The sequence below is a fragment of the Trachurus trachurus genome (genome assembly GCF_905171665.1).
Source record: "Trachurus trachurus genome assembly, chromosome: 14".
Lineage (NCBI taxonomy): Eukaryota > Metazoa > Chordata > Actinopteri > Carangiformes > Carangidae > Trachurus > Trachurus trachurus.
This window is the reverse complement of record NC_139903.1, coordinates 32526017-32670195: the sequence shown is the minus strand read 5'-3', so window position 1 is coordinate 32670195 and position 144179 is coordinate 32526017. Positions and strand designations below refer to the sequence as shown.

The 144179-nt window shown below is 42.5% G+C and overlaps 2 protein-coding genes and 1 pseudogene across 3 annotated transcripts; 2 read left to right on the top strand and 1 right to left on the bottom strand.

Moving 5' to 3' along the window:
• Window positions 1-8536: 8536 nt before the first annotated feature.
• Window positions 8537-37322, top strand: LOC310997046 (trafficking protein particle complex subunit 14-like; the record flags this gene model as incomplete). Its single annotated transcript, XM_083986619.1, has 13 exons — window positions 8537-8729; window positions 17772-18088; window positions 21168-21263; window positions 21361-21490; window positions 24094-24180; window positions 27232-27352; window positions 29648-29795; window positions 31309-31391; window positions 32060-32211; window positions 34821-34957; window positions 35096-35174; window positions 36035-36149; window positions 37166-37322. 13 exons carry the CDS (start codon window positions 8537-8539, stop codon window positions 37320-37322), a joined length of 1815 nt encoding a protein of 604 aa, XP_083842745.1.
• Window positions 37323-41757: 4435 nt separating this feature from the next.
• Window positions 41758-60632, bottom strand: LOC310997296 (hydroperoxide isomerase ALOXE3; the record flags this gene model as incomplete). Its single annotated transcript, XM_083986972.1, has 14 exons — window positions 41758-41937; window positions 45327-45497; window positions 48348-48448; window positions 48532-48647; window positions 48828-48997; window positions 51129-51215; window positions 51413-51616; window positions 53074-53217; window positions 53306-53478; window positions 55217-55332; window positions 55408-55497; window positions 57433-57514; window positions 57640-57859; window positions 60465-60632. 14 exons carry the CDS (start codon window positions 60630-60632, stop codon window positions 41758-41760), a joined length of 2022 nt encoding a protein of 673 aa, XP_083843098.1.
• An 11402-nt stretch (window positions 60633-72034) lies between these two features.
• Window positions 72035-136112, top strand: LOC310997585 (rap1 GTPase-activating protein 2-like; annotated as a pseudogene). The gene is made up of 24 exons (XR_014596493.1): window positions 72035-72135; window positions 77260-77295; window positions 105711-105795; window positions 106654-106689; window positions 108544-108591; window positions 108927-108959; window positions 110550-110813; window positions 111124-111227; window positions 111730-111808; window positions 111885-111938; window positions 112020-112103; window positions 116085-116185; window positions 122162-122291; window positions 123112-123267; window positions 125136-125207; window positions 125276-125362; window positions 125449-125595; window positions 127918-128022; window positions 128144-128235; window positions 128327-128428; window positions 129047-129137; window positions 130047-130104; window positions 135845-135915; window positions 136053-136112. The product of XR_014596493.1 is annotated as a rap1 GTPase-activating protein 2-like (transcript).
• Window positions 136113-144179: the final 8067 nt, after the last annotated feature.

The following is a 144179-nucleotide window of genomic DNA, read 5'->3' as shown; positions in this document are numbered from 1 at the left end:
ATCACTTACATGAAGTATTTCAGCCTAAACACGAGTCTCTCCGTCACTCTGCTCTGCTGTAACCCGAGGAGAAAATTTTCCTTGTGGGATACAAGTGTTATCCAATGAGGAGAGAGAACGGCATGAAGGGCTGTGTGTGCAGCCAAGGGATGCGCGTGAATGTGGTGACGTAGCACGAGGACCAATTGATGCCTGACAAGGGCGGGGGCTGCTAACTCATGGTGCGTTCAAAGAAACTCGTACTTTGTGTTTTTCCTTCCTGTGAAGTCATACCAGTTCGATCTGGTACGAGTTCACGGGTCGGAAGTTACGAGTGGCCGTTATAGGGAACTTTCACAGACAACAGGATGGTAAAAACACGAGCTACGGGTTACCTGGAACGCTACCAAGTCGTAGTTGTGACTTGAAGCTGTAACTTACGGTTTCAAAAGCCTGCCTTGAACGCAGCATTAGCCGAAACGGCCGTGAAGCTGATATCTGCTTTAAGTCCATTTCATATTACTGTCTACTGAGCTACAAGTCTCCTGAGTTATTAGCATATATTTGTAGCAGCATGTCACATCCGTAGAAGGGAATAACAGAATAATAAATCACAGAAAAGGACAGCCAGCTCCACCAAATAATTGATTAATAAATATAATTATACAATTAATAATTTCAATTATTAAATGTACACAAAACATCACCTTTAACTTTCTGAATATGGATATCTTCAAGGAACTCTGCACTGTGTGGCTTTTTGGATGGTGCATGCCACTTTTGCCTCTGTTGAGTCACTGTTGTGTTTTCCCCCCTCGCCACTCTCTCGGTCACCGTATGGCAAAGGGATGCCACATGCTTGCATGTGCCACGTAACCTTTGTATTATGAAAGGACATGAGCAAAACATTGGATGAGTGTGTTGGTCAAAAAATTATCAAACTGCAAATAAAATAGAAAAAAGGAGTGTTTGTCTTACTACAAAGTCCAAGGAAAGAAATCACATCAGGTGCGTAGGCCAAACAAAATGTCAATAAGAAAACAGGAAAAGCTTGCACACTGGTCAAAAAAATGGAATGTCCACTCCACTCCAAAGGTGAATGGATGTAAAAGTTCCATATTTAATGGTCCATCTAAAATATAAAAATATAACAGGTGCTACCAATAGTGAATAAACAAAAGAAACAAATGGCTGTGTAGCCGAAATGTTTCTGTTCAGTTTTCTGCTGTTTCTTTTGTTTTTTCACTATTGGTAGCACCTGTTATATTTTTATATTTCTGATGGACCATCCATTTTTCTTTTGATCAGTGTGTAGGCCTTTCCTGTTTTCTTTCAAACTGCAAATTAAAAAAAAAAAATGAAAATGTGATTTTAATAAGAATGATATATATTTTTTTAAATGAACATGATATTGATTGTCACATAAATATAGGCTTACCCTGCAGGACAGGAGCAGAAGGTGTCCACCAACAATGCTTTTGCCTTGTGTACGATCAGCCAGCATTTATAGGGTGCCAGAGAGGTGTTGGTTTCTCTTATGACTGTGGCCCTCAGGAAACAATATGGCACGTTTTCACCAATGCCATGGTATTGTATGTGATGGACATGGTCAGACAGGTGAAGGGACTTTCCGTCCCTCAAAGCCTCAGCACCACCTGTTAAAATGTCTATTGCTCGGTTTTCTATAAGAGAAAACACATAGGCCTTTTTAGTTGGCACTAAACGTATACATGATGGCAATGGATTAAAATGTATAGCCTAATAGTACATGTCATGCAAATTACCAGCGCAGATAATAAGATAGCCAACAAATGTTAAACAAAAAGATTACAGTGTTACACACAAGTGTGTGTGTGTGTGTGTGTGTGTGTGTGTGTGTGTGTGTGTGTGTGTGTGTGTGTGTGTGTGTGTGTGTGTGTGTGTGTGTGTGTGTGTGTGTGTGTGTGTGTGTGTGTGTGTGTGTGTGTGTGTGTGTGTGTGTGTGTGTGTGTGTGTGTGTGTGTGTGGGGCGCGTGACGTCAATCCGATTTCCCATTTCTCCGACCACACATTTAGGCTATTTTTGTGTCCATTAGTCCCACCTCCCATTTCCTCGATTTAATTATATGCCCGGTGTTCTGACTCCCATTAATTACGACAGTGTATTAGCCCGACTAATCCGACCCAGAAGCAGGATAGGCTATTGACTGAGATATCAAATTAATCTTCTGTATTTTGACGGCGCCACAGTCTAGTCAAAATCGCTGATCATGCATTTTTTATGTTTTAAAACATAGGCTACAGATATGATAGAGTCAGTTAAAGCTTAATTAATAGGCTACACAAAGTCATCCGAAGGAGGACAGGCCTTGAACGGGAAGCAGGCGGTGGTTTTCAATCACACACTCCGACCCCGCTATAGTTGCAATTTTGGAAAATATAATCTAGGGGAAAAAAATGCTTACAAACATGGACCAAAACGGCTCCATAATAGCATAAAAATCCAAAAGAAACGAAAATTAACTAAACAGTATGAAGTGGTCGCTGTTTTACGCATGTCTCTGTGCGTCTGGCACAAGCGTCTTGGAGCTCTCCCACGTTGGTTTGTGAATGAAAGCTGTACTACAAATCTCATTCACAAACCAACGTGAATTTGTCCCACGTTGGTTTGTGAATGAAAGCTGTACTACAAATCTCATTCACAAACCAACGTGGGAGCTCCCCTTACTTCGGGAGAAGTTCTCTTTCTGCCTCATATGGACAGTGGATTTATTTATTCTATGACCAAGCGCGCTGTCAGCTGTCACAGTGCTGAAATAGGCCTACTGTTGAATGACAGCGTGTCACTGCCCGTGAGAGAGAGAGAGAGAGAGAGAGAGAGAGAGAGAGAGAGAGAGAGCGCAGATGAATAGGATGGCAGCCAAGCTGACCCAGAGCCGGTCCAGTCCAAAATCGGAATTAGCCCTGGTTGGAATATAGGGATTATTTTGGTCAGAGCTATGGGCAGTCTGGCCATGGGTAGAAAAGTCGGATTAATGTGTAGTAGCTAGGAGAGATGGGCTGTCGGACTTTTGGGTGGTCAGATTGACATATGCTCCCCTGTGTGTGTGTGTATGTGTGCGTGTGTGCGTGCGCGCGTGCGTGTGTGTGCGTGCGTGCGTGCGTGCGTGCGTGCGTGCGTGTGTGTGTGTGTGTGTGACCGGAGAAAGAGCGCTATGCGAAGATGAATGAAAGGAACGATATTGCGTTGATGAGCCAAATTCGTGGCGGACATCATTTAGACTGAAACATTCTCATATAGGCTACTTACTTTTGCCAAAATATGTTTCGATACCACTCTGAAACATTTGTGGATAGCTGGCTGTGCTGTCTTCCCAACCATCGTGGAGGCTGTCGGGATCGGGGAGGCTAATTATGCCCCCATCTAAAATTAATTTAGTTAGCCTCTGGCTGGCAATTTGTTGTTTATATTGCTCCGGTGTAGCCTTTGGCTTTAAATTTAACAAAAGTGCTGCACGGCAACGGGCAACTAAATCTGCTTTTAATGCATGTGACACGACAATCTCTCGGTCAGCTAAATATTGTTTTAGTTGACAAACTGTCATATGGGTGAAGTGATCTTCTGTCTCCATTGAGGCTGTCTGTCACTGAGGGGATGTCAAGGGAGATTGGACGCTTTCAATCCCAGAATGCTTTGGTGCATACCCACAATGCATTGCGAGAAGTCAAAGATGGCGGTATTTGCGAAACGGGTTATGGGAATGTTGGTGATAGTTTTTAACAAGAAGTAGCCTATTTTGCTCCATAAGAGAAAATATGTTTAAAAATGTCACTCTTACATTGACTGTAGTTGTTCCCATGAGAGCAGAATTCAAAATGTTCACAAAAAATTTAGATTTTGAGATAAAATTCTGATATTTGCCAAACTTCAACATCAACCATGACTCCAAAATATTGACAATTTCTTTCAGGGAGATTGAAAATGTATTTAGCAAGAATTTGCTGGTATAGTATGTTTACAGTCAAACGTTTTCATGCACTGTAGGCTCAATTTTCGATGAATCAAAAAAATTGTGTGGATCGTTTGTGTACCCTGGTACACAAAAAAGAGTAGGCCTACTTTAGTGTATTTAAAGTATATTCATACTGTATTTTCTATAGTATATTGAAAATATACTTACCCAAATTGTACTTTTTGTAAATATATAAAAAGTATACCAACATCATGCTTTCACACTAACACTTTCAACACACTTTTTAAAAATATATTAAACTTCATAGAAATATATTATAATTATATTATATTATTGTGCCAGCAGTTACTCCATAAAAATACCTAACATATTTTTAATGTTTTATATAGCTCCTCATTAGAGAGAAAAGATCAATAAAAAAAAAAATCAATGTGTTGTAAATTCCTGCAAACAATTTTGCATCTGATCAAACACACACACAAAGAAGTGAGAGAAACAGTCTTGTCCAGCAGAAACTTTATCACAGCACATTTTCATGTCATGACATTAAATATAAACACACAGACATCTTTCTATTTATGCTACTTCTTCCTCCTCAGTGGCAACTTTTAAAATAAATTATTACTCTTTTATCTTTGCAAAAAAAAATCTGAAGACACAGGAAGAGAGATATTGACCTGAAGAAGGAACAGTTTGAACAGTTTGTGCTTTCAGTGCAACAATGATGGTCACGGTCCAGTCGGTGCGTCCACTCACACCCACTCAGGAATATTCAACGTCTTTTTAATGCAAACATACGTCAGTCGTCAGACTCTTCAGGTTTCTGCATCAAGTAGCTGATCAGTATCTTCTACAGTGTCACAGGTGATGTCATGTTGATGGAAGCCAGGTGGCTGTGAGCTCTGTGGAAGGAGGGTTGGTCCCAAACCTCAGGTCAGCAGCGTTTCTACGTCTTAAAGCAGCTTCATGAGTAGAGACCTCAGAGAAATGAATCATGCTGCCCAGCCATGAACTGAGGTTAGTGATATTGACATCATTAACATTAATGTCCATATCTATCACATTCATATTATTACAGTTTTTCTCAGTTGCTTTGGTACATTTCTCAAATCAGCTCAAAATCCTTAGTTCATCTCTCAGAAGTCTGTGTCCATTAACATGTCAGTGCCGTCAGAATGACAAGTCCTTGTGTCATTGTGTACGGATAAGACAGTCAGATTGCTTAGTCATGTTGTCACAATAACGGTACTCTGGAGGGATGTTCTCATGTATATGGCTAAAGTTTTGATCACAATTATTGTAAATTGTAAATTGTTAAGAACAAGAACTCCTTGAATCAAATTGTGAAATGGTCAAGTAAGCTGATAGGTGAGCCACAGCTAAACCCCTCTTCCCTGTACACCAAACAGTTACAGCGGATAGTCACGAGTCACGACCATTTTAAATGACAGTTTAAATCCCCTGCACAGTGAGTTCCAGCTTCTTCCCTCTGGACGGAGGTTGTCAGTCCCAAACTGTAGAACAAAACGTTATAAAAACAGCTTTGTTCCAGCTGCAATCACACTGGTAAACAAGCTGTAGCTTGCACCAAAACTGCACTTTTCGGAGCATGATGTATCCCTTTTAATCTCATTGCTTTTATTTACTTATATATTTATCTTTAACCTGTAGGAAATTTGCTCTTGGCGTTTTCTTTTTTCTTTTTTAACTATTTTAATTATTTGTTTTTAGTTTCATGCTTAAAGCAGAAGTGAGTGATCCGGTCGTTTTCGCTAATGCTGCGTTCCAGGCAGGATTTTGAAATCGTAAATTACAGCTTCAAGTCACAACTTACGACTTTGTAGCGTTTCAGGCAACCCACTCGTGTTTTTCCGACCTGTTTTACCGGTGAAAGTCACTATAACGGCCACTCGTAACTTCCGACCGGTGAACTCGTACCAGATCGAACTGGTACCACTTCACGGTCGGAAAAATACGAGTTTCCTTGAACGCACCATAACAGTCCTCGTCGCTACGTCACCACATTCACGGCGTTCCTTGGCTGCACACACAGCCCTGCATGCCGTTCTCTCTCCTCATTGGATAAAAACTGTAGGATACGATAAATGTTTTCTCTTCGGCTCAGAGCAGAGCAGAGGGACTGAGAGACCCGTGTTTCAGTCCAAACACTCTATGTAAGTGATTGCTGTCGGAAGATATAACTATTTAAGACTTATATTAACACAAATATATCACTCACTTCTGCTTTAACTTTCTATATTTATTTCTTGAATTGCAGCACTTTCTGTCGAGCCCAATTTGTCTCGTTTTATGTGTATGTGTTCTTTTTAATGTCCTGTTCTGATTCTGATCCGTTTTCTGTTGCTTGTTCGACTCTCGACTGCAAAACTAGTTCACCCCCTGGGGCATCAATAAAGTAACCTGAACCTGAACCTGAAATTGCAGGGTTGTATGTGGGAGATTGATTGCAAGAGACTGGACAAGATTCACATTTACACTTTCACCGTTTGTACTATAATTTGTTGACAGACCATGTCATAGCGATACAGAGAGGAAAAGTGTGAACATAGGCCAGTCTCCTTAGGGAAAACTCTACATGCAGTGTTTAGTCCAATTTCTTGTCCTTCTATTGTAATACATTCTAACATTGTGTTGTGCTCCAGTTAAATATATTCTTGCCAGTTGATGGTTGATGAGATGCACCTTTAAGCTATTTCAGAAAACCAGTTGATCATTGGTTGATCTAATGCTTCACACATTTCCCTTCGTTAGAGAAAGTCAAGATTCACCTGGGAGCAATTTACCAATTCAGGACAGATTTAGAAATACAGTATGTATAGAAATATGTTTGACATTATGACAACTTGTTCAACCATTTTGCATGTAAAGACTTATGCAATGAACTAACACCTAAATGTTGTGGGTGTTCAGACTATTCAACAGAGACCCATTATAATACATTTTGATCAACATGACACAAGTAGTTGATAATGGAGGAAACAGCAGAGAATTCTACATCATCATTTATGAACCAAAGCTGCAACTTGTTCAGATAAATGAGAAGCTGCTTTTTTTGATGAGCACAAGTGACACAATGACATGAAGATTGAACAAGTAGTTTTAACTTCAGTTCTAATCTGAGAAATGTATCAAAGCCACTGAGTAAAACTGTAATACCACAGATAAATATGACAAGTCAGTGTAATGGGGTGTGTTTGTGGCCACTAGATGGCAGAGTGACACAACACATGTTGAGATTCTCTGATAAGAGAAGATCTGTGTGTGAGTTCAGTTCAAAACTAGATTTGTTTTGTGAACTGACTGTGGATCAGTTATATCTATGGAAGCATCAAGCCACCAAACCTGTATATATTATTTCCTTGGTTGTCCTGAGATAACAGGACGGTTTGTCTTGACATCTTGTGAAAATGAAACTGTTTTGTTGTCTCCAGATCTACAGTTAGTGATGTCTTAAAGGGACAACAAGGAGTTTCTCCAGCGGCAGAACGAAAAATTCCGCAACAATAAAAAAGTCTTATATTAATGTGGATGAATCTCCGCTACCCACACTTGTTAATGGGCCCATTTTCGATAAATATATCGTTTTGTCTCTATTGTTATTTTGTTATTATTAGTGGTGGAAATGCTGGTCGAGCTGATCAGCGTTTCCTTACTTTCGGTTTCGCGGACGCAGAGACCAACAGAAACAGCAGTTAGCCTGGTGGACCTTTAGCCACCGTCTCTCCACAGATCTCAACAACCAGACTCAGTGACTCACTGCTCCAACCACAACGTGATGAAACATCCAGACACACAGACAGGAAGAGACTACAGTCAGAGTGACAGCTTCACCACCAATACCATCATCATCATCATCATCATCATCATCATCATCATCATCATCATCATCATCATCATCATCATCACCACCAGTGCAGAGGTGTGAACCCTGGAGGAAGAGCAGCAGCGGCTTCATCTCCCTGATCGCTGACGTCAGTTACTGAAGCTGCTCAGCAGTGACAGAGGAATGTTCAAGTGTTTCCCTTTCAACCTCAGTGTGTGTGTGTGTGTGTGTGTGTGTGTGCATTTAGCTGTTATGCTGCACACAACTGGAACAAACTACCAGCAGAACTGAGATCAGCCCCAACTGTCAGCACTTTTAAATCCAGGTTAAAAACATTTCTCTTTTCATGTGCTAATAGCTGAGCTCTTTTAAGAACTTTAAACTTTATCTATTTTATTTTATTTTACTTTTATTTGCTCTTGCTTTTAACTCTGTTTTTAGTGTTTGTTTTTATTCTGTAAATGCTTCTCTTTTTTTTATTTTTATGTTTTGTCTTTATGTAAAGCACATTGAGTTGCCTTGGTATGAAATGCGCTATAAAGATGCTTTGCCTTGCCTTGCCTTAGCTCAATATCATAGTATCTACCACGATATGGCCACTGAGAGGCGCAATCGTCTAAATTTCACCTCTCTGTAACTCGGTCCGTGCTTTTATTTTGATAGTGTAAACAGGAAGTGCACGTTCCTCTGCTTGTGTATCCGTGCATTGACTCTGGTCCTGCTCCTCCTCCTGCTCGCTCAGCCTCCTCCGGTCGTCGCCATGGTGCAGATGATGGAGTCGCAGTGCGAGTATTTCATGTATTTCCCGGCGGTGCCCATCACGGACCTGTCGGACCCGGCTCGATACCGCACCCTGCCCCGCCGCAGCCACCTCTACCTGGGGGAGACGGTCCGCTTCCTCCTGGTGCTGCGCTGCAGAGACGCTGCTGGGGCGACGCCGCCTGACGGGCCCGGTAAGGCGGGGGGGTGGGTGGAGGATGGAGGATGCCCCCCATCTGGCTCTAGATGGGAGGCTGGAGGGGGAGACATTTCTGTTATGTCAGTGTTGTGTCCATACAGAAAAAAGAACAGTGCATTTTATTCAGTAATTTGTCCTGTCATTGTTTTCATAAAAGGGGAAGTAGGTAGTGTTGTGACACAAAAAATATTATGATTAGTAACGTGTTTTTTTTTCCACAAATGAAACTGAAAGCAAGATAGTATATTAATATTTTAACAAGGGTAGGCCTAATACTGTGTGTGCATTTCTGAAAAATGTTTTTTTTTTTTTTTTGTGTGTGTGTGTGTGTGTGTTGTGTTTCCTTTTTTTTTTTTAATTTAGCATTGAACAACAATAAAAATGGCACGGTGTAGAGTGCAAACATAACAGTAGGGGAACCATGAAGCAAAAAGGTAAATAATAAATAAATCAAGGCAAATATATAAAGTACAATTTCCCAGGTATACACGTTCAACATAAAAACAGAGCAGCAAAAGATAAGTTACATTTAAATATAGTTTAGAAGAGAAGGAGACGAGAAATACTTTTTTTTTTTGCATACTTGTTTATCTTTTTAAGGGATGAAAAGAATAACTTAAACTCATTAATGAAACAAGAAAAGGAAGGTTTAGAGTTCCTCCATTTTGCACAATGGATATGATATTTACCCAAGAGTATAATAACATTAATAGTGTCAGAAACAGCCATGGTTAGATGATCTAAATAAAAGAGAATATCATATAATTTAAGAGGCAGTACATCTTTAATTTTTAAAGCAATCCAATTATATATGTCACACCAAAAAAGATGTGAAGTGGGACATATGGGACACACATAAAACATATGCTCTAGGGTTTCATCTTCATCATTACAGAACACATTTATCCACCTCATAACCAAATCTTTTCTTAAGAAATTCTGCCACTGGATACATTTTGTTTATAACTTTAAAGTGTGTTTCTTTAACTTTAGGTGAAATAGGCCATTTGATAAATTTGGAGTGTGCTTTGTCTAATGTGTTTGAAGTAACAGAATCAGATCCCCATGTGTTTCCTGATACTGCTCAGAACATACCAGAATAAGGACAAAGTACTACACTTGTAATACACCACAAGAGGAATCAGACATAAGATCAGAGATATAACGTTGCAGCCTGCAGAACAATTTACATTTCTAAAATAAAAGTTTGAACCAAAACTTAACAAAAGCAATAATCTGTGTGCCTGTCAATAAATCTACAGGGAGCAAAGTGAGAAGATGGTCATCATAATGTCCCACCTTCCAGACCAACAGGAAGAACCACCAATATTCAGTGAGGTTGATTTGTGTTTAGTTCAGTTCATTGTTGTCAATTTAATTATGAAATGAAATGTTAATAGAAAAAAGAGCGGAGGACAAACTGGGACCACACTAACAAGCTCTCACTGCTAAAACTAACTTAAAGGATATACTATACCAGGGGTACTCAAATACATTTTTCGAAGGGCCAGATTTTTTCTTAACAGACACCTTGGGGGCCGCACATTCAAATAGGCCTAGATTGAAATTAAATTCACCTTTTTCGTCTAATAATTTAAATATTTTTATTTTACTTGTAAGCACATACTTTTTATTTATACACTTCATGGTGTTTTGTATGATATAAAATGAAAAATCTTGACATTATCATATCATCATTTACATATCATGCTGGAGCTTTACACTGCTGACTTGTATCCTCAGACATGCCCTGTGATTTTCATCTTAAATATGAAAGGAGGCTGTGACCATCACAGGACATGTCTGACTCTGTTCTGAGGATACAAGTCATTGGTCCTGAAATGTGTGTTTCTCTTCTATAATACACATTCTACATCTCGGAGGCGACGTCTTTCCACACATGGACTTCCTTCACCTTTCAAACGAGGCAGAGCTCAGTGGGAAAGGGTAGGAGACACAGGCCGAGGGCACCGGGACACAACACCGGGGGGGAAGCAGGTCGTGCAGCTGTGCGCCGCTGACGTGCACGAAAAAACAATTGCGTCTCATCAAATGCGCGCGGCTACGGCTTTTGAGTTGTGAGCGTGCATGACGCGCGGTTACATTGAATGGGTTTGAGCGCGCGCAAAAGACGCTTAATCTGAACGGCCCCCCATGTATGATGCACACACAGTTGAACCAAGACGGTGGTGAAAATCACCCACGGTCTCTGCAGACAGGCAGGGAAAACCCTGCAGTCCAGCCTGCTCCCCAAACACTCGCACATGGTGATTTGGGTTTGTCAGTGTTTCTGTATCCCAGTGCAGGGCCTCACAGGCACACACAAACGCTCTGCACGTGTTTCCATGTCCCAGCGCTTTGACTTACAGGCGCACGGAGCCCGAGAAATACAGTATGTAGCAGAGGAGGCTGGTCCATTGAGGCAGAGGAGGTTGGTCCTCCTCTATTTTTGAGAGGCAAAAGGAAAATTTATTTTTTATTTAAGAAAGAGTAACTGGTTGAAATAAATCATTACCAAATCTCAGTATAATTTATAAAATATTATATATGTATTTTATCATAAAAAAAGTTTGTTTTTTGGAAGAAAATCCACTTAAAACGGCTCAACTGCGCCGCCAGCAGGCTCAGGAGACAGAGCAGGCTGTGTGAGGAGCAGGGAGCAGGAAGGTGGGGGTGTCAGTGCCCGATCCGTACCCGGAACACGATCCGTTCCAGGACGCTTCTGCGCATGCGCACGCACATGCGCACTTCCCCCTTCTTTTAGTTTACGGCAGACACCGCGGATATGCATGAAAACAGAGACGTTCTATGAGGAAAAACACAAGCACGTCGCAACGAATTCCCCTCTGTTCTATTTCTGATTAAATTAAATGTAATGTAGACCGATCAGTTAATTGTAAAACATTTATTTATTGATGTAAATGTGGTGATTTCTGCACATACAGACAGCAGCAAGTCAGCACTGCTCCTCTGACCAGCTCCTCCTGAAGCTTCACTTTTCATTTACACAAACTAATCAATGAGACCATAAATTAATCTGCTCGCTTTCTCCACCGGCATGACGACGTCTGGGTGACCGGTCAATCACCTCAGCCGACCGGCTGCTGCCTCTGAGATGAGCCGAGCAGCGAGCTAACGTTAGCTCCCGGTGGCTACTCCCAGCTCTGCTCCCAGCATAGAGGCTCCCAGCTAGCTCTGCACTTCTCCCAAAACCGGAGCAAACTTCCAGACGTCAGTTGGATAAACTGACCACAGATTAGGACTCTAAACTGTGACTTTCTCGCATGAAAAAATATTTAAAATTAATAAAGTGACGTTTTAACAACGCTACGGCGGACTTTTAGCTGCTCTACTGCTAGGCTATCAGTTAGCATATCTTTGAAGCTAATGCCGTAAAACGGCGCATGCGCAGAAGCGCTGGAACGGATCGTGTTCCGGGTACGGATCGGGCACTGACAGGGGGCTCTACGGAGGTGGCAAGATTTTTACTTCCCTAACTGGCCTCGGGGCGGGATCTTCTTCCATTGACTCAATGCATTTAGGATGTCTTCATCCTGACCTGTGATTGGCTAAGACACGTAAAATGACGTCATGACGGAGGAGGCTCTTCTGTACCAATCAGCAATCAGAACACAAGATTGACAGCAGGTTGGTCCAATGACAGTTCTCCAACCCCCCTTGGTTACTGTTGCTATGTGCGCCAAACTTTCACTCCCAGCCGTGCTGCTTATGCTGCTCCTAGCACAAGAAATACGGAGTTTTCAGAGATATTGGCATCGATTTGAAAGGAAATATCAGCAGATTTCTGGATAAACTGTTAGGAGATATCAGAGAGAAGCAGTCAGAGAGATTGTTAATAGTTTTCAGTTACGTGACCTGGGCAGCTGGAGGGTAAACAAAGACACGACCGGACTTTTTTTTTTTTTCTCCGCCATCAGCTCAGGTAAAAGCATAGCTATATCTAAGAGGTAAAAGCCAAATATGTATGTAATTTGAGTGGAACACTTTGTTTTGTTATTAATAATTACAGATTTTCATGGTTTTTGTTTTTCCTTTTTAAATCAGAGGGTGTAAATCCCCACTGTGGCATTTACAGGTGTTGAACACTGGCCTGCTTTTTTTTTTTTTTTACATCCCACATCCAAGATCATGGCTCTGTCTTTTTCATTAGGCCTGTGTTAATCTGAAAACAGTAAGATTTAATAAAATTATGTTGTTTTTAAGAAATCTTGTAAGACATTGTTTTACTGTTTAATTTTCATTGAATATAATAAAGTAGGGAGAAGTAGTGCTATAAAATAAAATGAGGCCGTGGACTGGTGTTCCTCCTGTCCTCCCTAATTTTTTCAGTCACCAGCCGCCACTGGTATGTAGTAATATATAAACTAGTAGAACTCAGTCGCGGGCCTGATTGGAAGGTTTGGCGGGCCGGATGCGGCCCGCGGGCCGCCTATTGATAGCTTTCATGTGACGTCACGGTCCGTATGGAACGCCCCCCTGGCGGTCAAAACAATCCACTTCCCCGCTGTCCGCGGATTAGGACAAGGCAGAAAAACACACACTGCTCCCTGCTGCTTCAAAAATACCGGTGTTATGGCCCAACTGGTGTCTGATTTAACTGGTTACCGAACCGAACAACAGCTGTGCTGCACTTCCGTCAGCAGATTTGTCACAAATTCACAAATAAAGCCGCAGTTCACATGTTACTGCAGCCAATATGCGTCTGTGAGTGAACCTGTTCCGCCAATCTACAGACATCAGCGCCACACGACACTCTGCACAACACTGCACACTATGACAAAGCCTGTCATGTTAAAGTTACGAACTAATGGAAAACACTCTGAAAATACGCTAAACAACACCGGTCATCGTCCTCGCCGCGCCGCGGTCGGTCCCGACCCTCGTTACCGTGTCGCTGCCGCCGCGGGCGGTACTGTTGCCGGTGTCCGGTGGCGGCGGTCCCGCCGGTTACCATCGCCGCCGCCGCCGCCGGGTCCTGCTGCTGTCGGACCGCCGTCATCGTTGCCGTCGGTAGCGGTGCGTAGCAAAGCTCCGGGGGGTAAAGAGGGGGCAGCTGGTCACCGTGCAGCCCAGCTAAGGGCTCTGGTTTGTGGGTGAGAGGAGCAGGGAGCCTGGGCTCAGTGGGCTGGAGCTCAGACTGTGGAGCTCAGCGGAGCTGCGGTACCAGGACGGTGTTCCCGTACAGGAAAGTTACAGGTACATTTCTACCACTTCAATTAGTTCAGAAACATTATTTTAAGATTAAAAAAAACTACAAAATGGGGCTTTTAATCAGAAACCAGTTGAGCCATAACACCGGAGGTATTGGTTGCAAGCGGTGGAGGATGATGGATTCTCCACCAGGTAATAAACATCGCCCAACTGGAGCTTCGGCAGGGAACTGGTCATTTTAAACAGCTCGTATACAGCAGCTGGTGTTGAATATGGGCCACAAGTGCCCAAAACTTCAAAGCTGTTTTTATATCTTTCTTTCTCGGCCGCTGACAGATGATTTAAGTCATTACTCGGTTGTTTGTCCATAGAAAGTCCATTGTGGGGCCACTTTGGAATGTTGCTTTTGACCGCCAGGGCCCTGGGACGTGACGTCAGTGAAAGCTATCAATTGAGTACCGCTGTATACTATACTTAAAGGAGCATTACAGTTTTTCTCGATTGTTTACACACATTTTCTGAAAGCATGCCTCATACTCTCAGAACTCTACACACAAATCCAAAAACACACACACAATGGGCAAAACCCCTCACTTCTCCTGCAAAATTAAACTTTACATTCAAAACAATGTTACCGTATTTATTCTCAAAATGCTATTTTAGCCTCAAATGACACACACAAACCATCATATGAATAGACATTTATAAGAACCAGTTGAACACTGATGTGCTCAGTGTAAAACACTATGATGAATGGAAAACACAAACACAAAAAAAGCCTGAGTCATTATGATGAATGGAGTAGAAACTCCATTCATCATAATGACTCAGGCTTTTTTTTTTTTTTTTACTGTATTACAGACAGTACACACTGTATATAAATGTGTTGTAAAATTTTATTGTTTTGATACTCAGAACACTCAAATACACGGTAACAAATGAAATGCGTGAAGACGCGACTGAGGTGGCCGCATGACGATGCAGCCATGCTGATCTGACCACAAAAGAGAAAAAAAAAAGAGTTGGTCGGTGTCAGCTGGTTTACGGCCGAACAATTTTGAAAGACTGAACACATAATTTTGACAAGATGAGACTATAGTAACCTGTAGCTCACCTAGTAGAGCAGTACTCTTTGTAGTCAAAGACTTTGTTCTAGTCTTGGTTCGAATCCTTCTATCAACATGCAATTTTGGTGATCAATGCATTTTCTTTTCTCATCATCATTATGATCACTGCTATATATATGTGTTTGTGTGTGTTTGTGTTGTGTGGCCTCTCTCTCTGTTTGGTTTCTCTCTGTTTGGTTCCAGTCCATCACTGCCTGTTGCCCTTTTTTGCTAAAGCTCTGATTGCTAATTGTAATGTGTTTACCCATGTGATGAGTCAGTGTGCATAGTAGGGAACTAACTTTAGAATTTTGAATAACAGTGTGTTACTCGTGAAAACAAGAGATTTTCTTCATGAAAATTGAGCCAAATGCAGAGAATTGTGTGTAGTGTTTTGAAAAAAGTGTGTTATAGAACTGCAAATTGAGTGTAAAGCAGGAATTGTGCTTGTAGTTTAGCAGACTTGGTTCAGGGGGTTGGTGCATGAGTTAGATGTTGAGGCTATTGTGCCTCAAGAACCAGAAATTGTGTGTAAACAATCGAGAAAAACTGTAACGCAAATCTGCGGCCACTAGATGGAGCCAGTGGCGGAGCATAGCTATCAGATATCAGAAGTGTGTGTCTCTCCTCCGTGTTAGGCTTTATGCTATTTAAAAATCAGCTGTCAGAGAGAGAGCAGCCTCGTTTGGTGATAAGAAGAACAAGTTCTCTAGTGTAGGAACATGAGGAGAAAAAACATGCAGGTTTTGTGTAACATTATAAGACGGCGCCCCATGGACACTACACTGTAAATTTAGTTATGGCTCCCCCTGACCTATCTTTTGCATATTTCAGCTTATTTTATGCTATTACTGCTGTATTTGTGATAATGCTCCTTTAAAATAGGAATCATCACATTAAAAAGTAGCTTAGACACTTTTTACTTATTTCAAGCTGATTTTCACCTATTAAAATCTGATAGTGGAGCAAGTTTTTCTTTCTTATTACAAGCACAAAAAAACTTGATTTCACTGGCAGATTTTTCTACTTATTTCAATTAAAAATTAGTTTGAAACAAGTAAATTTTTTTGGTGATGAGTCTTATTTTAAGTGGAAAGAGATTAGTTTTGAATACAATTTAGACATTTTTAACAAGAAATAAAACAAATATTCCTGGAAATATTTTGAGTTTTTGCAGTGCTGGAGCAAACTAAGTTTATATTCTGCTGGGCCAAACCAGGCCTAGGCTACACCAGAGAACAGCTGCAGCTGAAACTAGACCAAGGGCTGAATCATCAACAAGCCAAAGCTCAAAGTCCAATATACGTATTGTAGCATCCCCGGCTAAATGATGGTCGAACTCTCAAACTGACGGTTCACAATGCTTTATTCCTTGGACCGTTTCAATTGTAAACACACCGTAAGAGCTATGAAAAGAAGAAGAATATAAAATACAATTACCTTTCCTTTTACTTTCAACTGCTTTCATCACATAAACAATCATCTTTTTATCTGTTTTAATAAACTCATTGTAGGCTCACAAGTTTTACTCCATGAATTTAAATATTTATTTTAACTGAAGGACAAAATCCCATAGAGTGCAATATAAAACAATATTTAACATGAAATTAGCATTTTTAATTTAGTTTTTAATCCAATAAACAGTTTTTAACCTTAGCAGACCTTATATAAAACAGACAAAATACGTCTTGTTGCATTAATAAAACAACCAACGAATTAGCGTATAGCTTCATCTCACTTCAATACAGACCGACACGGCAGCTCGGCCGATGCTAATAGTAGCTACTGCTAACCACAACACGTTTCATACATGAAAATATCCACGTCAACCAAACTCGAGCCGGACATAAATAAGGCATGAAAAGGTAACAAAACAAACCTTGTGCCCCTTATTAGCCAGGTGCTAGGACATTTCATGTAAGTTAGGCACACTTTAGCATTGAAGACACTCTCTTGTGTTGGTTTGTGTGTGTCTGCATGGACCTTCGCTGAGCTCTCTGACTTTTGTCCACTATTCAGCTTTTTAATCATTGAATGTATTATTTGTATGTTGATAATCAATTTTTTTTTTTTTTCTTTTAGGGTGACTTTTAAAGGGATAGTATAATTTTTTTAAAGTGGGGTTGTATGATCTACAAATAGCCCCTAAGTACTTTAATTGCAGTAGAAGACTCTCTGCACTCCTCCCGTTAGCAACGCCAGCCCATAGCCCTGCCCAGAGATTTACAACATACAGTGTTGTGAACAGACCCAAAGAAACGGCCTATTTTCACGGCCTAAAAGAGGTTTTACGTGAAAAAAAAACACAGTTCCATTGTTCGCTTTAATATAATTTTTTCCAGCCCCTCAAAGTGCAGGAAAAACGCAGTTTTTATTTGGACCTAACCAACTGCTGATCGGCGGGCTCTAACCCTGGGTGGAGGGATACGTGAGTTGTAAATCTCTGGGCAGGGCTATGGGCTGGCGTTGCTAACGGGAGGAGTGCAGAGAGTCTTCTACTGCAATTAAAGTACTTAGGGGCTATTTGTAGATCATACAACCCCACTTTAAAAAAATGCTACTATCCCTTTAATATATAAAAAATAAAAGCCTTGCTTTAAAGAATGTTAATAAGTAAACATAAGAACACATTTATAGATGTGAAAGGTCATTTACACGTATACTGGACTAAACCAGAGCTAGAACTGTAGTGATGATGGAACTAATCAGACTGTATCTACTGTGTGTGTCTCCAGCAGGGCCCGGTGACAGCGCTGCAGGTTTTGGGAGCGAGTCGGCCAGCAGCCGGGCGTGGAGGGAGCTGGCCGGCTCTCTGTGCGCCGTGGCCAGCGTGAGTCCGGGCGAGAGCAGCCGCCACCGAGGCAACCACCACCAGCATCACCACGACTACCAGAGCGGCGGGGACGAGGCTAACGAAGACGGCGAGGAGGACTACATCGCGGCGGCCGAGGCGGCGATCGCGGCGCTGGGGAGCCGGGTGGACTCCCGCTGCCGCAGCTTCAGGGACTGCAAACCGCTGCTCATACACAACTCCTCTGGGACGGGGTCCAGGGAGTTCCGCAGGGCTCCGGTTCAGGTGCAGTGCTGCTGATGCTGAGGCTGATAGGCCAGACACACAACATCAAAATGATATTTTTTCCGTATCATGCAGCACCAGTCCAAACACATTCACATTCATTTAATTGGTGACTCTAATGGGACTTTCACACCTATCTGAACCAAAATTAAAGCAGAAGGAAGTGATCCGGTCGTTTTGGCTAATGCTGCGTTCCAGGCAGGCTTTTGAAACCGTAAATTACAGCTTCAAGTCACAACTTACAACTTTGTAGCGTTCCAGGCAACTCACTCGTGTTTTTCTGACCTGTTTTACCTGTGAAAGTCACTATAACGGCCACTCGTAACTTCCGACCCGTGAAGTCGTACCAGATCGAACTGGTACGACTTCACAGGTCGGAAAAACACGAGTTACGGGCTGCCTTGAACGCACCATAACTTCTTGTCAGCCGATGGAGTTAGCAGCCCCCGCCCTCGTCATGGATCTATTGGTCCTCGTCCCTACGTCTCCACATTCACGCGCATCCCTTGGCTGCACACACAGCCCTTCATGCCGTTCTCTCTCCTCATTGGATAAAACTTGTAGGATACGAGAAAAGTTTTCTCCTCGGCTCAGAGCAGAGCAGAGTGACTGAGAGACCCGTGTTTCAGACCAAACACTCTATATAAATGATTGCTGTCGGAAGATATAACTATTTAAGACTTATATTAACACAAAAATATCGCTTACTTCTGCTTTAAGTAAGTAAGTAAATTTAATTTATATAGCACTTTTCATAGATAAAATCACAAAGTGTTTCACAACAAGGAGAAAATGCAATTAAATACAGTACAGAGATCACAACAAGAATAACAGCACAATTACAGGTCAACTTTACAGAGGCCCCACAACGTCAACATCAGTTGAAAGCAGTGTTGTTTTCGTTAACGATGACGATGGCGAAATATTTTCGTTGACGCCCCTTTTTTTCATGACGATAACGAGACGGTGACGAGATAAACACGGCTCTCTGATGACGAAAACATGACGAGACGTTTTCGTTGACGAGACGAGAACGGACGTAAATGTTAGTGGTCGGGCTGTGATCGCCTCTACATTCCATATTATGGATTGTCATTACTCTAAGCTTCACACGATTTAGCCGCCCGGTGCTTGTGATCAGAGCGGCAGAGAGCAGCAGGTAGTGATCAGCTGCTCCGGTGACCGCGGCGCTGACGGGTGGATGGTCAGACGTTCAACATGCATGATGTTTCTGCTTATTGTGCGTGTAATCTTTCAATTAAAATCAACAAGTATCTGTAACGCTGCTGCATCCTTGTGTGGTCACACCACCACCTGACATGCAGCGCATTCTGCTCCACACACCTGCCGTCACTCCACCAGAAGATACATGGACGTATTTTAAATATAATCCAGCAGAAAAAAAAATTGAATGCACCAGGCTACTGTTACCACTTTATCTGTGTGTAGGCTAATGCATAATCCTTAGACCATAAAGTATTTGCCATTGGGTGGAAACATTATGTGTAAAACCATTCCTTTATTGAATTAATTTGTTAAAAGACTTTTTTTTTGTTTTTTTGTTTTACTGAAACTGGCTAAAACTAGACGAAAACCTTTTTGAGTTTCCGTCGACTAAAACTAGACTGAAACTATCACATATAGAAATGACTAAAACTGACTAAAACTAATAAGTATTTTCGTCAAAAAAACTAAGACTAAGACTAAATCTAAAATGCCTGCCAAAAACAACACTGGTTGAAAGCCTGTCTAAAAAGATAAGTTTTTTCTTAAAACCTTCAGTGGACTCTATGCTGCGTAAGGTCGATGGTAGAGCACTCCAGAGGCGAGGGGCACAGGCCTGGAAAGAGCAGTCACCTCGAGTTTTAAAACGGGTGCGGGGGACCATCAAGAGTTTCTGGTCTGATGACCTTAGTGAACGTGAGGGGGAATGGGGTCTCAGTAGCTCAGTGATGTACGAGGGAGCTTGTTCATGGAGGGCTCTAAAAACAAGTACTAAAATCTTAAAATGAATCCTAAAATGAACTGGTAACCAATGTAAGGAATATAAAACTGGGGTGATATGATCCCTTTTCTTAGATCCAGTTCTGAGCCTTGCAGCTGCGTTCTGCACGGTTTGAAGGCCATTTACAGCCTTTTTGTTAAAACACATAAAAAGAGCATTACAGTAGTCAATGCGAGATGAAATGAAAGCATGAATTATCATCTCCATTTCAGGTCTTGAAATCATGGACCTCAGTTTCGCTATATTTTGCAGATGATAGAAACAATTTTTCACCAACTGTTTACAGTGGTGAAAAATTGCAGGTTTGAAGGCTCCTCAGACCACGGTCTGGACCAAATACCTGAAATTTGGTCCGACCAAAAGACGTGGTCTTGGTCCGGATCAAACTCAACCATGATTCACACTTTTGCAGTGTGAAAGCTTTTTTTTTTCATTGGTTCAGACTTTTTATACCTTTAAAGAGGAACTATGCAAGTCTGGTCACTTTTCCTCTGTTTTGCTAACCCTCCTCTTGGCCATGTGCATTTGTTTTCAATTAAAAATCAATACGTGGAGCGGTGGATAACGTTATTTATCATATACCATGTTACCATGTGTATATTTGTGTAGTTTTATCTGTCATAAACAAAGACAGCAGCAAAATCCTGCTTAGTTCTTTTACAAATCTATTACAGTAATGTCAAGTGTAGGGAGACGCAGCATACGTAGGCGATGAGGACAGGACATCGATAACCAACCGGATCAATGTAGCAGCACCAAGCTGTTTTTTTTTTCTATTAGGTGTGTGAATTAGTTGTCCATATGTGAGTCTGTGAGGTTGGCTGTCTCAGTATCTCTTTGTAGGACTGGCGACCTCTCTGAGATTAGCTTTGGTGATTGTGTGTCTTATAATTTGTGAAGCACTGTGGTTTATGATCAGTCTTCCGTCTTCAGCCCCAGCTCCTGTTTGTGGTTATTGTTGATGATGAAAAACGTCCGCTACTTCCTGGTAGCGGACAGCCCAGTTCCCCTCAGACAAGACAACACAACACTTAGAGTGACTCATCTACAGTTAAATCTCCATTTCTCTCTCAGTCTCCGCTGGATGAGCCGGTGGTGTTGACGGATGAAGTCATCTTCCCTCTCACCGTCTCTCTGGACAAACTCCCTGTCAGCACTCTCAAAGTCAAGGTCAGTTTGGTCAGTTTGGTCTGAACTCAGGACTCAATAGATTGTGTATTTAATTGTGAAGGAGTTTAGTGTAACTCTGTTGTGTGTCTGTGCTCAGGTGATGGTGACGGTGTGGAAGAGGGAGGCAGAGAAAGCAGAGGTGCAGGAACTTGGTTATCTGAGTGTTCTGCAGCAACGAGAACCAACTCATACTTTCAGACACGACCTGAACACCTTCAAGGCTCAGGGTAAAACACACACCTTTATATGCACACAGCAAGTCAGTCTACTGAGAAGAAAAGGACTAACTATTTTGTCATGCATTACCACAATAACTGTTTTTTTCCCACTGCTACTGATAACCAATAGTTCATCTACACACCTGGCCCAGTTGTTCTCAAGGATGATCTGGATTTTGAAATCCTTTCTTTTTCTATCCAGGATCATGTAATCTGTCTTACTTTGATCCCAGTTGTTCAAAGCAAAGTTGGATTGGATCAGTCTGATCCAGATCCAAACTTTTCAAGATGACCAAATCCAGATAATGAGTGGTCTAGATGTGACTGTGTGTCAGACTGAAGCTGATTGGTCTGTTAACAACAGCAGCATGGACTCAGAGTGGATTTATATTAAAAGGGTTGTATGTGTTGTTTTCTCTGCTCTTTGTTGTTTCTTTGAGTCTTTTAAACAGCCAGACCTGATCTGACCCACAACTAATGACAGTACATGAGTCAAATACATTGTGAATATTTTTCCATGTGTTTCAAATTCGAACTTCAGAATTCAAAATACAAATTTCAATTTTAATTTATTATCCAGTAGTTGGGAAAAAGTTATTTTTTCTGAAATTTTACTTTATCACTAAAATTTAAAAATCAGGTGCAAAATATCAATGTATATATATACTACATTATAAATATTGCTTATTTGAGCATTTTGAATTGAATTTAAATGACACTGTGTTCCTGAAATCCACCTTGAACCAAACTGCTGGGATCTGAATAATCCTGTTTTTTTGGTCAAAGTTTTCCAGATTCTACTAAAAGGTTTTGAACAACACAAACTGAGGGTTTGATCCAGATTAAAACCCAGACTGGATTGTGATCCAGTCCGATCTCAGAATCTGTTTTTAGTTTTGAACAACCCATTTTTAAGATTTGATCCATTCCATTATCTGATCAGATTACCTCTGAACAACTGGCCCTGGAGTTTAAGAAAGACTAGGGTGTAGTGAATAAAGATACATTTGACATTATAGCTCTGCCTCTGCCTTAACAGAAGAATATAACCCACATCACTATCAGAACCAAAACAGTTATGACTCTTTAATCAACATCAGTGTTTTTATTTTAAATTGCGCAACATTAATTACTGAAAAGAAAGGTGGAAATTTTGGCCCAATTTTGTTGGGGAGGGCGGCTCTTTCTTTACTGACTACTGCGTTTACTAGCAGCCGCAGACGTACACACACACACACACACACACACGCTGCTCCAGCTGTGCAGCAGCACATCCTCTGTCCTCTGGCTCAGCTAGATCTTCCACTGTTACACTCTTTTATACAAAGTGCAGCCAAACACCAGGCTGAGGAGAGAGGGACAGCAGAGAGAGCAGCGCTGTCCTTTTGTCTTCTTTTTGTTTTTTATAACCCTCCTGTTGTCCTCCTGGGTCAAGGAAGGAAGGAAGGAAGGAAGGAAGGAAGGAAGGAAGGAAGGAAAGAAAGATGGAGGGAGGGAGGGAACAGATTGGGTCAACTGGGTCAAAAAGGAAGGAAGAAGTAAGGACGAAGGGAAGGAAGGAAGGAAGGAAGGAAGGAAGGGAAAAAGGAAGGAAAGAAAGATGGAGGGAGGGAACAGTTTCATTCAAGAAAGGACAAAGGAAGGAAGGAAGGGAAAGAGGATTGTGGAAAGAAGGAAGGAAAAGGGAAGGAAAGAAAGATGGAGGGAGGGAATGGATCAGGTCAACTGGATCAAAAGAGGAGGGAAGAAGTAAGGATGATGGGAAGGAAGGGAAAAAGGATTGTAGAAAGAAGGAAGGGAGAAAGGAAGGATAGAGAAAGGAAGGATGGAGGAAGGGAACAAATTGGGTCAGTTTGACCCAGAAGGACAACAGGAGGGTTAAGCAGCGCCTTCCTTACAGATGATGTACACGTTACACTCAAAGTTTTGTCATTTCACTCCTGAATTTTCTATCTTGATCATTAAAATGAAAAAGTGCTCTGAGATTACAATACTTGGCCTCAGCTGTATTGTTTCTGGGGTTGGAGGTGATTTTCTAGTCTAGCCCTGAGTTGGAAATGGTTGGGAACCACTGCTCTAAGACAACTATAGAAGAGTTAGAGAAGTATTCACCCTAATGTGTGCAGGCACCCAACAGAAAATCCTCATTCCTTCAACCTTTTCTCTTCTATACAACAGAACCACTTGTTTTGAACTTTGAAAAGCTGCAGCTGAATCAAAACCTATGATGGCTGCTCCACACACTGTAGTGCCCATTTTACAGCCAGTAGCTCTATTGTGTATACTGAATTTCAAATTGAGGAATATAAATAGCAAAACCTGATTTTGTGCTTGGTGAGTCATCAGCTCCATCTGAGCAGGTCTGAAGGTTTGCATCCCAGTGATTATGATTACACTGTAATGTATGCAGTTCTTTTGGGATGTTTTATGGTTTTCACTAAGGGTCTACCTCTGGGGTGGGATAGATCCATGGGGGTATGGCAGGCTACAGGTACTTCAGGTCTATTTGCACTCGTAGATGAAATAGAAATAGAATGAACCATGCAGAACTTTAGTTGCTTCTTGATATGTAACTGCTGAGAGCTGAGACGTCTTCCTGTCCTCGTCCTCAGTGAGCACCACGCTGACCGTCCTGCCGCCTCCAACTGTCCGCTGTAAACAGATGACCGTCTCTGGACGGCACCTCGTCGTCCTCAAAGGTACAAGGTCATCTCATCATCTCATCATCTCATCATCACATCATCACATCATCACATCATCACATCATCACATCCAACACCTCATCATCTCATCATCACATCATCACATCCAACACCTCATCATCACATCATCACATCCAACACCTCATCATCACATCATCTCATCATATCATCACATCATCTCATCATCTCATCACATCATCTCATCATCTCATCATCACATCATCTCATCATCTCATCACATCATCTCATCATCTCATCACATCATCTCATCATCTCATCACATCATCTCATCATCTCATCATCACATCATCACATCATCTCATCATCTCATCATCTCATCATCACACCTGTAGCAGGTTTAGCATCAGTCAACAGGCAGGAACCACTCCATATTCCAAAGGGAAGAATCCTACACTCTTAGAAATAAGGGTTCTAAAAGGGTTCTTCCAGAAGAGCCGAGGTTCTACCCAGAAACATTTGCTTCTGAAAAACCCTTTCCTGAAGAAAGGGTTTTTCAATGGATCTTGGTAACACAAAGGGTTCCAGTAAGAAACATTCTGATCCACATAACCCTTTTTTTGGAAGAAAGAGTTCTTCAGGGATTGTTGAAAGTAGAGGTATAAGATCCTGTGTAACCAGGAACATACTTCCTGATAACACTTACTAATAATGATGTAAAATACAATTCCTTTGATTACAGCTACAAATACTTTTCATATCTATTCATTATATAAAAACAACAACAACAAGCTCTTCTTCTACAGATCCTGTTGATCAAACAGTAACAGGTTTTTACCCCCAGCCTCCCAGTCCAAAGTCAGTCAATGACAATGTCTACTGAGCTATCTAGCTAACTGTGGGGAGACATTAGGTCCACCTTACTATTATGTTCAAAGTTCAAAGTTCAAACAGTCTTTATTATCCCCAAAGGGGCAATTATCTGTGCAGCAGTGGTCAACACATACACGACACTCAACGCACATGCAGAAGAAGAAGAATAAAATAAGATCAAAATAAACAACACATTATAAGATAGTACATATCACACAGTAGATAAATAAATACTCATACAGTGGGTACGTTTAAGAAGAAGAATTCATGAGGGCTATCGCTGCAGGGATAAAAGAATTTTTATGCCGATTGGTCTTACACTTGGGGAAAGCAAATCTACGACCTGAAGGGAGAAGTGGGAATTCTTTAAACAGTGGGTGGGACATGTCAGCCAGAATTCTCTGGGCCTTTGCAAGGGCTCTCATCTTATACAGGTCAGAGATATTGTCCAGGTTGGTACCTGTGATCTTGGTGCAGATCTTGACAATGCTTTGAATTCTGTTTTTGTTCTGTAAGGACAGTGTGCCAAACCAGCTGATAAAAGAGAAGGTTAAAACAGATTCGATAAAACAAGTGTAGAACATTCTCATAAAAGTGTTATCCATGTTAAAACTTCGAAGTCTGCGAAGAAAGTGCATCCGCTGGTGGGCCTTTTTACAGACAGCATCCACCTGGTGTTCAAATGTCAACTTGTTGACATTATTATATGTTACATTACACCTTCTGGTTATACTTACTAATAATGTCAGTCCTATAATTGAAATGTTCTGCTACCAATGTATTTTCACTACCATTATTTATAAGAAAGCTCTTCATCAGCAAATCTAGTTGACCCAAGCAAAGATTAGAGGTGACAGGGATTCAAAGGTTCTACAAGGAGCCAAAAAGGGTTCTCCTATGAGGACAAGCCGAGGAACCTTATATGGCTCTACCTAGCACTTTTATTTCTAAGATGTTTTCACGTTTGAATGATTACACTGTGTATTTGGCCTTATTTTCATTCATTCAAATTTGGCATGTTTCATGTTTCATGGCCCTTTTGTGTGTTATGACAGTTAAAACACTTAGGGCCGGATTTACTAAAGGTTTGCGTGTATTAAAACGTGTGCAAACGTGATTGCACGCGCAAACACACGTGGAACCTGATCTACTAACCGGGCGACCGAGGATTGCGTCTCTTAAATGGGCAAAATAGCACGTGCGATCCATTTAGCGTGTTTGCCTTGATGAATATGTAAATATGGGCGTTTCAGCCAGAACGTGCAAAATACTGGGAGGAGTAGATGCAAATCGATTTATTTAGCGAGGACAATGTGATTTACCAAACCAGGAAGAGATTGCGATGGCTGTTTTTGCGTCTTTATTTACCACGTCTGAAAACCATGTACTAACTGATACAACTTTGCCAAAACGTATGCGTTTATTGGTTTGATACCTGTCAGAGCCCCGTGAACTTACCTCTCTGCATTTCCTCACGTCTGGGTAATTCTCTAACAGTTTTTCAGCCGTGTTAAAAGTCTTTTACGCGCCGTTACGCACGTCTGTCCTGCAGTGCGCTCCTCTCTTTTCCTCTCCTCTCCTCTCCAGTACCTGGCTGCTCAGCTCCGTCTCTCAGTCCCGGTCCCGGGCTGAGAGACGTCACCGCTGCCTTCACCCGTCTTTGATCCCTCTGGTCAGTGGTCAGAGTGTTTAGATCCGTGTGTCCCACCTGAGCTCTCTATTAATCCACTCGATCATGGGCGGCACACACACACATATTACAGGTGTGTGATTGTCGCTGCAGCTGCTGCCTGTTCGTCACTATATGACGAGTTGGGCCCTGTAGCGATTTGTGTTTATTAATCTAAACAGAGCGCAAGAAGAGATGAACACACATGCTGTCATTGTAGCCTATGCATCGGATCAAATGTCATTCTCTCCCTTCGTCCGTCCAGCTCTCTGTCTACACTCTCCATGGCGGAAACGATTACCACGCGCAAAACCCTCATTTACATATTGTGGTTTGCACGTGTTTTCATTTAGCGGGTTACTCTTAGTAGATCAGCTGTTTTACGTGCACTAACCAAACACGCAATATTTTAGCGGGTGCAAACAATTTAGCGCCCGTTATCTGGGACCTTAGTAAATCCGGCCCTTACAGTATTTTACTGCTTCAAATCAAATGCGTTAACATTGTATTTTGTCATGTTTCCCCCTCCCCGCTGCCCCTCCTGTCAGTGCTGAATGAGTCTTCTCAGGAGGAGGTGAGTGTCCGGGATGTTCGGATTCTACCCAACCTCAACGCCTCCTACCTTCCCATGATGCCCGACGGCTCCGTGCTGCTGGTGGATAACGTGTGGTGGGTAAACAAATATGTTCCGGCTTGTTCTGTCGCTCCACTGTCACTGTTACACTGAGGCACAATGTTGTGATGTTTGTATGAGGTTGGTGTATGATGTCATTTTGATGTCATCACCGGGACGTACGATGTTTTCAGCTCTCTTCATGATTGAATGTTATTTTGATTTTGTCAAATCAGTGTCCCATCACGTTACATGTTTTTGTGCTGTGTGAAACCTACCTGGCTATCGAGGCCACAAAGCTAGAAAATTACAAATCCAACTTTTTTTTTTTTAGTATATTTTTGGGGCTTTTTTGCCATTAATTGATATTGTAGATGAGAGAGAAATGGGGAGGCAGAGAGAGGGGGAAAGACATGCAGCAAAGGGCTGCACAAATCGGGATTTGATATGGGGCCGGCTGCGTGGTGCGTCTATTAGAGCAGGCGCCCCATTAAAACTCCAACTTTAACCCCTTAAAGCAGGGGTCACCAACCTTTTTGGAAGCGAGAGCTACCAAAAGGGTAATAGTGATACAAAGGGCTACTTGATTGGAACAAACTCCCTGAATAACATAAAGTTGCATAGGTTACCATTAAGATAATAAACAGTCATATATAACGAGACTGCCTGATCACATAAATGTTAATCATTCCTCACAATAGTTATTGACAAAATTACCATGGTAGGAAACACAGATTTATTTGAACACACATATTTTTCAAAACCAAAATCAAACCTGACATATTTTGGACACATTATTAGTTCTGTAACTTTTTTTCTTTTTTGGAAATCATTAACTGTTACATCTTTAAACCATGTCATGTTCCTCCTAACCCCTTGCTTTGTATCATTTTGAACAAATCATGGGCTCTGTCCCATGATTGGACAAATGATCAGTTCTGTAACATTTACAAAAACAACAACAACATAAATAATTGAATCCCAGCTACTATTTGAGGAAATATGGTTAACTGCAGCCATCAAGAAAAAACAGTGAGAGGTTAGGGAGCTCACGCTGAAGAAAGCCAAGGGCTGAAACGCGTCCGTCAGGCACTGCTGTGCATTTAATAAATGTTTCAAGATTATTTTGTGAGTGCTGCCATTTCAGTTTTTTCTTGTTTCAATTTTTGAGCCGGCACCCAGTTCATCTCTACACAAAGGTCGAGCACGCCATTCCCTTTGTTAACTGCAGCCGTCAGCCAAGACGACGCGGGAGCGCACCTGAACTCTTCACAGCAGTGCAGCTGATGTATTCAAAACTGCTTACTATGCTGCCAGTACGTAGCCTACTGATTTGGCCAAAATGCAGTATGTAGTATACAGTATGAAACAAAAGCAAAATCTGCAGTTTGCGAAAAAATTAAATAACACAACAAACAAATCTATATTATGCAAAGGTTTCTCTCCTATGTCCATTTGTCCATGTCAGTATGTGGTTCATGTGTGTTTGGGGTTGGGCCCTGAGCTGAGTGGAGGTGTGACCGCTAGTTATGTGCAGGTCAGGTTTTTTTCCAACCCGCGGGTCCCTCATCTATGTAGTTTTTTTGATGTAGTGAGTAATTAGTTATAGTTACTAGTTACTTTCCCCAAACAGTAACTGAGTTAGTAACTGAGTTACTATTTTAAAAGTAATTAATTAGAAGGAAAGTATTTTTAAAGAAAGGGTTTTTATAAAATGCTCAAATGTGTCAAATGACTTGGACCTCCGTCCCTAACCTCTGTTTATCTAACTACAGCACTAACCACCTCACTCAGTATTCCTCCACACAGACAGGCTCTGTGACGCCCTGTATCACTCCGCCCCCGATCCAGACAGCTGACAGGCGGAGTGATACAGGGTGTCGTGGGGCCCGCCTGTGTGGAGGAATACTGAGTGAGTACTAAGTGAGTTGGTTAGTTCCAGATAAACGGCTTTATCCAACCAGTTGATGAACTGACAAAATGTGTATATAACGTCCTTCACCTAAACGGTGTATTATTTTCTGATGAGACGTCTTGAGTCAAGTAACGGCGTAACGGCGCGTTTTATTTTCATAATGGCGTTGTAACAGGGAAACAGTCATTTTTGGTTAACTGGTTACTGAACAAAGTAGCGCCGTTAGTAACACTGTTATGTTAAACGCCATTATTCCATCACTGGCTATACATTAATAATAGAAATATGACATTTTTTCGCAGGCCACATAAAAGTTGTATTACAGACCAGATATGATCCCCAGACCTTGAGTTTGACGTGTGTGTGTGTTAAATGATGAGCTGTAACGTGTCCTACTGTGCTGGTGACAGACTCACTCTGCTTCCTCTCTGTGCAGCCACCAGTCGGGCGAGGTCGGCATGGCGTCGTTCTGCAGGGTGGACAGCCTGGCCGGTCACCTTCCCAGCATGCTCAGCGCTCTGGAGGAGCACGACTTCCTGTTCCAGCTGCACCTCAACGACATGCAGCAGGACGACTCCAACGAGGTGCGGATGTGTTTGTGTGGTTATGATTGATGACTGCAGAGTTTGAATCAGTCTGATTCTGCTTTCCTGAATTTTTACATTGCAATCAATTACTATTTATTTCTATTTTTAACAAATTGTTAAAAATAAATTGTTGTCAATGTTTTTAACTCATTGAGTGCCAACCACGTAATTTCTCGTTTTTCGTTCCCATGCGTTGAGTGCCAAAAACGAGATTTTTCGTTTTTTTTTAAATTATGAAAATAGACACTTTAATACACATTATATATGTAAATTTGGGGACTCTACGACGAGGAGAACTGAAATAGATGACGATCAAAGTCACATGACAGCTCATGATCTGGAAGTTTTTATCATAACTCGGCTTCTGCAAACGGAGTTCTGCATGCAGATGCAGCGCAGCTGCTCTGCTCTCACCCGCGCTGCTGCTCCAGCTGCTCCAGCAGCTGGGAGCTGAACCAGGAAGCTCTCAGCCGACAGTCCCGCCCGGTCTTCAGCTGGAGCAACACCATGTCCTCCCCAAAGTCCTCCTGCGGTAAAATCTGATGGTCTCTGGGCCAAAGCAGACCGGCATCACCGACCCGTACCACAGCAGGACCGCGACCACCGGTGGGACCGGTCTTCCGGAGCTGCGGTGGCCGACAGACCCTCACGTTCCGCGGCGAGAGGCTGTGACACGGCACGGTGCGTCTGTGTTATTGTTGTTTAGTGGCGCCCCCCCCCGCCCCCGATGGTGGTTTTGTGAATAGAACAACCATTGTTGTATATATTTATCTTATACGAGCCCTTTGATCCAGAAATGCGAGTGTCAGAAGAGCGACAGACACAAACAGAGCACCTTTCATAAAAGACGCTCTATCTCCTTTTCTAGAAAAAAAGGAGGGATTTTGGTGAAACCCAGCCATGTTTAGCTTGACTTTTCTCAGGAACGGAGGCACGTAGAAACAAACGGTTTGTGGTCAAAAATGGTCTAAATTGCCGGTACACTTGACTAAAACTTTGGAAAGGAGCGCGGCACTCAATGAGTTAATAAACTAGACAATCAAAAAAATCATCATGATAATTTAATTAGATTTTCTCCTCATTAACATATTTCCATGGTTTTTCTATTGTTTGTTTTAAACTGTGTTTGATCAGCATTTTCTGCTTCATTGATTTGTGTGAAGAACCAACCAGAAACAAGTTTAGATTCAGAGACTTAAAATTAAAAACTATGTTCTAGTCTGACTTGTGCACATCAAGACTTTAAATGTGTTGTCCCTTCCAAAATGTAACACTGACACTGAACCAGGTTTTACAGCCTAAAGAGGAAACTAATCAAATGAAGAGGAACAGAGGAAGTTAACAAACTTCTTTTTACTTCACCAGTATGAACACACTCTTGTGGTAACAGTATGCTCTGTATTAGATCCTAGCATGTTGAAGGTCCATGTGTGTGTGTGTGTGTGTGTGTGTGTGTGTGTTTGTGTGTGTGTGTGTGTGTGTGTGTGTGTGTGTGTTGGTGTGTTTTCAGGGCCTGGAGGTTCCCCTGGTGGCTGTGCTGCAGTGGTCGACTCCCAAAATGCCTTTCACCAACTGTATCTACACACACTACAGGTAAGGTCTGTCCCATCGAGGACCTGAGGTAACACTTTATAATAACTACACACTATTAAGCATTAGTTAAGCATGAATAAATACTGAATTCATTTAGAACGCATGAATACTCATTAGTATGTAGTTTATAAATACAGGTAGTGCTTATCAATGATGAGTAAAACATTTTTAACTGTGTTTGTAAACTACATACTAATGAATATTTATGTAATTAAAGCTTAAAGCAACACTAAGGAACTTTTCAACCTTCATATAATATTTTCATAACTTTTGTGATGGTACATCGACTTACAACAGGTTGAATGACACCTCGTCCCTACGTCACCACATTCACGCGCATCCCTTGGCTGCACACACAGAGAGGACCGCCCCTTTATGCCGTTCTCTCTCCTCATTGGATAAAGGTTGTAGGATACAAGGAAAGTTTTCTCCTCGGCTCAGAGCAGAGCAGAGTGACTGACAGACCCGTGTTTCAGACCAAACACTCTATAGAAGTGATTGCTGTCGGAAGATACAACTATTTAAGACTTATATTAACACAAACATTCCGCTTACTTCTGCTTTAACTAATGCTTAATAGTGTGTTACTTATTATAAAGTGTCACCAGACCTGATTGTCTGTTTGAATCAGTCATGTGACCCCCCCCCCTCCCCCTCCTCCCTCTCAGGCTGCCCAGCATCCGCCTGGACCGGCCGCGGTTCGTCATGACAGCGAGCTGCCCGAGCTCCGTCAGGGTGAAGGAGCACTTCAAGGTCAAATACGTCCTGCTCAACAACCTGCAGGACTTCCTGGCTGTGAGGCTGGTCTGGACTCCAGAGGGTCAGTGGGAGAGACATAGCTCATCAACCATAACGGAAACATGTTCATCTGGAAGAGGCTTGATGCTAGGGAAGGTTTATTAGTACTGACTAGTGTTGTTTTTGGCGGCCTGTTTTAATTTTAGTTTTAGTCTAGTCTTTGTGCCAAACTGTCATTTTAGTTTTTATTAGTTTTAGTCAGGTTCATACTCTTTTTTGTTTAGTCAAGTTTTAGTCGACTAAAACTCTGAGCATTTTAGTCTTATTTTAGTCAGAATAACCCATGACTATTTTCGTCTAGTTTTAGTCGACGAAAACTGATGACATTTTAGTCTAGTTTTAGTCAATTATTTTAATCTCGTTCTAGTAATGTAATTCTATTCAACCCAGTTAATATAGTATAATTACCTTGTATAGTAGCCTAACTATAGACAAAACCAAATTTTTCTTTTAGTCAAACCAGCAATTTCACAATTCAAACATGGTTATCTTATTTTTATATTATTGTTACCTTATAGAATACATCCATTCCAGACATGGAAGATGCTGCTCAACATATTTTTTAATAATAATTATTTCGTCTCGTCTTGTTTTGGTCAACGAAAATGAAGAGACATTTTAGCAGAGTTTTTGTTTTGTAAACCACATTTAGTCTCGTTTTTATTCGTCAACAATATTGCATTATATATCTTATTATAGTTATCGTCACATGGCCACTGTTTACGTTTCGTCTCGTTTTCGTCACGTGATAAAGGGTCGTTGACGATGATATTTCGTCATAATTTTCGTTGACGAAAGCAACACTAGTACTGACCCCATTCAGACCTGGTGTTAAAGGAGAAGTGCTGTTTTTTAACAACCTGGACCTTATTTTTGGCATCAAATACAGTGGTTAACTTGGGTGTCATTGGGTTACAATACTTAGATCCATTCCAGAGCCGCGTATATCCATATAGTAGGAGTGATCAGGGCACCTAAATGCAGCCTGTAAATTACACATTATCATTCTCATTCATTTTACCAATATGTTGTTATGATTCGCAGTGAAACAGGGTCCAGCTTGTAAAAAACAGCACTTCTCCAGATGACCCCTGGACATTTATGTCCACCTGGCACTCTATCCTACCCCCCCACGGTCAAAGGAAAGGTCACTGGGGGCTGATTTTTGGCAAGGAGGTGTATTTTTGGGTCACCTCTGAATGTCCCAAATTTCAGAATGATAGTCAAATTTTTGGGCTCGTAATGAAAAATAAACACGTTAAGGATCCTTCGTTGGACATAAATGTCCACCTCCGCCTATGGGATTTTCAATGTATTTTTGAAAAAAAAATTTAACTAACAGGTATCACCATGTAACGTTCCAATTTTATTACTCACATTTAGACAAACATTTTTTGTATTACAAGTTTTCTGAAATTTTATGTTTAAATATGTAAATGAGGCAATATCTAATGAAATATTCACTGATTTATTTACATTTACATTTACATTTACAGAACTGAAATGGATAAAGCTATTTTCAAAATTCTTTTTTTATTTTGTTGACATATTTGTGTCTAAAGTTTTCCCCGAAGGAATTTTGGATATCTCTTTTTATCACTCTGTAAATGAGAAAATACTGTCAATACCGTACAAAAAATCATATTTCGCCATATGCGTATGGATAAAATGTTGTATGAATGATATATCAACAATCCACTTAGAAAAAAAACCTTCAGAATATAATACAGACTGGAATAAAGAATAAAAAAATAAAAAAAATTTTTTCTAAAAATAAATGAAAATAGAGAACTCATGTGTTGTTGCTGCAACAACAACAGGCCGGGAAGGGGTTAAAAAAATTTGTAACCCATGTCAAAAGTGATTTTTATGATAGGTCAAGATCCAGCCTTATATGTATCACAAAAAATTTTGGAGTAACTGATGTCTAAATGTCTCTTACTACAAGTTGAAAATTGTGTCAAGGGGTAAAAATTGAAAAAGGCTGAAGGAGCACCTGAGGGTTAATGTCTGTCTCAGGTGATTGATCACAGTGATCAGGTGTGAGTTCAGGACACACCAGAGATCTGATGGTGGTCTGGAACACACAAGGACCGCCTCCTTATCAAGCAGGAAGTCATAAGTCAAGGACCATTTGATGCTCTGCACCAGACTTAGCTGGGAGCTCATTTATCTGCATTCCTTTGGCAGATCACATAGAAAACGAATAAAACGTATCACGTAGAACTCAAATAACACAAAAGAGTTTGTCTGTCAGACTTCAAACACAATCAACAAAGATGCATCACAGTATCACAGAGTCAGTGATGACAGGACTGAAAGTTCCTCAGTTTCATTTTAAAGCTGCAAATCCAGCTGCCGTTTTGAACGTCACCTTGGACTGACTGCCCAACGCTATGAAACAATCTCTTGCTGAAGATATTCTGGTGGATTTGATGGTTTTTACTGAGCAGAATTGAACAGATGGATCACAGGTTTGAATATTAACTCACTGATAAGCACAGAAACGTATCAACTCAAATGTTTGAATGTATGTAAGCTTTAAAAATGGCATTGCTGTCCAACTAACGTGTGTGTGTGTGTGTGTGTGTGTGTGTGTGTGTGTGTGTGTGTGTGTGTGTGTGTGTTCAGGTCGTGGTCAAGGAGAGGATACAGCCCTCGGGGCCGTGGTGTGTCACACCCCCCTCAGTAACCTCGGACACTGTCGTAAAGGAAGCACGCTGTCCTTCAGCGTGGCGTTCCAGGTCCTGAAGCCGGGGCTGTACGAGGTGCTGATGGATGTTCACAACGTCTCCTTTTCATTTCTCACCACCACTGTCTGAAATGTCCCTGAATGAAATGACCAGTGGTTCCTGTTGAGGTGTTGGAGCCTGATAGTGTGTTGTGTTGTGTTGTGTGTCTCTCAGCTGAGTCAACACATGAAGCTGAAGCTGCAGTTCACGGCCTCGGTGTCCAACCCTCCGCCTGACGCTCGCCCGCTGTCACGTAAGACTTCTCATTTTCTCTCTCTGAACCTCACTAGGAGTCAAAGATCCAATGATTAGACTTTGGTGGTTAGAGGTCAAAGGCCAAGATGAGTGTGACCTAAGGCGAATGAGAGTTGAATCAATAAACTTATCTAAACTAGGAAGCAAAGGGATTAATAACTCAGACTAACTCATAATGCATCTGAAGCATAATTAACTTCAGTCAAATGTACATTCAACTCAATGAGCTGCAGCAAACGAGAGAAGCTGAGGTCAGAACAGGTGCATGGCCTGATAGGTGGAGGAGTTAAACCTGTCCCCCTAGGAGTTAAACCTGCCCCCCCTAGGGGTTAAACCTGTAGGGGTTAAACCTGCCCCCCCTAGGAGTTAAACCTGCCCCCCCTAGGGGTTAAACCTGCCCCCCCTAGGAGTTAAACCTGCCCCCCCTAGGGGTTAAACCTGCCCCCCCTAGGAGTTAAACCTGCCCCCCCTAGGGGTTAAACCTGCCCCCCCTAGGGGTTAAACCTGCCCCCCCTAGGAGTTAAACCTGCCCCCCCTAGGAGTTAAACCTGCCCCCCCTAGGGGTTAAACCTGTCCCCCCTAGGACTTGGACACATCATCAAAAGTGAATATTTCCTGTGACTCTGGATAAACAGGAAGTAACTGGAACTAATCTGAGTGGGGAAGGGATACAACCACGAGGAAACTTTAGGTTTTGTTGTTTTAACTTTATGACACAGTATTTACTGGTGAGTTCTGGGGAGCCATCGTCTGTTACCCAATCACAGGGCTTTTGAGAAATGTCAAAGATGTGACTTGGACACTGCCGGGTGTCATTCAGTCTCACTGTGTTGTGTTGTCCTGTCCTGGTCCTGTCAGGTAAAAACAGCCCATCCAGCCCGGCGGTTCGAGACCTGCTGGACCGGCACCAGGCCAGTCTGGGTCGATCCCAGTCCTTCTCCCACCAGCAGCCGTCCCGATCCCACATCATGAGGTAAAAGAGTTCAGACTCGGGATGGGCATTTGAAGAAATCTTTTTGATAGATCATCAGGATAATTAACAATTATCGATTAATCGTTAATATTCATATTAATATTCATATTCATATTCATATTCATAATTAAAAACAGAATGCGTGCGGCTATGGCGTGTGCCAGTAATCCAGGGCAGTCCCCGTGAAGGAAGAAGGTCAGACAACAACGTACACAGAGGTCTGTCTGTGTGCTTGTGCTTCACCTGTAGGCACGGTGCCGGTGCCGACACCGGCATTTAAAAAAAAAAAAAAAAAAAGCAGTGTTGCGCTGCCTGGCTCACCTGCAGCTGAGCTGTCAGAGCAGCTCTCTCTCTTCAGCCTCGTGTTCGGCTGCTCTTGTACAAAAAAAAAAACACAAGCACTTTCAAACTGTGAAAGCGTGTGTTTTATTGTTTTTACTGTGGCCAACACGGCGGAGCGGCGCTCTGATCACATGAGGACAGAAAAGAGAAACTAACTCTGCAGGATATTTACCTTAAGTTTCGTTTTAACCGTCGTTAAACAGCTTCGGACTAGTTGTGATGTTAGATAAATGACTTGTAGCTTGTAACTTACAGAGAGTGGAGGCTCCTTCCACACTGCTGCTGAAAACCAAACCTGCTGATCAGAGCGGGCGGAGCGGTGTCACAGCTCTCGTCTCTGTTGCACCGTGTCCGCGACACAAGCGCCTCGTCATATTTAATGAATTATTTCACTCTTAAACCATGTAATAATAATAATAGGCCTGTATAATAATACTTTTATATAGTTTATTGGTTGTTATGAAAAAATAAAACCGGGGTTTATTTCTCCATCCGACAACCTCTTCCCTCTACATGATCCCTTATAATAAATTTTCCGTGATCGATAAAATTCTTAACAATCAATAATCGATCATCGATTCATCATGCCCATCCCTAGTTCAGACAGTGGAGGGTAATGTCACTGGATTTACTGAAGTCCTTTAATCTTGTGTGTGTGTGTGTGTGTGCCTCAGGACGGGCAGTGCCATGGAGCGACGGGCCATAACTCCTCCTGTGGGCTCTCCGGTGGGCCGGCCTCTCTACCTGCCACCACAGGACAAATCGCTGCTGTCACTGGACAAGATCGCTAAGAGGGAATGTAAAGTCCTGGTGGTGGATCCGGTCAGCTAGAGGAGGAGGAGGGGGGAGGGGGGGGTGAAAGGACAAGGAGGCGGTGAGGAGAAACTGGACCTTCTATAAAGTGATGCTGGACCTTGGCTGAAAGCTGCTGGACATGATTTACAACAACAAACGTCATGAGGTGGATCGATAAAAAAAGACTGTGACGATCAGACGTGAACTATTTAATACAGAGAACAGCCTCTGATACGGATCCACTGATAAACCTCACACCTGCTGTTAAAGGACAATTCCGGGCAAATTCAACTCGGGGGTGTATTTTCCTATCATTTTAGGTCTAAAAGAAGGAATCTGAAGATTTTCAGTTTAATCGCTCCTGTTTTGCGGTAGTTGTGTCTGTCCCCGCATCGCCACGGCAGCGATGAATGGGAGCGGATTGAAGTTCTGCTGCTTAGGCTGTTTACATCCCTCAAAGCCACAGACAGCGTCAGATGGCGACTCAAACATGCACACTGCAAAAACTCTTTCCAAGAATATTTGTATTATTTCTTGTCAAAATGTCTAATTTCTAGTCAAAACAATCCCTTTCCACTCATCACCTAAAAGTAACTTGTTTTTAGATCATTTTCACTTGTTTCAAACACATTTTCACTTGAAATAAGTTGAAAAAATCTTTTGTGCTTGTAATAAGGAAGAAAAACCAGATTATTTTAAGTGAAAATCTGCTTGAAAGAAGTAGAAAGTGTCTAAAAACAAGCTGCTTTTTAATGTGATGAGTTTTATTTTAAGTAGAATGCGATGTGTTTTGACTAGAAATGACATTTTGACTAAAAATAAGACAAATATTCTTGGTAAGATATTAGATTTTTTGCAGTGCACCCAGAAGTTTATTTACTTCAAGCAAGTCAAGAGTTGATATTTCTGTGTTTATGATACAAACGGGAGCTTCCCACTGCACGTGAACACACCGAGCGTCAACTTGGGTCTTGACTCCGCCAGACTTTGAATTAAATCTAGTTTTACAAACATGTCGGCTTGCTTGAAGTAAATAAACTTCTGGGTGCATGTTTGAGTCGCCATCTGACGCTGTCTGTGGCTTTGAGGGATGTAAACAGCCTAAGCAGCAGAACTTCAATCCGCTCCCATTCATCGCTGCCGTGGCGATGCGGGGACAGACACAACTACCGCAAAACCGGAGACATTAAACTGAAAATCTTCAGATTCCTTCTTTTAGACCTAAAATGATAGGAAAATACAGCCTTGGGTTGAATTTGCCCGGAATTGTCCTTTGACCTGTGTCTTCAGGAATGAATCACGGCTCTAAATGGCGAGTCCTTCAGAATTTGTTAGTAGAGTGGGCAGCTGTCCATCAGAGGATGTCAGTAGACTGGGTGGTCCTTCAGTGGCTTGACCACTGACCACTGACCACTGTGATCAATGTGATCATGTGAATCACAGAAGGTAACAGCGAGAGCACCGGAAAAGAGAGTAGCGACACCACCATTGACTCCCGTGGTAAGGGTTTAAGGGTTTTGCGCCCCGAGTGGCAGGATATGGGTATTGCAAAAGCCCAGAAAACCCATTCACTCCAGTGTATGTGTGTTGCCCACTTGCTTGTAAATTTATGAAAACGGCCGTGTTTTTGTTTTTAGGTGTCTTGGTCATATCAAATTATACTTATAATTTGTTTATTACAAAATGTAGATTGAAACATTAAAGGTACAGTATGTAAGAATGTGGCCAAAAACGGTTACTGCAGTCAAATTCAAAACACAGCGATCTGGTTTTTCCTCCCAGCCGTAGCGGCAGCTCAGTGGACCAGACCGGAGGCTGAAATGCCACTGACGCCGCCGTGACTGGGAGAGAGCGCTAGGTGGCGCAACATGCCAACACGTAAATTCAAAACATAAACATGATTTGCAGTCTGCAAAAAAAGATTTTGAATGCGAATACTCTGGCTGTACTATTGTTGTTGGTGAGTTCATCATGTTATATGAACATTATTCCTGAGTCTCTGTGACATATTAGGAGGATTTTACGGCCAGTTGCTTTAGATTTTTTACATACTGTACCTTTAATGTAGACAACTGTTTTTGTTTTTTTACTCGTTTATGTGTTAATGATTATCTGTAAAGGATCCTCAATGATGCTATTAACGTGGGTGATCTAGAAATGTCCTTGAATTATTGAAAATACCACACTTGCTCATTCACCAACAACGCAGAGATGTCAGTTCTTGGGCGCTTTTGCAAAACCCATATTCCTCCACCAGGAGGCGCTTCCATTGGACCAATGCTGTCCTTACTCTCTTTTCCAGTGCTCTAGTAACAGCAGGTGTGATCAGGGTCATAGATCAGTCTTCTGAGCTGGAGTCAATCAACCTGGCCTATCAGTGATGTACTAAGTGTTGGTAAACCTTTTATTAAACATGGACTAATTCATTATTTACAATGAGAGCTAATGAGGAGGCGCCGCTGGAGGAGCAGAGGTTGGAAACAGTTGCAAAAATGTCCAGAAAAATAACCACACAGGAAGTAGATGTGTGTTTGAATTCATTTCAGTGTTACTGTCAGGTGTTTAGTATTAGCAGGTTTCAACACGTGGAATTATTATGATGTCACAGCTTCCTCTAGCTCTCACAGTGTCATTAGGTCACATGTTAGATTGTCCATCACTCCCGTTTCTCATCAGAAAGAGCTACTGTGTTCACCACTTAGTGTTAACTAGCACGTCTTAGCTTGCCAACATGCCAAACTAAAGTGGTGAGCATGAAACCTGCTAAACATTAGCATGTTAGCATCGAGCTCAGAGCACAGTGTCTGTGAACAGCCCAACGTCAGACTTTTATTCTGTTTTAAAAGACGTGATTTGAATTGACTCAGTGCCACTGCTCTATATTGTCCCCGGTTTCATTATCATCACTGGTTTCAGTTCAGACAGCTGTGCCTTCAGATTCCAAGATCAGTCTATTGCATGAACAAGTGAAAATCTATGGGGTCATTCCTATGTTCCCACAGCCTTATGTTCCCACATTTCTAACTTTTGTTGTCACTGAAAATTAGGCCCTATGTTCCCACAGCCCTTTGGTCCCACCATTGGTTGGGTTTAGGCAATGAAGAAAAGAGTTGGTTAAGTTTAGTAAAAAAGACCAGGTAGAGGCTAGACAGGCCAGATAGATAGAGTCCAGATAGGTAGAGAGAGTCCAGTGGGAACATAGGGCCTAATTTTGAGAAAAATCTTAGAACTGTGGGAACATAGGGCTGTGGGAACATAAGGCTGTGGGAACATAGGCATGGACCCAAATCTATTATTTATCTGTGCAGGTTGTAGAGCAGGTCGCTCCAACATCTGCACACACACAGTCATTGTTTGTTTTATTTAATTTATTTTTTAAGACGATGAAATAAAAAGACAAAGCATTAACAAGATTCATTTTAATGTCTGTTTGCTGTTGTTTTTGGTTGGGTACAATGGCCGTGAAAGATATGAGATTTTTTTTTCTTGCCAGAATAATTCTCCTGATCGCCCTCACCCCGGGTCGGTTTGGTTTAGAACAAGAATACCTAAACCTTTTTTTTGCTCCAGTTTCTCCAGTGTGAGGATGTTTCTGCCTGTCAGCCTCTCACATCCACAACAGAACAAAGTGACAGTGATTCATTACATGACAGCATCACAGTTGAAAACAACAATAAGCTGCTCAGGTGGAGAAAAATGAAATAAAAGGTTAAAGGGATAGTTCACTCAAAATTGAAATTTCACTCATTATCTCCTCCCCCTCATGTCGACTAAGGGCTGGGAGAAGTTTCAGAGTCCTCCGTGGCTTCTCTGAGTTACAGGGGGTCTCGACGTAGCAGTGCATGTCCATATGACGGTTGCAAATGGATACCAACTGTCTTCGTAACAAAAAGACAGACCAAAAAACATCCAAATACCTCCATGCTGCTCATATGTAATGTCCGTCTTGTATTGAAGCCCCGAAATGCAAAATTGTCCCGGAAAAAAATTAAATAAGTCTATTTTTCAAGCTTGTTTGTAGCGGAAGCTCCTCTTCCCAGTTCGTCCAAATTTGACGAACTGGGAAGAGGAGCTTCAAGAAGCTTCCGCTACAAAACAAGCTTGAAATATAGACTTATTTCATTTTTTTCGGGACTTCAATACAAGACGGACATTACATACGAGCAGCATGGAGGTATTTGGATGTTTTTTTGTGTGTCTTTTTGTTACCAAGACAGTTGGTATCCATTTGCAACCGTTATATGGACATGCACTGCTACGCCGAGACCCCCTGTAACTCAGAGAAGCCACGGAGGACTCTGAAACTTCTCCCAGCCCTTAGTCCACATGAGGGGGAGTAGATAATGAGTGAAATTTCAATTTTGGGTGAACTATCCCTATACTATATCCTATCTATTAAGACTACAACATGAACTTTATCCATAAACTATGCAACACAAATCACTGATCAGATCAATGGTGTTTGATTGGATTAAATGGCCACGCTGTTGTCGATGCAGCTGGGGTTCAGGTATGGATACGGCAGCTCGAGCTGCTTGTTTCTCTCTGAGATGTGGTGAGAGACGGTCTGCAGCTCGGCCTTCACCTCCTCCACCAGCCGGCGGTGGCCGTCCTCTCTGAACAGAGCCTCGGTGTAGTGGCACAGAGGAACCTGCAGGGGGAGAAGAACACAAGCTTCATTCTAGCTGCTGCTGCTTTTTTACAGTCTGATGTTCCTCTAAAACATTTTCACCCCAACCAGGTGTTCAATATGAGGCTTCATTAGGCAAGGCAAGGCGAGCCATCTTTATTTATATAGCGCATTTCATACCAAGGCAACTCAATGTGCTTTACATAAAGACAAAACATTAAAAAAAAGAGAGAGAAGCATAAAACAGAATAAAAACAAACACTAAAAACAGAGTTAAAAGCAAGAGCAAATAAAAGAAAATAGATAAAGTTTTAAGTTCTCAGCTATAAGCATGTGAAAAGAGAAATGTTTTTAACCTGGATTTAAAGGTGTACAGAAATGGCCGTTTGTCCTGTTTGTCGCGCCGAGTTGTCACGAGCTGCAACACAAGTTTACCCGAGTGAGGAAAACGAATTTGATTGGTCGTTATCGAGCGGGCGGGATATTCAAAGCTTGGGGCGAGACCGAGCTCCGTGTGTGTGTGCGTGTCTCAGACGTTTGAATGACGGATTACGGATCCAATATCAGTGGCTGGTGAATCGTGTACAGGCTGACGTATAATCTGTGCGCCTGCATTATCCAATGTGGAAAAAAAAATACACACTTTCATCCCAGATTTACTCAAAAATAGAATTTTGCACAAAGTTTGGCCTACAACGTCTGAAAGATGAGTTATCACATTAATTTTATGATCCAGAGTGGGCTCAAATTCAATTTTCTTTTCTGTACACCTTTAAAAGTGCTGACAGTTGGGGCTGATCTCAGTTCTGCTGGTAGTTTGTTCCAGTTGTTGCAGCATAACAGCTAAATGCTGCTTCACCAGGTCTGGTCTGAACTCTGAGCTCCACTATCTGACCTGAGTCAGTAGATCTCAGAGCTCTACTGGGTTTATACTCTACTAACATGTCATTCATGTATTCTGGACCTAGACCATTCAGTGATTTGTAAACCAGTAGCAGAACTTTAAAATCTATTCTGTAGCTGACTGGGAGCCAGTGTAAGGTCTGGGCTGATTCATATGATTCATCTATCTACCAGTCAGCCTTCCATCCTCCATGTTGTGCTGTGTTGTGGAAATTCTTTGCGGTTTGCTGCTGGTGAATATTGAAATAGAGACTTCTGCCGGCCGACAAGTTTTTATTTCCTTGCAAGGAAAGGTCAGTCCTCACCCGAGCGGTGATGGTAAAGGAAAGATGCTGAGAATGGGGAGACCTAAACATTTATACCTGAGGAACGCCCCCCTCAGGAAATTGAATCGTAGGCAACTGGACTTGTATTTGTCTAGGAAGACATTTCTCCTCTTATCCAAGGGGCTTTATCAGTTGTTATGCAACAAGTCTCACTAGTCCGCACTAGTCTGACCAGGACAGTGGAGTAACACCCAGGCAGGGTTCAAACTTAACTTTTTTGCTCACTGGCCAACTGGCTAGTGAGCTTTAAAAATCTACTGGCCAGAAAGATTTTTTACTGGCCAAAAAGTATGTATAGCTGTTTTGTATATTTTTCATTGTGTTGAACTGTTATAATACACTCATAAGAATTTTTAACACATATCATAGCTATTAGCATATTTTTGTGTGGAATAAAGGAGTCAAGTTTGCCTTTTTTTCCTAAAAGGTTTATTTTAGGGATGCACATGGTTAACCGTTTAACCATTAACCTATAACAAGAACTTGACCGAATAATACTATCAGTTATTTATATATTTTTTTATTAGCTCCTTATGTCGTCAACTCATGGGGGCGTGTCGACACGTGCAAACTTCCACTGCCTTCAGTAGCTAAAAGTTTCACAGGAGGACTGACACAGTGCACTGCAGTCCCCATGAAGGAAGGTCAGACAATAAATGTAGCCTACACGGACATAGATGTGCATCACCTGTAACAAAAAAAAAAAAAAAAAGGACGTGGCAGCTCTCCTGCAGCTCCACAGAGGAGCTGTCAGAGGAGCTGCTGGCCTGTTCATCTCTCTTCAGTCTGGTGTTTGGCTGCACTTTCAATAAGAAAAGTTCCATATGAGCGCGATCAGCTGAGACAGAGCACAATGGATGTGGCACTAATCAGATATCGCAGCGCACATGTGTATTTAACGGCAAAAAAAAAAGAAAAAATTGGAGCGATCTTTTTTTTTTTGCCGTTAAATACATGGTTGTATTATAATTGATCCATGTTAAATACACACGTGCGCCGCAAGCGTTGTAATCGGTCACAAATCATTGCTATACGGCATGTTGTGAGCTTTAAGATCTGCACGACCCAAGCATCACAGCTGGGGGGGAGGAACAGTAACAACAACGAAGTAGTTGGATTTTTTTCACTCGCGACTGGCGACCGCTAATTTTGAACGCTGGACCCAGGTATTTAACCTCTGTGGGTGTTCACCAAAGTACCTGTGAAAGTACTGGTTCCACTTGACCACTGTTGTGGTCTCATGTCAACGACGATCCTAAGGGTCTAGACTCTATTGACCCCTGGAGAACAAACAGTTGTTAGGGTCAGGTGTACCCCTGGTTATCCTTATCTTTATAATGATAAATCAGATGTAAAATACACTAAAAACATTTTTTATCCAATTTGTTTTTCTTGTCTTGGTTACATTGTGAGGCTTCCTTCCATGAAAATGTTGGTTTCAATATTTGGGCCTTTTTTGTCAGTCTACTCCTTGACTTCAATTGAACCTTCCTCTTGTCAGCTTGTTAGCTTCCTTATCCATGAAAATGTTGGTTTTGCACTCATGATTTCAGTTTGAACTCTCATTATTGTAACTTGTAACTTTGTCAAAACCGACCCTAACATCACAAATGTCATAATTTTAACCAGAGCATTTTAGAATTTTGTGGGGGGGGGGGGGGGGGGGGGTCTGTTTTATTTTGTCTAAATAGAGGTTCCTGACAAAGTCAAAAAGCCTTGATGCAATAAACAAATTTATGTGGTACTCGTATACATCAAAAACTTAACAACGGGTCAGTGCGACCTTAACACAAGATATATATAATATTTATAATTTATGATTCGCCTTCAATTTCAGAAGATGTTGAAATGATTGCTAATTAATTTCCAGTTCATGGATTAATTTAGTGTTCCTATCGCTATTATATGCAAATGACATTTGTAGTGGAGGTTTCTGCCTCGGGGTCCCTCAGATTCCTGTTATTCAATGTGTTGATAGCATTTAGTATTCTGTTTTGCAATAATGTCTAACCTACTAACATACAGTAGTTGTAGTGTGTCAACTATTCCTAATGCTTGGTTGATGAATGTGAATGTAACCAGCCAAGATAAAAATGTTAGCATGTTAGAGCATGTTCCTCCATGGAGACTAGAATCTATGTGTTTCTGTTTAGCTCTCAGTCGGTGTAGGCGGAGCCTCACAAAGTTTGCAGCGGGCTGTGACAGCATCGCCAGTGTTGTTAAGACTCGACAGGACGAGTTTGCATCCGGCAGAGAGGAGATGATGTCGTCCTCCGTCGCTGAGCCTTTGACCTGTGGAGGGGGACGACGCATGGACGTTGGACAGTTTGGAATCCAGAGAGCGAAGTCCAGCTGGAGGACACAAAGACACAAAGACACAGAGACACAGAGACACAAAGACACAGAGACACAGAGACACAAAGACACAGAGACAGAGATGTAGCGGGATTACCATCAATAAAAACATGAATCAAAAGGAAAACTTCCTCTGAAATGTACGTATGTATCATGCCTTGTATTTGTATTGTATTTGTACCTTTGTATTTGTATTGTTGACACATGGATGTGTTCTTGGCATTTCTGTGTGGACTGTGAATCTCTGGTGTGTACGGCTCCTTTGCACTACACTTTACCATCGCTGGTATTCAGGACTTTTTTTGATACGCTCTGCATTTTATATTCTCTAATAAGCACCTCTGCAAATGTTGCACTTTGCACCTGCTTTACAAAGCACTCCTTTTCCTTTCTGCTTTGCTTTTTTGTTGGGTGTGTATTGGATGTTTTGTATCCATTGTTTTATTGTATGGTGCGGTTTATGTTGTATGTTTGGACAACAGGTGGAAATTAGCTTCTGCTAAAATCTGGCGTGCCCACCTTTTCATTTCTTGAAAACTATCAATGCAAGCACACATTGTCCTTTAAATAAATAAAAGGAAATGAAGAAAGAAAGACAAACAAATCCTGTAATGTAGCAGAGGAGGAAACAGCAGTCTGAGTTAGCATGTGGTTAGCATGTCGGCTGCTAAATAAATAAGAACATCTTCACACAGTTCATCTCTGCAACTGTTGTCTATTCAGGTGGCTCTCGGTTCAGGCGCTCCATTAGGGATGTCACAGTTATTTGTTTTCACAATTAAACGCCACAATTAATTAAAAAGAGCAAAAGCAAAAAAGCTTACTTCAGGCTCTCCGACGAGCCAAGGAATTTTCTTTAAAAAGCCTTTATTCTAATTAGGGCATATCTCTTATTAAAATATGAGAAGCCGACCGGTTTGGACCAGACGGTCTTGGTCAGGGCGTTTAGAAGTCATAATCAGAGTCAGGTGCACTGATTGCTTTTGTAAGTCACCTGCGTTCAGACACCAAGTATTACATCACATGACATTTCCAAAACCTCTGAGTACATTTCAACATCAACATCAATGGAAAATCACATTGAGGAGTATGTAAAACTTATGTATACATTTTTTGAATGAAAAAGAAAAAACATTAATAAATGGATGGACAAAAACAAACAAACTTTAAATCAATTAAACAAAATAGGACATTTACAGAAAACATTTTTAAGTTTGACGCCTGTGTGTATCCAGGTCTAAATGAGGAGATCGATTTCAGACCTTTTCTGTAAATGTCCTATTTTGTTTAATTGATTTCAGACTTCCGTCTGTAAATGTTTCCTTGAGTTTAAGATTTGATATGGTTCTGCCCTTTCATTTATTTCATTTTTTCATTCATACATTCATTCGTTTGTTTGTTTGTTTTTTTCCATCCATTTATTAATGTTTTTTCTTTTTCATTCAAAAAATGTATACATAAGTTTTACATACTCCTCAATGTGATTTTCCATTGATGTTGATGTTGAAATGTACTCAGAGGTTTTGGAAATGTCATGTGATGTAATACTTGGTGTCTGAACGCAGGTGACTCTGATTATGACTTCTAAACGCCCTGACCAAGACCGTCTGGTCCAAACCGGTCGGCGTCTCATATTTTAATAAGAGATATGCCCTAATTAGAATAAAGGCTTTTTAAAGAAAATCCCTTGGCTCGTCGGAGTGCCTGAAGTAAGCTTTTTTGCTTTTGCTCTTTTTACTTTGGACTTTTCAACTTCATGAGCACCTGAACAAACTGCCTGGAGTCTACCCCTCACCTGTGAGCACTCTGTAACTTTTTTCTTTGTTTGCCACAATTAATTAATCGTAAAGATTCCTAAATACCATCACTTTCCAAAAAAAGATGATGTCGGAACCATATCAGCAAATGTGCGCTAACGTAAAGGTAAATGCACAGATACTGGTCCATTTATCTAAAGTAACACTGAATTGGTAGGAATTTAAATGTTAGCTTGTTATTTGTATTTTAAAATGATTAAAATAAACTTAAACATTTGGTATCGATGACAATTAATGACTTAAATATTTCAAACACTTCCCCTGGGGGATTAATAACTGGACCTATATTAAGAGATTAGTAATGTCATTATATTTAGACTATAATTGATTTTACACATTCATAGTGTTGTTCATTCATAGCAAAAAACGAAATATGTTTAAAACACTATTCTCCTCCCCAAGTTACTGATCAAGTTGCTGAGTAGCGGTCAACAATTCACAACAACAGCACTTCCGCACACTAGATCCAGCGCAAAATAAGGTGAATAGGCCGTTGTGTGATGTTTTACTCTGAAAGGGTCCAGATAACCCCGCCCCCTCATTTGAATATTGCAGCATGAAATAAAAGAGGAGTGAAATAAATGTGATGTTATGAAATAAAAGTCTCCAGAAATAAATAAATGTGATGTTATGAAATAAAAGTTGCCCGAAATAAATAAATGTGACATTAGAAAATAAAAGTCTCCTGAAAAAATAAAAATGTTGTTTTTAAAATAAAAATATATGTATTTATATTTCGTTTATATCTATTTATCATCCTATTTATTTAATTCAGGACTCATTTCATGGCTATATGTATCTATTTATGCATTTATTAATTTATTTCATTATGACTAAAACGGCTTTCCATAGTTGTGAAATGTATTGATGCATAATAATGGTGATAATCATAATACCGTGATTATTTATCTGACAATAATCGTACCAAGAAAATCTCTAATGGTGACATCCCTACTACACTCCATACTGCCCACACTGGTTGTCTGGATGTGTGTGTGTGTTGCAGGTGTTTGTCGTGTGTGTGGATCACCTGGGAGAAGTTGACGGCAGCGTGGAGAGCCGAACAGGTGAAGATGATCATGGTGATGAACTTACACACGTCTGTTTTGGTCTGGAAAGCCTGAGGGAAACCTGAGGGAGGAAGAACACCCACCGGCTCAGCTGCAAAGGACACACAGTACACACAGTAAAACACAACACAAACAAATACACACCTGAGTCGTGTGTGAAGCTGTGTGCGTTGATGTCAGTGATCCAGTGTTGAAGCTCAGAGTCCTGCTGCACGTCGCTATCTGCATGGTAATACAGATCCAACCAGCTAACCACAAACCTGCCACACACACACACACACACACACACACACACACACACACACACACACACACACACACACACACACACACACACACACACACACACACACACACACACACACACACACACACATATGAACTGTCCTGCTGGTGAATGAGGAGTCTTTGCCCCACCCGGCTGAGGTGCGTTTGCTTACCTGTTCAGCACGTTCCATATCCTCAGAGCGTCTTGGCCGTAGTGATTCTGCAGCAGCTCGTCAACGCCGCGGTCCGACAGGTCATCTGGGACGCACAGGGACCGGTACTGGATCCTCTGTGAGGCGCGGGACAGGAGGACAGGTAACGCCTCAAGACCACAGCCCACCGCCTGGAGGGACCGCACCCACACAGGAAGTTAGAAACAAATACTGTTTAGTAATTAAAGGGGAATTGTCGTTTCTTTATTTTTATTTTTTATTTCTAACATAAAATATGATCATTAACTCACCCAGACAAGTGTCACCCAGTGTCATTACAAGTCGTTCCAACGAAATGAGATCCAGCCGTGCCGGCCTGACCCTCATACAGTTTAAAGTTGTATTTAGATTCCATTATTCGAAGACTAAGTTGGCACAGATTTTCCCAGATATGGTAGATGTCTGTGACAGATGTGGAGGCACATCCTGCAATCTTACGCATATGTTTTTCTCTTGCCCAGCTCTGTCGAACTTTTGGCAAATTTACTTCAACACCATGTCTAAGGTATTTTCAAGAACTATTCACATTTCACCACACATTGGCATTTTTGGTCTTCCGGATGACTATACCCTATATTCTACTAAAGAATTAGAAGGCAAGGCAAGGCAATTTTATTTGTATAGCCCGTTTTTACCAATAGTTTGTCTCAAAGGGCTTTACATGGCATCATAACAACATCCTCTGTCCTTAGACCCTCACATCCACTGAGGAAAAACTCCATGGAAAACCCTTTTAACAGGGAAAAATGGGAGAAACCTCAGGGTGAGCAACAGAGGAGGGATCCCTCACCCAGGACGGACAGACATGCAATAGATGTTGTTACAGACAAGAAAACAGTTTACAGTTTGTGTCACAAAATGTGCGAAATAGAAGTAATAGCTTTTACCTCCTCACTAATTGTCACATAACAAATGGCAACTGTTTATGGACTTTTTTGCAACGATTTCTTTTCCCTTTTTTTCTCTCTCTCTTCCCCTCTTTTATTTATGTATTTCATCTGTCATGTCAGTTTAATCATTTTATATAGATTATATCTAAGTATCTAAACATTGTATAGTTTATTTGGTTTTAATTTCTGTTACTGTTGTTTGTTCTTAAAAACACAATTCTAAATCCAAGGGTGTATACAAACATGTTTAATGCTGACACCAATGTACCATGTAAGTGCCTTTGTTATTATTGTATACGCATTAATAAAAAATATGAAACAGAAATGAGCTCCAGCCGAGAGCCGCGTATATATATAATGTGAGTCTACAGGGCAGCAGGATGCAGCCTCTAAATAACACATTATCTGCAGAGAAACTCCTTCATTTCACCAATATTTAGTTCTGATACACTAGTGCTATTCCCCTCCGAGCCCGTGGTGGCATGTTAACAACATCCAGGGTCTGTAGGTTGACCTACTAACCTCTGACCTGGATGATGTCATCTCCGACAGCTGCCCGGCTCATTTTGATAATAATCATTCCACTTCAGCATTCGGGTCCATTTTTATCTCAACTATCCAGAGCTTTAGTGAGTCCAGGTTGAGGAGAGGAAGCCTGTGGAAGCTGAACTTCGTCCAGCTGCTCATTTTGTTCTGACAAGTCAGAAACACGCAGAAACTAACTATAGGATAAGCACTTTCAGGTAAACAAGCTGTGCTGCGCCGAGAGATGACATCATCCAGGTCAGAGGTCAGTAGGTCAACCTACAGACAGTGGATGTTGATAACAGCTAACCCCGGACTCAGAGGGGAATAGCACTAGCCTATCAGAACTAAATATTGGTGAAATGAACGGCTAGATCTAATTTCGTTGGAAGGACTCGTAATGACACCAAAGTTATCTGGGTGAGTAAAGGATTGTATTTTATGCTAGAAATAAGGTCCAGATTGTAAAAACCCGGCAATTCCCCTTTAATGGGCAGATCATCATCTACTTAGACACTTTGTCTCTACTGTGGACAGAACATCTGGAAAACAGCTGCTTCTCGACCAGACTCTGATTATTAACATTAGCAGCTCCAGAGGATTGTGAACAGTCTGACAACACAGACGTTGCTGTTGTTGCTAATGGTTTTTAAAGGGATAGTTCAACATTTTGGCAAATTGGCCCATTGCCATAATCCCTATAGTCATAGCAGTAGGTTCGTTACCTTTAATTGTCGGTGTAAGCTATTTTTAGAACGAACCTACTGCTATGACTATAGGGATTATGGCAATGGGCCAATTTGCCAAAATGTTGAACTATCCCTTTAACTGATCTATTAACGCTCACCTTATCAAAAACCCCATTGGCAGCCAGCAGCGATGCTCGTGCCTGGAAGTTTATCTGCAGCGACGTGCTGATGTGCGCCATCAGCAGCTGTCAACCAATTAGAGAACAGGAGAGGGATGGTTAGAAAATCTGTACAAGTGACAGAACATTTGGATGTGAAAACTGCTGGGGAATTTATTCCCATCATCAAACCACTTCGGAAGAACAGTTGCACATGGCTATGTTGTGTAAAAAAAAAAAAAAAAAACACTATGATGAGTTTGTTATATACTTTATATATTGACCTGGTGCAGTGGGTGGACGTCTGGAAGCTGTCTCAGGGTGGCCACGCAGCACAGCTCTCCCAGCATGTGGGTCCTCAGGTAGTGGGAGGCCAGCTGGTGACACTGGAAGTCAGCACTGTGAACCCAAATCTTAGCCAGCAACCAATCACAGCCGGGGTCAGAGGGCAGGAAGACTGGGTTCTCAGGGCCCGGCGTCTGCTGCAGCTAAAGGACGGAGATTCATCCACTTAGGGTGGATTCACACCCTGTGGTTCGTTTGCTTTGTTCCGATTCAGAAACTAAACCGATACAACTGTTGCATTCTTTTTTTTTTGGGGGGCCGTTTGTGTTCACACAGTAACAGTCCCAAGCAGTCCAAAACTGTAAAACAAATGCTAACCAACTGTTCTCTTATTGGTCAGACATTTTACCTAGAAGGAGGAGGAGGTTACCCGGGAAAATAAAACCATGGAAGAGAGTTCTCAACGGGCCTGAAAATTAAAATCCGACCCGGTGCGGACCGCTGTTGAAGCCCAGACCCGAGTCATTTTATGTCAATTTTCGACCCAAATGGGGCAGTGTTTAGCTCAGTTGGTAGAGCACCTGCCCCATGTGTTGGGGCTATAGTCCTCACTGCAGGTGGCCCCAGTTTGAATCCCACGCCGAGCGGCCGTATCCTGCGGGTCATTCCCCACCTCTCTGCCTCCCATTTCCCGTCTCTCTCTTGACTCTCCTATCCAAAAAAAAATTTCGACCCAAATTCGACCCGAACATGACAAAAAAAAAAGAAGCCGACCGGAGTGATCCTCCACCTGAACTGGACCAGAATCAGCGCGTCCAGTCGGGCCTGTCGGAACCAGCTGCCTGGTCGTTGAGAACCATTCAAGATCAGTAGCATGTGTCAGGACCCTTTAGGTTTGTTTAGTGTTACAGTAGGTTCTGTCCTGTCTTGTTTCTTGTTTATTTCCTGTTTTATTTTGGTGAGCTGTCTGTCATCCCCCTCTCCCTGTTGAGTTTCCTGTCTGTGATTACCCTGATGTCTCCCACCTGTGTGTCATTGTCTCCCCAGCCCTTATGTTCTTAAGCTGTGCTCTCCCACCCCTCTGTGCCAGATCGTCTGGTCCGTTTCAGTGAGCGTTTCCAGCCTTTACTCCTCGTGATTCCTAGACTTTATTAGCTTTCGACCCTGTACTGTTTGACTACGAGTTTAGCCTAGCGATTGTGATACCTCTGCCTGTGAATTGACTGATCTACTGGTTTTGACCCTGGAATAAACTGACCTCCCATTTTGCCACTCGTTTGTCTGTGCCTCTGCTTTGTGGGTCCTCCTGCTCTGATCGCCACAGCGTGTAGCGTGTTGTGTCGGTTGCTGTGTCGATTACATTCTCCCTTCCAACGAACCGCTCCAGGACTCAAATGGAAGCGAGCTGAGACCTCTTCTACGCGATCTCGGCCCGCTTGTTTTGTTCCACATCCGAGCGCGATTGCTGTGTCCACATACGACTAAACGAACCAGGTGTGAATACGCCCTTAGTGATTATGTCAGTCTTTGAGAATTTGTACAACATCAATCTGAAATGTAGTGAAGAGACCATTAGACTTGAGGAAAAACCTGATCAAAAACAAACCATCTGATCAATTTAAGAGTGAAACCATCGTCCACAAGGACAAAGTGGACTTACCTGGATGGCAATGGGGACCAGCTGTTCCTGCTGGTTGAGGTGGAGAAGACACAGAGGAGCAGACAGGTACGTCTGCTTCCCGTTGATCACGTTGGCTGGGACTCCGTCCAGAACCTCGTAGTCCAGCAGGTACATGGTTCCTCGCTGGCACGGGACAGAAGAAGATACAGCAGCTGTTAAGAGCACAGCTGGAATCTGAGAACATCTGGAATTCAGATTCCTGAAGGCACACCTGTAACTCCTGCTGGAGGGAGGAGTCTTCAGGCAGGAAGGGGCGGAGCGTCTCCGGGGTAACAGACAGGTTTGGTGGGAGGATGTGGAGCCGGTGCAGGAGAAGGGGGTTGCAGCCGTTCAGACTCTGGTAACCAAAGTACCAGTCGTCTGTCCAGTGAGTCCTGACCAACCCTGAGAGACACCACACGCTGTCAGTCTGTCAGCAACTCAACACCAGCTGTGAGGTCACATGATCCACCTGCACCACCTCATCTGATTCATGTTCTCAGCTCAGGTTGACCATCAGAACCCAATGTACAGGGGCTTTAAAGGTGTACAGAAAAGGAAATTGAATTTGAGCCCACTCTGGATCATAAAATTAATGTGATAACTCATCTTTCAGACGTTGTAGGCCAAACTTTGTGCAAAATTCTATTTTTGAGTAAATCCAGGATGAAAGTGTGTATTTTTTTTTTCGCATTGGATAATGCAGGCGCACGGATTATACGTCAGCCTGTACACGATTCACCAGCCACTGATATTGGATCCGTAATCCGTCATTCAAACGTCTGAGACACACACACACGGAGCTCGGTCTCGCCCCAAGCTTTGAATATCCCGCCCGCTCGATAACGACCAATCAAATTCGTTTTCCTCACTCAGGTAAACTCGTGTTGCAGCTTGTGACAACTCGGCGCGACAAACAGGACAAACGGCCATTTCTGTACACCTTTAAACCAGCACTAAGGAACTTTTCAACCTTCATATAATATTTTCAGAACTTTTGTGATGGTACATCGACTTACAACAGGTTGAATGACACCTCTGTCATGGCCTGAGGGGGTCTGTATCATTATGGTCTGTATCACCTTCACTGGCACTAAGCAGCTTTGAGGAGCATGGTAGGAACCCGGCTCTCACTTAAGTTTCACTTTTGCGAGTCACGACGAGGAGGGAGCAGTCAGATTGTGTATGTGTGTTTACTGTGAAATGATCCGCTGGAAACAGAAACTTAGTTTGGACGTCTTCTGTTCATTTCCATGCACCGGGAGATCAGGATGTTTATGGCGCTACGCGCTGGTGCTCATGGGAGATGAAGTCTTCCTTCAGGCAAAACACTACCGCTTTGGGCCACTGGCGCCGCCAAACTCAACCAAAACTGAAAGTTCTTTAGTAAATGGAGAAAATCAGCCCTGACATAATCTCCTGCACTTCTTAGATGATATGAAGTAGCATGTCATATTAACACTGTGGGTCCTCACCTGTTATATGACTTAATGTAAACTTAACCCTCCTGTTGTCCTTCTGGGTCAAATTGACCCAATCTGTTCCCTTTCTCCATCCTTCCTTTCTCCCTTCCTTCTTTCCACAATCCTTTTCCCCTTTCTTCTTTCCTTCCTTCTTTCCTTCTTTCCTTCTTTCCTTCTTTCCTTCCTTCCTTCCTTCCTTCCTTCCTTCCTTCCTTCCTTCCTTCCTTCCTTCCTTCCTTCCTTCCTTCCTTCCTCTTTTGATCCAATTGACCTGATCTGTTCTCTATCCCTCCATCTTTCTTTCCTTCCCTTTTCCCTTCCTTCTTTCCCTTCTTCCTTCCTTGAACAAATCTGTTCCCTCCCTCCATCTTTCTTTCTTTCCCTTTTCCCTTCCTTCTTTCCACAATCTTTTTCCCTTCCTTCCTTCCTTCCTTCCTTCCTTCCTTCCTTCCTTCCTTCCTTCCTTCCTTCCTTCCTTCCTTCCTTCCTTCCTTCCTTCCTTCCCTTCGTCCTTACTTCTTCCTTCCTTTTTGACCCAATTGACCCAATCTGTTCCCTCCCTCCTTCTATCTTTCCTTCCTTTTTCAAATCTAACCTCCTCTTCAGCCTTGACACTAAATGAACGGCATCAGCAGATAAGAGGAGTGGTGCTTTAGTTTGAAATGTGTTGTTGTTCTTACTAGCGATGTTGTTGCCATGTGCAATGTGGGAGAAAACTTTCTCCAGCTCTGTGAAGCTCGTCCACGCCTCAGCTCGACTGGCGAAGCCCTTCAGGTAGTACAGGTTTGGAGCTGAGCTGAGGACAAAGAGAGAAAAACACAATTCAGACTCATCCTGCACTGCAGATCTGTCCTCCGAGGCTTGACTTCACCTTTTGTGTGTGTAGCTGAGGTTCGGCCCCAGTTCAGACAGACTGTTGATGTCCACACACTGCGGAGCTCCGTCTGCAAACTGTCTCCACCTACAACAACACAATGCAGCGTGAAAGGATGATCCTAGACCTGTATCTGAAGAAGATCCTGTCTCCAAAGACTAGGATGTAATACCCCTTCTCACCTCTGAGTGTCATCCTTCTCACAGATTTCTATTTAGCTTCGGGTTTCCAAAGAAACTCATGCCCCATCCAAACTGTGACAAGAAGTCCTGACGGCTGGTTTTAAGGCTGTTTTATAGGCTGTGTGCATTTCTCTGTGGACTGAGGCTTTGATACTTTCACAGTATACCCAGGGGGCAAAATCCTAGTTTTTTGGAAAACAGACACGGAGCGTTGTAAAAGGTTTGACACCAAAAATGATATGTAGGAACTTCAAGGATTAAAACCTGGGTGGACAACCTGGTCAGCTAGCTGCTGGAGAGCTACAGGGGCCAAAACCCCTTTCTGGGGTCATTTTGCTGGCGAAATTATGTAAATGCCAATATTTAGGTACTACAATGGCATATATAGTCATACAACTATACAATTTGGCAGAGAGTATCTTGACACATAGGGGGAGGCATGAAAAAAAGATTCTGAGGTTTGTTGCAACTCAATTTTAAGATATCACCCTCAACATCCCAAAAAAGACAACAAAAAGTACTGTTCACCTGACAAATTCTCATGAAAATTATTATTTTTCAGCACTTTATGGAGAATATTTATGCCTAACATGTATATAGAAAACTTCCTTAATTCATAAGCTTCCATTTGAGTCCAAGATAGCCTTTCTATCTCCAAAGCCCCACTTGCTGTGGCCAACGGTCTTCTCTATCTATCTGTTCACTTTGGGGAGACCAGAAATAGAATGGTTTCTGATCATGTCAGTTAACATGGAGTTTTTCACAATAGGTGTTGCATTGTTTGGAGACAGCCTGTAGCTTTCCAGTAGCTAGTAGAAAGGCTATCTTGGACTCAAATGGAAGCTTATGAATTAAGGAAGTTTTCTATATACATGTTAGGCATAGATATTCTCCATAAAGTGCTGAAAAATAATAATTTTCATGAGAATTTGTCAGGCGAACAGTACTTTTTTTGGTCTTTTTTTGGGATGTTGAGGGTGATATCTTAAAATCGAGTTGCAACAAACCCCAGAATCTTTTTTTCCTGCCTCCCCCTATGTGTCAAGATACTCTCTGCCAAATGTTATAGTTGTATGACTATTTATGCCATTGTAGTACCTAAATATTTGCATTTACATAATTTCACCAGTAAAATGACCCAAGAAAGGGGTTTTAGCCCCCTGTAGCTTTCCAGCAGCTAGTTGACCGGGTTGTCCACCCAGGTTTTAATCCTTCAAGTTCCTACATATAATTTCTGCTGTCAAACCTTTTACAACGCTCTGTGTCTGTTTTTTTGCTTTGCCCCCTGGGTTGTATTAATATAGAACCTAGAACTGCTTTATAATCACACTACACATGGACATCTACCTTATACTGTATCGAGCTTTAACAAAAACGTCTAGCTTTATGTAAGCTTACAAAATGAATGAATCAAAATCTGCTATACTTTTCCTAAAGTATTCAGAAAGAATAAATCCCCCAAACACCATTCAAAATAGTTAGGAATAGCTTCACTTATCTTGGCATTAGAATTACCCCCAAAATTGAAGATTTAGTAGTGACTAATTATAACCCAGTGATAGAGTCAGTTTCTGCTACCAATTTCCATGATAGGGCGGATCAATATACTTAAAATGAATGTTCTGTTTATAGCCTGTATGGAGCTTTAATACAAACATCTACCTTTATACTGTATGGAGCTTTAACACAAACATCTACCTTTATACTGTATGGAGCTTTAACACAAACATCTACCTTTATACTGTATGGAGCTTTAACACAAACATCTACCTTAACACTGTATGGAGTCTTAATGTTAACCTTCATCAAACTACCTTCAGTCTTTTCTCCTTCAGATTACCTGAAGAGCTCCTGCCGGTGCTGCAGGTGTTTGAGTCTGTGCTGCTTCAGCTTCTCCTCTGTCTCATCGTTCAGTAAACACACTGCAGAGGAGAAGCGTTAGAATGTAAAATGTTTAGAACCAGATATAAAGTAAAATTGTGATGTAACTGTAACTATGATCCTGAACCAGTCACATTCAAGCACCAGACATGAACACAACACTTACACTTCCCACTGCGCAGCTCTACGTCCCCGTCTGCCGTCCGAAGCCACCTGTCACACAGAAACACCTGAGTCTCTGGATCCTCTCCTCCTGTCAGCCTGCGGACCTCCACGCGACCGCAGTGCCAGTCCAGGTCTGGGAACCCTGTCTGAGCCTCCAGCCGGAGCCGGACCAGAACCAGGCGACCTAGAGACTGACTGGTCCGGACCTGGACCGGACAAACCTGTTCAAACAGGAGGAGAAGACAAAAGGTTAAGCTCCAGGACTGACAATAACAGGAGAGGAAGTCTGGATTTCAGCTGGAAAAAATGTTTCCAGGTTTCTCAGCTACTTCAGCGTAGTGATGGATGATTTGTAACAGAGGAAGCTCCCGCACACCGTCTTAACTTGCATAGGCGAGACACCCCAGGCAAAAACACTGATGAATTTTGAGATTTTTGGCTATTTTTCTTCCATAACATGTATTCTTTCATAAAAGTCAAACGAAACTGTAGAAAATCCACATTAAGGTGGTTATTTTACATCATTTTGTCTCTTTTGTTGGTAGATTTCTCCTAAATTCACCAGGAGTTAGCATGTTACTGTGACATACTGTGCTGTGCTTGTTGTCTGACCCATGTCATGTCAGGTATCATTGTAAAGTTCTTTCTCTCCTGAACAATGATGTAGGCTCCAAAAATTGTCATCTCCTCCGTATCCGCAACTAATCGTAAAAGTATGATTTACATTAACAATCTATGGAATTTTACAGTACCGTTTTCTCAAAATGAGTTTTTCCTCAGACTCTGAACCTGAAATCTCCACTTCAGCAGCACTTACAGACACCAAACCTTCCAGTTTTATTCATGTCTATATTCTGAAGGTTTTTACAGAGGGGATTGTTGATATATCATTCAGAGCCTGATTTATACAACATTTTATTCCTAAAAACATGGTGAAATTGGATTTTTTTAGGGCTGGTGACAGTATTTTCTCATTTACATAGTAATAAAAACAGATATCCAAAATCCCCTCTGTAAAAACTTCTGACTCTAATATGTCAACAAAATGAAACAAGAATTTTGAAAGAGGCTTTATCCATTTTTCAGATTTCGGGTCAGGAAATGTATGCAAATTAGTGCATATTTCATCAGATATTGCCTCATTTACATATTTAAACATAAAATTCGACAAAACTTGTAATACAAAAAATATGTGTCTTAAAGCAGAAGTAAGTGATATATTTGTGTTAATATAAGTCTTAAATAGTTATATCTTCCGACAGCAATCACTTACATAGAGTGTTTGGACCGAAACACGGGTCTCTCAGTCCCTCTGCTCTGCTCTGAGTCGAGGAGAAAACATTTATCGTATCCTACAGTTTTTATCCAATGAGGAGAGAGAACTGCATGCAGGGCTGTGTGTGCAGCCAAGGAACGCCGTGAATGTGGCGACGTAGGGACGAGGACTGTTATGGTGCGTTCAAGGAAACTCGTATTTTTCCGACCGTGAAGTGGTACCAGTTCGATCTGGTACGAGTTCACCGGTCGGAAGTTACGAGTGGCCGTTATAGTGACTTTCACCGGTAAAACAGGTCGGAAAAACACGAGTGGGTTGCCTGGAACGCTACAAAGTCGTAAGTTGTGACTTGAAGCTGTAATTTACGATTTCAAAAGCCTGCCTGGAACGCAGCATTAGCGAAAACGACCGGACCACTTACTTCTGCTTTAATGTAAGTGATAAACTTGGGAAGTTTCATGGTGATATCTGTTAGTTAAAATGTTTACCCTATTCACCTGGGGTGTCTCCCCTTAATCAGAACAAGGTTTGGGTCACTGGGACGGTCCCAGAGCTTCCTTTGGCAGTTAAGGCAGTGGTTAATCAATAATCAATCATGTACCCACTAATCATGTGAACCACATTATGCTTTGTCATGTCTGTCACTGCCGTATGTAGATGTCCATGTCCTGTTTTCCAATGCTTGTTATTGTTCGTGCTGTTTCCCTATGTTCACCATTATATGTTCTGCTTTTTAAAGTCTGTTACTGTTTGTGCTTATGTCATAGCTATGTATTATCTGTACTATATGTAATCTACTTTTCTTTTTCTGTCTGCATGTTATGTCTGCACAGGGCGGGGGGAAAGGTGATGATAATTCTAGGGGCCCAGCGTCCAGTAGGGCCCACAAAAACCCCCACTAGTCTAATCTTTGTATGACTGATTTATTCTGCATAAGACCCTGACTAATAGTGATGCTGCATTAGCATAAAAAAAGTAGGCTAAATAAAAAATGATAATACATACGTAGTCTAAGAAAAAAAAAAGGAAAAGTCAGGGGTTAGGGGCCCACTTTAGTATTCTTTCAGGGGGCCCAGAATTCCTAGCAACGGCCCTGTGTCTGCATGCCAGTGTTGCTATGTGTCACCTGCCTTCTGCTATGTACATGTCCTATTTGTTAGTAGGCTATGAGTTTTTTGGTAAATTGATATGTAATTTTAGCTGTATTTTAATGCATTGCTTAATTGTTTTTTTTTTGTTCTTAGGTTGCCTGTAACATCTGGCCAGGGACAACAGATGAAAACTAGCCTTACTGGCTAACTCTGGCTCACTTGCAGTTTTTCTGTTGATCAGTGTTGCACTGTCCCTCTCAAATAAACCAATAAATTAAATTAAATTAATCAGTTTGCCGGTTCTGGTCCTCTCCTACGCACCTGTCTGCCTCTGTAGATGTGCATACGTTTAGTGTGATAGATGATCTGTAAACTGATTGTTACCGAGGTAAATAACAAACCTTCAGTTTTCTGCTCCGCTGGTGTTGAATCTCAAACAGAAAGCTGAGTGAAACTCACCGACCCGGGCAGGAGATGGCGGTCGCCCTCATTCACGCTGATGGGCGGAGTCTCTTCCTGTGATCCAATCAGGTTGAGCCACAGGCGGCTGAAGGTTCCGCAGGTGGAACCAGGCGAGGTGTGGACCGTCACCTCAAACTCCTGACAGGAAGTCGTCACGTGGGACATGATGGCGCCACAGCTGCTGAGGACAAGGAGTCTGGTCACTATGTTGTCACCTGAAGGTTTATTAAAGGGATAGTTCAACATTTTGGCAAATTGGCCCATTGCCATAATCGCTATAGTCATAGCAGTAGGTTTGTTACCTTTAATTGTCGGTGTAAGCTATTTTTAGAACGGCGGAGCAGAGCAACAGGCTGCACAGGGCTACGCTATGGAGGCTAAGGGAATTTCTTGGTTTCCCTTATCAAACTCATCAAATACACAACCCAAAAACTCCAAAACGCTTTTGTGGACAAGTTGTGAGCTGCACAATCACCACGCTATGAGATAATAACGCAATATTACGAAACTGAGCCGTTTTAGAGGTAAATTCATGCAAAACCGCTGATGCACGTTGCGTTCAGGGACAGTTTTTCAGCAAGCAGACTCTGTATTTACCTCGAAAACGGCTCCGGCTCCGGCTTTGATGAGTTTGATGAGGGAAACCAAGAATTAAGGGACCCTTATTGTAAAGTGTTACCCTATTTTCTATAAATGTATCATTTTGTCTTTATCGTTATTTTGATATTATTATTATTAGTGGTCGGCTCGCCCAGCATTTCCTACATTTGGTTTCGTGGACGCTGCCCAGCGGGTCACGGGAATAACGCCGCCGAATCACCCTTTATGGTCGGAACTACAACAGTATCTGATCGTCTTCTTGATTTGAAAACATACTTGGAAAATGTATTTGTTTTCGTCCGTCTTGCGCTGGTCCAAGAATTTCACCATGCGCGTGGAGGCTCATGGGAAATGTAGTGTGAAAACTCCTCGTAGTCCCTTTAAGGCTTTAAGTCAGGGCAAATTTAGAGCATGGCCTCTTTAAGTGACAGGTGAGCTGCACACATGCCCCTCCTGTCAGACACCGCCAAAATGGCGACACTGGAGCAGCTCACGATGAGCTTCAGACATCTGTGGACATGGCTGATTTTCTCCATTTAAACAAAATAAAAAAGGTCTTGGATCTACAGTATAAAGACTAGGAAGAAAATTCAGCAAAAACTTATGTAATTTAAAAACTTAAAAAGGTTCCTTTTCAATTTCCATAATATGCAAATAAAGATGAAGTAAGGCATTATCATTCTGTCCAATCAAATCCAAATTTTGTGGCATTGGCCTCCGTAAATAAAATGTCTGAGCTCTGTCCTCTGTTGTGTTGTAGGTGGTAAATGTTCCAACACGGGACTCTAACGTGCCGACTCATTTGTTTACCTCTGCTATTTGACTGGGAAATGAGCAACATGAACGTTAGGCGTGGGTGTCATGTCCTCATAAGAACTGCAGAAAACACTGCAGTCTTTCATCATAAAAGTTGCTTCCTTCATTTTCATTAAGTACCAAACCAAACCAGATTCTGCTGAAGTGTTGATGACACAGACACATTTGTAATTGCCTAGACAAAGGAAGTCATTTTGGACTAATTATTAAGAAAACTGTAATCTTAGCTAAATTAAAACCCAAATCAATATTCATAAACATTGTTCCTTTAATAGAAAACTTAATTCCTCAGAAGTATTTAACTGTTTGCTGCCTGTTCAGTTGACTTGTTGTGATTGTCCTGTTAAATGTTTATTACCTAGAAGTGAAGTGAAAACTGTTATTTTACTTTATTTTAACTGTTATTTTCCTGACAGTTTGGAACCAGCATACTCTAGGAAATTATGTTTAATGTTGTAAATTAATCAAACCATTACAATCCTGTAAAACAAAATGTGACTGCACTGCTCTGGTTTTCCACATCACACGGTCCTTAAGAAAGTGATGATCAGTCTGTTTTCTCTAAGTACGAATCGGAAGTCCCTTAAAATAAAATATAAATCCAGTCACATCAGAGATGAAAATTAGAGTTTCCAGTTGCTGTGACCTTTGACCCTTTAAATCTTCATCTGGTGTTGTTTATGATCAAGAATTTAAGCTTATTCTGTGTAAAATCATGAGTCAAGCTCTGCTGACTCTGTGAACATGTCCTTATCCATGTTTCTGGTGTTCTGATAGTTGGACCTAGGCTAATCAGGAGTTTTACATTCACCTGTCAACGTCAAACACAATAGCTGAGTTCATTCACTGCACTAAACAGTAGAAACAAGTTGAGTAGACGAACAGATAGGTTAGCTTACCTGCAGTGCAGACTGACACCTCCTCACCTCTCTGGGCTGCTGATGTGTTGAGTGGCAGCTTCAGGTGCTCAGCTAAATCTTTTCCCTCATGCCCCACCCAACTAACAACCGCCACTTCCTGTTGGTTCACCTGAACACTGCCACGGTGTTTAACATTTATTATAACCCTTGAAGCAGTGGCACAACAGTTTTGCTGAGTTTTTGCAAAACCCTGCAAGCCTGATGAGGAACTAGTTCTTGATGTTGAATAGGGTGACCATATTTTAATTTCCAAAGAGGACAGCCCAAAAACTAATTGTTGTGGTTGCACTTTAAGTTGTTGTTTCACATTGGTGTTGCAGTTTGTTTAAAAACAAAATGAAATTATTTACAGCAAATGCATTGGCTATTGGTTTATTTTGTTACTTTTAGAAGGCCCATATGACAAATTTTAGTCATAATGATCACTACGAATACTCAGTGTAAATCAACCCCAGGCTGCAATTTGATATCATTTCAGATTAAAAACGTAACGACAGAGTATAAAGTTTTTAGTAGCTAGGTGTGTAAATGATCAATATTCAGTATTATTGGCAATAATATAGGGCCCCTTAGGGCCCCATGGAGGCTTGGGCCGGCCCTGCCCCTGATCACAGATAAACGGCTGTCTGGTATTTAGAAAAAAAGAAAAGGAAAGGAAAACAGTGACTACGAGGCAGCCGCCGGCTGTCCTGGACTGCCGGCCGTTCTTCTCACACAGATGTCCAGTCCGCCCCTGGTAAAGCTACGCTTGCGCTTCGGCATTTTGTGAGCAGAGGAAACGCTGCTCCGACGCCTGCTCCCTCTGTATGAGCGCGTCGCAGAGCCGCACATACAGAGGCAGCCTCTCAGGAATTACGTCAGAGACGCAACAAAATACCGGAGTATTCTGTGCAAAGCGCCAGTCAAGTATGTTTAATGGTCCCATGAAAAACATTGAAAACCGGACATTTTCATGAATTTATAAAACCCGCCCGGACGCCCCGGACAGGACGTAAAAAGTGGACATGTCCGGGTAAAAGAGGACGTTTGGTCACCCAATGTTGAATGTGTTTTAATTCGTGATGGCAATTAAAAAAACCTGACCTGCGGTTTGAAGACCTGCACTGGAACATTAAATAAGAACAAACTCATTGTTTCACAGGACAAATAGTTAAGATGCTTTAAAGAAAATTGTCAAAAAAGGATCCTTTATTCCCACATCCTATAGAGAAGAAAATGTCGCCAGTTTCTTTCATCTTTTTATAGTGATATATATATCATAATGAGCCACTGGTTCCATAGTGTAGCGGTTATCACGTCTGCTTTACACGCAGAAGGTCCTGGGTTCGAGCCCCAGTGGAACCACTACTTTTGACCGTTAATAGAACAAAAATAATTAGTATGTAATATTGTAACTTTTCTGAATGCAGGAAATATAAAACAGTTATACTCATTAGCATCGGACATGGTCATATCCTCGGGCATAGGCGTAAATGACAAGAGAGTGAAGAAAGGCACAACATATGAATGTTTGATATTCTTTCAATGCTGTTCTGCATGACGCTTCACGAAGTAGAGATACCGCGAGCTTGATCATTACCGATTATCATTTTTTTTTTTACTCTAACATTCCACTCCATGATGTGGGGAAAATAAGAACCTGGAGATGCCGGGGATTGAACCCGGGACCTCATACATGCGAAGCATGCGCTCTACCACTGAGCTACATCCCCTCCCATTATTACGTACGTGCCAGTACTCACTATTTACCCATATAAGAGAGGATATAATGGTTGATATCCATTGTTAGTTCGATATTAGATCAACATCATGTTTTAAAACACACATTAATGCTTTTATTCGACGGGCCATCTGTGTGATTGCTGACCGACAGTCGATTGGATAAAAGTGGTGTAAAAAGAAACTGGTAGTACTTAGGTTTTTTTTTCCCTCGTCGGTCCTCGTTCTGTCCCACTTCCTTCCGTTCTACTTGTGTTGTGATCTAGCTACACGAACAGCTCGTTAAGTTTGAATAAAAAGCCCAATCTGCCCGAGTAACTGCGCGTCGAAACCATGGACTGTTCTGTAACCTTTAATCGAGATTCAAAGATTCAGACGTTTTTATATTCAAGTAGGCTACTGACAACTTCGAGCTCCACATCCCTCAGTTGATTGTTAAAGTTTTTTTTCTGATTCTGACATACAGTCCATATAAGATGGTGCTTTCTAAAATATATAGGTTAAATAGTTGTTTTAAATGTTTGTTTGTAGGGACAGATCTTTATTTTTGCATTAGGCCTATTCGGTGCTCCGGCCACCAGAGGGAGCATCGAACCACAGAATAGGATACTACAGCCTCTATGGCTACAACACGTCACCAGACATGCGATTAACGGCTTCTCCTACAGGCGGCGGGCCGTGCTTGTCCCGGAACCGTTCATACGCTATCGACGGGTGAGAAGCAGGTGAGAAGACGGAGCTGCTCTTTGTTAAAACAGTTGAACACAGATAAACACAAAACAAACGACCCAACACCCTAATACCTCGTAAAAATATGCTGCAGAAGGCATATGGAGCGCAAGCTGCGATGGCCGAGTGGTTAAGGCGTTGGACTTGAAATCCAATGGGGTTTCCCCGCGCAGGTTCGAACCCTGCTCGCAGCGAGTGACAATGTTTTCCACTCAGTCACTTTGTTTAAGCCAGAGTAGCTCATGAGGCTGCTGCACACCGCAAAATTATGAGATTTTGACTCTGCTCTTGCTCCTATGGTGGTCCCCATAGGAGCCTGCTTTCATAAACACACCCCTCCTCTCTCCACCACCCCGACTTCCGCCGCGCCGCCATTACTTATTGTTTTATTTCCCACTGTAGCGCTGTTATTTCGTCACTTTATTAAGTTATAATATTTTTTCATGCGAGAAAGTAAGGGTTAAGATCCCGAATATACGGTTAGTTTATGACGGCTGTTTAGAAGTTTGCTCCGAGTTGGGAGAAGTGAAGCTCCAGCACCGCAGTGAAGTTAGTTTTAAGTTGGATATTTGACAGACATTCGCTCCTTCTCAATACATTAAAAATTCATAGAAAATATAAGATGTGTTCAAATGCAATAAAACAGGTGTGCAGAGGAGGCCTATCCCTACCATCCTGTGTTGATTTTGAGCCAACAGGTCACATGACCTGGGAATTATTGCTCTAACGCTCATTACAGTATAAAATATATTAAAAATTCATGTGACCTGTTGGTTCAAAATCAACACAGGATGGTAGGGCTAAGTCTCCTCTATGACACACACCTATTTTTATTGCATTTAAACACATGTAGTATTTTATATGAATTTTTAATGTAGCCTATTTTATACAGTAAATAATATTATGAGCATAGCTCAATAACTCCCAGGTCATGTGACCTGTTGACTCAAAATCAACACGGGATGGTAGGGCTAATCATCCATTGACACACACCTGTTTTTATTGCATTTAAACACATGTAATATTTTATATTTAATTTATTTTATACAGTAAATATGAGCATTATAGCTCAATAACCTCCAGGTCATGTGACCTGTTGGCTCAAAATCAACACAGGATGGTGGGGCTAATCCTCCTCTATGACACACACCTGTTTTATTATTTATTATTTTCTATGAATTTTTAATGTATTGAGAAGGAGCGAATGTCTGTCAAATATCCAACTTAAAACTAACTTCACTGCGGTAGCTTCAGCGAGCTGCAACGAGCACCAGAGGAGCGGATGAGCGGCTCCTCAGCAACCCGGCCGTCTGCAGTGCTCGTTTAGCCGGCCAAACTACGTTGTCGTGCCTCGGGAGGAAACCATCGTTAATTTATTAAGTTTTTAATATTTTTTCATGCGAGAAAGTAAGGGTTTAGATCCCCAATGTGCGGTTGGTTTATCCAAATGACGGCTTAGAAGTTTGCTCCGACGTTGGGTGAAGTGAAGCAGCTGCAGGAGCGCTAGAGGAGCGGAGTGACTCCTCAGCAACCCGCCTGCAGTGCTTGTTTAGCCGGCCGAAAGACGTCGGGAACGTCGCCGCTGGAGGAAACGGCAACTTAACTTACCAGCAGGTTTGTAGAGGTTTACCTCTGACTGGTTAAATTCTTTTTAGGAGATAAATGTTGGTCTCATTGATGAAATCTAACAATTGTGGCAGTCTTTTGAATGAAAAGTGAAGCTTCACACAGAGCAGCAGCTCTGCCCCACAGTGAACGTGAATGTCCTAAAACTTATTGGGGGATGCCCTCAAATCACTTATTTTGGGCACTAACACTAGTGCTGGGGACTGAAAAGTTGCTAAACTGAATTTCAGAAATGTTATCTTGGCTAACCATGTGGAACAAGGTGGATGCACTTCAAAAAAACTTATTGTTTGCTTACAGTTGTAAACAAATGCACATGGCCAGGGACTGCTAGCAAAACAGCAGAAAAGCCAGTGGACTTACATAGGCCTAGTTCCTAGGCTACATCAGCAGCAGCACTATTGACATACAATTGTGTTTTTTTGTATATCTTTTATCATAAAGAAATCATTCTCATGCAAAAAATATGTAGGCTATTATTATTTTTTTGTTTTTACTGTAATGGCTCTTGGGGCCCCCTAGTGGCCACGGGGCCCTAAGCAGGCGCTTAGTTGCTTATGCCTTGGGCCGGCTCTGCGGTTTCCAATACAGCCTGCATGTAGCCCACTGGGCCAGCCACCATTCTGGCTCTGTCCTTCCTGCGTCCAATCAATGCGCGCCTCATTACATATTAATACAATGAACATCGGACCAGTCAAAACCTCGTAGTAAAGTAAAATAAAAACCTGGATTTTCTACCATTTCTTTCTACTTTTCTGAAATAATACATGTATTAGGCTATAATACACAATACAAGAACAATAGCCCAAAATCTCACAATTGATCAGTGCATGAAAAAAATGTGTTTTTGCCTGTAGTGTCTGGCCTTACCAACATGTCAAATACTGTTTCCATTTGGAACTGGTTCTGATACATGTTGCTTTTATGGTTAGGGTAAAGGTTGAGGAAGTGTGTGTGTGTGTGTGTGTGTGTGTGTGTGTGTGTGTGTGTGTGTGTGTGTGTGTGTGTGTGTGTGTGTGTTATGGCCACCTGCTCTGTCTGGCCTTTAACATCAAAACAAAATGTCCTTGTTCAACAACATGACGTCTCTCTTCACTCTCCTCGTGGCTCGGCCACGTTCAGCTGCCATCCTGACAAATCACTCTGTGAATATAGGCTATTTAGTATTTATATTATTATGATGACTAACTAACATCAAAATGGTGTTTTTATTTAATTTAAACAGAAGCTTAAAAAAGGAACTATGTGACCATGACATGTTACCTTATGTAAAGTAAAAACAAAGTAGTGGGTGTATTGGTTGGTCTGATTCAGTCTGACAATAACACAACTCTTCACGTCCTGGCACAGGTGAGGTGTCACACAGCTCTACACATATGGTCGCTGCAGAGCCACGGAGCTTTTGTTCCCGACATCCAGTTTGTGTTCAAGTGGTGGCTGCACCCGAGGTCACTCCAGGTCAGTGTGGGATGTGATTTGTGGGTCAGTGTGTCTGAATGTGATTCATCAGCCTTGACCTCTTCTCTGGTTACCATCCTCTTTTTCATCATGGTCACTGGACTTAAGCAGCCCAAAAATCACCAGGACATTTTTGGTTGATTTGTTTATTGATATTACGGCTGCAGTGAACGTAGTGTCCGTAGGGGGCACCAGCTCAGACTTGATTACTGGTCTGAACAGAAGGCGGGAGGAGGAGAAGGAATTTGTCTCAGTGTGGATGAAGTGATCAAAGCTCACACATTGTTCCCTGTTAATCCTGTTCTCCATTATCCTTGGTTGTAATGGGATGTAAATGTATTCACACACACACAGTGATTTGTGGTGGTTTTTCCACCAGACGGTCAGATATTAACCTCCTTCACAGAGTCTGTTTCAATTTGAAGCTTTGGCAGTTTATATTTAAGCACAGAAACGTCCAAAGTCTACATAAACCCACAGATAGCCTACAACCAGCTAAAGGCCTGACTCCAGACCAGCACAGTATTTCTCTAGCTGGGTAGGTAGGTAGGATGGTACAAAGGTAGGATGGCATGAACGAAGGTAGAGAAGGTGGGAATGAAGGGAAGTGGGAAGGTAGGTATGGCAAGCCATTTTAACATTTAAAAGCTAAGTTTGACTCTCCGGAATTAACATTGTAGATATCAACAACGTTTTCTGACTAGTCGTAATTACATTTTAAATAGTTGGATTTTTTATTCAAGATATCTGTAATTCAGTTTTGCCGAGTCAAAAAGAACATTTCAGATATCTACAACTACGTTCTTCCTAGGACAAATGACATCACTTTTGACATTCATGTGTATAGGGTTTGTCATTACAGATATCTACAATTCAGTTGCAGATATCCACTATGTGAATTACAGATATCTGTAACTGAATTACGACTAGTACTAATTCCAGTTTGAGATATCTACGACGTCATTTTGACTAGTCATAATTCCAGTTACAGATATCTACAACGTCATTTCGCCTAGTCAAAACTTAATTTAAGATATCTGAAAAGGGACATGTAGATATCTTTAATTGTTTGTTTGTTTATTTGTTTATTAAAGACTCCCATTAGCTGCTGGACTTTCCAGTAGCTACTCTCCCTGGGGTCTTTATCACTGAAATTATAATACATATTTTCATTAATACATTGACATACAATTGAGGTGAATTAAAGATATCTGTAACTGGAATTATGACTAGTCAAAATGACGTCGTAGATATCTCAAACTGGAATTAGTACTAGTCGTAATTCAGTTACAGATATCCGTAATTCACATAGTGGATATCTGCAACTGAATTGTAGATATCTGTAATGACAAACCCCATACACATGAATGGCAAAAGTGACGTCATTTGTCCTAGGAAGAATGTAGTTGCAGATATCTGAAATGTTCTTTTTGACTAGGCAAAACTGAATTACAGATATCTACAACACATATCCAGTCTGGCTTTTAAATGTTAAAATGTCTTGCCATAGGTAGGTAGGTAAGGAGGTAGGAAAGTAGAGAGGTAGGAAAAGTAGTCAAGGTAAGTTTATTTGTATCAGGGCTGTCTCGATTAATCGACTTAATCGATTAGTAGTAGAGCAGATAAGGGGAAAAATACTTCAGTTTGTGATACAAACATGAAAATTGGCACAAGTGCTCACTATAATCCACTCCACTTGAAAAGTTTGGGTGTCCACACAAAATTTCAATATTTTAATTTTAGACACTTTCAGTGCCAAATGTTTTATATGTGGTCAGTGGTCATGATGTTGACACTGACATTATTAACAAATACTTGACAAAAAAGAAGGAAAGATAAGAAGCGCTCATTCCAGAGGCAACTTACACCTCACATTTGCAGCTGCATAAAGCTGTACATGCCATTTCAAGCCTGTAGCATTTGCATCTGATGGTGTAGCCTACCTCAGTGTTTTTGTAAATTAATAATCGTCAAATGAAAAAGAAAAAGAAGAAGAAAAAAAAAAAACAGGAGAAAGCTCAGACGTGCAGTAGTAGGTGGGCTGGGCCATACACAGGAATGACAGGGAGGGCAGGCCAGCTTAAAGGAGAATTCCGGTCATTTTTGACCCCTAAATCGTTGTCCTGATGGTCGCCCGGTGTTGGGGGGAGCAAAAAACGCCACTAAAATTGCTGCAGGCAAACCAGAGTTACACCATGGCTAGACGGAGCTAGCGATAGCCACAACGCTAAAGTATGGGGGCAATTTTTTCAACAACAACAAACACTCAAAAAACAATCAAATATCTATGGTACATGACTGGAATCCTTAGAGACACCACTGAACTCATATAGTGTAGAGTATAAACAGTATAAACTTTGTGTTTTTGCATGTAGTCACTCACCTCAGACAGCCTAACTCTGGAACATCCTGGGAAGACATTACTATCCAATCACAGAGCGCCTGCTCTCCCCGCTACAGAAACAAACACTTTGTCCTTGTTGTGATGATTTCTTTACTAAAATAAACTATCAGAGATATTTTGGACATAACCACTGCACTGCTCCACCGTTTATTTTAGTAAAGAAATCATCACAACAAGGACAAAGTGTTAGTTTCTGTGGCGGGGAGAGCAGGCGCTCTGTGATGGGATAGTAATGTCTTTCCAGGATGTTCCAGAGTTAGTATACTCTACACTATATGAGTTCAGTGGTGTCTCTAAGGATTCCAGTCATGTACCATAGATATTTGATTGTTTTTTGAGTGTTTGTTGTGGTTGAAAAACTTGCCCTCATACTTTAGCATTGTGGCTATCCCTAGCGCCGGGTAGCCATGGTGTAACTCCGGTTTACCTGCATCAATTTTAGTGGCGTTTTTTGCTCCAACCAACACCGGGTGACCATCAGGACAACGATTTAGGAGTCAAAAATGACCTGAATTCTCCTTTAATGGGAGTAGGTAGGTAGGTAGGTAGACACAAAGGTAGGAAGATGGGTTGGAAGGTATCAAGGGAGATGGAAAGTATGATACAAAGGGAAGTAGGTGGGCAGATAAGAAGGTGGGAGGCATGAAGGTAGCTGCATATAAGAAGGAAGAGATGTAGGCAGAGGGAATTCATGAACTGCATAGAGCCTTAACATAGAAAGATAAATTGTATTAAATGTATTAAGAATAAAAAACAATCATTTCCTGCCTTTCAGATGAATGTAGATGTTGGTGGTTCAGGCTGCAGCTGCAGAGCAACGTTACATAACTTCACATTCAGTAAACTCAGGCTTGTATCCATCCATTTATCTCCATTTATTATGTATGATTTTTTTTTTTTTTTCAGAGCAACAGTCTCTACCTCATCAGGGCGGGCAGAGACACAGAGAGAGAGAGGACACCAGAAATACCTCCATTTCTATTCTCTCTTTATGCCTTCTCTCTCTGCTGGCCGTGTCTGTAGTGAATTGAAGGAGGAGATGGAGGGAAATATTACTGGCAGGAGAAGACAGCGGGAGGATAAAGAGAGGCAAAGAGAGTGAGTAGAGTAGAGAGAGAGAGCAAGAGAGGGAGGGAGGGAGGCGGTAAGAGCGTGTAAAGGAGGGCGTCTGACGGAGAGGGGAGTATTTATAGGTAGAGAGATGAGGCGATAGAACGGCAGTGAAGAGAGCAGGAGAGAAAGAGAGAGAGAGGGAGCAAGGGAAGGAGGGAGGAGAGACAGAGAGAGAGGGAAAACCAGACACAATAAGAAGAAAAGGAAGACAAAGAGGAGGAGAGGGCAAGCGAGGGACCATGCTGAGGAGGAAGAGGAGCGTGTCGTTCGGAGGCTTCGGATGGTGAGTGAGTGTAGAGAGTGACTGTGGCTGCTTCTAAATGATCTCATCACACTTTAAAGGGTTCTTGAGTTGGTTTCCAAGGGGTTAATAGGGTTAGGGTGAGGGTGAACTGACATCACAGTGACATCATGGTTGCATCACCCCCCCCCCCCCTCTTCCTCTCCAAAAAAATAAAAGACCAAACAAGAGAAACAAATGGGTGAAGTGATCTTTTGTTCTGAGCTACTGTGGTTCAATATGAGACAGAATCTGAACATTAACACAGCTGAAGTTAAAATTTGACTTTTTTTCAAACGGGGTTTGGTTGAAAACTTTCCAGGCTCGGCTGCAATAAGGTTTCCATAGAGTTGTTGATCCTTTGTCAGTGCTGAGCTACGTTCTCTCTCCGTCTGCATCTCTGTTTCCAGTCGAGTGGCACCGAACAAAAAGCCTTTTAACTGCCACAGTTAATAAACAACTTTCTGTGCTCAGGAATCCACAGAATGACAAAGTTTTACAGCTCAGACGCTCCTGGTCTCAGATCAGTTGCAGGTGTCTGTTGACATCAGTTACATAGGCCTATGTGATGTAGCCTATAGCCTATTCTAGGTGCAGTCTCTCTCATGGTCGATTCTTTTAAAGGAACTTAAAAAATAAAAATAAAAAAGTGAATTTACTTTCGGACTGCAGCTGATAATTGTTGATACGTGACAAATTATCTGTTAAATGTCAGATAGTGTAAAATTCAAATATTTATCATTTATGATAAATTGCTAATTACAGAAATTATGGATGGATTTTCTCTTGATTAACTGGTTGATTAATTGTCTAACTGATCTTGTTTCCTTAGCAAGAGATAGGGGGTGTATGACAGTGGATAGAGCCTTGTTTTTAGCATAGAAACTATAGGAACACAGGCAAACAGCTAGTTTATTTTGCACAAAGAAACAGAGCAGGGTTAGCTTAATTTAAAGACTGGAAACACAAACAGCTGGTTGGTTTATGTTAGCATAAAGGAAACGTTTAGCTTTAAAGCCGTGAACAGGGGGAAGAGCTAGCTTAGCTTAGCATGAACAGTAGAAATGGAGCAACAGCAGCTAGTTTATGTTAGCTTTGGGATTGAAAACAGGAACCAGCTGGTATAGGCTAGTCTCATATGAGGACTGACAATAGCTTGCTTAGGTTAGCATAGACTGGAAACAGGTTGAAACAGCTAGCTTATACTGGCGCGTAAACTTGAGGTCAGGATGTAGTTTTAATTAAAGATAAGAAATAGGCTATGGTAGCCTAAGCGCTGCACCATGTGAGTAAAAACATGCAGAGTCCTAACAACATAGCCGGGTTTACATTGAGCCAAATATTCCAATTAAAATTGGTTTAGATGTCCAAACTGAATGAAAATGCCCTGTCAGAATAAACAAGTCCAACGTGTCTACGTAAATGTGTAGTGATGAGTTTTCAACGGGCCTGACAGTTTTGATTAGACCAGACTGGGCTGCATCAGCTGCAGTCCAGACTGGGTGTTGAAGCTGGGACTTGACACAGCTCAGCCAATCAATCCTTGGCTCGTATCTGGCCAGACTCGGGCCAAAAAAAAGAGGAAAAATGACCCGAGTCATTTCTATATAATTTCAGCCTCAACCAGCGCATCCCACCGGGTTGGTTGGGTCGGATACGCCTGTTAAGAGCTGTAAAACGTCCATTCTGAATAAATGCAATAACACATGTAAACACCCGATGGGATTAGATCACATCACATGTAGCTACACAGTTAACCTGAAAGACTCATTCTGAATGAATTCAATCAAGTGCCCATGTAAACCCTCAGGCTCACTGGGATCTCAGCCTGTGGGAGTAAACCTTGTCAACCTTCAGTCGATCCACCGTTCTAAATCAAGGTGTATGTTCAGCTACGGGTAACCATGGCAACGGCACTCCCCAGCCGACAATACAGCGCCGTGCCTGACCTGGATATTTAAATTCCACATATTGGAGTAAACACAGTAAACAGCTGTGAGGTTTCCGTGTCTCAGCTGTTGACTGGTCGAAGACGACGTCACATGTCTCTAAACGCAGCTCTGATTGGACATTTGGACGAGGTGCGGTTTTTAAAAGAGAAAGGGGGTTTGTAGAATGTGTTGGGTAGAGTCCTCTAAGACGGTGGTTCTCAACTGGTGGGTCGGGACCCAAAAGTGGGTCGCGGACAGCTGGTCAAAAAAGTAAATAATATTTAATGCACATCTGATGTTGGACATGTCTTTTATTTTGAAAAATAACTTATTTTGAAAGGCACACGAGACACGTGAACACATGCAGTTGTAATGCTCCTCCTCACTTTCTAATTATTTGCTCCATTTGCTCTGAATGCAGTGAATCTTGTTTTGTTTTGTGGGTCTTTATTTTGCAATTTGATATTTATTCACTTTTGTGAACATGCTCTGAATACAGAGATGCATTAGAAGTCAAATATATCGTTTTGTTGGTCTCTTGTGCAGTTTGATATTTTTTTATTCACTTCCGTACATGCAGTTGTCATGGTCCTCCTCAGTTTCATTCATGTGCTCTGAAATGCACTTTTCTCAATAAAGAGCAAAATTAGTTTTTAAAGGCTTAAAAAAAAAATTCTTGGTTTGAATTCTATAAAAGTGGGTCGCAACTTAATGACCATGGGAACATGTGGGTCCCAGAGTGAGACTAGTTGAGAACCCCTGCTCTAAGACCCTGGTTTACAGCCCAGATGATGTCAGGTGTGTCATCATGACTCATCTGGATTTAATCTGAACTCAAATAATATTCTGTCTCCCTAGAAACCAGGTTTAAATACAATAGCTAATAACCTACATAAGAAAATGTGACAAATATTCCTATATTTTGTCCTCTCATGTCTTCTCAGACTGAGCTGGAACACTGTGATGTGGTCGACAGGCCTATGAAGTCCTGGTTCAGGCTGGAATGTAAAGTAGTTTCCCTCTGTGTCATTTTCGCCTCAGTAAATCTCAGTCTGCAGTCGGCCTGTCAAAGTCTCTGTGACCAGAATACACAACTCTCTCTGTGTGTAAACCCTTACACAAGCCTCCTTTTCAATCATTCACTCTCTTTTTTATTTCTTTTCCTAATCTGTCCCTCATGTCCCCGTGTACTTGTATACCTCCCCCTCCTTCCACCACTCCTTCCCATCTTATACTTCCTTGTTTCCTTCCATATGCATCTAAGAACTGCCCTTATTTGCTTCTATCACCCTTATTTATATGTTCTACACACCCTACTTCCTTTTCTACTTCCTGATTCCCTCCTACACCCCTTTGTCCTTCCACATCTTCCTCTTTCCTTGTCTAATTCTCTCTCTTTCTCCACATTTTCTCTGATAAGTTAAAGGGATAGTATGTTTTTTTTTAAAAGTGGGGTTGTATGATCTCCAAATAGCCCCTAAGTACTTTAATTGCAGTAGAAGACTCTCTGCACTCCTCCCGTTAGCAACGCCAGCCCATAGCCCTGCCCAGAGATTTACAACATACAGTGTTGTGAACAGACCCAAAGAAACGGCCTATTTTCGCGGCCTAAAAGAGGTTTTACCTGAAAAAACACATTTCCATTGTTTGCTATAGTATAATTTTTTCCAGCCCTTCAAAGTGCAGGAAAAACGCAGTTTTTATTTGGACCTAACCAACTCACGTATCCCTCCGCCCAGGGTTAGCGCCCGGCCATCAGCAGTTGGTTAGGTCCAAATAAAAACTGTGTTTTTCCTGCACTTTGAGGGGCTGGAAAAAATTATATTATAGTGAACAATGGAACTGTGTATTTTTTTCCAGGTAAAACCTCTTTTAGGCCGTGAAAATAGGCCGTTTCTTTGGGTCTGTTCACAACACTGTATGTTGTAAATCTCTGGGCAGGGCTATGGGCTGGCGTTGCTAATGAGTGCAGAGAGTCTTCCACTGCAATTAAAGTACTTAGGGGCTATTTGGAGATCATACAACCCCACTTTAAAAAAAATGATACTATCCCTTTAACAGAATGGATTCCATCACCATTCCTCCTCTTCCTTGTCGTCCCCCAGTCCTCCCAGAATTTCGACTGAGTCGACCAATAGAGTTGTAGCATTGAATAATGCAGCAGCAGCTTCAGGGGGAGGGGGGGCGTGTCCTCCCGAGGCCACGCCCCCTTCCTCCATCAGTGTGTGCTGCAAACTAGACCAGGACCAGACAAACAGAACAGACTAGGTTGTAAACATCCTCCTTCACAGATACAGTGATGATGAGAATGATTGCTGAGTTTTGATATTGATCTTTGTCAATTTGTGATTTTATTGATAAATTAATTTTGTGTGTGTGCGTATGTGTGTGTGCAGATTTAGCAGTTTAAATGTCTTATTTATGACCCGCGGGAGTTGACTTTTCACTGAGTCATCACATATCCAGGCTTTTAACACTAAGGTCGATCACTCACTCTCACTTTCCATTTTTACATCGCTTTTCCTCCTCCTCCTCCTCCTCTTCATCGATCATATTTCACCTGAGGGGAGGGGCTCACTCAGTGTCTCTAACCCCAACTTTAGCAGAGTTACATAAACAGCAGCTGTGACATCATCAGCTCAGAGTCAAACCTGTATCCAGTAGATTCACATCTGGATGATAAATTGATTGGTTCTGATAATGAAGTGATGTTATAATCAATATTTATGTCCATCCAACTCTTTCAGTCACCAGCAGAACTCATTATTTTTTGAGGTGGGAAACTTATCAGTGACTGTGAGCTGCTTTATAGCTGTGTGTGTGTGTGTGTGTGTGTGTGTGTGTGTGTGTGTGTGTGTGTGTGTGTGTGTGTGTGTGTGTGTGTGTGTGTGTGTGAGAGAGAGAGAGAGAGTGTGACGTAAATGTGTGATTTATTGCAGTCATAGCACTTTAATAAAAAGGGTTTTTATTGCTGTGAACCTCTGAGGTCACACACACACAGACACACATACACACACACACACACACACACACACACACACACACACACACACACACACACACACACACAGGTTCTTAAGGTTAATAGAGTATGCAGCGGTTATGTCTGGGTGTTTCTCTTGTTATCAAAGTGAGATGTACAGTATTTTAACGGTATGTCCCTTTCTCTCCCTCTCTCCCTCTCTCCCTCTCTCAGGATTGATAAATCCACCGTCAGCACTCTCAGAGCTCGGTGAGTAACAACCTGAGTCACGTCACAAACACAGTGAGACCAGTTGAGTTCAGAGCTGTTTTCTGTAACAACATGTCTGTCTATGTCCCGTCGGTCTGTCCTGGTGATGATCTGTCCTCTGTCTCTCACCATGAGCTGTTGTTTGGTTAAGGTGTTTTTCCTCAGTGGATGTGGATGTTGTTATGATGCAGTTCATTATAATGATGATGATAATGGTGGTGATGGTGATGATGATGATGGTGATGGTGTAGGGTTGTATATCTCCACCACTGAGGCCGATTCGATACGCATCTCGATACGCTGCCACCGATACGATACATTAACGATTCACTGAAGCTCCTGTCGATACGATGCGATATGATTCACTCCTGTTCACGATGCGATGCGATTCAAAAGTGATTTGATAACGATATGACTTAATTACAAAGAGATTTGGTTCGATATGATGTTTGATACAGTTGTGATATGAGAGTTTCTTCCCACATCAGGTTTATTACCTCAATACCACTATTCTGCTTTACTGTCTGTATCAATTTGAAGGATGTAGCCTATATTTGGTTAATTTTTACAGGGCAAACCAATAAATCATATTTGTAAGGTACAGTCTAGAGGAAATAAATGAAATCCAGCTTAATCATATGGGCTCGTCTTGTGTGGTGGCACCTCTGCATTTTGGTCTTTTGCTATGTTATAATAATAATAACCTTATTTATATACAGTGTTGTGCTAGTTACTGAAAAATAGTAACTAGTTACAGTTACTAGTTACTTCATAAAAAAGTAACTCAGTTAGTAACTCAGTTACTTAAACCAAAAAGTAATGCGTTACTGAGAAAGTAACTTTTTCGTTACTTTAAAAGTTTTTTTTTTTCCAATGCTCCCATTAAATAAAGGTTGATTGAATTCCCCTCTAACCTCATTTCAGTTCTGTAGCCTACTGATGCTGATGAAGAAACACGTGTTTTTATCTGTACAATTTTACCATCATCATCATGCTGCATGATGTCAGCAGCAGCTTGACCTAACTGCAAAAAAATCTCGAGTTACGTTTAAGACTGTTTTCAGTGACGGAAGTAAATTCACTCCAGCGGTATTTTTTTTATCGATCGATCAGCTGTGTTTACCCAGAGCGATCAGCTGTGTTTACCGTTTCAGGCGTCATAATTCGAGTCCGTCTGTCGGACTCCAACCGCTGCTGCTCGGGTGGAGTGGGTGCTGGTGTGTGCGCGCTGTGACTCGAGCTGTGTCCCAGTTCAGGGGCTGCAGCCTGAACTGAGACACAGCTTCGGTCTCGGATGCTGCGTTAGCAAAGTTACCTTAGCTCGCCGTCATGCCCTGCCCAGAGAATCGCTCTGACCTGTCCAGTCCTCTTCATGTAGCGTGTTTGATTACGTGTGGGACGCTAGAGGGCGGCCACCAACTAGTGCTTAGTGTCTGTGCTCTGTCTTTCTTTCAATTTAATGAAACTTTATTGATCGCTGAAATGTTATAGGAATGTTGTGTGCGCTGTAAAACCTCACCAAAAGGAACGGAAAGGAACGGAGTAACGCAGCGTTTGGTAACGGGAACGGAGTTACTGATTTTAAAAAAACAACGCGTTACGTTATTAGTTACCGAAAAAAGTAACGGCGTTACGTAACGGCGTTACTAATAACGCGTTACTACCCAACACTGTTTATATAGCACCTTTAAAAACACAAGTTTACAAAGTGCTTCACAAAACAACATAAAAGAGACAAGTCACAGATGTTTTGTTGTGGGACACTTCTGGGTGGAGAGTCTGTGTTTTCTCTCCAGTCAGTGACAGAGAAGCTCCTGCAGCAGAGTAGCAGAGCTACTAGCCCTGCTAGCTGTCCCGGATGCTAACCGCTACCGCTAACTAGCGGTTAGCATCCACGGCTACAACCAGAGCCACTACCACGGCCCTTCTCCAAGTTACAGCCGGTGACGGCGGAGTATTGACCAGCCGCTCGGCTCCAGTGCTTCAGGTCGGACTGTTTACTTTTCTTGGCGGCTGTGACTACAGCTGCTGCTGCTGCTGCTGCTGCTGCTGCTGCTGCTACCTGTCAGGGGCAGGAGCATGGATGTATTATATTAACAGGAGGCTGCACACGGCTTCCGCGGTGGTGCATTCAGGTTGCCTCGGAAAATGAAATGATCTATTTAACCATGGAATTTACCGATGTAGAAGGCTAGAAGAGATGCATCGCAAATGCAACCATAAGTTATGTCCGATGTACCCTGAATCTACCGGTGCAGTCGCATCGCACACGTTTATATCGGACCACCGATATGAATCGGTGAATCTTCACATCCCTATGATGATGATGGTGATTAGGGCTGCCCGATAAATCGTATTTCCATCGTCATCTCGATGTCGACATGCACGATAGACACATCGCGCAAGGTTGCCTGAAATGCGATTAGTACGTATTCATCCCCCCGCGGTCGGAATCCCCGTCCACACGTTCCGCCATAGTCACTCACACACACACATCACACAGTTCAAAACGTTGATTAATGTTAACAGTTTCCTGGCTGTCTCAAAACCAGTTGTCTTTCTTTTTCCTTTTTGGCCCGCGGTTGGGTTGAGAAATGCTCGCGAGTCCGGCTGTGTTGAGTCCGAGATTCAACAGGCCGACCTGGTTTTACAGTTATTACAGGCAGTACGCCCGTTTATCACCAACAAACACAGTACTAGATGAGGGGGGTAAGTGACTGAGCTCAGGCCGTATAAGACGGGTGGGGGGTCAGCTGCTTGGAGCGGTGCGGGTGTCTGACTGCAGCGGAGACTACCATGGATCTGCTCCGTGACACAGTGCTTTGGGACAGGACCGGGGCTCATCCGCTAATCGCTAATAACCCAAAAACAGCAGTGACACGTGCTTTCACGCAGAGTCTCCAAACCAGAAAGGTCTCTAACAACAATACAATGGAAAAAGTCGTTTTTGAAAAAAAGAAAAAGAGAGAGACCGGCAGTGCCGTGTAACCACAACAACAAGAAAAAAAACTGACAGTGAGTGAGCGTCACACTTCCTGTATCTGGCCCTTCAAATTAAAAGCACAGTGATTTTTTTTGGTTGACCAGTGCTTGGTCAACTAGCTATTTGGGGGCAGCTCTAGTAACAACAATAGTGGCAGACTTCTGTCAGGTCCCTCACATACCGCGCCTGAAACACATCCACGCAGCATCAATCACCATATTTGTACTTGCATAACTTGTGTTTAGTCAGCTTATAATGTTTGGAATTTGTTCACAGCATCGCAAGTTTTCCACCCTTCTTCTCTGTTTGTGGTGTATTTGTGTCATCGCACATCGCACATTTTCCTGATATCGTGCAGGGGCCTCATTTATCATTGTGGATACGCGCTTTTTTACACGCTCTTTCCCCCATTTTGTGCGTACGCACTTTTCTCCGCCTAATTTGGGATCTATCAAACCAAAACTTGTCGGGAGTAAGTGCAAAAATTTACGACCAGTCCGACCATGGCGTACCGGCATTTACACGCTTTTTGAAGAACAGGAGGAATTGGCGACGCCGCTGCAGAGTCAGAGAACTGCAGTAGCCTATGCGAGGGAGAGAGGAGCGCGGACACTGTTTGAAGTAGCAAGTGGTGGTGATGATGACCCCCCCCCCCCCCCACCACCACCACCACCACCACCACCGCACACGTGTTGACGTCGGCACTTTACATGAAAGCAGCGACTCTGATTTTTTCCCTGTGCATTTACACTAGTTTGCTCCTAAATATTGGCTTTATAAAACGAATTTCGTTTTCTTTTGATATCATATTGATATTTTCCCCTGCATGTAGGCTACACCTCTTCCACAACCAGTCTGTCCAGTCTGGAAAATAATTTCTGCGACGTGCGTGTGTTAAGTAGCCAGACTGGACACACACAAGCAAGCAGCAAGCCCAATAATGTCGGCGCAAATCAAAGCAAATGAGAAAACATGATCGATATTTTTTGTGTGAATAATATTTATTGTATTTAACAAAAATGGGTGCTGCCCAACATCATTTTAGGAAAAGTCACAGACTGGTGGACTTCAATGTTTTTTTGTTTTTTTAAAAATATATAGCTATGCACAAATGAAAATCAAATCTTCCAGTGAACGGAAGTTGGGGGTTAAGGGGTGCAAAGTAGTACTGACTGGCAGTGGAAACCCTGCTTTAAATTATTATGACATAATCTAAAATAAGGGGCAGAATAAATATGATTCTTCTTCTTTCTGCTCTGTTTCATTTAGATTTGGGAGTTTTTTGTTTTTATTGTAGCCTTTCAATGCAAGATGATGTTTCTGACTGATATTGCCTTGTTACCGTGTATCTCGCTTTCAGAGAAATTCCGCTTCTTTCTCCGCTCTCCGTCCGTCTGTTGTCTTCACCGTCTTCCACTGACGTCATTCCACAGGTTTCCAGAGCGCACATGGCTACTTAATATGCACGTAACTGATTTGCATTTACCACATATGGTTGTGTGGGGCTGTTTAGGGGGCTGGGTATGAGGCGTGTTCTCATCCACGCTTTTCTCAGGTCCGGTGTGATCTATCAAGGGAAATACCGTGCAGCCGTGTGTACGCGGAGTTTGATAGATCTGAAAAGAGTGTATATTTTTTGGTCGTACGCACATTTTGCCTTTCCGTCGTACTGAAAATTTAAGAGGACTTTTACACGCTCTTTGATAAATGAGGCCCCAGGCCTATTTTAGGCCAAAAAAGGGGTCAACGTTCAACAAATTGCAACAGAAGCAAACTCAACTGATTTTGTATCCTCAGCATGTCCTGAGTGAGGAAAAAAAACCCCGAAGAATCCCATTAGGGGAAAGTTTAGAAAAACACCCAAACATATCCCATTTATACGCATATAAAAAAAATTTTTCACGTGTATAGGGTAAAATTTTTAACCTTTAGATATCTCCATGAAAATTACTGAGTTGATTACTTACATTAAGACAAACAAAAAATGTATTACAAGTGTTTTGAAATTCTTTGTTAACATGAGCAAATTTGCATACATTTGCATAAATTCCACCGTTTTGACGGCACATGTATATGAAGTTGCTGTGGTGGTACCGGCATGAAAATTGGAATGAGTTGACTGCATCGGTCAACCGACAAGTTGACCACTGTAAATTTCAAGATGACTGCAATTTTTCAAGACAGCCACATCCTTAGTAGAGCAGGTATGACATGAGCCAACAGTGCATAATCCAATTACGTATGGCTAATTTGCATACATACAACACCTGATCTAAACATTGAGTAGAGCAGGTGAAATGTCTTGTTCAATCTTGTTAACATATAATATGTTAACAAGATTAAACAAGACGTTTTTTAACTGTAATATGATATAACAGTTAAAAAACTTAAGGAATGGAACCAATTTAGGCTACCCATGAGCATTAATAGAGACGGAGCATGTCATACCTGCTCTACTAAGGATGTGGCTGTCTTGAAAAATTGCAGTCATCTTGAAATTTACAGTGGTCAACTTGTCGGTTGACCGATGGAGTCAACTCATTCCAATTTTCATGTTGGTACCACCACAGCAACTTCATACAGGTGCCGTCAAAACGGTGGAATTTATGCAAATGTATGCAAATTTGCTCATGTTAACAAAGAATTTCAAAAAACTTGTAATACATTTTTTGTTTGTCTTAATGTAAGTAATCAACTCAGTAATTTTCATGGAGATATCTAAAGGTTAAAAATTTTACCCTATACACGTGAAAAAAAATATAAATGGGATATGTTTGGGTGTTTTTCTAAACTTTCCCCTAATGGGATTCTTCGGGGCTTTTTTCCCTCACTCAGGACATGTTGAGGATACAAAATCAGATGAGTTTGCTTCTGTTGCAATTTGTTCAACCTTTTTTCATAAAATGACTGGACTAATGGTGATGATGGTGATGATGATGATGGTGATGATGATGATGATGATGGTGATGATGGTGATGGTGATGGTGATGGTGGTGATGGTGATGGTGATGGTGATGGTGATGGTGGTGATGATGGTGATGGTGATGATGGTGATGGTGATGGTGATGATGGTGATGGTGATGGTGATGGTGATGGTGATGGTGATGGTGATGATGGTGATGGTGATGGTGATGGTGATGATCATGATGGTGATGATGGTGATGGTGATGATGATGCTGCTGCTGCTGATGATGATGATGATAATGATGATGATGATGATGATGATGATGATGATGGAGAGTCTGCAGCCTTACGGCCTGCAGCAGTAAACAGCTATATAAACAGCTGTGTATATCTGGACCTGTTGGACTGTGACTGTGGCTCAGATGGCGACAGTGACTCTGTGCGCCAGATGCATGATGGGAGAAACACACACACCTCTCTCTGTGTGTGTGTGTGTGTGTGTGTGTGTGTGTGTTCAGATCACTGGGTTATACAGAGGATTCAAACAGCGGTTGAATCAGCTGTGGTCACTTCCTGTCTGCAGTGCATCGTGGGTATCCACACAGCTGTCCCCGAGTCGTCCAGGTTGATTCATCAGTCGACTTAAAGAGGCACCAAATCAACAAGCATCAGTTTTACAACATCAATAGTAAACATGTGATGTGTGACATGACATGTGGCATGTGTGTGTGTGTGTGACATGTGGCATGTGTGCGTGTGTGTGTGTGTGTGTGCCTCTGGGGAAGGTGATCTGTCTATCTGACAGAGTATTCTGCTCTTTTCCCTCCAGCACTGTTATCATCTGTCCATCAATTCTCACTCTATACATCCTCTGCGTCTCTTTCTATGTGTCCTTTACGCCTCTCTCTCTGTGTCCTCTGCGTGTGTGTCCTTCTCTCTCTGTACATGTCCTCTGTCTCTCTTTGTAAGTCCTCTATGTCTTTTTCTTTCTCTACATCCTCTGTGCCTCTCTGTCTCCCTCTCCCCTAAATCTGTCTCTCTAAATGTCCTCTATGCCCCCCCCTCCCCCTGTCTCTCTCTCCCCCTCTATGTCCTCTGCGTGTGTGTCACTCTCTCAGAATGTGTCCTCTAAGGCTCTGCCTTTCTCTCTCTCAAGGTCCTCTATGTTTTTTTTCTGTCTCTGTGTGTCCACTATGCCTCTCTCCCTCTCTGCATGTCCTCTGTGTCTCTCTCTCAGCAGTGCTCCTCACACTCTGAGGTTGAACTCTCTGAGCTCCTCCTGTTGCTGTGATTCTGTTTACACCGTGCAAAACTACAATCTTGTGTCGTCAGTGTGTGTGTGTGTACTTGTATTGCTATACTTGTGAGGACCATGAGTTTTAAACCATCAGAGTGAGGACCTTTTGGAAAGTGAGGACATTTTTAGCCGGTCCTCACTTTCTCAGATCCCTTCCAAGGACTAAGACGGTTTAAGTTAGGTTAAGAGTAATGGTTAAGGTTAGGCATTTGTTTTGGATGGTTAAGGTGGGTAAAGGGGCTAGGGAATACATTATGTCAATGAGTGTCCTCACAAAGATATAGAAAAAACAGAGTGGACATGCACATCACACCAGCGAGGGCAGGTGCAGAGTACAAACAATGAGCAAAATAGAAAAAACAAGAGTACTCGCAACTCTGCAGGACTCAGCGTATCAATTTATTGTGGTGACGTACGTTTCGAGCAGTGTAGGTGTACTCTTCGTCAGACAGTAGGATAGCTATCAGAAGCCATCTTAAATACTACTAGTCACATGACTTGATCAGGAGAGGATAGTATGCAGCTGTCACAGGTGACAGAATTAACAGAAATAGCAGAAAACAGCAAGTAGCCTCAATACCCTGACCTTAATATTCTCGGTGCATATAGATAAATGTATTGTGTCACATAATCAAAACACTATAAAAATATTTTACCTCAGGCCAAAAGGGGCCGTGATGTAATGGAATTACAATAATAACAACAACAATATCAGTAGAACAAAGTTCTTAACCCAAACAATGCCATCAGACAAGAAGTCGTCATATAGGATGGGTGTAGTAGCATCTTAAAGTGCAGTATTCGCAGTAAAAAATGACAATGAATATATATAGACCGAATCGCCTTGTTGTTTACATTCTACTTCCGGGTAGAAAACCAGCACGTAATTTGAATGAGATCAATATAAACGAACGAGAGTTTAGCTATATATATCATATTTTTCACGCCCTATCACCGTTTAGACAAATCTGAAATGATTGAAGAAACATTACTATTTCTGTGTGTGTGTTTTGTGTTGCTATGTGTGGTATTTATTCAGTTTGGGGGAATCACGGTGTCTAGAAAGCATCAGAGGCTGCAGCTGACAGGGACAGCTAACGGCGGTAGCACAGCTAACGGCGGTAGCTAAGCTAACACCAGGACTTCAGCTGTTAAAACCCTCCCGTTGTGGGACACGACATGAAACTACTCCAGTTAGCTCAGTCATGTTGTAACTAAGATATCCGCTGGAGAAAATATTTTTTCATGGACCGTTCATTGAGTCACTGAGTTATTAAAGCTAAACAGGTAGCTAACGGTTAGCCCGGCTAATCTATGATAACCATGACTAATAATGTTTGTCCAGTCATTGGTTTTATAGACTTTACAAACATCAGATTAGTCTAAACGGCGATATAGTGACATGAAAAATTAGATATATATAGCGAAACTCTCATCCGTCACTATTGTTCTCATGCTGGTTTTCTACCCGGAAGTAGTTGTAAACAACAAGGCGATTCGTCCTATACACCAACTCGTGATAGAAGCAACAGTCATGATATAAGTAACAGTCATGATAGAAGTACCAGTCAACCCTGAAAAGAAAAAATACAAGAGCTCATAAGAAAGGTCTGATGTCCATCTCTTCATGTTTTTTCTATTGTCCCCACAAAGATAGCCAGACAAACATGTGTGTGTGTGTGTGTACCTGCAGCTCTACATTCCTTCACTGTGTGGAAACGGCATCGTCGTCTGCTCCTCGGCCCCATCTTTTCTCCCCTGTTTTTTTCTGTGTGTGTGTTTTCCTCTCAGTGTTCATCCATCTGCCCCTCTCTCTCCCTCTCTCTCCCTCCCTCTCACTCTCTCTTTCTCTCTCTCTCTCCCTCTCTCTCTCTCTCTCTCTCTCTAAGTGATTAAGGTGCCATAATCCTGATGGTCCCGCTGATGCTACAAGAGGAGGGGGGGAGGGAGGGAGAGAGAGAGGGACAGAGAGAGAGAGAGAGGTACTTGTGCGCTAGATTTGAGCGAGATGCTTAGTAACCGACGGCAACGCTATGCCACACAACCACTGGTGAGTCTGGCATCTCCCCTCATCCTCCATCTGCGTGTTTGTGTGTGTGTGTGTTGTTTTATGGATGTGTTTATGTGACACAGTAATGTAACTCGTGATGCATTCATGTGTTGTAGTATTTATCAGTTCACGTTGAAGTTTTTGTATATCTGTAGGCTACACGTTCTGTTTGTTTACGCCATAGCTACAGTTGACTACACACACGCTGCTCTCTAACACAATCTGAACTCTGATCTGATTTGTGAAACTTTTACCCTCAACAGAGTTTGTAGATAGATGGATCGATGCATGTGTGTTTTTATTTCTGCAGTTTCATATATAAGTCAGATCACATTCCCCCAAAATGTGTTACGCCTGTGTGTATGTGTGTGTGTGCAGCTAAAGGGCAGACAGTCTGTCTGTCTAGAAACAGAAGCCAGCAGCGTCTCCTCTCCTCTCCTCTCCTCTCTGTGGCTGCTGTTGTTGTTGTCGCCGCTGTCGTTTTGTTTACAATCTTGTTGTTGTTAATCTTCACACTGTTGTTGGCAGCCGTGACACATTATAGCCTCCGGTGTGTGTAATTATCATCCTGTCAAAGAGGGTGTGGCTGCAGGTGGTTGACAAACACAGATTTCCGAAAAGTCAGTGAATACACACATTTGTTAGTTCGTGCAGCAGCAGCGTGAGCCTGAAGCCACAGACACACACTGAGATCATCACCAGCCAGCGCCCCCTGAAGGCTTCACTCCCCATTACAGCCTCAGCAGAGAAGTGTTGGACCGAACAAACACACTGAGCACCGCAGACTCACAACAGATGATGTGAGATTTTGTTGGAATTTGAAAACAGGAAAACACTGTCACACTATGGATGGATGGATGGATGGATGGAGGGATGGATGGATGGACAATAGATAGGTTTTTGCATAGATTGATGTATAGATAGAAAGTGTAGGACAGATGGATTGATGTTAAAGGGATAGTTCACCCAAAATTCTAATTTCACTCATTATCTACTCACCCTCATGTGGACTAAGGGCTGGGAGAATTTTCAGAGTCCTCCGTGGCTTCTCTGAGTTACGGGGGGGGCCGCGCAGCAGTATTTGTCCATATAATGGTTGGGAATGGATACCAACTTTCTTCGTCCAAAAAGACACACCAAAAAAAACTGAGAAATTGTTCCGCCGGTCAGTGCAAATCTCGCGTGATTTGCACTGACACAGGAAGAGCAGTGAACTGAGACACTGGGAGCTTCCGCTACAAACAAGCTTAAAACATAGACTTATTTAAATTTTTTCAGAACAATTTCTCATGTCGGGGCTTCAATACAAGAGGGACATTACAGACGAGCAGCATGGAGGTATTTGGATGTTTTTTGGTGTGTCTTTTTGGACGAAGAAAGTTGGTATCCATTGACATCCATTATATGGACAAATGCTGCTGCACGGACCCCCCCGTAACTCAGAGAAGGCACGGAGGACTCTGAAACTTCTCCCAGCCCTTAGTCGACATGAGGGTGAGTAGATAATGAGTGAAATTTTAATTTTGGGTGAACTATCCCTTTAACCAACAGGAATCAGAATCAGTGAGGACCAAAGAACCACACTTATCACACCTATAAGATCAGATCTTACCCATGAATGTTCTTAAACCAGCACTAAGGAACTTTTCAACCTTCATATAATATTTTCATAACTTTTGTGATGGTACATCGACTTACAACAAGTTGAATGACACCTCTGTCATGGCCTGAGGGGGTCTGTATCATTATGGTCTGTATCGCCTTCACTGGCACTAAGCAGCTTTGAGGAGCATGGTAGGAACCCGGCTCTCACTTAAGTTTCACTTTCACTTTTGCGAGTCACGACGAGGAGGGAGCAGGCCATGCGGCACCTTTCTGTCAGATTGTGTATGTGTGTTTACAGAGAAATGATCCGCTGGAAACAGAAACTTAGTTTGGACGACTTCTGTTAATTTCCATGCACCGGGAGATCAGGATGTTTACGGCGCTATGCGCTGGTGCTCATGGGAAATGGAGTCTTCCTTCAGGGAAAACACTACCGCTTTGGGCCACTGGCGCCGCCAAACTCAACCAAAACTGAAAGTTCTTTAGTACTGCTTTAAACAGGGGCATTTATTGGACCTCAAACTTTCACCTTGAGGACTTCTTGAACCAAGGGTTCACCTTCACACCATGAAACCAGAACCAGCCCTGAAAAACAAGCTGGTGTTGATCATCAAAGGCTCATAAAGGAACAATAACGGGACGTAAAGCCTCAGTTTTAAATCAGGAGCAACAAGCGCATTCTGATCAGCATCATCCAGCTCTGGGCCTTGTGGCTCATAAATTACATTTAGGTGGGTTGAAGATGACTTTGGAAACAGACAAAACAATCTCAACTCAAGGGCCGCTTACTTGCTTCTTTTGGAACTTTCAAACAAAGAGTTGAGCTAAGTGGTTTTGTCTGTCATGCTGAAGCCTTGTTATAGTGCAGGTCTACCAGAGGCATTTGTTACTTGGGACATGTGGTGGCTCAGCGGACAGGGCCTGTCAAGGAGGTCTTTGGGCATGCCTCGCTTTAAAACTGAAACCTCTCCAAAGCTTTGAAGGATTCTGGCTCGTTTCTCTGCTTTGTCTGTTCACTTTCAGACATGTGGTGCTGACAACAGTTCCATGGTTCCTTGCTCTGAGGCAGGAGACTTGGATGAGGAACCTCCCTTGTCACAGTCTGTCTGTGATTTTAATGGACAGTGTTTTGGTGTACCGGTGGATGGAGGGTGTCTGGCACCGTGACCTCAGCATTCAATCAGGCTGTTTGTTGACGATCTGGTGGCTTCCTCAGACCATGACCTCCATGCAGCCGGGGACAGACGAGTGAAAACTTTTGCAGATGAGAGAAACCACTTCATGACTGACTTCAAGAATGGGGGACCCATGTGTAAATAGCTTTGTAACTTTCTGAAACCGTTTATCCATCAATGGTATGTTGTGATTTTAAAAGTAAGTTCAGGTTTAGTCTCTGGAGGATGGTCATGGATCCTGGTTTCCTGGTTGGTTAAAGCTGAACTCACAACAACTTCTCATACATCAGGTGGCATCACTGCAAAAAAAGTTTATCCTTTCTTAACCGCATTGGCCAGTCACATTGGTAGGCTTGGGGAGTAATGGATTACATGTAACAGCATTACGTAATTAGGATACAAAAAAAGGTAACTCTAATCCATTACAATACAGATTACCGGTATATTTGATAAAAATGGGGGTTACTTGGCAGGATTACACAAACCACCGGCCACTGCTCCGTCTCCGGAGCCCAGATCAGCTGCTAACAGCCGTGCACAGTATAGAGTGAGAATCAATTGTAAACAACAAATCACTGCGCCTTTTTGGAGGCTGATTTGCAGTTCAACATCACTCCATGATTTTTTTTTTTTAACTTTCTGTTTGTGTTCTTGTGGAACAAATGTTTTGTATCATAAAATGTTGCAGTTTTTCACCTCCATGAGGTCCTGTGGGCTTCAGGACCCTCTGAATGACCGGTGACTTGTCGTTTGTGTCGATGGGTGTGACTTATCTTGACAATGTGCTGATTTTACAATCGGGAGTTTATCCATTGTCTTTTATTTTGAAATTTACCAGATGACCGGCGAATTTGACTTCCTGTTTGGACTGATCTAGTCCATGTGGATTGATGCACGCTGGCTGCCAGACATTCTTAAAGGGATAGTTCACCCTAGAATGATATTTCGCTCATTATCTACTCCCCCTCATGTTGACTAAGGGCTGGAAGAATTATCAGAGTCCACCGTCCCTTCTCTTAGTTACAGGGGGTCTCGGCGTAGCAGTGAATTTCAATGCAACGGTTGCAAAGGGACACCGGAGCTCTTCGTAAAAAAACACACACAAAAAAACATCCAAATACCTCCATGATGCTCGTATGTAATGTCCGTCTTGTGCTGAAGCCCCAAATTGCGTAATTGTCCCGAAAAAAATTAAATAAGTCTATATTTTAAGCTTGTTTGTAGCGGAAGCTTCTCGTCTTCTTCTTCTTCTCCTCTTCCTGGTCCGTCCAAATATCGCGTGATTCGCAGTAACCGCACTGACGCCGGCGCAAATCACGCGATATTTGGACGGACCAGGAAGAGGAGAAGAAGAAGAAGACGAGAAGCTTCCGCTACAAACAAGCTTAACTCATTGAGTGCCAACCACGTAATTTCTCGTTTTTCGTTCCCATGCGTTGAGTGCCGAAAACGTAATTTTACGTTTTTTGCTTTTTTTTTAAATTATGAAAATAGACACTTTAATACACATTATATGTAAATTTGGGGACTCTACGACGAGGAGAACTGAAATAGATGATGGTCAAAGTCACATGACAGCTCATGATCTGGAAGTTTTTATCATAACTCGGCTTCTGCAAACGAGTTCTGCATGCAGATGCAGCAGCTGCTCCGCTCTCACCCGCGCTGCTGCTCCAGCAGCTCCAGCTGCTCGGAGCTGAACCAGGAAGCTCTCAGCCGACAGTCCGCCCGGTCTTCATCTGGAGCAACACCGTGTCCTCCCCAAAGTCCTCCCGCGGTAAAATCTGATGGTCTCTGGACCAAAGCAGACCGGCATCACCGACCCGTACCACAGAAGGACCGCGACCACCGGCGGGACCGGTCTTCCCGAGCCGCGGTGGCCGACTGACCCTCACGTTCCGCGGGGAGAAGCTGTGACACGGCACGGTGCCTCTGTGTTATTGTTGTTTAGTGGCGCCCCCCCCCGCCCCCGATGGTGGTTTTGTGAATAGAACAACAACTGTTGTATATATTTATCTTATACGAGCCCTTTGATCCAGAAATGCGAGTGTGAGAAGAGCGACAGACACAAACAGAGCACCTTTCATAAAAGACGCTCTATCTCCTTTTCTAGAAAAAAAGGAGGGATTTTGGTGAAACCCAGCCATGTTTAGCTTGACTTTTCTCAGGAACAGAGGCACGTAGAAACAAACGGTTTGTGGCCACTTGAAGCATTAAGGTAAACCTTTCAATTGAGCCACAGTATGTGTTGGTGGCAATAATATAGAATACACTGTGGCTCTACATAAAAAGTCAAAAATGGTCTAAATTGCCGGTACACTTGACTAAAACTTTGGAAAGGAGCGCGGCACTCAATGAGTTAAAATATAGACTTATTTAATTTTTTTCGGGACAATTACGCAATTTGGGGCTTCAGCACAAGACGGACATTACATACGAGCATCATGGAGGTATTTGGATGTTTTTTTGTGTGTGTTTTTTTACGAAGAGCTCCGGTGTCCCTTTGCAACCGTTGCATTGAAATTCACTGCTACGCCGAGACCCCCTGTAACTAAGAGAAGGGACGGTGGACTCTGATAATTCTTCCAGCCCTTAGTCAACATGAGGGTGAGTAGATAATGAGCGAAATATCATTCTAGGGTGAACTATCCCTTTAACTCATTGAGTGCCGCGCTGCTTTCCAAAGTTTTAGTCAAGTGTACTGGCAATTTAGACTATTTTTGACGATTTTTGTAGAGCCATAGTGTATTCTATATTATTGCGACCAACACATACTGTGGCTCATTTGAAAGGTGAAACTTTATGCTTCAAATGGCCACAAACCGTTTGTTTCTACGTGCCTCCGTTCCTGAGAAAAGTCAAGCTAAACATGGCTGGGTTTCACCAAAATCCCTCCTTTTTTCTAGAAAAGGAGATACAGCATCTTTTATGAAAGGTGCTCTGTTTGTGCCTGTCGCTCTTCTGACACTCGCATTTCTGGATCAAAGGGCTCGTATAAGATAAATATATATAATATATATATTCGTAGTGTTGTTCAGTCCTGTTTCTGGATTTATTTCACAGCAGCGACACAACCCCACAAGTGAAGTCTTGTTTGTTTTTCAATCCTCTCTTGGTTGTTGGTTGATTTGGACTTAAAGCCAGTTAGTTAAATGGTCTCACAACTTCTCTCCTGTAACTTGCAGAGATTGAAGAGTCCTCTGTTTTCCTGTCGCTCAGCGTCAGATAACATGTCGTAGACGTTGTCTGTTGTTGGTTGTTGTCCTTTATGAGTCACTGCACCAGATAAAACCAGTGTCTGTTTGATGATCTAGACCCAGTTTTGTTCCTGATATCCCACCTCTATTAATTCAGACATGTATCATCAAGTATTATTTCAGCTAAGAGGCATTAGAGACTGGTCACTGTGGGTCAGCAGGTTCCTACAAACACCAAAGGTTGTTTCTCTGCAGGCCTGAGATCAGTCAGTGTTTAAAACAAATACCACCTAAAGCAGTGAAACATGAAGCGTACCCGGTGTGCTTGGTAAAAGATTTTTTTGTTGTCACATTACTGATTCATGGAGGAGGAACTTGAGGGTTAAATTAGAATTTGACTGAACAGCTTTGATGTTGCTTCAGAGCCCAGGAGGCTTCCTGACTGGAAAAGACACCACAGATACATTTTTCATGACTTTACGTGCTGGAGAATGACTTGGAGCTGTGGCAGCCGAGTACAGGAAGACATGTTGAATTGTATTCAGTAACATGTATTCTTTCATAAAAGTCAAACGAAATGGTAGAAAATCCACATTAAGGTGGTTATTTCACTTCATTTTGCCTCTTTCGTCAGTAGATTTCTCCTAAATTCGCCAAAAGTTAGTCTGACCCATGTCATGTCAGCTATCATTGTAAAGCTCTCTCTCTCCTGAACAATGATGTAGGCTCCAAAAATTGTCATTTCCTTTGTATCTGCAACCAATCGTAAACGTATGATTTACATTAACAATCTAATCTATAGAATTTTACAGTACAAGTCTTTAAAGGTTGTTTTCTCAAAATGAGTTTTTCCTCAGACTCTGAACCCGAAATCTCCACTTTAGCAGCACTTACAGACACCAAACCTTCCAGTTTTATTCATGTCTATATTCTGAAGGTTTTTACAGAGGGGATTGTTGATATATCATTCAGAGCCTGATTTATACAACATTTTATTCCTAAAAACATGGCGAAATTTGATTTTTTTTAGGGCTGGTGACAGTATTTTCTCATTTACAAAGTAATAAAAACAGAAAATCCCCTCTGTAAAAACTTCTGACTCTAATATGTCACCAAAATGAAACAAGAATTTTGAAAGAGGCTTTATCCATTTTTCAGATTTCGGGTCTGGAAGTGGAAATGTAAATTAGCGCATATTTCATCAGATATTGCCTCATTTACATATTTAAACATAAAATTTGACAAAACTTGTAATACACAAAATATTTGTCTTAATGTCAGTGATAAACTTGGGAAGTTTCATGGTGATATCTGTTATTTAAATGTTTTACCCTATTCACCTGGGGTGTCTCCCTTTAACACCAGTAGACAGACTGTCCACTACATGAGGACTCAGGAATGGTCATTTCATTTTGAGGTCTCAAAAATGTGACTGCAAGTTTACATGTTGTCATAGTGTTAATAGTAGCAATGCGGCCTGCTTTTTTCTTGAAGTTATAAAATATTCTCCTACCTTTAAAGGGATAGTAGCATTTTTTTTAAAAGTGGGGTTGTATGATCTACAAATAGCCCCTAAGTACTTTAATTGCAGTAGAAAACTCTCTGCACTCCTCCCGTTAGCAACGCCAGCCCATAGCCCTGCCCAGAGATTTACAACATACAGTGTTGTGAACAGACCCAAAGAAACGGCCTATTTTCACGGCCTAAAAGAGGTTTTACCTGAAAAAAAAATACACAGTTCCATTGTTCGCTATAATATAATTTTTTCCAGCCCCTCAAAGTGCAGGAAAAACGCAGTTTTTATTTGGAGGTAACCAACTGCTGATCGGTGGGTGCTAACCCTGGGCGGAGGGATACGTGAGTTGGTTAGGTCCAAATAAAAACTGTGTTTTTCCTGCACTTTGAAGGGCTGGAAAAAATTATATTATAGTGAACAATGGAACTGTGTATTTTTTTTCAGGTAAAACCTCTTTTAGGCCGCGAAAATAGGCCGTTTCTTTGGGTCCGTTCACAACAATGTATGTTGTAAATCTCTGGGCAGGGCTATTATGGGCTGGCGTTGCTAACGGGAGGAGTGCAGAGAGTCTTCTACTGCAATTAAAATACTAGATCGTACAACCCCACTTTAAAAAAATGCTACTATCCCTTTAAGCTTCTCTGCACAGGTAAAATGAGAGCCTCCTGAATCAAGCGTGGCCTACCAGTCAGAAAACAATCAAACTGAGCATCTGTAACACTAATTATACCACAATCTGTCAAACTACCCAGACATTTTCCAAGTCAGTGATAATTGTTGCTATAGGCAGATGATTTGTGATCTGTGAATGTCACAAGTGAGCAAAGTTTTACCAAGTATTTATTATATTCATGTACTTTTATCTAGGGGTGGAACACTGCACCAGTTAAGATGCCGAGCCGATAAGGCCTTACAAGACACATTTCATATTTAGACAACAAACAAAATCATCAGAGTACAGACAAAACAAAAACAAAAACCACATGGAATTCACATAAATAATTCACTTTTTCTTAGTGTCCAGGCACCTTTGCATGAAAGTAGCTATAGTAAAGAGAAGAACCATTCCATCTTTACCTCATCATCAGCCCAAAACAACTCAGGCTTCACATTTTGCATTTTCTGAAACAAAAACAATATTTACTACATATTAATTAAAGAGAAGATAGCAATGCTTCTCTGTAATATGATATGATGGATGAGTTTCTACCCGTCATGATAGAGATGAAACAGCAGCACCTCTCTCTCAGTATCTCTCTCTACGTGTTCACATTCCTGCAGGTTGAACAGGTTGTTGATAAAGTTTTGACTTTTTACAAACGTGTTAACGCACGTAACTATGACTCGGTTGTTGTTTCACTCCACCGCTCTGATGCAACTTCCCATGTGTGTGTGTGTGTGTGTGTGTGTGTGCAGGGCTGACACACATGCACACACTGTAACCCTGCATCTATAGGACTTATTGATGCTGTCACCGAGCAGACTGGAACATGCTCCGTCTTTTCTCTGTCTCTGAGCAGCTCAACTCAACACTGAAGCCTCCAACTCTGATCCAATAGAAAGAACTTCTCTGGGTCGCAGCCAAGAGTGTGGCTGAGGGCCGTGGTTAAAGGGCAACTTTGTTTTTTTTTCAACCTGGGCCCTGTTTTCATATGTTTTTCTGTATATGTGAGTGATGGATAATACTTTTATTGAGGTGGCTCCAGTATTGAGCCAGGCAGGCAGCCTGCAGCCCAGCTAACGCTCTACCACGGGGCAAGTGGCTCCCCTCAAAGTTCGCCCTATAAACCTGCATTGTTTTCACACTGACAGGCTCAGATAGTTACAATGAGTGTCCCACAACATACTAGAAAGGAGAAATGAGCGTATGTCTCTACCTTTAGCACGTCTCTTCTTCTTCTGACTGGCAGTAGTCATCCAGGTCAAAGTGGTCACTAGTGCAGACCCTGTGGTCGACACGGCGACGGCGCAGTGCATCCACAGGAGTGTTAGCATCCATTTGTAGCACAGCTAACTGTTAGCCCTAACTTGTGAAAGCTCTGTGAAAGCTGCGTGAAGAGCAGCACAACATTTTGTTGTTACAATTTGTAAATTCTCTGGTCGTCTCTCTTCACCTCAGTCAGGTTACAGTAGCCTAGCTATTCCCCACCGGTGTTTTGCCGCGAGTTATCGCGAGATTTCAGAACGAGATTTCTGGCGTGGTGAGATTTGGACACAGATCACAGCAAACAGCGACCTCCAGCTAAAGGTAGAGACATACGTTCATTTCTCCTCTCTAGTATGTTGTGGGACACTCATTGTAACTATCTGAGCCTGTCAGTGTGAAAACAATGCAGGTTTATAGGGTGAACTTTGACGGGAGCCACTTGCCCGGTTGAAGAGCGTTAGCTGGGCTGCAGGCTGCCTGCCCTGCTCCATACTGGAGCCACCTCAATAAAAGTATTATCCATCACTCACATATACAGAAAAACATATGAAAACAGGGCCCAGGTTGAAAAAAACTGAAGTTGCCCTTTAAGCATTGTTACAAGGCAATGCTAAGAGCACAGAGAGCTCAGCGTTGTAAAGACCAATTGAATTCTGACACTAAGCATTAAAGGGATAGTTCAACATTTTGGCAAATTGGCCCATTGCCATAATCCCTATAGTCATAGCAGTAGGTTTGTTACCTTTATTTGTTGATGCGAGCTACTTTTAGAACGGCGGAGCGGCGAGCTATCCAACAACTCCACAACGCTCTGGTGGACAAGTTGTGACCTGCACATTCACCACGCTATGAGATAATAACACAACGTTACCAGACAGAGTTGTTTTAGAGGGAAATTATTGCAAAACTGCTGATGCGTGTTGCCTTCAGGGACAGTTTTTCAGCAAGCGGTCTCTGCATTAAAGGTAACTAACCTACTGCTATGATTATAGGGATTATGGCAATGGGCCAATTTGCCAAAATGTTGAACTATCCCTTTAAGCTGTGAATGCACTAGTCAATAAGCATTATGGCACTAACGTCAATGCAAGAAGCCGGTGTGAAGTGATCCCAACAGTTTTATTCCTAAGGGGCCGGTGGATGTGTGGTGTGGTTACCCCTCTCATCAGTTTTAGCCTAATACAAGTAGCTAACTGGATACACACTATAACAAACATTTCTTAATGCTTACAGTCAGTAATGTGGATTACACAGCGCTTTCATAATGTTATAATAATTAAAAAATATAGATATAAAAGTGTTGGTAGGCTGGTCATATGAAGCTGTGTATATCTGTGAGCTTCTTTAAAGGTACAATATGTAAGAAATCTAAAGCAACTGGCTGTAAAATCGTCCTAATATGTCACAGAGACTCGGGAATAATGTTCATATAACATACTGAACTCACCAATACAGCCAAGATATTCGCATTCATTTTTTTGTTTTTGCAGACCGCAAATCTTATGTTTTGAATTTCTATGGTTGGCTTGTGTCGCCACCCAGCGCTCTCTCCCAGTCACAGCGTCTGGGGCGTTTCAGACTCCAGGTTGCCAGTTAAGCTTCCACTGAGCTGCAAATACGGCTGGGAGATAAAACGAGATCATGAAAAAAAGGATTGTGTTCTATTATCGGTTATTATGGTCATATTTACTTGATATCACACGGTAGAAATAAGCGGCTTGTCGCTCTGCCGTTTGATACACAGCTTGCTGTTGTGAGCATATAGCCTAGTTCAGTGGTTCTCAACTGGTGGGTCGGGACCCAAAAGTGGGTCGCGGACCCGTTCTGGATGGGTCGCGGACATCTGATGTTGGACATGTCTTTTATTTTGAACAATAACTTATATTGAAAGGCACGCGTCATGTGAACACATGCAGTTGTAATGGTCCTCCTCACTTTCTTATTAATGTGGCCTGAATGCAGTGAATCTTGTTTTGTTTTGTGGGTCTTTATTTTGCAATTTGATATTTATTCACTTTTGTGAACATGCTCTGAAAGCAGAGATGCATTACAAGTCAAATATATCATTTTGTTGGTCTCCATTTTGTGCAGTTTGATATTTTTTTATTCACTTCCGTACATGCAGTTGTCATGGTAACTCCTCAGTTTCATTCATGTGCTATGAAATGCACTTTGCTCAATAAAGAGCAAAATGAGTTTTTAAAGGCTTAAAAAAAATCTTGGTTTGAATTCTATAAAAGTGGGTCGCAACTTAATGACTATGGGAAAATGTGGAGCCCAGAGTGAGAGTTGAGAACCCCTGGCCTAGTTAGTTTGAGCTGCTGCTAACGCTAAAGCTAAAGGGAAGAATTACAAAGTGAAAGTTAGAAAAGAGGGAGGAAATGTGGCGAAATGGAGCCGATGGTAAATGAAGTGATTGTAAACGTGTGGAGCGGCTCATGAGAGGAGTCTGTCCCGGTCAGGTCGCCTGTCTCCGGTCCTCATGTTTTATGATCCGACGTCAGAAAGTGGAGGAGAACCGGAGCGGCTCGTCTCGTGTCGTTAATCTGTGGTAAGACGTCTCATATGTTGGCTCATCTACGGCGTGAAGAACACGCACTACGGCTCCTGTAGATGCAGGGTTACAGTGTGTGTGTCTCTGTGTGTGTGTGTGTGTGTGTGTGTGTGTGTGTGTGTGTGTGTGTGTGTGTGTTAGTGCATCTGAGTGACGTGAACTCCGCTCGTAGTTATTGTGAGTCAGAGCAATAAAACAGTGAGGTTGTTGATGAATATTGAGCTTTTTACTCTGCTTTGAGACTTTGAGACTGACTGAGTGAGCAGAGTGGAGGTTAGCGCGTCGCTGTCTGGCAACCTGGAGTCTGGTGGGTAGGGGAGGGGGAGGGGGGACAATGCTGCTGTGTTTTGAATTTGACTGCAGCAACAATTTTGGCCACATTTTTACGTATTGTACCTTTAATGGTTGGTGGTTGGTGCCAGACCCAGTATGTCTGCTACAGCCCTCTTGTCACACTTGGTATTAATAGGTCATACTTCATGTTGATAGGTACAATAATATATGAATGGGCTCCTGCTCACCTTTGTTGTAGTTAGATCATCATGGTTAGTTGTGTTGACCCATCAGAGCCACCGTAGATCGAAGAACCAGATATGGTGGATGTACAGAAAGTCAAACTTTTGTCTCACTACATGGACCATGAGCTCTGCTGCTCTTCACTTTGGCTCAGTACATGTTGTAGTGTATTTTCGTATTGTTGTACAGAATACCACAGATCAGCAGAAGATACATACAGATAGATCTAGATCACAGCACAGACACTGTTTACACACAGTTCCAGTTTTCTCCTCCACATTCTCACTGTTGTCAGCAACAGGTGGCAGTGAATCCAACATGCTCCCACACACACACACACACACACACACACACACACACACACACACACACACACACACACACACACACACACACACACACACACACACACACACACACACACACACACACACACACAGACCATGCTGCTGCTCTTTTTCTCTCATCATTTCCACATGGACTCTGAACTCCACCTCTGTGACAGTGTGTACTGCTGTAAAGGTTCGTTCTCACCGGACCTTTTATTTTTGTCGCTGTCGCTCGTGTCGCTCCAAAAAAAATGGCTCTGTCACTCAGCTGCAGTGGCTCCTCAGTTTGGAACGATGCAACAGATCACTCTGATGACGTTATTCAAGCGATTCCAGTCGCTCTTTTCTTCCCGTCGGTATAGGCCCCTTTGCGGCCTACGTCACTGTGACGTCAAGACGTTCACTGGAGGCAAAACAACTGACCCAGCATCTGTTTAGACAGGCGCCTATACTGTGTACGGGACAGGTTTTAAATTCATTTTGAACAAATGTTGTCCTCAGCAAACATGGAAAATATATAATAGGTTCTGTTTAAAAGAGTAAGAATAGAAGGAAAGAGTTGGATCCAGAGCAGCATTCATTTACAAGCACAGATTAAACTTCTTGTAAATAAAGGTGTACTCCGCCCACAGACTGTAACGTTATAGCCCCCGGCTCTCTCCTTGTGTCAGTCCGAGGTCTCAACGGGCCGGATCGAACAACACGACCGGACGTACCGGGTTCAGGTTGAAAACATTTAATAGCTCGGGTCGCGTCGGACCACTGGCTTCTTTTTTTTTTTTTTTTTCTTGCTGCGGTCCGGTCTAGAGTTAAAGCAATACTTACCGATCTGGCATTTCACTCAGCACAGCACAAACATTTGAAAATCAACAGCTCCACCTCCCTCACAAGTCCCACCCACCTCTCCCTCCTGCCGCATCTCCAGGAGCCCCCTCCCTCCCTGCTGCATGCGTTGGCATGGCAACGGTAAACAGAACAGGAACGCGAGTGAAACGGGAACAACACAAACAAACACAACACCAGAGTTTTAAACCATATAAACGGACTCAGTGATGATGACTGATGAGTTGTATAATAAACTGTTGTTAGCCTACTGCTACTGGAGACGCAGGGGAAGTGATTGTTACAGATTACAGTTCTCAACGAGCCGGGCTGGCGGCCGGACCAGCGCCACCTGATGCGCTGGTTCAGGGCCAAAATAAATCCAGACCGAGCCGAGTCGAGCCGCGCCGGTCCGGAGTTCACCCGGGTCCGGACCGCTGAGAACTCACAGAGCTAACAGTAGCCTAGCCGTTAGCACAGAGCTAACAGTAGCCTAGCCGTTAGCACAGAGCTAACAGTAGCCTAGCCGTTAGCACAGAGCTAACAGTAGCCTAGCCCCCTAGCCGTTAGCACTGGATGCTTTATAGACACATGTGACTTCCTGTGTTTACGTATCACTCGGGGCTGCTCACTATCAACGTTACAATATCAGACATGAAACTCCGCGACCAGCTGCGGCTGCAGTTATTGGTCTTTTAAAAAACTATTTATTTCCAAAAACCTTCTTTCTTGTGTGTTGTGACTCTAGTCTCCTCTGCTCTCTGTGTCCTGCTACTGCTCTGTCAATAAGCGTTCTTCCTGGTCGGGAGGGGGGAGAGGAGGAGAGGGGTGCACAAAGTGATTACATATTAAGTAGGTTCGGTCGCTCGTCAAATCTTATTAATCGGACCGAATAATATTATTGGTCAGACTTTTCTCAGAATTATATGAGAATGAAAAAATTATGAGTTTTTAACCCTGTTGGGTTTCTCTTACATTTTAATGTATCATCAGATTATTAATAGCATTTTAACTTAGACAAAGAAATGTGCAAAAGTTCCAGAAAGGTAAGTATTGCTTTAATGCTTGTGACGTGAGCCCGGGACCACATCGGGTCCAGGCTTCAACACCTGCAGATCTGACCAGGTCGGGTCTTTGAGAACTGTAGCAGGACTGAAGCAGCTTAGAAACTGCTCAAACAAGTGACCATGGGCTTTCAGAGGTTAAACTTACTACATTTACAAGAACTACTGTAGCAGAAAATAGAGATAGACCCGGCCGGGTGTCTGGTTAGCTTTTATTTGAGAATTTACGGTACATATGACGGTCTGGAGTCAACTTTTTAAAATAACACTCACGGTCTCTGAGGGTGGGTGTACTAACATATTCACTAAAATATGACTTTTCCTCGTCCATTCTTGAAAAAACAGTCCGTTTAAAACATGCTAACCAGCGTTTACAAGCTACGGTGTTTCAGATGTTTTGCCTCCAGCTAAGCCCCGCCCACCCGGATGTTTACAATCTGTGAAGGGGTCTATTGGTCCAGCACGGCTGACACTGTACCTGCTGTTTACCTGCTGTGTAAGTCCCACAAGCGCCGTACAACGTCAAGCCGGCTTTGCTCTGCCGGACCGGTTACGTTTCCATGATTTCAGTAGTTGTCATAGTTACACATAGATCACGGCAGCCAGTCAGCGCTGAGCGACTGACGGCCGGAGAGTTGGGATTTCTCATCTCGAGCGTCTCGAGTGAAAAATCGCTCCGTCAATCGGCCGCTGTCGCTCCGAGCCCCAGCGATTTTTTGCCTGAGCGATTAAACGCTCAATCGCTCGTTTGCATTGACTCAACATGTAAACTCGTCGCCAGCGAGAAAAACAAAAGGTCCGATGTGAACGCAGCTTAAGACTATTTTGTGTTTCCCTTGAACTGAGCAACACACACGACTCAGCCCGAGACAAGTGAAGCAATGGGATGTTGTTGTTTTTTTTTTTTTTAACTTGAACTATTCCATCCCTAATTTAGAATAGTGGAAACAAAACAAAGCTTCAATAATAGAAACTCTGAAATTAAACTGAGTTAAACTCAGGTTCAGTTTATCAGTTTTTCTCTGCGGTTGTTTGAGTCTGAGCCTGTCATCAGCACGGCCCAGAGGACTCTGACATGATGGTAACGCGTGTGTGTGTGTGTGTGTGTGTGTGTGTGTGTGTGTGTGTGTGTGTGTGTGTGTGTGTGTGTGTGTGTGTGTGTGTGTGTGTGTGTGTGTGTGTGTGTGTGTGTGTGTGTGTGGTCGAAGATGATGTTATAGTCTGTGACACCCAGATGTCAGAGGAGATAACGAACCAGCTGAGAGAGGAAACTGTTTTTATTTAAACTGAAGCTCAGGAGGTTTCACACTCTCACACACACACACACACACACACACACACACACACACACACACACACACACACACACACACAGTGACAGGTTTCCTATCTCCTCTACGTCTCAGAGTCTGTGTCTGTGTGTGGATTTAAACACATGAACACAATTAATGATATTAATGAGTCATACAGCAAAACTGATACATAGAGAGTCGGCTGGTGAAAAAGACTCATATAAATATTACATAATGCAAACAAGACAACACATGAGTTTCCTTTTGTAAACAAAGATGAATTCATAATTCAAAACGCTTGTTGACAAGGAAACAAACATGGAGGACAGACGCTCCAGAAGCAACACTCTCATCATGAGCTCTAGCTGTGGAGACATGACCTTTGACCTTTGACCTTTGATGTTTCTAAACCAAACTGAATTAAATTCAACATTGGATTTATAATCATCATCATCATCTCTTTCTATCTATCCACATCCTTTCTTTCTCACTACCCCTCTCTTTCTTTCTTTCTTTCTTTCTTTCTTTCTTTCTTTCTTTCTTTCTTTCTTTCTTTCTTTCTTTCTTTCTTTCTTTCTTTCTTTCTTTCTTTCTTCAAACTCTTCAACTGTGACACATGCAGTATTTCTACCTTTTTAACATTTTCTTCAGCTCATTCAGCATTTCTTCAGCAATGGCGTTCAGCTGCTTTCAGCATTCTTTTTCTAGTTTTCATTTGAGTTTCACATCAGTCCAGGAACAAACTAACAGACTAAAAGCTCATGTAATGACCAGGTTGTGATTAGCTGATTAAATTAATAATATAAATATTTCACAACTCTCTTCCTCTGCCTTGCTGTTTTGCTCCTGACATTATACTGTGATGTAAAATTCATATTCTGACCTTAAGTGAAGAGGGTTTTTATTCAGATGAACCAGATGACGTCACGTCTCTGTGTGTTCATATAGTGGTGAAGAATTCTCTGATACATGTTCATGATCTTAGTCAGTCTGATGTTTTATTATCCCAGTGATACGGAGGAAGGCTGAGTGCTGTCTCTCTGTCTCCTCTTTCTTTTACAAGTTTTTATGTAACCACTTCCAACCCCACCCCTCCACCCCCCCCACCCCACACACACACACACACACACACACACACACACACACACACACACACACACACACACACACACACACACACACACACACACACACACACACACACACACACACACACACACACAGTCACAGGAGGTCATTAACCCTCCGGCTGCTCCACTTTTATCTCTTTTCAGTGAAAATGTCACTTTGGTGAAATTAATTTGGATTCATAAAGAGAGTCTGGAGGAGCGAGACTGAGCAGGAGGGGAGGGGTTGGTCCAACTTTATTATTTACTGTAGGCTGCAGGTTTTTCTGTTTCCAGCAGCTACAATACATTTTTAAAATATCCTTCTATTTTGAGATTTGGGATTTGGGATTTTCATGAGCTGAGGACGTATTTCATTAAAATTAAAGCTGCAAGCAACAGGCCCAAATTATGGCAAATCATCAAAAATGGCCGTGCTGGAATGGACACGCCAAAACCAAAACTCAAGCTTTTTATAACAACTTTCCGTGTCCAGCATAGAGTCCAGGCACTGACTCCTGTCGGTGGCCGCTGAAACCAGATGTCTGTGCTGCCAGTCGGCCTCGGTGTGTGTTGTCAGTGCCTGGACTCTGTGCTGGACACGGAAAGTTGCTGCATAGCGTATAACTGGAGCAGAGTGGGTGAGTTGTTTTCGTCTCGTTTCAATAGAAACCAGACTAAGCTAACAGATGTTTGATGCCTCGTATTATGGGCTGGGACCCTGTTTGTACTGTTGATGACGTTTGGTGCTGTTCTGAGCATTATTTGTGGCTGTAAGTGGCTTTTTGTTTTTTTTCCAGAAGCAACACTCTCATCATGAGCTCTAGCTGTGGAGACATGACCTTTGACCTTTGACCTTTGATGTTTCTAAACCAAACTGAATTAAATTCAACATTGGATTTATAATCATCATCATCATCTCTTTCTATCTATCCACATCCTTTCTTTCTCACTACCCCTCTTTCTTTCTTTCTTTCTTTCTTTCTTTCTTTCTTTCTTTCTTTCTTTCTTTCTTTCTTTCTTTCTTTCTTTCTTTCTTTCTTCAAACTCTTCAACTGTTACACATGCAGTATTTCTACCTTTTTAACATTTTCTTCAGCTCATTCAGCATTTCTTCAGCAATGGCGTTCGGCTGCTTTCAGCATTCTTTTTCTAGTTTTCATTCAGTACGTTTACATGACACTTGAAAAAACCAAATTATTGGTCGGTGGATAGTGGATCCGTACACTGCACTCCTCGTCCCTACGTCACCACATTCACGCGCATCCCTTGGCTGCACACACAGAGAGGACCGCCCCTTTATGCCGTTCTCTCTCCTCATTGGATAAAAACTGTAGGATACGAGAAAAGTTTTCTCCTCGGCTCAGAGCAGAGCAGAGTGACTGACAGACCCGTGTTTCGGACCAAACACTCTATATAAGTGATTGCCGCAGGCCGAGTGCCGCAGATAATCACACCGTGCTGAACAGCGGAGTGATTATGTCTGTGAAAAGTCCCAGTGCTGTTATACTGTATATCAGCACTATGGAATGTCTCGTTGTCCAATCAAATTGCTCGGTTGGGACCGGTCGGAACTAACTGTTGTATAAAACTATTTAAGACTTATATTAACACAAAAATATCGCTTACTTCTGCTTTAACACAAACCTCTACCCATGCTTTTCCTCTTTATGTCCCAGCCTGCCCATCAGAAGCTGCGTCCATCATCAGCTCTTGTTGACTGAACTATTCCATATTCCATGTTGCAATTTTTGTTATTGTCTGTACATAAGATCTATGTCCCGTCTGCTCATCCTGGGTGATGACCCGTCCTCTGTCTCTCACCCTGAGGTTTCTCCTGTTTTTTCTCAGGAGTTTTTCCTCAGTGGATGTGAGGGTCTGAGGACAGAGGATGTTGTTATGATGCTGTGTAAAACCCCTCGAGACAAACTGTTTGTAAAAATGGGCTATATAAATAAACTTGCTTTTTGCTTTGCCTTTAGACTGTGGAGCTTGAATAGAAACGGAGCTTTAGGCCTCAGAGGTCAAAGGTCAGACTGGTCTTCATGTGTAGTGATGTTTGTTTGTTTGTGTCTCAGTAAACAGGAACTCCTGAACAACTCCAATGATCCTGTGGTGGACTGCCCTCCCTCTCCCCCCCGCACTGCACCCCCCACCATGAAGGTAACCCCACACATGCACAGCCCTGTACCTTAAAGGGATAGTTCAACATTGTGGCAAATTGGCCCATTACCATAACCCCTATAGTCATGGCAGTAGGTTCGTTACCTTTAATTGTCGGTGCAAGCTGTTTTTAGAACGGAGGAGCAGAGCCGTGAGCTGCTCAGAGTTACGCTACGGAGGCTCATTATGGGATTTCTTGGTTTCCCTCATCAAACTCATCAAATACACAATCAAACAACTCCACAAAAAACAACTCTGTGTGGTAACGTTGTGTTATTATCTCATAGCGTGGTGAATGTGCAGCTCACAACTGGTCCACCAGAGCGTTGTGGAGTTGTTGGATTGTGTATTTGATGAGTTTGATGAGGGAAACCAAGAAATCCCATGAGCCTCCGTAGCGTAGCTCTGAGCAGCTCACGGCTCTGCTCCGCCGTTCTAAAAATAGCTTGCACCGACAACTAAAGGTAACGAACCTACTGATATGACTATAGGGATTATGGCAATGGGCCAATTTGCCAAAATGTTGAACTATCCCTTTAAGTCTCACTCTCAGGAACAGTGGTTTTAGATGAGTCCCTGCTGCCACCTGCTGGTGAGAAGTGCTATCACAGACACAAACATTAAACTTTACCTGTGTGTTTTTATCACAGTAAATGCATATATATACAGTATATATATGAATGAATGAATTTATATATATATATATATGAATTAATTAATTTATATATATATAAACTTTCCACATTAAGAGTCTTTATTGTCTTTATTCAAACCAAACTTTATTTAAACCCCTACAGTTCAAACACACCTGTGAAGTGAGAATGTAAAATAAACTAACACTCTCTGTCTCTGTCACAGTCGGCTCATTTCTTCGACACGATGGATAAAATGGAGGTAAGAACAGTGTGTGTGTGTGTGTGTGTTTGTGCAGTATGTGTGTCAAGTGATTTTTACTGGAGGATGAAATTTTAAAATGACTTTACTGCGTCGGTTGAGATTTTAACGTGATGAGATGAAGGACACATGTTCATTTTCACATCCAGAGGCAGAAACAAGTAAAGACAGAAAGACATCAATGAAGATTTCTTGATGTGCTCCGGCCTGTATAATAAAGACGTGATAATACTAATTAAGATCTGTAAAACAATAGCCTTCAGCATTGACACTGATAACTGAACCTCACAGCATCACCTTTATATGCTGAGATTAAATAATCTCAGCGAAGCCCCTGACTGGAAAAACCAGAGGCTCTGGAACAAATGTGGATTAATCCGCCACTGAAAGTAGTCCCAGCTAGGGATGTCACGATTATAAATTTTCTTTGTACGATTATTGTCAGAGAAATAATCACGGTATTACGATTATCATGATTATTATGCCCTCATTAATTTACATCATATGAATGTGTAAAGTCAAATACAGTCAAAATATAATTACAATACTAATTATTTACACTAACTATTTTAAGTCTATTAATATAGTATAACCATTAAACAATGATTAATCCTGCATGGGAAGTGTTTTAAATATTCAAGTCATTAATTGTCATCTATACCAAATGTTGAAGTTTATCATTGTTTGTTTTTTTAGCACAAATGACTTGCCAACATTTAAATTCCTACCAATCCTATGTTACGTTAGTTAAATGGACCAGTATTTCTTACATTTACCTTCACTTGCACATGCACATCTGCCTCTGTGTTTCCAACATCATCTTTTTTGGAAAGTGATGGTATTTGGAAATCTTTATGATTAATTAAAGCAGAAGTAAGCACTATTTTTGTGTTAATATAAAGTCTTAAATAGTTGTATCTTCCGACAGCAATCACTTATATAGAGTGTTTGGTCTGAAACACGGGTCTGTCAGTCACTCTGCTCTGCTCTGAGCCGAGGAGAAAACTTTTCTTGTATCCTACAAGTTTTATCCAATGAGGAGAGAGAACGGCATGCAGGGCTGTGTGTGCAGCCAAGGGACGCCGTGAATGTGGTGACGTAGGGACGAGGACCAATAGAGCCATGACGAGGGCGGGGGCTGCTAACTCCATCGGCTGACAAGACGTTATGGTGCGTTCAAGGCAACCCGTAACTCGTGTTTTTCCGACCTGTGAAGTCGCACCAGTTCGATCTGGTACGAGTTCATGGGTCAGAAGTTACGAGTGGCCGTTTTAGTGACTTTCACCGGTAAAACAGGTCGGAAAAACACGAGTGGGTTGCCTGGAACGCTACAAAATCGTAAGTTGTGACTTGAAGCTGTAATTTACGATTTCAAAGTCTGCCTGGAACGCAGCATTAGCGAATACGACCGGATCGCTTACTTCTGAAGTCTATTAATATAGTATAACCATTAACCAATGATTAATCCTGCATGGGAAGTGTTTTAAATATTCAAGTCATTAATTGTCATCTATACAAAATATTTAAGTTTATCATTGTTTGTTTTTTTAGCACAAATGACTTGCTAACATTTTAAATTCCTACCAATCCTATGTTACGTTAGTTAAATGGACCAGTATTTCTTACATTTACCACATGCACATCTGCCTCTGCGTTTCCAACATCATCTTTTTTGGAAATCTTTACGATTAATTAATTGTGGTGTTTAATACCGCGATTAATTGAAAACAAGTAATGGTGACATCCCTAGTCCCAGCATATGTTGAGTCTGCTGTTGCTTCCTGCTGAGCGCCAGTGAAGACAAGGCAGCGTCTCACAGACTAAACTCTGTCCCTCTTCCTGACCGCGATGCAGCAGGTGCCAGAAGCTGCAGAGATGAAGATGATCCCTCAGAGACAGAAGGCACGTCTGTCCATCGTGTCCATCATGTCCATCATGTCCATCACACTCACCCTGTCGTCCCCCTAGTTCATCCCTCCATCCCCACAATGAAGCCTTTCCACTGTAGTGAATGACTCTATGTGACTGATGAGGATTAGAGCTTCCTGTTTTACATCATCACTCATGCAGTGTAGTCCCCCGAGTGTGTGTGTGCACGCCTGTGTGTGTGTGTGTGTGTGTGTGTGTGTGTGTGTGTGTGTGTGTGTGTGTGTGTGTGTGTGTGTGTGTGTGTGTGTGTGTGTGTGTGTGTGTGTGTGTGTGTGTAAGTAAGTAACATGTTCTCCTCTCTCCTTCAGGATGACTACATCCCTTATCCGAGGATTGAGGAGGTGAGAACGATGTCATCATAAACATCAACAACAGCAGCATACACACACACACACACACACACACACACATCACACATCACACATCACACACCTGTCAACTACACAGAGTGGGTCTCATTCATGAAACGTTAGTAAATCTGTGTGTAGATTTGCACATAAAGGTCCATGCTACTAAAACTCTACTCCGGATTCATGAACGCTGCGGGAAACTCAGATTTGATCGTAAACACGTGTGTAAGATCATGAATGACCACCCATTGTAAATTAAGGATAAAAACATTATCCTTATTATGATCAATGATATGTTTTTGAACATTATATTTACACCTAAACACACACTACCATAGTCTCATAATGCAATATTGATTCCATAATGGTCCACTGTTGCCTCAAGGCAACATTGCAATTTTCTATAATGGTACGTTGTTGCTTTCGGGCAACAGGTGCATTTTAACAAGTTTCCATAATAAGTAAATAAATTGCACGGAACTATTAAAAATTAAACTTTCCTAATCTATTAGTGTAAATATATATTTTCCCAGATGAAAAGGGGCCAGGAAGTTATGTTTACAGACCGTTTTAGTGGAGCAAAATGGCAAACCTGTTTCCTTTGAAAAAGTCTGCAAAAAAGGGTTTCAGTATGGCTTCCTGAAAGTCATGTGATAATTTAAAGCATTGTTATTTGTTCTCTAAGGTCTCTTCTCTTTTTTTAAGTATTACAGAATTAAATGGGATGAATTGTGGATATGTGACAGGCCAAAAAGTGGTATGTTGCCTCAGGGCAACATGGTACCATAGAGGGTTAACAGCACAGCCCTGGTGATCATCTATTAGCATAGCTCTCCGCCCATGAATAGCCATATAAGGAGATCCTGACCACCATATAAGGAGCGTTTTATTTTCCAGTCATGTACCATAGATATTTGATTGTTTTCTGAGTGTTTGTTGTGGTTGAAAGAATTGCCCCCATGGGTTAGCATTGTGGCTATCGCTAGCTCCGTCTAGCCATGGTAACTCTGGTTTACCTGCAGCAATTTTAGTGGCGTTTTTTGCTCCACAACACTGGGCGACCATCAGGACAATGATTTAGGGGTCAAAAATGGCCGGAATTCTCCTTTAAGTAGTAAAGCCAGAATAGCGTGTAGCAACATACAGCATCGCATATCAGCTGCACAATTATGGAAGAAAAGTTTTTCCGGTTTTATATCAGATTATCATCATCATTAGATGGGGCCTTGACGTGTTTGTGCGATCCCTAAAATGTCTCTCTTCAAATATTTCTAATCCTTTGTCATGTTTAAATTATGTGTTTCAAAGGCATCGACGTATTTTGAACATGAGAGAGAGTAATATGAATTAAAATTGTAATTTCCAGCAGTGACAAGTAGTATTCCTGTTCATTCCTACATTTACACACTACACACAGTCAGGAGCAGGTGTAGATTCATGAATGAGACCCAGTGTGTGTGTGTGTGATGGTGGAAGACAACATAATATGACACAATATAATAATAAATCATATTGTTATATCAAAAGCAACACAATATGGCATAAAGCAGCAATGTGTGTGTGTGTGTGTTTGTCCTCCAGGTGTTGGAGAGGGGGGAGCCGTACCCTCAGGTCATCCTGCCTGAGTTTGGAGGTTACTGGATCGAGGCCCCTGAGGCCACGCCTCCTCCCAGGGGGGAGGGGGAGGAACCGGAGGAGGAACAGGAGGAGGGGGAGGGGGAGGGGGAGGGGGGAGGAGAGTTGAGAGGAGCAGAGGAGGAAGACCCCGCTGCAGGGGATTATGGGTACCAGCTGGAAGAGATGAACGAAGCCGCACAGGTGTACAGGAAGCACTTCCTAGGCAGGGTGAGACACACACACACACACACACTATGTGTTGTCTCATTTCATTATCTACATGATTTGTATGTAACCTCACATAATAAGTAGAACGTTGGAGGGGGTTGGAGGGGGGGGGCTTCTCTTGTTTTGCTCTTTCTTTCTCCCCTTTTTTTTCTTTTTTTCTTTCTCAATTCATTGACTTTTTCAGCCGTTGTGTTGCCGTCTTCCTTCCTGTCTTGTCCTGTCTTGTCCTGTCTTTATGTTTGCGTGTGTCTGTGCGCGTGCTTATTTGTCTGTATTTGTGCGTACGTGTGTGTGTGTGTGTGTGTTTCAGGAGCACCTGAACTTCTCCTGCTCAGCCAGCAGCCTGGGGAACCTGCTGCTGTCTGTCAGACATGAGGAGGACAAGGAGCAGGAGCACCTGCACATCATCATCAGGTCCAAACACACACACACACACACACACACACACACACACACACACACACACACACACACACACACACACACACACACACACACACACACCTGTCGCTCACACAGCTGCAGCAGGACAGAGTAACCTCATTTTTCTACTATGTTAATCTTGTATTATAGTTGAATGTATCCTTACCTCACCTACTGTAACACTGTATGGGCCAGCTCAGCACTTTCCCCACATATCTCCAGAAAACATTTTTTACTGCAGAAACGTTTAGTTAGAATGGCAACTTTTTCACTTTTCTTGAAATGTAATGTATTATCTATTTTTGATATTAACATCTTTCAAATATGTACCTTTATTTCTAAGTCTAAACACATTACCAGACAGCCTCACAACATTTTTTATTTGTACTTCTCAGGTTCATCAATATTCCACTAGATTAGACAAATCAATAACCTATAATATCTATCTATCTACCTTTGTATCATACATCTCGTGTCTCCTGTGTCCCTGCAGGTCCAGAGTGAAGAGTGTCTATCACAGACTGTCACTGACAGAGCTGCCTGAGATCCCTAGTGTCCCGGAGCTCGCCAAGGTGCACACACACACACACACACACACATACAGAATGATGAGTAACAACAGGATTAAGACGTGTGTCTGTCCTACAGCTGCTGTGTGACGAGGCAGCAGGTCTGAGGTTCAGTCCCGTCCTCTACCCAAAGGTAAGCTCCGCCCACGTCAGCAGGTGGGTCTGTCCTCAGTTAGTGGTGTGTCTCACATCGTTCCGTCTCCTCTGTCTCCAGGCGTCTCAGCTGATTGTCAACTACGACGAGCACAACGTCAACAACACCTTCAAGTTTGGACTCGTCTACCAGAGGTTTGGACAGGTGAGTGGTGAGAGGACAGGTTAGAGGTGAGAGGACAGGTTAGAACTGAGAGGACAGGTTAGAGCTGAGAGGACAGGTGAGTGGTGAGAGGACAGGTTAGAGGTGAGAGGACAGGTTAGAACTGAGAGGACAGGTTAGAGCTGAGAGGACAGGTGAGTGGTGAGAGGACAGGTTAGAGGTGAGAGGACAGGTTAGAACTGAGAGGACAGGTTAGAGCTGAGAGGACAGGTGAGAGCTGAGAGGACAGGTTAGAACTGAGAGGACAGGTTAGAGCTGAGAGGACAGGTGAGTGGTGAGAGGACAGGTTAGAGGTGAGAGGACAGGTTAGAACTGAGAGGACAGGTTAGAGCTGAGAGGACAGGTGAGAGCTGAGAGGACAGGTGAGTGGTGAGAGGACAGGTTAGAGCTGAGAGGACAGGTGAGAGCTGAGAGGACAGGTGAGTGGTGAGAGGACAGGTTAGAGCTGAGAGGACAGGTTAGAGCTGAGAGGACAGGTGAGTGTTGAGAGGACATGTTAGAGCTGAGAGGACAGGTGAGAGGACAGGTGAGTGGTGAGAGGACAGGTTAGAGCTGAGAGGACAGGTGAGAGCTGAGAGGACAGGTGAGTGGTGAGAGGACAGGTTAGAGCTGAGAGGACAGGTTAGAGCTGAGAGGACAGGTGAGAGCTGAGAGGACAGGTGAGCGGTGAGAGGACAGGTTAGAGCTGAGAGGACAGGTGAGAGCTGAGAGGACAGGTGAGTGGTGAGAGGACAGGTTAGAGCTGAGAGGACAGGTTAGAGCTGAGAGGACAGGTGAGAGCTGAGAGGACAGGTGAGCGGTGAGAGGACAGGTTAGAGCTGAGAGGACAGGTGAGAGCTGAGAGGACAGGTGAGTGGTGAGAGGACAGGTTAGAGCTGAGAGGACAGGTGAGAGCTGAGAGGACAGGTTAGAGCTGAAAGGACGGGTTAGAGCTGAGAGGACAGGTGAGTGGTGAGAGGACAGGTGAGAGCTGAGAGGACAGGTTAGAGCTGAAAGGACGGGTTAGAGCTGAGAGGACAGGTGAGTGGTGAGAGGACAGGTTAGAGCTGAGAGGACAGGTGAGAGCTGAGAGGACAGGTGAGAGCTGGGAGGACAGGTGAGTGGTGAGAGGACAGGTGAGAGCTGAGAGGACAGGTGAGAGCTGAGAGGACAGGTGAGTGGTGAGAGGACAGGTGAGAGCTGAGAGGACAGGTGAGAGCTGAGAGGACAGGTGAGTGGTGAGAGGACAGGTTAGAGCTGAGAGGACAGGTTAGAGCTGAGAGGACAGGTGAGAGCTGAGAGGACAGGTTAGAGCTGAAAGGACGGGTTAGAGCTGAGAGGACAGGTTAGAGCTGAGAGGACAGGTGAGAGCTGAGAGGACAGGTTAGAGCTGAGAGGACAGGTGAGTGTTGAGAGGACATGTTAGAGCTGAGAGGACAGGTGAGAGGACAGGTGAGTGGTGAGAGGACAGGTTAGAGCTGAGAGGACAGGTGAGTGGTGAGAGGACAGGTTAGAGCTGAGAGGACGGGTTAGAGCTGAGAGGACAGGTTAGAGCTGAGAGGACAGGTGAGTGGTGAGAGGACAGGTTATAGGTGAGAGGACAGGTTAGAGCTGAGAGGACAGGTGAGTGGTGAGAGGACAGGTTAGAGCTGAGAGGACAGGTGAGTGGTGAGAGGACAGGTGAGTGGTGAGAGGACAGGTTAGAACTGAGAGGACAGGTGAGTGGTGAGAGGACAGGTTAGAGCTGAGAGGACAGGTGAGTGGTGAGAGGACAGGTTAGAACTGAGAGGACAGGTGAGTGGTGAGAGGACAGGTTAGAGCTGAGAGGACAGGTGAGTGGTGAGAGGACAGGTTAGAGCTGAGAGGACAGGTTAGAGCTGAGAGGACAGGTGAGAGGACAGGTGAGTGGTGAGAGGACAGGTGAGAGCTGAGAGGACAGGTTAGAACTGAGAGGACAGGTGAGTGGTGAGAGGACAGGTTAGAGCTGAGAGGACAGGTGAGAGGACAGGTTAGAGCTGAGAGGACAGGTTAGAACTGAGAGGACAGGTGAGTGGTGAGAGGACAGGTTAGAGCTGAGAGGACAGGTTAGAACTGAGAGGACAGGTGAGTGGTGAGAGGACAGGTTAGAGCTGAGAGGACAGGTGAGTGGTGAGAGGACAGGTTAGAGCTGAGAGGACAGGTGAGTGGTGAGAGGACAGGTTAGAGCTGAGAGGACAGGTGAGTGGTGAGAGGACAGGTTAGAGCTGAGAGGACAGGTGAGAGGACAGGTGAGTGGTGAGAGGACAGGTGAGAGCTGAGAGGACAGGTGAGAGGACAGGTGAGAGGACAGGTTAGAGCTGAGAGGACAGGTGAGAGGACAGGTGAGAGCTGAGAGGACAGGTGAGTGGTGAGAGGACAGGTTAGAGCTGAGAGGACAGGTTAGAACTGAGAGGACAGGTGAGTGGTGAGAGGACAGGTTAGAGCTGAGAGGACAGGTGAGTGGTGAGAGGACAGGTTAGAGCTGAGAGGACAGGTTAGAACTGAGAGGACAGGTGAGTGGTGAGAGGACAGGTTAGAGCTGAGAGGACAGGTGAGTGGTGAGAGGACAGGTGAGTGGTGAGAGGACAGGTTAGAGCTGAGAGGACAGGTTAGAACTGAGAGGACAGGTTAGAACTGAGAGGACAGGTGAGTGGTGAGAGGACAGGTTAGAGCTGAGAGGACAGGTGAGTGGTGAGAGGACAGGTTAGAGCTGAGAGGACAGGTGAGTGGTGAGAGGACAGGTTAGAGCTGAGAGGACAGGTGAGTGGTGAGAGGACAGGTGAGAGGACAGGTTAGAACTGAGAGGACAGGTGAGTGGTGAGAGGACAGGTTAGAGCTGAGAGGACAGGTGAGAGGACAGGTGAGAGCTGAGAGGACAGGTGAGAGCTGAGAGGACAGGTGAGTGGTGAGAGGACAGGTTAGAGCTGAGAGGACAGGTTAGAACTGAGAGGACAGGTGAGTGGTGAGAGGACAGGTTAGAGCTGAGAGGACAGGTGAGTGGTGAGAGGACAGGTTAGAACTGAGAGGACAGGTGAGTGGTGAGAGGACAGGTTAGAGCTGAGAGGACAGGTGAGAGGACAGGTGAGAGCTGAGAGGACAGGTGAGAGGACAGGTGAGAGCTGAGAGGACAGGTTAGAGCTGAGAGGACAGGTGAGTGGTGAGAGGACAGGTGAGTGGTGAGAGGACAGGTTAGAGCTGAGAGGACAGGTTAGAACTGAGAGGACAGGTGAGAGGACATGTGAGTGGTGAGAGGACAGGTGAGTTGTGAGAGGACAGGTTAGAGCTGAGAGGACAGGTTAGAGCTGAGAGGACAGGTGAGTGGTGAGAGGACAGGTGAGAGCTGAGAGGACAGGTGAGAGCTGAGAGGACAGGTGAGTGGTGAGAGGACAGGTGAGTGGTGAGAGGACAGGTGAGTGGTGAGAGGACAGGTGAGTGGTGAGAGGACAGGTTAGAGCTGAGAGGACAGGTTAGAACTGAGAGGACAGGTGAGTGGTGAGAGGACAGGTTAGAGCTGAGAGGACAGGTGAGAGGACAGGTGAGTGGTGAGAGGACAGGTGAGAGGACAGGTTAGAACTGAGAGGACAGGTGAGAGGACATGTGAGTGGTGAGAGGACAGGTTAGAGCTGAGAGGACAGGTGAGTTGTGAGAGGACAGGTTAGAGCTGAGAGGACAGGTGAGTTGTGAGAGGACAGGTTAGAGCTGAGAGGACAGGTTAGAGCTGAGAGGACAGGTTAGAATTTAGAGGACAGGTTAGAGCTGAGAGGACAGGTTAGAGCTGAGAGGACAGGTTAGAGCTAAATAAGAAAGAAGTTCCCCCTGATAATGATTCTATGATATAATAATTCATATATATACTGTATATGATAATTAAATGGTTATGTCTCATGGCTGGAGGACAAAGCAGCTTGTCCCTGTGTCTTCTGTCATGGTGGTTTTGATGGAGCTTGTTGCCGGGGCGTCCACCAGGTGTCTGAAGAAGAGCTGTTCAGGAACAACGAGGAGACGCCGGCATTCACAGAGTTTCTGCAGCTGCTTGGAGACACAGTAGAGCTGCAGGACTTTAAAGGGTGAGACTGCACAAAACAAAATGTACAAGTATAATGTTAAAGCTCCATACAGTATAAAGGTAGATGTTTGTATTAAAGCTCCTTCAAGACTTCCGGTCGGAACACCGTCATGATGGCCGCATAGCGAGGGAGCTCCCGGCTGAACCAGAGCAATTAGAGAAATACCCCCATTTAAACCAAACAAATAATTCAAAAAACGCAGAGAAAGGGGTTAAAAAGCGATATCACCACTTTGAGCAGTAAACGTCGTCTGAAGACAAGTGGGAGAGAAATACGGAGCGCAGCAACAATTAGCAGCTAACAGGTTTGAGCTAGCAAACAACGCGGTGCAGTCCGGAGAAATGGCCGACTTGGAACTGATTCTGCAAGAACTAAGAGGGTTTCGCCAAGAAAGCAAAGGACAATTAGAGACAATAAGAGAGGAAATTATAAAGGCGAATACCAGACTGGACGAGGCGGAAGGACGAATTGAGAAAGCAGAAGAGAGGATCCAAAACACAGAAGACGTCATCACGGCCATGCTAAAGCTACACACCAAGCTGGAGGACAAGCTGCTGGACCTGGAAAGCCGCTCCAGGCGTGAGAACATAAGGATTTATGGGGTACCGGAGGGGTCCGAGAAGGAATCAACCACGATGGTTTCATTTGTGGAAAATTTACTCCGCGAAGGTCTCGAGCTAACGCACGACATGCCCGACCTGCAGATTGAAAGAGCTCACCGGTCGCTGGGACCGCAGCCGCTGGGGGACGCGCCGCCACGCTCCATCGTAATCAAGTGTTTAAGTTTTAAAACAAAAGAGACAATACTCCGCAAGGCATGGCAGAAGAAGGGGTTCACTTGGCAAGAAAACCGCATAAACCTGGATCACGACTATCCACCTCTAATACTCAAGAAAAGAAGAGAATACACAGAGATCCGCAAAATACTGAAGGAGAACAGAGTTCAGTTCCAGACCCTCTTCCCTGCCAGGCTGCGCGTGAGACACGAGGACGGAACCAGAACCTACGAGACGGTAGAGGAGGCATCAGAGGACCTGCTGAGAAGAGGCTACGCTGTGACAACCACCACCGCACCTCCAGAGACGCTCATGGAGCAGGTGCAGCGGCTCTCCTGGACGAGAGTGGACAGACGAGCAAAGAGGGGCCCAGCCGACCGGGACCAGAGCTACAAGGAGAAGCTCCGAGCCTTCAGGAGAACATCACCGACCCCCTCCGGGACTGGAAGGATTTAACCCACGCCAGAGGACGGCGGACTAAACGGCGAATTTTTTTTTTTTCTCTATATAATGTACTGACTATAATAAGTGGTTAAAATACAATATTGGTTCACTCGGGGCCAATTTCTTCACTTTGGACTTTTTTTTCTTTCTCCTTTTTTCCGACATGCGGCTGTTGCAGGTAAGGGCCTCTTCCTCCGGACTGAGGAGGGAGACTGTTTCCTTCGAGCCACCTCGGGAGGCTCAACAGGGTCGGACTATCAGACCCCTACATAGGGAGTCACACGGACAAATTGTGTTCAGTTTGATGCTGTTTAGCGTGTTAGTTGTTTATTCCCTGCTGGTTCTCGCAGGGAGGGGGAAGCGCACCGGGTTTTTGAGTGGGAGGGAGGGGGAAATCACATAGATGCAAAACAGGTCTTTAAAAATAGCGTCATTTAATATAAATGGAGTACTCAATCCAGTTAAAAGGTGGAAAATTTTATCAAAATTGAAGAAAGATAAAATCCAAATAGCTCTCTTACAGGAGACACACCTCGACGACTCCGAACATGCTAAATTGAATAAATCAGGATTTAAACATGTTTACTTTTCTTCACATGTATCGGGGAGACGGAGAGGAGTGGCGATTTTGATATCCAGTGCGGTAAATTATGAGCACATATCAGAACATAAGGATAAAGAAGGCAGATTTGTTATGGTCACGGGGAAGATAGAAGGTACTGTGATAAGTCTCCTTAACGTGTATGTGCCGCCGGGCAGTGACTGGTCCTTCTATAAACAGATGGTTGATTTAATGACAACAAAGAGTCAAGGGACTTTAATATGTGGCGGAGATTTTAACATCCGATTAAATCCCAGAATTGACTCATCTAACGGGAAATCTGACGCAAGAAACATCAGCAATAGATTAAATACTTGGATGCGTGAAGTGGGGATTGTGGACGTATGGAGAGAGATAAACCCGACGAGCCGAGACTACTCACATTACTCGTACGCTCACAATGTTTACTCGCGCATCGACTACTTTTTTATGCCTAAAGGAGATCTTTTCAGGGTGGGCAACTGTGAAATAGGACCTAGTACTATTTCAGATCACGGTCCCATCTATATGTCAATCCATCTGAATAATAATAAGAAATCCACTCTCTGGAGACTGAACTCAAGCATTCTGAATAACCCAGTTATTAAAGATAAATTGAAAAGCGAAATTAAATTGTATTTGGAAAACAACGATAATGAAGAAGTGAACCCACCCATTCTCTGGGACGCATTAAAAGCAGTATTGAGGGGCAAAATAATAGCCATCTCCTCATATGAGAAGAAAATTAGGGAGCAAAAACTCAAAAAATTAGAAGAGGACTTGAAGAGACTACAGAAAGAACATGCAAAGTCTCACAAAGATGATGACAAATGTAAGATTAAAGAATTAAAAAAAGAAATAGATGAAATAAATACCCAGGAAATTCAGAAAAAGCTCCTTTTTACAAAGCAACAATACTATGAGACAGGTGGGAAATCACTGAAACTTCTATCGTATAGGTTAAGAAAACAACAAGCGGATAAAACTATATATAAAATAAGAAACTCTGAAACGAAAGTAATAGAAACAAGCCCGGAGAAAATACAACAATGCTTCCAAAAGTACTATAGAATATTATATACACAACCACAGATAAGCAATGACAACCAGATTGATGCCTTTCTGGCCCAGGTAAATCTTCCAAAGGTCACTGATGAACAAAATGGGAAATTAATATCCAAAATAACAAAGGAAGAAATTCAAACAGCAATTAGGAGAATGAAAGGGGGGAAGTCTCCAGGGACAGATGGTTTTTCCACAGAATGGTACAAAACAATGCAAGATCAACTAATTCCAACATTATTAAAGACATTTAACTGGGTTTTGGAGAACAAAAATATCCCCCCCTCATGGAGGGAGGCAATGATTTCAATCATACCTAAGGAGGGGAAAGATAAATTGGAGTGTGGAAATTACCGTCCTGTAAGTCTATTAAATAACGACTATAAATTATTCACCTCCATATTATCCAAACGAATAGAGTTGTTATTACCATTATTAATACACAAGGACCAGACTGGCTTTGTCAGACAAAGACAGACCCAAGATAACATCAGGAAAACACTGCACGTTATGAGACAAGTCACACACCAAAAACTGGAAACACTGATATTAAGTTTGGACGCTGAGAAAGCATTTGACTCAGTGAGGTGGTCATTCTTATATAAAGTACTTTCAAAATTTGGCTTCCATACAACTATAGTTGACACGTTTGCAGAACTATATAACAAACCAACAGCTAGAATCAAAATCAATGGAAACTTAACCAATTCATTCACTTTAGAAAGAGGAACGAGGCAGGGGTGTTGTGCGTCGCCGCTCCTCTTCGCCTTGTTTATAGAACCCATGAGTCAACTAATTAGGCAGAGGAATGATATAAAGGGGGTAACAATGACATCTGGGGAACAAAAACTGGCCCTATTCGCCGACGATTTATTGATAAGTATAACACAACCTACTCAGACACTCCCAAAACTGATGAAATTGTTAGAGGAATTTGGTTTAGTTTCTGGTTATAAAATTAATATTAATAAAACCCAAGCATTAACGTTTAATTATGACCCTCCACCTTCAATTAGGACCATGTACAATTGGAAATGGGATGCTGAGTCCATTAAATATTTGGGTGTCTCATTACCTAGGGACTTCACAAGACTGTATAACTTAAATTATGGCCCACTAAATTCAAAGATAAAAACCGATATACAAAGATGGAACGTTATTCCCTTTTTAAGTTTAAGCTCCCGGATAGAGTCAATCAGGATGAATATTCTTCCACGGATGTTGTACCTTTTTCAATGTTTACCAATTAAAATACCATCTAAACAGTTCTTAGAGTGGGACAGAGTAATAGCGAGGTATCTGTGGCAAGGGAAAAGGGCCAGAATCAAATTTAAAACATTGCAATTAAGAAAAGAAAAAGGGGGAATGGGCCTTCCCTGTTTACAGGATTACTACCATGCAGCTCAGTTGAGGCCTTTAGTTTGCCTGTGCTCGCCTATGTATGATGCAGCATGGAAGGAAATTGAAGGAACGATGATAAAGGGAATTCCAATAACAGCTTTATTAAGTGACAATAAATTACAAGAAGAACAGGAGATCCCAGAGGACTCTATAACAAGTAGCTTCCTGAAGTCCTGGCAGGAAATAGTCAAAATTTGCAGATGACACATCTAAGATTATGAGGTGGTGTGCCTATGACTCGGACTTTTTAGGTACCTGCAAGTGAGAGATTATTATAACAAAAATATTAAAGAGGCGTTAAGAAAAGACGAATCAGGATTCATGGAGGTATTCTTATCATTAACTAAGTCCAGATCTTGCAACAAAATTATCTCCAAATTATATAACGCCATACAACTAGCCAAACAAGAGAATACAGAATACATAAAAAGGAAATGGGAAACGGAAATAAGGATAATTATTACACAGGAGAGTTGGGAGAAAATATGTCAATTACAGTGGATCTCAACCGGGTCAAACACCTGGCGGGAGTTCTGTTGGAAAAGTATAACAAGATTTTTTATCACACCCATTCAGAAGCGTCATCAGGGTAGCGGGGATGCTTGTTGGAGACTGTGTGGGTCTAATGGAGCCAACCACTTCCATATCTTTTGGGACTGTCAAGTAATAAAATCTTACTGGGAAGAGATCCACAAACATAGTAAAAATATATTTAATGTGAACATTCCATTAAAATGTGAAACTATGTTCTTGGGCAATATAATGTTTGAAACATGGAACATAAAAGACAAAAAACTACTGACCATTCTGTTGGCAGCAAGTAAGAAATGTGTCACTAGGAAATGGTTAAAAGTGGAACCTCCCACCATCGACGAATGGATTGAAATTGTTTATGAGATTTATGTTATGGAGAAGATTTCTTTTTCCCTCAAAGTTGAGAAAGACATTTTTTATAGGATCTGGACCAAATGGACTGAGTATGTAAAACCAATCAGATCTGATTTTATCTGATTATACTTGCGCTTTGAGTGAACCTACCCTCTTCTATTTTTATTTTATTTTTTATTTTTATTTTTTTGTGAATGGAGTATAGATTACATGTAGGGGTGCGCTCCCCGGTTTTGTTGTTTTTGTGTTATTGCTTCCACCTGGTTTGTGTCCGTGGGAGAAAGATCCAGAAGGGCAGAAGGTACAACATCATTGTATCCTTGACAAACTGAGTAAATGTATGTGTGAAGTGATGTATGTGATGGAGGTCTGCCTTTCTGAATAAAAAGAGAATTTCAAAAAAAAAAAAGCTCCTTCAAAATAAAGGTAGATGTTTGTATTAAAGCTCCATACAGTATAAAGGTAGATGTCCGTGTAGTGTGATAAAGCAGCTCTAGGTTCTATATTAATACTATGTATCTAATACTAAGTATCAAAGCCTCAGTCCACAGAGAAATGCACACAGCCTGTATTCAGAAACTGAGCCTTAAAACCAGCCGTCAGGACTTCCTGTCACTTTGTGATGTCACAACAGAGCAGTCAGCAGTCAGATTGTGTCTGTAGGATTCATCTTCACAGGAGACGATTCACAGTAACGATGATTTAATATTTCATTATCTGCGTAGAGGAAGACATGCAGATGTTGTCTGAAGCACCGGTACAGATTAGTGGGTCTGTATCCATGGTAACTAAAAGATTACAGCAAGCCCTCCTCCCTCTGTGCAGGTTTCGAGGGGGTCTGGACGTGTCCCACGGTCAGACGGGGTCTGAGTCCGTCTACACCGTCCACAGACAGCAGGAGATTATGTTCCACGTCTCCACCAAGCTGCCTTTCACCGAGGGAGATACACAGCAGGTGGACACAACACAACACATCACACAACACATCACAGTCCATGACACAATATGGACAAGTAAGATACAGGGAAAAAGATACAGTGTCATGGTTTTATATCCACCACTTTATTTTCCCATGATCCATTGCGTCACACCACAACGGAAGTGGGTTTTAGTAGCATTCTAGCGAGCGGCTAACTGGTAGCGTTAGCCACCGGTGTACCAAATGTGGGGGCTCCCGGCCTTTTTGTAATTAGTCATGGTTATCGTAGTTGTTAGCTTTGCTGCTGCTGACAGCTAACAGCAGCAGCTAAGCTAACATCAGGACGTCAGCTGTTAAAATGACACGACACGACATGAAACTACTCCAGTTAGCTCAATCATGTTGTAACTAAGATATCCGCTGGAAAAAAAAAATGTTCATGGGCCGTTTATTGAGTTATTGTTTATTGACACTGCTAACGGCTAACAGCTAACGGTTAGCCCAGCTAATCTAAAATGTTTGTTCAACAATTCGTTTTATAGACTTCAACAATCGTCTGTATTGTTCTCATTAAAATTACGTGATGATTCTAAATAAAGTCATCACGGCCAATGTCTATCAACCAGTCTATGCTATCAACAATACAGTAACGGTGGAATGGAGTGTCATGGCGACACCCAGCGTCATTCTCCTGAAAGTGGTGGATAAGTACCAAATAACATGATGTGACCTGGTGTGACATGACATACATAACACATAAGACACTGTAACATGTACACGTGTGCATTGTAACATGTGACATGGCGACACATGACAGGATGATGTCAGTTAATTCCAAAATCTTCTTCCACGTCAGCTTCAGAGGAAACGTCACATAGGAAATGACATTGTGGCCGTAGTGTTTCAAGAAGAGGCCACGCCCTTCGTCCCCGACATGATCGCTTCCAACTTCCTGCACGCCTTCGTCCTGGTGCAGGTGGAGGAGCCGTGCTCCGACAGCACCGCTTACAAGGTACGACTGACCGCAAACAGCTCACTGTGACCAGGCCTGAACGCCTTCAATCAACCATCACTGAAATACAATATCTAACTGAAGGTTATGTATTGCTGTTTGGTGAACGTTATTGTGAAAGTGTTTATTCTGGTGTTTGTGAGCGGCTCTCTCTCAGGCAAGGCAAGGCAAGGCAATTTTATTTGTATAGCCCGTTTTTACAAACAGTTTGTCTCAAAGGGCTTTGCATGGCATCATAACAACATCCTCTGTCCTTAGACCCTCACATCCACTGAGGAAAAACTCCATAGAAAACCCTTTTAACAGGGAAAAATTGGAGAAACCTCAGGGTGAGCAACAGAGGAGGATCCCTCACCCAGGACGGACAGACGTGCAATAGATGTTGTTACAGACAAGAAAACAGTTATAGTTTATGGTCTCACAGTATGACAGTATTCGTTCAAAATGTGGCAGGTTTCCATCAAGCCTTCCAGGCGAAACCCCAGCTAAAACACACCGTAAATTAGAGTTCTCAACGGGTCGGGCCAGCCAGACAAACCCAACTGGACCAGCGGGGTCCTCATAAAACACATTTCTGGTGTAAATTGTTGTTTGTTCACGTGTGAGTCTCAGACAAATATCCCACTCTGCATCTTGTGCTGCTGTGGCAGAACCACTGAAACATCACTGCTGGAAAATGCCGACGATCCTCCACAGCCGCAGCTGTGTGTCAGCAGCATGCACACTGGTTGGGGGATAAGTCTCCACAAAGTCGCACCGTTCCTTCCAAAATGTAATCAATTGCACCTGCTGATCAAAGGGCAATATAGTATATATGTTTTTACGTTCAGTGGCAGCGTGACGGTAGGAAACCACGGAAACTCAGCGGAGACACCGGAGCTGTCGGCTCAGGTCGAGGTGGCATCTGTGAAAAGTCACCGCGGTAACGCAGTGAGGAGGAATGATGCTGCATTCACCTGCAGTCGGGCAGACGGCCGTCGGTAACAAACCAGATGTCATTTTAGTCACAGAAGTCCAGAGAAAGCCGGTAAAACGTGGGCCAGGTAAAGTTAGTTAGTTAGTTTTTTATTTGCACATTATAAAACCTGTATAAACAATGAAAATAGTAAAATTAAACATTGTGCAGGAGAAGTAGAAGCCAAAAAAGGCTTATAAAAATACCTTCCCTATGAAAAAACAACAACAACAACAGTGGTGGTCTTCAGAGTAGGAAGACAACACAGAAATTCACAACATAAAAAACAGAAAAGAAAGAAAAACAAGGAAAAAAGAAATACAAGAAAAATGAAAGATACTGAATTAATAAAAATAAAAAAATAAAAAAACAGTTTACATAATGAAAAAGGAAAAAAAAAAATTTAAATTACAAATTGACAGATCCAGAAATGAAATCGCCATGACAACATATTGTCACGTGTATTGTTTTGCCTCGTGCTGACGGACCACTTGTTTACATAGAGGCTTGTTTATGTCGTTACATGCAGCAGCTGTCGTCCGTCTGCCGTCTGCCCAATTTCACGTGAATGCAGCTAGATGGGAGTAATTCCTACACAATGTACCTTTAAAACCAGCCACTCTGGCAACACCAGCCACCACAGTGTTGCAATGTAAACCCTGGTTGGATAAGGATTTAAAATTGGATACAAAGATGAAATCTGACTGATAGTTTCAGTGTCTGGGTTGTGGCAATATTTTTTTTAAATAAGCTGGCAGCAACGTGTTAAAAAAAATTGAAGTAGTTGATGGAGAAAGTGAACCTCTGAAGGGCTGAAGGTAGCAGGATGTATTCATAGCTAACACACTGACAGAATCATGTGGACTCCAGATCTTCTTCAGTTCAGCTGGTGACTGTAGAATCTGTCTGACAGGTGTCCATCACAGCACGTGAAGATGTTCCTCCATTTGGCCCGCCCCTACCAAGTCCAGCCATCTTCAAGAGGGTAAGCATGAGAGATCAGAGAAACATTCCAGATGTGATGAGCTGAATCTCAACATCTGTTTGTCTCAGGGTCCGGCGTTCAGAGAATTTCTGCTCACCAAGCTCATCAACGCTGAACTGGCCTGCTACAAGAGCGAGCGCTTCGCCCGCCTCGAGGTAAACACCAGACAACCAGTCAGACTGTCAGGTGTGAAGCTCGGCTGATCTGAGTTCTGCTAAGAGTTTGGAGTGTCTTTGTTCAGGAGAGGACCCGGGCGGCGCTGCTGGACAGTCTCCATGACGAGCTGCAGAGACGCTCCCAGAGCATGCTGGGATTGACCTCGGGTACAGATGAGGAGGGTCGAGCTGAGAATGGACACGCCCACGGAGGACTGCTGGAGTCCATCAAGGTCTTTCCTTCTGTTACAGGATTAAAGGGCCAGTGTGTAAAATGGGGGTAAAACCGTGACATCTAGCGTTCAGATTCTAGATTGCAGCGCTCACTCACTCATTCACACTCACCCCTCCTTGCGCCGTGCAGCAATCGTTTCGCCGTCTGGTCTATTTTGTGCGTGAGTGAGAGAGAACCCGGTCGCTCTCGACACCGGCGGACCACGGACCGAATCCCGCGGCTGGATTCCAAAATTAAACAAAATGCTCCTTACGCTGTCAAAACAGGCTCGTTACTTGTCTCAACCTTATTGACATATAGATGCGCAAATAAGCGATAGAAAACAATCTTTTTTCCCTTAGGTGTGAGAAGACTCCTGACTGAAAAAAAAACATTATGGGTAGCATGGGGCCCAGAGCAAAGAAGCCCCCTTTTACATTTAAGTTCATTTCAGAGCCTGTACTTTCTTACTACTTGAGTAAAGGAGAATCAGTACGTCTACTTTTACCAGACATGAGTGGATGAATTAAAGGGGAAAAAAAGAGTAAAAAAAATATAAATATTAATAATATCATCCCATGTGATCGATCGGTTCTGAACGGTAATCGGATCGGTGAGGCTTTAGGTGATCGGTATCGGTCCCAAAAAACCTGATCGGACCATCTCTAAAAAATACACACAGAAATGAAAATGAAATATGAAAATATTAACAATTTACCATGTCACAAATGTCACACCCCCTCACTATGAAACAGGAGATTGACAGAAATGGGCTTAAACTCATCCCAAGACAACAGGCCAGTCACTTTCAATACATGCTCAGCCAGATTCTCATCACACTGCAAGTCCTCCCTAACATTTGCAATAGCATCCAGAAAACAGAATATGTGAGAAAAGGTTGTTTGTTTTTGTTTCCTCATTGCTGTTTTTACTGTATCATGTTTATTATGTTTGAATGGTGCTGAAGATTTGAAGCTTTGAAATGTGCTAAGGATCCTCCCAGTCCTCAAGAAGTGTCCTGTTCTTGTCTTCATATTTGCATTTAGCTGTGAATGAATCACAGCTTGCTGTGGGAAAACAGTGCAGGTCGTTAACTGATTAATAACTGTTAACTGAAAAGATCCGACGCGAGTGGAAACACGATCCTCTGTGGGAGATTCCACACAAGCTGTGGAGCTACGTCCACTGAGCTCTGTCTCAGCTGATGGTGCTCAGATGGAGGTTAGATCTTCACATGTTGAACTCTTTTTTTATACAAAGTAGCCAAACACCAAAGAGCTGAAGAGAGAGGAACAGCAGAGGCTCCGGCTGCTCGGTGACGGTCAGCAGGTCAACTGGCTGGAGCGAGCCAGCGCCGTCTCAAAAATAAATAAATAAAAAGAGCTAACGCCATATTTTTTTAACAGTAATTTACTGTAAATTGGAGAGCCGCATTCTTATTGGCCAAGAGCAGCATGCTGATCTAAACCATTTGACCATATGTCTGCTGTCTGATGACGACAGCCTCTAAAGCAAGAGCCTTGCTATATGTGACCTGATCCATCAAAATGAGTCACAGTGACCCAAATTTCAAAGTTGAGATTTTGGTATCAATGGAAAGATTAGAAAATAAGCTTTAAAATGATACCCTAGTCAGAGTCATACATTTGATGGTTTTCGAGATGTGGCCATTTGAATTACGATCTCCTACTCTCTTATTCTGTTCTAAAACCTGAGAAAATAGCAGTTAAAGTTTTTGCCAGTGACTCTGGCATCTGTTCCTGTACCACGTGATTACACGCACCCTATATGGTCCCTTGTTGTCATAGAGGCACCATTCAATGACCGTTGGAAAGCAGGGAATCCCGAGATTCAGATGCTTTTTACAGCTCCTCTCTATCATAAACGGTTCAGAAAATATTTCACGTTTTGCACCGATGCAACGCTCATTTTCAGAGGGTCAACTTTAATCATCATTTACGTGTCTTTTCTCAATTATCTGGACTGTGAAACTTTGGGAGATTGTTTTTGAATGTCATTGCTTTGAAATTACGGTAAAATATATTTTTTTGATTTTCTATGGGTTTCCACGTTATCAGCTGATTATCTAAAAATAGAACGTTGTGACATCCGACTAATTTTGATAGAACGAGTCACACATGTAGATATAGCAGAAGAATTATAAGACTGCGAAAACCAAACTAATTTTATTTTGTAACGAGTACACACGTATACAAATATATTCATGGGTAGTATATTCAGATTTTGCCTTTAAATAATGTCGCACATTAGCCGTTAGCTTGGTGACCTTTACCATGTGATGACCTGCTGTGTTGGTGTGTCTCTCTGTCATCCATCACAGAGGGCCATGCGAGGACGAAGCGTCTCCATGGAGACCATGTCAAGGGGCGGGGCGGGTCTGCCCACTAGTCTGAGTGGGGGGGGTCTGGCTCACATCAGTGCAGAGGTGAGGTCAGAGGTGAGAGCTGTGTGTGTGTGTGTGTGTGTGTGTGTGTGTGTGTGTGTGTGTGCTAACAGCTGTGTTGTGTGTGTGTGTGTGTGTGTGTGTGTGTGTGTGTGTGTGTCAGTGTAACGTCAGATCTCCGGTGAAGAGGCGTTCAGGACTCTTCCCTCGTCTCCTCAGTATCGACAGTCAGACAGAGAAACACAACCTGAGGAGGTAACCCGTTGCTATGGAAACACATGTCAAGTGACTGTTTAGCATGTTGCTGTGGTAACACAGGTCCTTATTACTGCCCCCCCCCCCTCAGTCTGAGTGAGCAGCGGAGCTTCGACAGCTGTCAGCCCACACTGGAGGTGAGGTCGGAGCTGCCGTCCAATCCCAGCTCTCCAGAGGCGGGACAACGGGACAGGTGAGGCTGTGACCCGTCAATAAAGCTGCGTTCAGAAACAACTCGGAGGTCGGAATTCCCGACTTCCGACATCATTGCGTTCACGCTGCAGGAACTGGGAAGAGAAAAAACATGGCTACCCGAGGGAAGTTTGGCATTGAGGCTTACGCTGAATACAAAAAATCTATGCAGCAGTAAATGATGTTTATTTTGGAGGCAAATGAAGAGGAGGAGACGCAGCAGATGAGTGCACATATAATGTTATAGCCTTGATAACAGTTAAACGTTATTTCCGTCACATATGAGGAACACAATTTCACACAATACAACAATCACAGCTTAATATAAACGTATTTCATCGAGGCTACTGCAATAATACACAAAAATATGCATTCAAACCTCAACAAATAACTTAGAATTTCTAAATTCTAACCGTTTAAGACGAGGGCCGCCATGTTTTGATGTTGTCGTGACGTCAAGTCGGAAAGTCGTTTCTGACCTGTAATTTCCAAGTTCCACGCCGTTCAATTAATTTTTACTTATTTTTCTGACTTCCGAGTTGTTTTGAACGAAGCATAACTCCTCCCTCTGCCCCCCCCCCCCCCATCCATCTTAATCACCTGATCCTCTCACCTGTAGGATCCACGTCAAGAAGGACAGCAGTAAGATCTCCAGATCCACATCCAGCACCTGCAGCTTCAGCATCGCTGCTGCTGACGACTCCCACCTGGTGAGACCCCGTTGACCTCAGGCTTCACAACCAAACAGGACAGAGTGGCTGTGTTACTATACTGGTAGTATGTAGTGATTTGGCCAAAATGTAGCATGTAGTATGCAGTTTACAAAGAGAAGCTAAATCTGCAGTATGCCAAAAATACCCAGATGTCGTGCAGTTCAGAATATTCTCTGGTTACGCATCCGATCAGTCTACCTTGCCTACTGTTTCCCACAATTCAATGCGCCCAGACGTTTACTATATCATGTAGCGTCATCCCGTCCTGGGAGTTGAACCTGCCAAACCCTCAACATCCTACCTGACTGTACGGTGACAAAATCATCTCAACTCAAACCTGGTTGTCAGAGAGATGCAGTCAATCAACCATGTTGTTCAGTCTGGAATGTAGCTGTAATACAATCCAAGCTGTTATGTCAGTTAAAGGGACAACAAGGAGTTTTGGAAAGCGAAGTGTCTTCATACTACATTTACCATGAGCCTCCGCGCGCACGGTGAAATTCTTGGACCGGCGCAAGACAGACGTCTTGCCAAGAATGTTTTCATTCATCAAGAATAAAAGTCAGAGGTTCAAAGACGATCACATACCATCGTAGTTCCGACCGTAAACGGCGATTCGGTGGTGTTATTCCCATGACTCACCAGGCAGCGTCCACAAAACCCAAAGTCAGGAAACGCTGGCTCGCCCAGCATTTCCACCATTAATTAAATAACAAAATAACAATAGAGACAAAACTATATATTTATCGAAAATGGAGCCATTAACAAGTGTGGGTAACGTAGATTCATCCACATTAATATGAGACTTTTTTATAACCAAATAGAAACTCCTCATTGTCTTTTTAATAAAATACAATTTTAGTGTAGGACAGTCAGTCTGTAAATATCTCTCTCCCTCTCTTTCAGGCTGCAGCGGTGGAGGGTCGAAGTTCAAGTCCACTGATCGTGTGTCGCAGCCCTACAGGTTCAGTCTCTCTCTCTCTCAATATAATTCAATTTAAAGGCTTTATTGGCATCAAAGTTTCAAAAAAACACATTTGCCACAGTATCAAAACTCAAGAAAGAAGGAAACAAAAATAGACCAAAAAACAAGTGAGAAATAATATAAATATAAATACCATGGAGAGCATGGGGGTCATGGAGCATTAGTTATTATAATCTCTGTCAATAAGGGAATCAAACCCACAACGTTGCATGTCTCAGCACCGATATGGAGGAGCTGCCAACCTGTTTGTGCGCATTTGTGTGTGTGACGGTAATCACATGAAGTTACCTGTGTGTGTGTGTGTGTGTGTGTGTGTGTGTGTGTGTGTGTGTGTGTGTGTGTGTGTGTGTGTGTGTGTGTGTGTGTGTGTGTGTGTGTGTGGTTGTGTTTCACAGAGACTTCATACAAATGTATAGGAGACAAGGATCAGATGTAGATTAACTACAGAGATATGAAATATGTGCTGTGTTTCTGGCCTGAGGCTCAGAGGTTTCCATGGCAATTTCAGGGGGGTTGCCACAACGATAGATGCACACCAGGCTGAGGCCAGAGCTGGTCCAGTGCTCCATGGGGCCCTGAGGATCCTTCCTACCTCAACTCCACAACAGAACCTGTTTTTTAACAGTCCAAAGTGACACCTCGTGGCTGCTCTACCCTGTTTCTCTTGAAATATGGAATCGTCCCGTATTTGAGGATTTAATAGCGTGTCCCATTTTTAATCAATACAGGACAGAGTTTGTCCCGAATTTTAAGTTGGCTTGAATGCAGTATCGTCCCAACTGCAACCTGTCTGTGATGGGGTAAAAACCTATGTCATGGCTGCTTTGGTCACAGATGAGAGTGGGAAAAGTCAAACTCTTGGTTTGACCGTGTCAGTGCTAATGACAAGAGAAGGCTGCAATTACCCTACTTTTCAGACTATTGAGTGCACCTGTATATAAGCCGCACCAGCTACATTTGAAAAGAAAATACATATATAGGCCGCACTTGAATATAAGCTGCAGGTTTTCATGTTGTAACATGAGATATTTATACAGAAAGACAGTAGGGAACTGTGTAAGTCCGCTCGCTTTTCTGCTGTTTTGGTTCCGCTCCTCTCACCCATGTGCATTTGTTGACAACGAAGCCGGTGAAAAATCAATAAATGGAGCGGTGGATAACTTTACATAAAATGTACGATGTTACGACGTGTGTGTTTGTGTAGTCTTAAAGATCCCATATTATACTCTTTTCTTTTTACTCAATTTCACTCAGCTGTCAGACGTTCAACTAAACTGTATTCGAAATGTATTGCCCCAAACTGATCCGTGGTCCTGAATGTCGGCTGTCTAAAAGTCGCTCAAATAAGCTCTACTGAGAACAAGCTGTTTCTGTGCCTGCACCTTTAAGTAACATGGTTACTGTACACGGCAAAGATTATTACCACTTTATGACTTAAATGGTCGGTATTTCATCAATTTAGCTCAGGAGTTTCTTGCTGTGTACTGCAGCCATAGAAATAGACGTGGTAGGCGTTTTATCGTGCTGAGGGGCCGGCCTCACTCCTGTCGTGACATCACCACAGGAGCTGAGTCTGAACAGCCTGTATGAGCAGCGTTTTACCAGTCGCTGGGCTGCAGAGTGGATGCAGGACCCGTTTGCTTTCCTCATTCTAGGAGTTGGTAGGCTCAGGGAGGATCAGTTTATGTACGTAGAGACCAGAAAAAAACTGTTTTTCATAATATGGGACCTTTAACATAAACAAAAGATTACGGTTACGGAGCGTGTTTGTGTTGTGGTGTGCAGAGATGAGAGCTGGAACACCGGGGGGAAAAAAGGAGCGGCTTAATAGTCCGGAAATGACAGCACCAGCTTTAATGTGCGAGCACCACATGGGGGTTCATTTTAAACAGTGTGGCTTGTAGGCTACTCCTTGGTGTCTGCCCCTCCTACTGCTCCCATTGTCACAGGCTTTCCCTCCTCAATTGTCACATGAAACTCAGATCAGTCAGCCTATCCAAGACGACTGTAGACAGATTAAAGCCAGTTGTATCCTGGACATGAACACAGCCCCTAACTGCAGTCTCTAACTGTCTTCAAAGCCACACTCCTGAGGATGATAGATTTTGATTGATTGATCTGATTTATTCGTCCATTCCACAAAACATAAACATACACAAACAAGTCAAAATGTCATGATCAATATGGGCGAAAGGGCGAAGGCAGAAGCAAAGCTTATTAATGCCTACCCTGTTTACAGGAAGAAAAATTACAAAAACAAAACAAAACGAAACAAAATTTGTAGGAAGATTACACTGGAAGAGTAGAGTAAGTAAAGTGAACAGTATCAAAACAAAACAAGCAGACCCACCATTTAGTAATAATAATTAACTTACTTTAGCCTAGTGTTAAATATTTATTCAATACATTGATTTTAAACATCCTTTTAAATTGGGTAATAGTTGTACATGATTTTAATTCATTGTCAAGGCTATTTCATAATTTTACTCCAATAACAGAAAAGCATTTGGCTTTAGTATTTGTCCTTGCTCTGCTCCTGGTGACTAATGTCAGCTGTACAGTGCAAGACAGGCTAATGGACACGTATTTGGAATCTTTTACTTGAGTCACAATTGTTTCGAAAAACGTTGTCACTCACAAGCTGTATCAGCTCATTCTGTGTGTCCATGCCATGGACACACAGAATGAGACACAGTGTCTCTCCATCTTTAATTCTTCTGGGATGGATGATTTTCCAAAACAGGATCAAACTGTGCTAATAATTCAACCTCTGGACGGTTTCTTTCAGCCAGAGACCGTGTGAGGACTTCCCTTTCAGCCTCCACGTGTCATTTCTATGTGGTCAAGTGTTTTCTCTCCACTTTATCATACTGTCTGTGTGCTCTGGATTATCTTCACAATGCCGTTGATACCTGACCAGTCATTAACACCTTCTCTTATTATTTTGTGGTTTTCTGTGGAAAAGTAGCAGTTGTTCACTGAGTATGAAAGCCAGCTCCTGCTCATCTTTTCACCGTTGGACAGCGGTCTCTGATACAGTGTGTGAAGACTGGAGGCCAGTCTGCTGGATCAGTTGGTGGAGCAGGGATAGTATTATGGTCTGGGCTGCCTCTGATGTGGTTGTGCTGATAGTGTGTGAAGCTGCCTGTTGTTCTCCTGCAGCTGGACTGGACCTGTGCTGCTTGGAGCCTGAGGCTGCATATGACTCATCTGTGCCTGCCCTGGCTGACTGGCTGGAGTCTGTGCTTCTTCTGGTTGATGGTCCAGTATCTCTAGTAACAAACTTAAAGGGATAGTTCACCCAAAATTCAAATTTCACTCATTATCTATATCTACTCACCCTCATGTCAACTAAGAGCTGTGAGAATTTTCAGAGTCCTCCGTTCCTTCTCTGAGTTACGGGGGGGTCCGTGCAGCAGTATTTGTCCATATAATGGTTGTCAATGGATACCAACTTTCTTCGTCCAAAAAGACACACCAAAAAATATCCAAATACCTCCATACTGCTCGTCTGTAATGTCCCTCTGGTATTGAAGCCCCGACATGAGAAATTGTTCTGAAAAAAATTAAATAAGTCTATATTTTAAGCTTGTTTGTAGCGGAAGCTCCCAGTGTCTCAGTTCACTGCTCTTCCTGTGTCAGTGCAAATCTTGCATGATTTGCACTGACCGGCGGAACAATTTCTCATGTCGGGGCTTCAATACAAGAGGGGCATTACAGACGAGCAGTATGGAGGTATTTGGATGTTTTTTGGTGTGTCTTTTTGGACGAAGAAAGTTGGTATCCATTCACAACCATTATATGGACAAATACTGCTGCGCGGACCCCCCCGTAACTCAGAGAAGGGACGGAGGACTCTGAAAATTCTCACACCTCTTAGTCGACATGAGGGTGAGTAGATAATGAGTGAAATTTGAGTTTGGGTGAACTATCCCTTTAAGCATAGCCCCGATGAATTATGGGTAATATATGGGATACTATTTATTTAGCTCCATCAAATTGGCTGCACTTGTTTCCTGTAGGTTATTATTTATACCAGCGTTGTTATGTGTCATGATTTTATTTTACTTAGATATCTGCATCTATATTTGCCTGTGGGCTATCCAAGCAAACACAAGCAAACAATTCCAATCTTTACTCAATATTTATCCATTACTTTGCATTTTGTATAAGTTCAGTTGTAACTACACTATAACTACAATTATAGAAGCAAGCAATACGCATACTGCCCTGTGAGGTCAGTAACAGTCATCCCTCCCACTCCAAATCTGGAGGGAACTGTGTGAAATATGTGAGTTAAAAACAGAGCTCCCTTCTGCTTGTCTTAGAAAATCTTAGTATTGTAATGGGCAGCAAAAATCACACTGCAAAAACTCAAATATCTTACCAAGAATATTTGTCTTATTTCTAGTCAAAATGTCATTTCTAGTCAAAACAAATCCCATTATACTTAAAATAAGAAACGTCACATTAAAAATAGCTTGTTTTTAGACACTTTTTTACTTCTTTCAAGCATATTTTTTACTTAATATAGGTAGAAAAATCTGATAGCGGTGCAAGTCTTTCTTCCTTATTACAAGCACAAAAAAAACTGCTTTCACTGGCAGATTTTTCAACTTATTTCAAGTGAATATTAGTTTGAAACAAGTGAAAATGATCTAAAAACAAGTTCATTTTTAGGTGATGAGTCTTATTTTAAGTGGAAAGAGATTTTAGTTTAGTTTTGACTAGGAATGAGACATTTTGACCAGAAATTAGACAAATATTCTTGGAAAGATTTTGAGTTTTTGCAGTGCATTTGTGTAGAGTGTAATTTGTGGCCAGGAGCAGTGTGTTTTCAGGTAACTTCTCCTACTCTGGTCCAGGGGTCTACAACTTACCAGACCTTGGATAGATGGAGGTTGTCAGGCAGAGGGTCCTGCTGCCTCAGGTTGCAGTCTTGGCCTGTATTTGAACGAGGAAAATCCACTTTTGGTGTAGCTTTTGCTGCCAACTGTGGAAAGTCTTTCTGGCAAGAGATCCAGAACTGGCTGAGTGGTTTAGTTTCATAGATGTTTCTGAACATAGTGTCGATGAGCTGATCCTCCTCTGTCTCTGTCAGGTGTCTGCAGTGTTGTCTCTGAATGGAAACTCGATACATGTCTTGTAGTGTTGTATCGTTCACTAACGTTTTGTTCAAAAGAATGAATTGTTAGAGTGAACAGCATCACTGCCTGAGCTGATCAGCAGTGGACTTGGTCTGTTTGACAGGTGAAGGAAAGACGTGGCCTCCGACATGTAGAATGAACCGCTGACTTGTATCACCAGAACAGACATGTCCTGTGATTTTCAATCTTTCAGCAACTTCTTTGTACGTGCTGGTTTCTTGTGTGCATCGTAAATACGTCACTGATTGGCTGTCGGCAAATCCTATGGATGACTAACACGCAAAAAATACTTTGGTACCTGCCTTTTTTTCCGATACCATGAGAGCGACTATTACTGTAATCACCAGTGCTGGAGTCAAGGGAGAGCAGGAAGGGACCTGGCTACAATATGTTGGATTCATGTTAATGTGTATGGACATTTACATTTGTGGGAAAAAATACAAAAAATTCAACCAAGGTTTTGGTTGATTAGACTTTTTTTTAATATAGTTCATGTAGTTTGCACTTGGTTAAGAAATGCAGAAATGAGAATAAGAAATCTCTCTCTCTCTCTCTCATCATTTCATTTTCAGAGACCAGGAATAAAAACTCTCCTAGATCCAACCTCAAGTTTCGCTTTGACAAGCTGAGTCACTCTGCTGCAGTAAGTCTGGAGTTCCCTCTCTGCTGTGTGTGTGTGTGTGTGTGTGTGTGTGTGTGTGTGTGTGTGTGTGTGTGTGTGTGTGTGTGTGTGTGTGTGTGTGTGTGTGTTGTTAATTGACCCTCTCTGTGTGTTGTCAGCAGGGACATTAGACTGTGAGGACACTGTGGAGGTATGTACTGTTGTGTGTATGTGTGAAGCATTAAGACAATGTTAACACTGATTTACTCATGTAGCACAAAAAGCAAAGACAGATGAACTGTGTTACCGTGGTGACGGACCAACAGGTGGTGATGTCAGAAGTCAGATGATTAAAGAGGAGGTTTGTTCTGAATGTGACTCTAAACACAAAGGTCAAAGCACCTTGAATCAGGATCAGGTGTGTTATCACAGATCAACTCACTGTGGCTTCTTCTGTGACGTCATCGTCATGGAAACAAAATGAATCACAGCTCTGCTGCCTCCTGTTGTTGTTGTTGTTGTTAGACCTGAACTCTTTTAATCTGTTTTTTACTTTCAATTTACAGATGAACAGCAAAGAAGCTCAGAGGAGGAGTCTCGTCTGAAACACACACACACACACACACACACACACACACACACACACACACACACACACACACACACACACACACACACACACACACACACACACACACACACACACACACACTGAGGTTGAAAGGGAAACACTTGAACATTCCTCTGTCACTGCTGAGCAGCTTCAGTAACTGACGTCAGCGATCAGGGAGATGAAGCTGCTGCTCTTCCTCCAGGGTGATGATGATGATGATGATGATGATGATGATGATGATGGTATTGGTGGTGAAGTTGTCACTCTGACTGTAGTCTCTTCCTGTCTGTGTGTCTGGATGTTTCATCACGTTGTGGTTGGAGCAGTGAGTCACTGAGTCTGGTTGTTGAGATCTGTGGAGAGACGGTGGCTAAAGGTCCACCAGGTTAACTGCTGTTTCTGTTGGTCTCTGTTGGTCTCTGGACATGGGCCCTGTGATGGACCTGTCCAGATGAGCCCCGCCCACTCTTCACATCATGGACCAATCAGAGGTTTTACTGTTGGACAGTCAGTGTGTCCATCTGTTTAGGTTACAGTGTAAATAATATGAGTGAGTGGTTCAGATGCTCCCCTCCACCTGCTCTACAGTTGCCATGGTGATCAGTATCATCCAGTCACATGAACACTGATGTGGACTAGAACAGGTTATCCATATGGAAACCTTGAGCAGCAAGTCACATGTTTTACATCCTCCATTTTTGTAAGGTGAATTCTTGAGGAAAATAAAAGTTTCCCAAGATTAAGACATCACTCACTGTAGATCTGGAGACAACAAAACACTTTCATTTTTGTCAAAAAAAAAGCGTCCTGTTATCTAAGGACAACCAAGGAAATAATATATACAGGTTTGGTGGCTTAATGCTTCCATAGATATAACTGATCCACAGTCAGTTCACAAAACAAACCTGGTTTTGAACTGAACTCACACACAGATCTTCACTTATCAGAGAATCTCAACAGGTCATGTGTTGTGTCACTCTGCCATCTAGTGGCCACAAACACACCCCATTACACTGACTTGTCATTTATCTGTGGTATTACAGTTTTACTCAGTGGCTTTGGTACATTTCTCAGATCAGAACTGAAGTTCTCAAAACTACTTGTTCAATCTTCATGTCATTGTGTCACTTGTGCACATTAAAAAAAGCAGCTTCTCATTTATCTGAACAAGTTGCAGCTTTGGTTCATCCATGCAAATGATGATGTAGAATTCTCTGCTGTTTCCTCCATTATCAACTGCTTATGTCATGTTGATCAAAATGTATTATAATGGGTCTCTGTTGAATAGTCTGAACCCCCACAACATTTAGGTGTTAGTTCATCGCATAAGTTGTCGTAATGTCTAGCATATTTCTATACATTTCCATTCGACTTTTTTTCTAAATCTGTCCTGAAGTGGTAAATTGCTCCCAGGTGAATCTTGACTTTATGTAACGAAGGGAAATGTGTGAAGCATTAGATCAACCAATGATCAACCGGTTTTCTGAAATAGCTTAAAGGTGCATCTCATCAACCATCAACTGGCAAGAATATATTTAACTGGAGCACAACACAATGTTAGGATGTATTACAATAGAAGGACAAGAAATTGGACTAAACACTGCATGTAGAGTTTTCCCTAAGGAGACTTTCCTATTATATGTTCACATTTCTACTTAGATTTTTCTTTGTGCTATGCTGCTGTCTTTTCCTCTCTGTATCGCTATGACATGGTCTGTCAACAAATTACAGTACAAACAGTAAAAGAGTAAATGTGAATCTTGTCCAGTCTCTTGCAATCAATCTCCCACATACAACTCACAATTTACAATAATTGTGATCAAAACTTTAGCCATATACATGAGCACATCCCTCCAGAGAACACCGTTATTGTGACAACATAAGCAATTTGACTGTCTTATCCGTACACAATGACACAAGGACTTGTCATTCTGACGGCACTGACATGTTAATGGACACAGACTTCTGAGAGATGAACTAAGGATTTTGAGCTGATTTGAGAAATGTACCAAAGCAACTGAGAAAAACTGTAATAATATTAATGTGATAGATATGGACATTAATGTTAATGATGTCAATACCACTAACCTCAGTTCATGGCTGGGCAGCATGATTCATTTCTCTGAGGTCTCTACTCATGAAGCTGCTTTAAGACGTAGAAACGCTGCTGACCTGAGGTTTGGGACCAACCCTCCTTCCACAGAGCTCACAGCCACCTGGCTTCCATCAACATGACATCACCTGTGACACTGTAGAAGATACTGATCAGCTACTTGATGCAGGAACCTGAAGAGTCTGACGACTGACGTATGTTTGCACTAAAAAGACGGAAGCCCCCCCGGGCCGCTGAATATTCCTGAGTGGGTGTGAGTGGACGCACCGACTGGACCGTGACCATCATTGTTGCACTGAAAGCACAAACTGTTCAAACTGTTCCTCTTCTTCAGGTCAATATCTCTCTTCCTGTGTCTTCAGATTTTTTTTGCAAAGATAAAAGAGTAATAATTTATTTTAAAAGTTGCCACTGAGGAGGAAGAAGTAGCATAAATAGAAAGATGTCTGTGTGTTTATATTTAATGTCATGACATGAAAATCTGCTGTGATAAAGTTTCTGCTGGACAAGACTGTTTCTCTCACTTCTTTGTGTGTGTGTTTGTTACTCAGATGCAAAGTTGTTTGCAGAAATTTACAACACTGATTTAAAAAAAAAAAAATTTAAATTTGAATTCATCTTTTCACTCTAATGAGGAGCTTTATAAAAACATTAAAAATACGTTATGCATTTTTATGTAGAGGTAAACTGCTGGCACAATCTGTTGAACTTTATGTCAACGCAAAGTAAAAATGACATCATACAAACTGGGAAAAAGAGGAAGACGGATGCATAAACAAATGAGGCACAAAGAAAACAAAAAACAACATATAAAGCAAAAAGAGCCCCTACCCCTTTTCAGGGGGCAACCGCCATTCTGACATCCCACCAGTCCAACATCGGCCTCTAATTGTCTAAATAGCAACACTTAATTTTCTATCAAACATCCCATCATTCCGACAACTTTTGCCTCCTATGGTCGGAATGACGGTATTTTTTTCTTTTTTCCGACAATTCCTTTAATAGTGTATTTTTTCCTCGAAAGATTTTGCACTGGTTGGACTTAGGCAATGAAGAAAGGAGTTGGTTAAGTTTAGTAAAAAGAGCAGGTAGAGGATAGACAGGCAGACTAGTCCCTGTCTGCGCTCTGCTGTGGAGTTACGCACAACCATGTGGGTATTCCTCTATCAGTATGTCTTAAAGGGTTACACCCCGCCTTTCCGAAAATAGACTTCCATTCATCGTAATAGCGGGGTTTTCTATTTTTTCTAAAGACCCCGCTACTCCGAAAAGGCTATTGGGGGAAACCCCCCCCACTCCGAACGGACCAACGGACGCAATCAGAAAGGAACCGGAGGCTGTGCAGTGCGCATTGATCCTTTTTTCCTTTTTGGGGTCAAACGGATCATGTGCATAATTAACTGCAAAACAAACACTAATGACATATAACGCTCATTATGCTTCTAGCCTGTCTAGCCTCTACCTGGTCTTTTTACTAAACTTAACCAACTCCTTTCTTCATTGCCTAAACCCAACCAAAGCATCTCCCTCAGTCAGCTGTCAGCACGAGCGGCGGCTGCAGCAGCCTCGGTGGGCTCAAGCTGGGTTCAGCCACGCTTGAGTAGTGTAGCCATTTCTTTTACTGTGTGGAGATCACCCACAACGGAGTCGGGGAGAAAGCAAGTGGGACAGATCTGTCCAGTCTCTGAGCAGCGCACGGTTCACAGACAAGCCACAACACAGAGTGTAAACAACGTCAGCTGATTCAGCACCATGGACAGCTGCGGGGGCGAGGTGACATTCAGAACATTGGGGTTTTCGGAGTGTGTGTGTGTGTGTGGGGGGGGGGGGGGGTTCGGAACAGTGGGGTGTCGGAATGGAGAGCCGTCCCCGTCTTAAAGAAGGGAGTCACCTGTTGAGTAATGCACATTTCCTTATATTGAAAGCCTTGGTTTTTTTTTTAACAATATTTTTTATTGAAATTTCAAATGCATTTCAAACTCAACATTAAATGTACAAACATTTTCACCCATATCCCCTCGAACAGACAAAAAAATAAAATAACAAAATAACTTTCCTGCATGTCATTCCCCCTCTCTCTGCCTCCCCCTTTCCTGCCTATCTATACTGTGTGCTATCAAATAAAGGCAAAAATGCCCCAAAAATATACTTAAAAAAAAAAAAAAAAGCAAATGGACGTTGACATCAGACTAATGGAGTAAATTAAATAAATAAATAAATAAGAATAAAATGTGACAAAAATAAATAAATAAAATACAATTAAATTAAATTAAAATAAAATAAAAGGCAGGATCATTTCATAACCTGTTATTCAGACAATGTTATCTGTTTCATTGGTCAGGAATGACATAAATGATTCCCAAATACAAGCAAACTCCTCCTGTTTACCTTTAACAATGTATGTCAATCTCTCCAGTCCAAGACAGGTTATCAACTCCTTCTTCCATATTGCCAGTGATGGTGGTTCTACATTTTTCCAACAAAGTGCAATCACTCTCCTTGCATGGAGAAGTCCAAAGTCAATCGTTTTCGATTGTTTCGTTGTTCTGATGAAGTCCTTGGGGTATATTCCAAGTATACAGATTGTTGATGTCAAAGGAATGTTACACTTAACCATCCGTGATAAACATTTAACTACATTTTCCCAAAATACCAATATTTTAGAGCATTCCCATAGGCAGTGAATCAGGGTCCCCTTTTCAATCAGACATTTAATCAGGGATGTTAGGGGAGATATGGTGAAGTTTTGCAGGGGTTATATAAACTCTCATTAACCATTTATACTGAATTCATTTTAATCTTGTGTTAATTGAATTATTTTGCGCTTTTAAACATGCCTTACGCCAATCTTCTTCACTAATATCTACTTGTGTGTCTGTTCTCCAAGCATTTAATTTATATATTGAAAGCCTTGTTGGAATGATGGGACGTTCGCATGTCGGAATAGCGGTATGTCAGAATGGTGGGATGTCGGAATGACAGTATGTAACCGCCTAAATCCAACCAAAGCATTCTTTTTTTCTCCCTCAGTCAGCTGTCAGCAGGAGCGGCGGCTGCAGCCTCGCGCTCCTTGTGAGCTCAAGCCGGGTTCAGCCGCACTTGATCGGAGCGGGGGAGAGAAAAAAAAAGTGTATTTCTTGTACTCTGTGGGAGATCTCCCACAACGGAGTGAGGGAGAAAGTACATGTACATGCTACACAGTGTGTCACAACAGCATGATAGACTAATTTGCTGCTCTTAAAAACAGATGGGATTCTTCCACCCACCAAATAACCAGGGATTGCAGCCATGTTAATTAAAAATGATGTATTTGGCTTGTAGCGTAGAAGCCTCTCCCTAAATAGAAAAAAAGGTTGGGCGCCAGACAGCAGAATAGTTCATTCAAACTGTCACTTTTATATTATGATTTTCTATTTTAAACGATTAATTCAAAAGGGAGAGAAAACCCAGCAGCTGGCTTCCCTGCTACACAAGTCACATCACATAATCAACCAAAATCAAACACATCCAACTCAAGGAGGTTAAGGCTGGTAAAGATTCTTATTTTCAATCAGACAGCCATCAATATCATCATCATCATCAAAACAGTTTAACGGGTTAATCAGATCAAGCAGGATAAATCAGGAGGTAAAACAGTCAATTCACAGAACTTAAATTAAAAGTAAATATGCAGACTGTTTCCTTAAATAAAGTCTCTGCTTCAATGAAGTCCAAGAGAGTGTATGTATGAGCGTAGGTGTGTATGTGGGGAGGGACAGGGGTTTGTATGTGAGTCTAAAGGGGGCCAGTCTGTTCCGGGGAAGGATAGGGAGTGTGGGAGTAGCCTCGCATCACCAGGCTCTTCAGACAAGCGAAGAGCCGCTCTTCAGACAAGCGAAGAGCCGTGTCCCAATTTGTCTGCATTCTGGTTCCTGTCTGTAGCGGATACCGAAATCACCAAATTCACCAAAATAAAAGTATTCACCAACATAAAACTTATAAAATAAACATAATACAATAAACTAAAGAGTTTTACCGCATTTTATTAGCTTGGTGCTTTTATTTTGAAGGAAAGGTCTGTCTCTCTCGCCCTGGATCCGTTTCCTACCAAAACAGCGAGTCAACGGCCCCAGACTAGTGTGAGAGTGAATGCAATACAGTTGTGTGTGTGTGGGGGGAGAGAATCCAGTTCCGGGCAGGTAGGAGATGGAGTATGTGGGTTTCAGGTAGGGGACAGAGGAGTAGTTCTCAGGTCAGACAGGGAGAAGCCAGGAGAGTTTGGGGGGTAAAGGGGACTTATCTGCTGATACAGGGGGACATGGATGTCCTCCGACGCCTGAGTCCGAGCAGGGACAGATCCGCCTGCTCCAGGGATTCAGTTCCTTTTTCCGAGTCCTGGGTCCACGTCCTGATTCCTCAGCTTTCCTCAGTTAAAGTCTTTTTTTTTTCACTTTTACTTTAAACTCTTTTCCTCCTTTCCTTTCCGTTCTCACTTCTTGTGTTCAGACCTCCTTCCTCCTTTCAGTCTCTCCTTTGTTTGATTTTCCCTCTTTCCAGACTCTCCCAGGTGGTCTGGTTTCTAACCTCCCTCCCTCCTCCTTACCGGTGATGTCACCTCCTGCTTCCTTTCACCCTCCTCCTTGCTACAGGCTTACTTTGTGACAACAGTGACCTTTTTTTGCATGCAATTTTTCCTTATTGTTAATTCTGCAAACATGTTTTCTTGTATTGTCCCATAGGAAAAATATGTTGCTCATCTGTTGTTCAGTCTCTCAGTTTGAGCTTCTCATATTCGTATCATTCTGTGATCATTTGTTTCTGAGTTACTTCTCCTAAGGGTCCATAAGGAGCAAGAGATAAGTAAAAGAGACAACACATCCCTAAGTCAAACTAGGTTGAGTTGAGAAAACCATTTGAGCTACTTGAGAAGTGGGATGAACTGAGATCTCATAATTGTGTAAATGTAGGGTTGGTTGTGGTGGTATTGACCACAGAAACAAAGACAGACTTTTTAGTGTTTGCCCTCCTCTTTACTAGCCGGCTCCATCACCATGACAACCTCAAACAATCACCACTACCACAACACTTACTGAACCAATCACAGGCCGGGCCAGGGGAAACAGCTGGTAAACATGACACACACATTTGTGTGTCAGACTACAAAATATCAAACTATTCATTTACATTTGTCATGTGGTATATTGATGTGTTGATGAAAAGAAGGAATTTATGGAGAATAACAGACAATGATAAATGTAGATTTTGTGGGGATGAGGAAGAAGACATTATGCACTTGTTTTGGTATTGTCCAGAAGTTGCTCTTTTTTGGCATTATGTGGCAATTTGGTTATGTGACCAAGGACTTGTTTTGTTATTATCTCCCATTAATATTATTTGGGGTTTTCATGAAGAACAACATATGCTGTTAAATACTGTTGTTCTGCTTGGGAAAGCTTTTATTTTTAAAAATCAAGGAGAGATTAATTTGAGATATTTTATATCATTTATTAAACATCATTATTTACTAACAAAGATATTGCCAAAAAACAAGAAAAATAATGCAGAGAGAAAAAGATGGGAAATCCTCGCAATAACAAAAAC